The 144,179-nt window shown below is 37.1% G+C and overlaps 1 protein-coding gene across 5 annotated transcripts; it reads right to left on the reverse strand.

The window, feature by feature from the left end:
* Positions 1 to 453: 453 nt before the first annotated feature.
* EFR3A (EFR3 homolog A) lies at positions 454 to 101,723 on the reverse strand. Of its 5 annotated transcripts, none has more exons than XM_050801596.1 (23): positions 101,509 to 101,723; positions 69,468 to 69,544; positions 65,207 to 65,334; positions 63,442 to 63,592; positions 59,961 to 60,082; positions 56,095 to 56,244; positions 54,187 to 54,324; positions 50,438 to 50,516; positions 47,037 to 47,172; positions 44,843 to 45,010; positions 39,628 to 39,742; positions 38,659 to 38,710; positions 36,182 to 36,354; positions 35,783 to 35,858; positions 30,173 to 30,334; positions 29,398 to 29,529; positions 28,209 to 28,276; positions 26,795 to 26,922; positions 17,768 to 17,859; positions 12,758 to 12,806; positions 11,839 to 11,942; positions 11,260 to 11,309; positions 454 to 3,190 (listed from the first exon to the last, which is right to left on the reverse strand). In XM_050801596.1, exons 1-23 carry the CDS (start codon positions 101,516 to 101,518, stop codon positions 3,085 to 3,087), a joined length of 2,466 nt encoding a protein of 821 aa, XP_050657553.1. In that variant the 5' UTR covers positions 101,519 to 101,723; the 3' UTR covers positions 454 to 3,084. The 5 variants fall into 5 exon arrangements, with proteins under 5 accessions (XP_050657553.1, XP_050657555.1, XP_050657556.1 ...); XM_050801598.1 differs by having other exon boundaries at positions 69,399 to 69,544; positions 101,509 to 101,530; XM_050801599.1 differs by lacking the exon at positions 101,509 to 101,723 and adding an exon at positions 101,249 to 101,254.
* Between the last annotated feature and the right edge of the window lie 42,456 nt (positions 101,724 to 144,179).

The following is a 144,179-nucleotide window of genomic DNA, read 5'->3' on the forward strand; positions in this document are numbered from 1 at the left end:
TTTTTTTTTAAGAGCTGCTTTGTGTAATTTATACGACAAAGAGGTAGGGTTGAAAAGACAATCATTAAGACTGACACAGAGATGGCAACTACATTTTCACAAGCACACACTGTGAACTTTACCTTACTATGTCTTGTCATTATTAGCAGTTATCATTCTGATATTCCAATGTACATGGGAATGAATCCACTTGGCAAATTGATTTCTACTAAAGCTCTTCATTTTTTGTTTTTGAGATGGGGTCATGCTTTGTCAACCAGACTGGAGTATAGTGGCATGATCCTAGCTCACTGCAGCCTTGAACTATTGGGCTCAAAAGAAGCTCTTCATTTTTAATTTAAGCAAATATTGAATAAATTTAATTAAATGTAACAATAGCTATTATAAAAAATGAACTTAAATACAAGTAATCTGATTTATGTTTTATTGCTTACATACGAATTGCACAGTGAATTTTTACATTTCAAAAACTAACTTTATTACATTTAATACAGATATAAGCATGAATAAGACAAATTAGTTCCATTTTCAGACAGGAAGAAAAACATTTTGGGTAGGGAGAAGTTAATTGCTGGTAAAGTGTAGTACTATTATTCTAAAAGATAATGAGTTCAGAAATATTAAGGAAGTATGTGGGTGTGTGCGCATAGGTATTCAGGTAAACTCCAATAACAATAAAACTCTGTAAGTGGTCACAGACAACACAAGTACAGGAGGAACATTTAAATGTTAACTGTTTAATGTCACGAAAGAAAGAGTGATATAAGCAACTCAATACAGCAAAAAGAGAATGATTAACAATTTATTGAGTTTTATATATCTACAAAAATATAGCAATACAGTGAACTTCACCAAATCCTAAATGTTCACTACCTGAACTGGCTACCACCATGTGCACACCTCGTTCCTGCAGAATCTCCTGCAGATATGGGAGAGGCAGCCAGTGAACAGATCCATTTCTTGGGAGTCCTTGTCAACAAGACCAGTTCAGAAATCCAGGATATAAAGAAGCCTACTGTAATTTAAAAACAGTAACAAAAACCCCGACAAAACCCAAATCAACAAAGACCAAGATAAAGGTGTGATAAACATTAATTGTAATGGTTTTCCTTTACATGCAATACATGCATTTTAAAATCACTAAGAAACATGAAATTTTGTAGAGCAAAGTTTGTGTTTCACAGAAGTGCAAATGAATATTTTACTTTTTATACTATTAAATTATATATATATTTCCATACAAAAGCACACAGTGTTAATCTATAAAATGACATCCAAGTGGATGATGATTGTTTTTGCATGTCCCCCTGCTTAGATTTTTTTAAAATATATAGTCAAAAATTAACATCCTTCTTTAAAAATACAGAAGGAAAAAAGGGCAATAAAAAAAATACAACTTGGCTTTACTGACTGGTGTAGCATTTTACCTGATCAAGAGGCAAAGTTCCAGTGACAACTGCCACAGGGCCCTTCAGTCCTCCAGTGGTAACGACTCCACTGTCACTCTGAAACAAATCTTGTTGATCCACATTTAAGAAGCAGCCCAGGATCTTTCAGTGTCATTTCATACGTTTCAATGACTAGACTGGTTTTCAAGATGTTGCGCTTTTCTTTAAATATTCAGAAATTTTCAAGTATGCTTGTCCTATTATCATTTCCTTACTTTTTTCCGTTTCTACTACAGGTGCCCAAATAGCCATAAACACAAACATCCCATTCTTCACTGCAATTTTTTAAACAAAAACAAAAGCCAAAAATTAAACTCTCTTCTAGGCTACAGTTTTTGATATGTATGCTGTTTTATGTAAAAAGAAATGGAATCTGAAAAGATAGAACTATAAACAGGTGACTTTATAAAAATGTCCTAAGAGAATTTTCTGAGTTACAAAGAAAGCTGTTCATTTTACTACGTGATAGAATTCACTAAGATGTAAGTACTGTTATGGGTCTGTCAGTGTATGTGTAGAGTGCACCTGTGATCTTGGTAGCTGAAATCAAAAGCAGCTTAAATTGACGAACTTTAGCACACTTGATTGTTAAAACACAGGCAGCTTTTCAAATATAATATAACTGATTCTAAACAGATACGTACAAGTCACAGTTCAAATCTTACAAATTAAAAGTCCATCTGGGGAATTTTTTGACTATGAGGATCTAAAACAATGCACAATATACAAATGTAAATAAATGTACTCTTAATGGAAATCAAAATGTACAGACTCTTCACAGGTGAACTAATAGCTGTTTTAAATGTCTTTTTTCTGCACTAAATATATATCTCATTTAATTAATGGAGCCACAGCAAAATACTACTATAATTTCAAAGCACAGCCTGTAAACTAATACATCTTATGATGTAAAAATATTGCACAGTTTGGTACTCCAAGAGTGAGCTCTACACTTCTCAAGCAGAATGGTCAAACTCTTGGCAGGAAACCCAGTATTACAAGAACCGGACAATTTAAAGTATGGCGTTTTTAGGGTCATTTTCGAGGAATGCTATTCAACAGATATCCTATTATTGTGAAGATGAGGAATGCCTATCACATATTATTACAGTAACTGAATAGCAGGGTGCCTATCCCAGCTTATCTAAAGCATGGGGACAAAAAGCCACTGAACAGTTTTACAGTCCCAGGACTAGGAATATATTTAAATGTATCTGCCTTTGCAGAAAACAATAACAAAAATTCTACATCTAAGCGGCCGTGTAGATGTTTAAGAGAGAAACAATTTAAACAGTTTCAATCCTCTGAAGGCTTACTTTTGAAAAAACATTACATTTGTGAAAAGTTTAAAATATACTACTTAACAGTGGAATAAAGTGAAACCAAAACATGTTCAACTTAAAAGGCAACAGGAACCTCAAAGCAAATTAACATGGCATAAATCTATCTTTGAAAGTACTTGAAATTATATATAGCTCCAAAACTTCTAATATGGTATGCCAAGCATTTGGTTAAAGATATGTTCCATCATTATTTTCAAGAAGTATGTTAATACACATTATGTAAACCCTGAAAGCTCAGCTTGGCTGTAATTTTTAGGCTTTACAAATCATATGCTGAGGTCTTCATGAGCCAATCAGTACACACACAGATCTGGAAACTTCATCTCATAGACTGGGACAGATTGGTATTGGGCATGCCCAGAAGTAATGGTCAGTGTTCCTGATGGACTGGGAGGAGGACTGTAAAAGAACAAAGGAACATGGTCAGCAGGTGTACTCACAAGCTGTTCGTGTCACCGAGTATTCTGTCTACTATCTGCAAATATCAAAGTCAGACTCCTCAACTGCAGAGATCAATGACATTGTAGTTACTGGCCAACTACAAGGCTGCATGGGAAACAGACCACAGTAGTGTCAAACTGTTTTTAAGTCTAAAGCAGACATTTTCCTTGGAAAATATGTATATACAATTTTAAATGCGATTATACTCTACCCATTCTTGTAAGCTGCCTTGTTTCATTAGTAAAAAATTATTTCATGTATACAGATATTATGTTTTTGATGACAGCATGGTATTCCATTATACAGATATATCGTACTTGATTTAATCCAGAGAACAAATGCAGGTTCATTTTCATTTTCTCATCATAATAATGTTAACAAGTCTGTTCTTACACATACATAATTTTATTCTGACTGGTTGTCTCCTTGGTTTATAGTCTTACGAGCAGAATTTCTGCATCGAAGTGTATTCAAAATTTTGACTTTGGTACATACATATTGCCGGAATACCAGCAATTTACACTTTCAGCTTTTCAGTGTACCTTTTACACTGTTACAAATATTAGATATAGTCAGTCTTTTTAAAACAGCTTTGCCAATCTGAGAGGCAGGAGGTAATTCTTATTTTCATTTTTAATTTTTATGTTACTATTAATGGCAAGTATCTTTGTAGTATCCATTTTAGGTTTCTTTGAAAATGCAAACTGCCTCTAATCCTACTCAGATATTTTTCTCTTATCAATTTGGGAAACTAACCTTTTGTCATATGATACAAATGCTTTCCTCTAATTCATTATTTCTCAACTTTTTCTGTTGCCAAATGCTTAAAAACCTTACCAGAAAATCAATTATTTCCTTGTAATTTTTAGTTTTTGAGTTATGCTAAGAACAGCGTTCCCTCTATGTCAAGACTACAAGAAATACTGCTGTATTAATTCTACTGTTTTTATGTATTTTTCTAAACAATGAGTGAAGTTGTCTATTTTGGTAAAAGCAGTGAAGTAGAAATCTTCCCCCAACCCTCCCTCACTGGTCAGTAGTGTTTAGCAGTTGTCCAAACGAGATTAACTCAACAGTTGCTCCTTTCCTTGAAAATCTGAAATCTTATCTTTACCACAGATACCTTCCTATACTTGAATTTTCCTCTCTTCCACTTACCCATATGCAGGTCCAACCTGATGTAAGTACCAAAGATCTGTCATATGTTTTTCTACCAAGCAAGACAAATGCTCCCTTGTTTCTTTCTACAGCATTTTCCTGACTGCTCTTGCATGTGGATTCTTTCACATTGCCCTTAGCATCATTTGTTCAAATACTTAATAAAAATTATCTTACTAAAATGATAGCTCAATCTACAGAAAACTGATGTCTATATCAACTTCCTATTCAAGAATAAGATGTTTTCATTTGTATAAATATTCTTAAGCATATTTCAGAGATATATAGTTTCTTCATTTAAGTCTTATATAGTTCTTTGAATTTATTAGTTCATGGTTAAGAATGTTTTCATTTTAACAAATGCACAGATATTAATTTCATATAATTATTTTTAACTGTAAATTATCCTCAATTGTTAAGTTATTCAGTTGGTTTTCTTCTATTTTCCTGATATATCTATTTTTGGTAACTAATAATTTTGGAATTGCTCCAGATTTATAATACACTTAAATTTTTTATTAAGGGATAATTTTCACAGAGTGAAATACACTGATCTTAAGTGTACTGTTTGACAAAAATTGACAAATGTATACACTCATGTACATCACACCCATGTAAATCATAGTCCAATAGAGATAATGAACACTTTCTTTTTTTTTGAGATGGAGTTTTACTCTTGCCACCCAGGCTGGATTGCAATGGTGTGATCTTGGCTCACTACAACCTCCTCCTCCCGGGTTCAAGAGATACTGAACACTTTCAATCACCCCGAAAATGTTTCATGTCCCTAACTAGTCAATTTCTCCCCACTCTGACATACCCATACACATACATCCTCATGCAACAACTATGTTCTGATCTCCATCACTGAAGATTAGTGGTGCTTGTTCTTAACCTTCATGTAAATGGTCTATACAGGCTCTATGAACAGTCCAACAAACTGTCTTTTTATGTCTGATTTTTGTTACTTAATATGTTTTTTAGATTTATCCCAAAAATTGTGTTCCTTTCTATTGCTGAATAGTATTTCATTATATTATCATCATTTGTCTGTTCTCGTGATAATGGACATTTGGCAACTATGAATAAAGCTGTCATAAACATTCACATGTCTTTTTGTGAATATACTCAGTTCTCTCATTTTAATGGGCACAAACTCGTATCTTGCTATTTAAATTTGCATTTCCTTGTTAACTAATGATTTTAAACACTTTTACACATGCTTATTGGCGATTCAAACATTCCTTTTGTAAAATGTCTACTGTCTTGGCCATTTTGAAAATTGTCTTTATTTCTCAGTTGTAGGGGTTCTTTATCAGATATCGGTACTGTGTATACTGTATTTTCTCAGTTTGTGGTCTGCCTTTTCATATTCTTAACTGGAGTCTTTTAAGGGTAAGTTTTTAATTTACATGAAGACCAATTTACCAATTTTGTTTAGTACTCTGTGTGTCCTAAGAAATCTTTTTGCTCATTTAAGACTGAAAGGACTCTTTCCTATGTTTTGTTTTAGAAGTTTTGGTTTTAGATTTTACATAGACACTGATTACCCAACTTAATGTTTGTGTTCAGTGGAAGGTAGGGATTGAGATTAGTATTTTTCTCTGAGGTTATCTAGTGGTTCCAGGACATTTGTTTAAAATATTTTCTTTTCCTCATTAAATTGTTTTGATTCCTTTATCAAAAATCACTTAAGTTTTTGATAGGACTCTCTATTCTGTTATCTTGATCTCTTTGTGTACTCTTATATCAATAATGTCTTGACTTCTTTGGCTTTATAAATCAAGTATTGAAATTAGGCAATGTAAATTCTTCAACTTTATTTTTCCTTTTCAAAACAGTTAGCTACTCCAGGTCCTTTGTACTTTCATCTGAATCTTAAAATCAATTTACACGTTTTTACAAAAAAAAAAAAAAAAGTCTGTTGGGGTTTTGATTGACATTTTATTGAAGCTACAGATCAACTTGAAAGAAACAGCATATAAACAATATTTAATCCTTCAGTCCATGAACACGGTATATCTCTCCTTCATTTAGGTATTCTTTAATTTCTCTCATTCATGTTTTACATTCATAACAGAAATCTTACATACTGTTAAATTATGGCTAAATATTTTTTTAATGCTATGTTTAAAAATTTACTCTTGCAATTGTTTGTTGTTAACATATAGATATACAACTGAATTTTGAATACTGACCTTGAATACCTTGAATCCTGTGACCTTACTAAAATTCATTTAATTCATGTAATAACTCTAGTAGGGTTCTTTTTTTTTTTTTTGTCTTGATTACTTAAGATTTTCCACATATACAACCATGTCATCTGTGAAAAGATAGTTTCATTTCTTCCTTTCTCATCTTTATATTTTTCCTTTTTTTCACTTTACTTACCTAAGACTTCCAATACAATGTTGACATGGTGAGAGCAGACATCCTTGACCCAGTTTTAGGTGAAAGGCATCAGACTTTCACCATTATATATAACACCAGCAATAGATTTTTTGTAATTACTCTTTATCAGATTAAGTTCCCTTCTATTCCAAATTTTCTGATAATTTTTGTCTTAAATGAACATTGAGCTTTTTGAAATGCTTTTTTTTCTGCTACTGGTGTGATCATGCAACTTTACTCTCTTAATTAATGTGGTGAATTTTGCTGACTGATCAACTTTCTAATGTAAAACTGATCTTGCTTTCCTCATAGTAACCCCATTTATTTAGGCCATATCATCAGTTTTATACATTTGCTAACATTTTGATAAAGATTTCTATGACTATATTCAAGAGGGGTACTTGTCTATAATTTTCTTTTTTTTTTAATTATTATACTTTATGTTCTAGGGTACATGTGCACAACGTGCAGGTTTGTTACATATGTATACATGTGCCATGTTGGTGTGCTGCACCCATTAACTCGTCATTTACATTAGGTATATCTCCTGATGCTATCCCTCCCCTCTCCCCCTTCCCCACAATAGGCCCCAGTGTGTGATGTTCCCCTTCCTGTGTCCAAGTGATCTCATTGTCCAATTCCCACCTATGAGTGAAAACATGTGGTGTTTGGTTTTCTGTTCTTGCGATAGTTTGCTGAGGATGATGGTTTCCCGCTGCATCCATGTCCCTACAAAGGACACGAACTCATCCTTTTTTATGGCTGCATAGTAGTCCATGGTGTATATGTGCCACATTTTCTTAATCCAGTCTGTCACTGATGGACATTTGGGTTGATTCCAAGTCTTTGCTATTGTGAACAGTGCTGCAATAAACACACGTGTGCATGTGTCTTTATAGCAGCATGATTTATAATCCTTTGGGTATATACTCAGTAATGGGATGGCTGCGTCAAATGGTATTTCTAGTTCTAGATCCTTGAGGAATCACACTGTTTTCCACAATGGTTGAACTAGTTTACAGTCCCACCAACAGTGTAAAAGTGTTCCTATTTCTCCACATCCTCTCCAGCACCTGTTGTTTCCTGACTTTTTAATGATTACCATTTTAACTTGTGTGAGATGGTATCTCATTGTGGTTTTTATCTTTGTCTCATTTTATGTTGAAGTTATGCTGGCCTCATGAGTTAGAAAATGTTTCTACCTCCTTTGTTTCCTGAATATATATGAAACTGGTATTATTTCTTACCTAAATGTATGATAAAAGTAAGCAGTGAAGTTAAATGCATTTTCTTGTAGGATGCTTTTAAATTTCAAATCTACTTCAACAGTTAGAGGGTTATTTGGATGTTTTACTACTTTTTGTGTCAATTTTAGTTAGTTTTGACTTTCAATGATTTTTGCCCATTTCATCTAAATTGTTGAATTTATTGTCATAAAATTGTTTTATCACATTCCTTTATTATAATTCTTTTTTATTTGTAATATTGGTAATCTGTGTTTTCTCTCTTTTTCTTCCTTAACACTGACTAGAGGTTTACCAATTTTATCAACTGTTTCAAAGAACAAACTTTTACGTTTGTTAATATTTCTTGTTGTCTTATTGCCTATTTTCTGTTTCACTGACTTCTGATATACTAGTTTAGCTTACATTGTTCTTCTTTCTCTAATGTCTTACCAAAAGTAATTAATTCACTACTTTCAGATCTCTCTTCTTTGCAAGCAAAAGCATCTAAAGATATAAAATTGCTCCTGAGCAAGATTTTAGCTTCATCTTACAAAACTTTGATAGGTATTTTCAGTTTAAAATGTTTTCTAATTCCTCCTTTCATTTCTTCTTTAAGATATGGGTGTGTTTTAATTTCCAGACATTTGAAATTTTTCTAGATATGTGTTAATGAATTACATATTTTTTTTGTGGCAAGAGAACATACTCAACATGATGTCTTAACATGTCAGTTTCCTGAAATTTACTTACATTTGTTATAGTCCCACATTTTTCTATTTTGTGAATGTTGTATGTGCACTTCAAAAGAAACTATATTCTGTATTTGCCTAGCATAGTGTTTTCTAAAGGCCACTTAAATTGACTGAAATGGTTCAAATCTTATATCCTTTCTGCATTTTTGTCTTCTTGTTGGTTATGTTTTAGTACTCTTATGAGAGGAACATTAAAATTTGCAATTATAATGCAAAGAAACAGGAAAGCATCATGAGAATAAGCAGTGTCACACACATTTCTTTCCATACTATATGTATCTTGTCCTTTAAATTCTTTGACATGTGTTTGTGGGGTCTGGTGGGAGGTGTGGGTGTGTGGTGTTCTAAGGGCCTTTTCTACTAATTCTAATAACTGGATTATCTGTGAGGCTGCTTATTCTCACTGTATTTTACAGCTTCTTTGCCTTTCTTGTTTTTTTTAACCATACTCAGGTATGGTTAAAATGTAAATGAAAGAACAGTGGGAGCAAAGTATAATATTGTGTGTTCTGCTTCTTTTATGGAGAATACAAACTCTTTCCACTGTCTGATGGTTAGGGTGAGGCAAATTAACAAGAGGAAATGTATCAGACAGGACCTGAAAACTCTGAAGACACATTTCTATAAAGTCTGTTTAGTTTCTCCATAAAGCTGTTCCAGAGCTACTGCTTCCTAAATAGGTGACCCTGTATAAGTTACCTAACTTCCATGTATCTGTTTATAAACATGTAAAATGAGAATAATCACTATCTGTTTGTTAGGGTCTGTTGCAGATATTAAATAAAATAATACATTTAGCACAGTGCTTAGAACAACACAGGTGCTTAAAAATGTTAATTATTAGTAGTAACTTTTCAATGAATGTAAGTATTAGTAGTAGGTGTGGTACCAATGAAACAGAATTAGTTATAATACTTACTCTAAAATATTAAATTCATATAATTATGTTAGTTTGACTACATGTAATATGGTGATCTCTAGCAACATGCCTTTTAAGAACATCAGTTATGGATTTGAATTTTGACTTTGTCACTCGCTAGCCGTATGACCTTCAGCAAGTTATTTTACTTTTCTCTAAGCCTTGGTGTCTTCACCTGAAAAATGAACAAAATAGTGTCTACCTACCTTTCAGGGCTATGGTGAGGATTAGCAGAAATAACAGATATAAACCATGTAGCATAAGATCAAGTACACAGCAGACATTTACTACTAAATGTTTGAAATTTAGTCATCAAAGAAGTAAATGCCCATACCCAGCAATTTTAATTGAATCCTAAGTCTAGCACAATAGTCCCCGACCTTTTTGGCACCAGGGACCAGTTTTGTGGAAGACAATTTCTCCACGGATGGGGACTGGGGGGATGATTTCAGGATGAAACTGTTCCACCTCAGATCATCAGGAATCTAATGGGATCCCCTGCATGAGCAGTAGTTCACAATAGGGTTCCCGCTCCTATGAGAATCTAATGCCGCATTGATCTGACAGGAAGCGGAGCTCAGACAGTAATGTTCGCTTGCTCGCCGCTCACCTCCTGCTGTGGAGCTTGGTTCCTAACAGGCCATGGGCCAGTACAGGTCTCTGGACTAAGGGTTGGGGACCCCTTTTCTAGCACATGTTGAATATTTTATTGTGATTTTCTGTTCTTAAATTTTGTAAATGAGTGATTCTCAACTTAGAGAGTGTAGCAGGTATGGGAGGGAAATGTCTAGAGTAAGATATATAATGACAAAAATGTGCCTTGCTTATCAAAGCAGAAAAAAGGCTGAAATAAAAAAGCAAGTTGCCTAGAGCATTTACCTATCTAATATTAATATAATACAGGGTTGAAGCAAAACAGACTTACTTAATCAAGCTAAAAATATAAAAGATATGGCAGATACAGAAAAAATTTCCAGAAGCATAGACATATCTACTGGCCGCCTCTCACGAAAGCAGGTTTCCACACTGCCTCTCCTTCCTTCAGGTGCTACATTTCTTACTAATGTACAGACATAGGATAATCAAAGAGCACAATAATTCACAACAGAACTGAAATGAATATGATGTAAAAAAGCTAAAGGAAAGTTCAATAATTCAAATGAGCTATCTGCATAGGTAGACTTATTACCGCCCTGAAAAGAACCATGAGGCTGACATATTAAAATGCAGTTTCTGCAGGACAAAACGATTCAATATGAGCAATTTCCTAATTAAGCATAATATTAGAATATGGGTCTTTCAAATTACCCAGATGTCCTTATGAGATCATCAGGAAGGAATGAATAATCTAAAAAAGCAGCTAAAAAGCTAGAGGACAACTAGTCAAGAAAGGGTATCAGACTCTGCCTAAAAAACAGAATCCCTATTAAGCAAAGGATCACCTATATGATCTTACGTTAATCCTAAATGCAAAGCATTACTTTAACATAACTTAAACATAATGAACCACAAATTCATAGGGGTCCGACAGTTTCTATTTGCGTATGTGTGTTATTGCTACTGTGGTAACAAAACCCTTACCGTATGGTGAGTTCCAATATTTGAGCAAGTCTATCATGAAGCAAATTTGCCTGCAAAAAAGAAAAAAATGTTAAGAACGGATTATTTTCTAAGAATCTATATATAATAATAGCAATGTAATTTAAGAGACAAAGTGTAATTGTGACTATTAAGCTGATTAATTATTAAGTACACAATGCTTTAACAGTTTGGTTTGATCTGTCTTACCTATTAGAATTTAATGTAAGGGTTGTCTTTTTCTCCCTTTCCTAGTCTCGATGTTAAAAACAAATCAACAAACACATAAAACAAAATACCTGCAGCAAAATCATGAAAACCACTGAAAAAAACTATCAAAAGAATAACAATCACTAATATTTAATTTGGGAAACCAGTTCCACCATTTCCATCAGCTTACATCACACAAAGAAATTATTTAGGCCTCATAGATATGCCTTCAGAGTTTTCAGTCCTTATCAGATATATTTTCCTGTGTTCTACTGATCTGACTAAAGCTTGGAACTTATCAACCAATCACTAAGTAAGAGTTTCCACAAAACAACAGCCCACCCACAATCCCTTCACCATTTGTTCACTTACTTTGGATTCACACTGTGCTGCTATTTCTTCAAAAGGTGCTTTCTGAAATTTCTCTATCACAAGACGCCTCTTTTCCTTTTCCTGTTCTTCCATTCCACTGGTATCTACATAAATATTTATAAAGACTCATTAAAGGGAATACATAATTTCACAGAACCCAGTCAATGACCATTAAGAGCTAATGATATATCATCCAAAATTAAGGGCAATTTACAGGGCTACTTTTGCAAGAAAAAAATAAAAAGGCCTAACATCCATGAAATATCTTAAGGCTAGAAAACACATGCACAAAAACAAAACAAAACAAAACAAAACGAAACAAAAAACTAAGGGTTAGTACTACACAGCACAAGATTCCCTTTCATAGAATGCCTTTGTCTCTCTTACCAAAAAACAGCAAGGGAATGGGAGCTTCCTACAAGTCGAACTACTTCGCGGTCCCTCCCGAAGGATGACTCTTTTATATAAACATGTTCTTGCATATATGAGGTACTATATAAAATATTTGCTAAATTGAATCTTGGTACTGAGTGGAATAACTGAAATACGAACGGGGTCATTTGGAACCATGTTGTTGTAGCCTTTTCCATTTATTTACCATAATTTGGGAAGGAATTTTCTTGGTCTTATGATGATGTATGGTCTGGCCAAAGTTTGTGGGAAAGTAAATTAATAAATGTCTTCTTTTATATCACTGCCATAATTGTGTCTACTTGTTCAGGAATATGACCCTGATGGGACAAGACAATTTTGAAGCCTAAAACATGTAGCTAAATAAATGATACATTTCTATAGAAGCCCCCAAGTGTTTTTGGTTTTGTTTTTGTAATGTCCCCTCTACTTATTCTGTCATTGAAAAAAAGCAGCAGATAAAGATAAGTTAAATATCGGTAGTACTAACAAGTGCAAAATATCTCACCAATTGCTTTCTTCAATGCTTCAAAAGTGATTTCTTCAGTGTTACTAACCTAGAGAAAAGTGATTATAAGTGAAATCGAGAGTTAAAAAGGGTCAATATAAGTAATACCTTTACCTAGTTACAAGTCATCTAAGAAGTTTTTCAGATTTGTTTTCTTCTTTGTGTTGGTCTGAGCTGTGATTATACTCTGCAGTACCAAATAATCTCCACTTTTTCACTGGTTCTAACAATGGCCTACTGCAGTGGTTCCCCAAAACAAGTCTATAGATTAGCATTAGACTGCAATAATTAACATACTCTAGGCAACAAAACCACCTTGAATTACAGAACTCAGTCTCCACTTCGGTGAGGCACAGGAAGATTTGAGTCTCATTGACTGAACACTGTGCTGTAAGTAAACGATGCTCTGAGACAGTGAAGGCTGAGATTATATATAAATACATTTTTAGACATGTGATAAAAAACAACTAAGTACTCTACAGCCTCTATAATTTTGGTATCACACACAGTTTACAAATCAAAAGTGAAACTAAGATTTTAAACGATTGAAAAGTAAAAACCACTACTTCGGGAAGTATTTCTCTAAAGTCAATCACCAATTTATAATCTCTGAAACTATCCTTTTAACTTATGTCTTTCAAGTCTCTCTTGCTTTGAGATATGTAAAAAGGTATGAAAACAACTGCTTTAAAAAAAGGCAAAAATACATTTTATGGCATCAGCACATTTTCAGGAAAAATAATATATCTAGTTCCTATAGTATCTCTGAATAAAAATTAAGAAACGATACATGGGTACTTGCCTGGGAATCTGGTCATCCCTAATTTTAGCTCATGAGCTTCTTTTGCTAAGTCTAAGGCAGCAAGACTAACGAAAGCAAAAGATTTCATTCTCTGCACCTTAGCTTCTCTGTAATACAAAGGCTTTAGCTGGAAATCAAGCAGCAAGAGTTCCACTCCCTCAGTTTTGCTACTGAGGGTTCATATTTCTAGTTGAAGTCAGATTAAACTTGGGAATCTTCAGTTGTTTTGTTCTAGATATCTGGAGCAGACATATAAGATTAGGCTCTGGCTGGTCAATTATTTGTACTTATAAGCATTCTAGTACTTCAGTGAAAAAAAGAAATTGCTTTTGTTCTTAGAACTGGCTAAGAGCTTCTGACTTTTGAGATACAACTCCAGTATAGGAAAAAGAACATGGGAGAAGTCAGAAGGCCAGCATTCTTGATATATATAATTTTTACTTATTACCTGTCAATCTCAGATAAGAGCTAAAATACCTTACCCTATTAACTCTTCTCTTTTTGTCCCTGTTTGCCTTAATTCAGATAATTATGATGCAGCTTCCTAGCATCAAGAGCCCCCAACTCACGCCATCAGTGTCCACCTTTTTTCTTTCTTTCTTTTTTTTTTTTTTTAACATCTCCTTTCTTTAAATCCCTTCAAGTCATTTGTTGGTCCTATTCATTCTACTTTAAAGTAGAGTATTCCTGCCCTCCTGTCCCTCTTTGTTACCTCCAGCCTGGCTACTCTAGATCCTCATTCCATCAACTGTGGACTATTACAAGGATCTCCTAACTGCCTCTACCTCCAGTCTCTTCTTTCTAATTTAGCCTTGTCACACTTGAGAGATTCTTTTCATGAAAACACATTTCTAATAATGACACTGACTAAATTTCGGTGTTTACCTACTTCCTATGAAGTTACATACAAAGCCCTCAGCCCGGTATACAACTTTCTATAATGTTCCTTCAGTCTTATCTCCCACTTGTCCCTTTCGTGAATCTTTTTTTTTTTTTTTTTTTTTAAGACTAACTGCTTTATACTAGCATTTAATGATCCATGTTTTTATATACCATAGCTGGTAAATACAAGCTACATACTTTATTTGGTGATCTACCAAACTACAATCTATTCCAACTCTAGAGGAAAAACTGGTTATGTTGGAGTTATAGAGAAGTGGTGCAAAGGCACCATCCTAAAGGAATTTCAACATTCCCTTTATAATCTAGGACTTTTGCTTTATCTATGATCTACAACACTAACCTAGACTATATAATGCCCTTGGACCTACATAAAATCTACCATTCATCTTTTTCTAATTATAGTAGTTGTTATGTCACTTCCACAAATATCATAGTAATTTGATAGCATCTAGCACCACAGTGTGACTAACATTGACTAGATGTTAGCATACACACAGTATCTCCAGTTGTATTTGGGGAAAAAAGACAGGAGTACATGGATATAAAACAAAGATCTGTTATTTGTACCAGAATAAACAACAATCTTTTGCAGTCAACCAGTGACTTAATTTTGTACCAAAAAATTTAACATATACTCAAAATTTAATATATATAACATCCTACCCATGGCCTTAAATAATCAAGCACTTACTATAAGCTTTTAGAGAGAAGAGCAGTGTGATGATTTCAGGTTTTACTCATATCAATTATGCATATATAAGGAAGCAAAAAATCATGCCTATAGTGCTTTATTCTATTAGTCAAGCTGATAATTTTATCTCGGGAGACAGAGATGCCTCTGTTCTATTTTAGTCATATATCTTCTTGAATATGTTAATTTAAATTAGGTATCGTTATAAAAATGTGTGTATGAATATATATGTATATATATGCATATATATGCGTATATATACACATGTGTATATATGTGTATGCATATATGCGTATATATATACAGATATATATATGCATTGGGAAGCATTCCTCTAAAGTCAATTACCAATTTATATTCTCTAAAAATAACTTTTACCTTGAGTCTCTCAAATCTCCCTCTTGCTTTGAGATATGTAAAAGGTATAAAATCAACTGCTTTATGATAAAAGTATCAGTAATACATTTTATGCCATGAGCACATTTTTAGAAGAAATAATAATATACATCTTTTTATCTATGGCAATTTTTAAAAAAGTTCACCAAATGATTCTCAGTAGGCCAAGGTCGGAATTGCAAATGTCAGAACTGGCACATCTCAAGTGGACCAGGTATTTCACCAGACTAGAGTTTAGGGAAACAAAAGTTTTGTGATGGTCTCCATCTAAACAACCTTCTGCCTCTCTCTCTTTTTTTAAATTGTAAGTTTAAAAAGCAAAAGCAAATACATCTGAGGTTAAACTAGGATTATACATACAAACTATAAATAATTTTGATCAAATAAAAAAGTTATTTTTTATGAGCAATTTTCTTATCTGATTCATTGTAAGAAAATAGTTTGATATTTTGCTGCACCATTAACTGGTAAATATCTATTAGATGTGAATTTCTTCTGTCTGTTGTATGAAAGTAATTAATTAGTTTTAGCCTAGAAGACAGTATTATTCTGTCTTCTGGTATTTGAACAAACATCTCTAATATCCAAAAGCAGATTCCACAATGGTAAATGAGTCCGAAACTCAAATGTGCTCAAGTAAATGTGATACTAAACTGTACTTAACTTTTCAGATGCTTGGTGTGAGGCATATTTGACTTAGGACTTATAGTAAATGAAAAACAACAGGATCTTGTAAGAGTTAATAAAAATATTAACGGACTTTTAATGTAAGATTTGTGACAAGAATCTTTCCCCTACACTGGGTCTTTATGCAAATGTTTTTTCAGTTGATTTTATCAAAATAGACTGACTCTTTCCAACAGTTTCAAGTGTTCTCCATATATTTTTGAAAAAAATAAGAATAGTTAACAAAAGGAGAAAGGTGAAAATAGCAGTCAATAACATATAGTGTACTCTTAACAAAATTAAGTTTATAAACTAAGACTTTGGATGAACTTCTTCCCTAGAAAGGTAATAGTGGCAAATTCATAATCATTAAAAGGACAGAACTAGCAAGATACTGTTCTTACTAGTAAGGGGTGTATAAATTAAATAGCTCTGAAGAAAGAGGTGAATTTAGGCAAGGTGGTTATTAAGCCTTAAATTGGTAAGAAACTTTAGCTTTAAGGCGTCGAGTTTCAAAATGAACACTAAATGCTGCTTCAACTACTCTTGATGCCGTGCTGATAATTTCTTAATAAAACTGATAAGTTCTATGTAATGGGGAGTTGAATGGCATAGAAAACATAAGTCAGTTGGCTGTAGTACTCTGGCCACTAAATAGGTTTAGTACCTGAAGACAAATAAATCAATAGGAATTGGAAGGGGGTAGGAGGGAGGCTTCAGAAAGCATAAATTCAGATAACTTCCTTTCCCTTTCCCTATAGGGATATTCTTTTAATTATGCATATTGTACCAATGAGAAATAAATACTTAAGAAGGCAGACAATGGATAAACCACAAGGTGGAGGTTGACTTGACATGCTGGCATTTTGGCATTTTTACTTGACTATGAAAAAATTCTCTGGTGGTTTGTGTCGAATAAGTCCTAGAGAATACTGGCTGCTTTTTCCCCTATAACTCAGGAGGGTACGCTCTTGTGCTCTTCTGAAAAGGGAGGAGAGCATGAAATCTATGTTTTAAATAAGCCACAGTCCTTACAGAGTACATAGCTCACTAACGCAGCTTAAACTACATCCTTACTATCCAAAATAATTAAAACATTTTACCTTAGAGATGAACTTTTAAAACTTTTTAAAGGTAGTGAGCATTTGGCTTCACATGAGGATGTATAGTTATATTTATTTCTGTAATTTGCATTTCCTAAATTTTGAAAAATAAGTAGGATCTAGACAGCCCACTAATTTAATGACAGGCTTTGTATAAAGTTTCTTACAAAAAAAAAAAAATCTTTTACACTAAATTATAATGTGAAATCTGACAACATCGTAACATATAATGTTAGGTTTATATATCTTTACAGACAGCTGAAATGAGTTCAGTAAAATAAACTATAAATAAATTCAAAGCTAAATCAGATTAATTTCTACTAATAGTTTAGTTGATTTGAGGATAATTTAGAGTTGTATTTTCTCTTGTTTGAAAGTGTGGAAGGCAAAAATTCTTTTAAATGATGTCTACCAAGACAGTACTCTACCATAAACTTTCAGTAACTTACCACATCATCAGAAGGAACATTGTTGGATAAAATATCCACCTGAATGGATACGGTGTCCACAATGCTTTTTCTTCTAGAAAGTCGATCTTCATCTGAAATAAAATTGTTTTCCTCCCATTATTTGTTAGAAATGTTATGTTGGTTTTCATTTATAAACTCTACTTATCTCAGATTTCAAAAACTGTCAAAAATTAAGACAGTTTGTCTTTTTTGTTCCTTCTAAATACATAAAGCAGTGTATTCTCGGACTTTTACATTTCGTGAAGCAGATTAAAAAGTAAGATTGATGGGGTGAACTGAAATAAGGTTATCAGATTTTTATTTTTCAAAAAGGGGCATTTAGGACAGCAACAACCACCACCACTACCGAATAGTTTAAGAAAGCAAGTCAGTGTAACAGCAAACAAAGGAAGTACATAATCTAAACTTAGTACATTTATCCTAACTCAAAACTGACAATATTAATATTGCCCTTATCTCTCTAATATTTTCACCAAACAGTGAAAGCTGTCAACTAACTCTGGTTCTAGGATGACAGTTTGGGAAGCAATGTTTAAAGGTGTTTACAGTGCATTACAATTTGTGGACTGAAAGCAATTGCTGTTTCAATTAGTATCTCCTCCAGCATTGTCCGTTCTGTCATCTCCATCAGCTGTTGTTATTTTGTTATTTTGCTTTATAACTGATCACTTCTCCAGAAAGATGTTGCCTTTACCTCAGTGCTCTAGCTAATCTACTTTTCTGCCCCCAATTCATTTGTACAGTCTGAACAAATTGCTCTGATTTTTCACTACTGACTATGCCGAACTCCTGTAATTATAATCCCAACCCCAACCACTCTTCTGACAGCGCTCTTAAATAAAATTCCACGGTCTCCCAAATCACTAAATTCAAAAGCTAGTCCTAGCCCATTTTCTGCTTAACCACTTTATGAACATTTGAATTTGTTGATCATAATGTCCTTACATACATTCTTTTCTACTTCTGTTTTTCTACTTTAGCATTCAATACTCATCAAATCTAGGAAATGATTAGAGACCCTGTTAGGTGTTACGGACAGTCTGCTGAATAGATATTACACACCTCGTGCAGCTTCCAGTTTAACAGGAAAAATATACAATAAAATCACACAAATTATTAAAGTATGATGGAGAGTACAGGATGCTAGGAAAATACCAAATAATCATGATTACAACCGAAAAAAGGAAGTCACTTTGTGTATTCCAATATATAGAATTAGAGGCTTATTCAACCCTTGGAAAGCTGAGTGAGTAAAAGTTAGGCTAGCCATCGGATATTCTCAGTCTGCAGCATGGAGACGGTAATTCTCAAGAAGCTTCTGGAAGCTGCTAGTCTGATATCCACCCATTTGAATGCTACACTGTCTTTTAAAGATAACAGTTTCTCCTCTTCTACTTGCAGATTGTTCTGAGCGCTTTTCATTGTCAGTCTCTGATTCTGAAAAAACAGTTCCCAATTTTTCCTTTACGACGCAGAAGAGAATTCAGGAAGGATGACAATGATGTCAAGTTGGCTACTGTTCTACTCCCAGTCCTAAAAGGAATGTACTCACCCAGGTCACATCCCAGGACCTCTAACTCTCTCAGAGAGTTCCCAGGTACTATTAGGGTTGCAGCTGGCACCCACTAGGTGATCTATAAATACTTGTGTGACTGAGCAGGATTCTGGCGCCTCCTTTTCTGAGTTCAACATTTCCAATTTCTTATTAATCAATTCTATTTGACATGTTCTAAATCCAATTCCACATCTCTAAATAAACCATCTTTATCTCCACATTGTCCTATTTATTTTCAGGAGTGCCATCTTTCAAAATCTTCATTTTTTCTTACCTAAACTCTTAGGATAGCTTTCCAGTGGGTCTTCCTAGTATGTTTCTCCCTTCTGTACTACCAATAGAGTTGTTTCAAAAACAGATCATTTTCAGTCCTAATTAGAATTGTTAAACAAATGCAGCCCACTGCTTAATGCCGAGTTCCCAAGGTTTTCTACCTCACTGCACATATTAAATTATAATGCATGCATGGTACACAGAGATAAGTGGAAGGGCCTGCTCATATTGCAGGCTCAGACTGCCCTAGGCCCTCTCCAGCTACCTGAAGAGCAAAGGAGAACAATACCCAGACACACCTATAAAGTTCCCCCAAAACAGTAGGGAAGTTCAGGTCTAGAATCAGCCTAACAGCACAGAGTTACTGTATCATCTGGCAACACTTCATTGTTCTTTTTCTTCCTGAGACAGTGTCTCTTCTCTTTCACCTGGGCTGGAGTACAGTGGTGTGATCAAAGCTCGTTACAGCCTCAAACTCCTGGGCTCGGGTGATTCTCCCACTTTAGCCTCCCGAGTAGTCGGGACTACAGGCACGTGCCACCATGCCCGGTTAATTTTTTTAAACTTTAAAGTTCAGGGGTACACGCGCAGATTTGTTATACACATAAATTTGTGTCATGGGGGTTTGTTGTACAGATTATTTCATCACCCACATATTAAGTCTAGTATCCATTAGTTGTTTTCTGGAAGCTCTCCCTTCTCCCATCCTCCACCCTTCAACAGGTCCCAGTGTGTACTGTTCCCCTCTATGTGTCTGTGTGTTCTCATCATTTAGCTCCCACTTACAAGTGAGAACATGTGGTATTTAATTTTCTGTTCCTGTGTTAGTTTGCACACGTGTATGTTCATTGCAGCACTACTCACAACAGCAAAGACATGGAATCAACCGGCTAAATTTTTTGTTTTAACTTTTTGTAGAGACGGGGTATTTTTTTTTTTTTTCTCAAGCTGGTCTCGAACTCTTGGCTTCAAGCAATCCTCCTACCTTGGTCTCCCAAAGTGCCAGGATTACAGGTGTGAGCCACTGTGCCCAGCCTATGCTCCATCTTTCTAATTCCATTCTGTATATACTGTGATTTTACATTACTAAAGAAGCAAAGATTGACGAATTAAAAGCAATCAGCAAGAAACTGGTTTCTCTCTTACTGACTACTCCTCTACTCCCAGGTAGCCTTCCATGGTTGTAACTAATGGTGTTAGTCAATATTACAGTTTGCCCTTTCTGGGGATGTGACAGGATTGCAATTCCTGTCCTCTCTGTGGTTAGGAGGGGTTCTGTAATAAGTCCTGGCCAATACAGTACGAGTAACGTACCAGACAGTGGTAGCTCCATCAGCTTGAATTCCAGAATGTGGATGATGCATAGTTATGTACAGCAAGTCTGAGCAATAAATAAATCTTTACTGTTTCAAACCATTAAGAACTTGGGGTTGTTTGCTACTATAGCATAACCTAGCTAGGGTTTCTTAACCTTGACACTATGGACATTTTGGGCCAGATAATTCTTGTTGTGGGAAGCTGTCCCTTGTATTATAAGATGTTCAGCAGCATCCCTAGCTTCTACGCACTAGATGCCAACAGGCCTATCCCATCTCTCTCCGTCCCAGTTGTGACAACTAAAAATTTCCCCAAGATTGCAAAATTCACCCTTAGCTGAGAACCAGTAACGCAGTGCATCCTAATGGCAGACTTTTCTACAATTTTACCTGTATGTCACCACCATGTTAACTAAGCTTCTTAAAACACTAACCACATAACTCCCCAAGCTATGCTCCCCAACTGCTTGTAATTAAAAGGACATTCTAGGCTCTCTCATCAGATCTTACCAACAGTAACTTCAGCCTTCCCTAATTAATCTAGTGTTCAACTCAAAGATGCCTGTTTTCTAACCTCTCTGCATGCTGTAGGATATCTGCTTTCTAGAAACATGTCATTATCCTGTCTTTCTTTGCTATCCTCCTCACTATAGAGATTCTTATCTTTCAAGGCCTATTTGAACATCACATCGCTTCCTTAAGTGTTAAATATTACTCCAATTATTTCTACTTGTCCCTCTTTCTTCTGAGCTACAAAAACTTACTATCAGTTATTAATGAACTTCCCTTCCATCATCCTTCAGCCTTGTACTACCGTCATGTACACTGATGTCTGACCTATATATCCATGCATGAAATTCAGTGAGACTCTGGGTTTTGTATCTACCATACAAAAGTCACTCAGGTTCTACTGCATGAAGGCTGAAGGCACAGAATCAGTACATACTCAACTGCAACAAAACAGGACACATTGTTGTGCAAGAATTTTCAGGATGAGAATATTTTATATCCTGCATGTGGCTACTGCTAAGTTAACTTAGATCCTGTATTTTTTGTTTTTCCTTCATAATGATATGCTTTGATATAAGTAACTGGACATAAACACATCAGTGGAATTGCCCAAGGCAGTATGCGGTCATCCCTGCTGATCTGCTTATAGCATCCAGGCACACTAACTTTCAAGGTCTCTCCGGAAGTAAAAATAAGGACTTCTCTCAAAGGAGGCTATAAAAGAATTTCTGGGTTAATTTATGAAAGCTGAGGGGTTGCAGAAAGAGAGTCATGTTGAAGCCAATAATAAAAAAAGAAAAGAGAAGTATGGGGGCCGGAAAGGGGTCCCTGAGCGGCAAAATCATTGAGAACAAAAAGGAAATATAGTGTTGTCTCAAAGGTGATCAATAATCACCTTCCAGGAAAATCCAAAGAAAGGTCTTAATCAATTTTCTACTTCTCTGAAGCTTCAGCAATTTGTGCCAAGTTACCTTTCCCTTTTTGGAAGCTCCTCTACAGCTGCCTTCTCACCCCCCAACCTCCTAGCACCCACATTCTAACATTACCTTACTTTCCTTTCACATTCTTGAGACTTTCAGCTTTGGGGCTTTACGTTCCTTCCCAATACGGCCTCTCCTCAGGAAAAGAGAACTGTCTAAAGCCATTCCATCCTCTTTATCTCCATGCCTTCACTGTGAGAAGTCATCCTCCCTGAAGGCTTTAGCAAAATCCCCTATGTTGCTTTTTTCAAAATTTGCATGTATAACCTCCTAACCCTCCCACAAAACCCAGTCCTAACTCCTAACTGCCTCAAGCTACTTGCATGCTCCACTCTCAAAGATACTCAACACGAGGATTATCTCCAAAACCTGCCACTTTTTCCTATTTATTTCTGTTAACAAAAACTCTATCCTTCTACCACCCCAGATTCAAAACTACTTATAGAGTTTCAGCTGAAATATGTACTTCTTTCCTTCTTCACTTCAGCCCAGCTGATATGGTTTGGCTGTGTCCCCACCCAAGTCTCAACTTGAATTGCATCTCAAGAATTCCCACCTGTTGTGGGAGGGACCCAGTGGGCGGTAACTGAATCACGAGGGTTGCTCTTTCCCACATTATTCTCGTGATAGTAAGTCTCACGAGATCTGATCGGTTTATCAGGGGTTTCTGCTTTTGCTTCTTCCTCATTCTCTCTTGCCACTGCCATGTAAGAAGTGTCTTTCACCCTCTGCCATGATTGTGAGACCTTCCCCAGCCATGTGGAACTGTAAGTCTAATTAAACCTCTTTCTTTTGTAAATTGCCCAGTCTCTGGTATGTCTCTATCAGCAGCGTGAAAACGGACTAATACACCAGTTTTATCTCTCATCCCTCCGAGAAAAACAAAACGTACACAAAAAAACAAGCAAATGAAATGGTAAGTAAATCCTATGTGTCCCCTCAGTTTTACACCATCCACTCAAGCGCCCAAGCCAGAAACCTGGACAAAATCCCTGGCTTTCTCCTTGTCTCTCCATACCAATCAATATTCTCACTGATGCCTCTTTATTATGGGCCACTGTCATTTCTCCTAAGGATGACTAACATGCCATCAAAATAAATAGTCACCCCATCCCCAGTTTGCAAAATTACAACCAAAGTACTATTTCTAAAATGCAACTCTGATCATGTTATCCTCTGATTAAAATCACTCATGCTTCCCCACTGCCTTCAGAACAGAGTTTAGTTCACCTTGCTTTACAATTCCTACCTCCGCTCCCTGAAGTCTGTCATCACTCTGTGTTAATTCACAGAACAAATCCTGTTCTTGCCTACCTCATTCCTTCACACATGTTGTTACTACCATATGAAGCATAGTTCACTTGCCTAACACCTGTTTCAAGCTCAGCTTAGAGGCTTTTTCCTCTGGAAGACATCCCTGGCCCGCCAAACCTGGATTAAATATTTTTACCTGCTATTGGAGGACCCAAAATGTCCCTAATCATAGCGGTATAGTCATATTACAATTGCCTGGTTATCTTCTTAGAGAAAAATTATATAATGAAATTAACTTATTTCCTATGCACCTAGAATAATACCAATCATCTGCTGTGTTTTGTGGTTCAAGTAAACAATACATTTAAAAGAGACTGTGAGCTCTGTCAAAGTAGAGACCTACCTGTCTTGTTCATTCTGGCTTTTGCTTGCACAGCAGCTGGCACACTGGAGGTGCTCACTTAATATTTAAATAACTGTATGAGCTGACTGAAGCCACTGATACCTCTGAATGATTCAGATGGGGGACACTACTGTTTTCATAAAGCAGTACTTGGCACAGGCCTAAACATACACTATTCATTTGAATTCTAGGTTGATTAAAGTAAAATACAATAATCTGCTAACATTTATCAACCACATTATTAGGATGCCAGGCATCAATAGTTCAATAAACTTGAGGTAGATCATCATTCTTTCTCTAGATCCAGTTATCATTGTGTTTCAATCATTCATCTGCTTTTCCCACTAGATTGTATTCCTTGAGGATAAGAATTGCATCTTAACATCTTGCTACCCTATGAAAGTCATAACAGTGCCTGATATATATTAAATTGTAGGTACCCAGGAGAAGTTAGAGAAATAAATGATAAAAATCAATCTGGATCTTTCTGGATGTGTGAACAATACTTGAGCCCCTGAAAAATAGTGAAATCAAATAATTTATTAAGCAACTAACTGGAGAGGCTGGTAGTGGTGTCACCTAATCATTTAATTCAATTTTAGCCTCACTATCCTCATTTGTAAACAAAGATAATGCTACCTTCCTCACCAAACCATTATGAGAATTACATAAGAAAATGAATACAAAGCACTTATCACAGTGCCTAGCACACAGTGCATAATACATGGTAGCTACTATTGTGATGATGATGGGTATTGCATGATACACAACAAACTAAATATGTTCTGCCTTTTATTTTAATACATTGTTCTTAAATCTCTTCAAGTTTTTAAATGAATTATCTGATGGTTACATAGCAAAAGGTAATTTAATTACAGATTCAGTATCCCGGCCGGCGCGGTGGCTCACGCCTGTAATCCCAGCACTTTGGGAGGCCGAGGCGGGCGGATCACAAGGTCAGGAGATCGAGACCACGGTGAAACCCCGTCTCTACTAAAAATACAAAAAATTAGCCGGGCGCGGTGGCGGGCGCCTGTAGTCCCAGCTACTCAGGAGGCTGAGGCAGGAGAATGGCGTAAACCCAGGAGGTGGAGCTTGCAGTGAGCCGAGATCGCGCCACTGCACTCCAGCCTGGGCGACAGAGCGAGACTCCGTCTCAAAAAACAAACAAACAAACAAAAAAAACAGAAAAACAGATTCAGTATCCCATAAAATATCACTGTTTATTCTGTTTCTGCATTAAGGTAGGATACTCACGCCACAGACAGGTTCTAAACTATCAGTCTTTACAAATCAGAAAAATCTAGGATTTCTATGCAGTTATACAATTAAGTAGACACTGAAACATTCAGAATTCTTTCAGTCATTGGCAGAGATGCATTATGAGAGAATACATCTTTTTTAGGGGTGGGAGGAATCAGGGAAGTGCAGACCATTTGTTAAAAATTTTAAAAGTACCAGAGCTTTCATTAAAAATTGTTAAGAGTTAAAGGAACAGGGTAAAGAGAAATAACAGGGGTAAAAATAAACTATGGCTATAAGGAAGATAAAGGAAAATAATAATTAAACTAATTACAGAAAATATGCAGGCCACTGGCCCCATTTTCTAAAAGGCACATTTTATTAAGCTATTTTCCTAGAGGACAGGTGAGGGAAAGGGCAGGCCAAACTGACAACTGGATTTACCTTTGTGCTTGTGCCTGGGTTTAAGAGGTTTTTTGCTTGAAGGAAAGAGAGCTAAATTCAAATTATAAGAGTTAAAAGATTTTAAATTTTTTTTTAGTCTTTTAAATTATAAAGCTCTAATAATGTTTTATTCTTAGCACTTTTATTTCCTCAAGGAGTTCCTGAGGAACACAATCTTTTATAGCATAAAATTAAAAAGAAAACGCAAAAGCACTCATTAACATCTCAGACTGTTATGAACAATTATTACTGTACTAAATGTATGTATTTTGGATCCATGTTGTTTAAAAAAAGCCATTTACAAAGACTGCCCTACTTGTAGTGACTAATCCAGAAATCTTTCTAAGTGAAATCAAATGGTTCTCTTGTAGAACAGAGGTATCCCCAAAGAAAGAACTAACTCACAAAATCTACTTATATAGTCACCAAATGAAAATGAAAGCATAAGACATAAATTCTTTGATTTTAATTTTTACAGTAAAGGTTGAATACAAGACACTATGCAATTTTACCTTCAAACAGAATTATTTCAGGCAATGGGAAGAATAGAAGGGACTATATAGGTCACAGAGAAAAAAAAATCCCTAACTCAAAAAGTTTGTAGTTTTATTTATATAACAACAGTCTGTACTCTTTCAAATAACAAAAGTTGTCTAATTCATTAACCTCAATAATCACTTATCATTAAACAATTTTCATCAATTTCCATAACTTAAATAGAGTATCATTTAATGAGAAAAGATCTCACTTTAAAATATACTATTAAATAAAATATTAAGTATTGTAACAATAAATATTCAAGGACTTGATTTGCTCGTGGTAAAATCATATCTATGTTGTTAGAGATTTACTGAAGGTTTTCAATAGCAAAATTAAAAAACAGAAGTAAATACTCTTAAGCATTTGAAAATGGCTGGGCTATAGTAAGGACATACACCAGAATTAATTTTCATTGCTAACTGGGTAATGAAAAAATTACTATAACATAAGCAATCACCAGAGTGAGAGTTCTAATTATCCTCCTCTTACCTGTTACTTGCGGTACATACGGAACTGACAATCTCTCAACACTATATCCACTTCCACCTAGGGACTCTGCAATCTTGTTGGTCAGAAAGTACAAATCTTTCTCATGCTTCTCTAAAGATTTTGGAAGCCTGCCAAGTTCATCAAAGCAACAATCATTCAGTATTAAATTACTGAGCAAAAATTAGTTACTATGCAAAACATTCCAGAGCAAAAGCCTCAATATTCTAAATATAAACACAATGTAAACTGTAGTAACAGAAAAATCAGTATATTTTAGGCAACTAATTTGAGCTCTTTAAAAACACATAGTATGCGGTCCCATATATTAACCATTCTGCAGTGATTCTTCTCCCAGTAACATTCCAGTAGTGAATTTAGCCTTATATTACTCTGCTGATCTTCACTTGTTAAGTAATAAAGAACACTAAATGTAGCTTTTATTGTCATGTTAACAAAAAAGTGTACTGAGGCACAAAATAAAAATGCAGCCCACTGACTGTTAATGAAAACCGTATTAGCCAGCTAAGTGTTAGGAAGTACTTGCCCACCCACATAAGGTTTCACCTTCCTTTCAAACTGCTTGATATTATCTTACTGATGCTTTCAATATAAACTGCTTTTATAGCCCAAAAGTTCACACAAAAAATTATTCATATATATACTTTTCTTTAGAGAACAAGAAATAATGCAGGAAATAACACTGATTTTCCTTAATACATTCTTTCTTCCACAATATTTTGAGTATTGTTACCTATTACTGAACGTCTTCAACAGGATACCGTATTCTCTTAAAGGTTTGATCATTTACATATGAGAACATAAAATATGCTATATTTAAGAGAGACAGCCAACATTTTTTAAAAAGTGGGGTAGGTTTTTTTTTTTTTTTTTTGAGATGGAGTCTCCCTCTGTTGCCCAGGCTGGAGTGCAGTGGTGTGATCTTGGTTCACTGCAACCTCCGCCTCCTGGGATCAAGTAATTCTCCAGCCCCAGCCTCCTGAGTAGCTGATACTACAGGCACATGACACCACGCCCAGCTAATTTTTGTATTTTTTAGTAGAGACAGGGTTTCACCATGTTGGCCAGGCTGGCCTAAAACTCCTGACCTCAGGTGATCCATCCACCTCGGCCTCCCAAAGTGCTGGGATTACAGGCGTGAGCCACTGCGCCCGGCCAAATCTTATTCTTAAAAAACTTTTTCAAGATTGACTCCATGTTGTGCATGAGTCAACATCCATAATGTGCAGGCCCTTTTATAACAAGGGAAATAATTAAATGAATTAAATGACAGACACAAAATGATGATTAGTATAAAGCACCAGGAATTACTGTAACAATATTTACTCCTTTATAATTATTACTGATTGGTTTATCAAGTCAGTACCCCATTCTTAAAACGTAAAGATTAACATACATGCACTTATCTCTGAAGATATGCTCTGGTAGAAAATAAGGGGCTTCCATAGTTCGAATTTCAATAACCTAAAAAATATTCAAAAACAGAACAAAAATCAAAAATCCCACCCCTCAGGACCTTGCTATAAAAATTTGGAAAACAGTTTAAAAACAAAACAACTTTAAACATTTATAAGAAATACCATCACTGTTTTTGAATTTAAGCTAAGTTTACAGCCCAAGTGTAGTCTGTTTTCACATTTATTATTTTTAAAATTTAACAGATAAAACTGTGACAATAAAGTAATATATAAAGCAAAAAATGATGACACATTACATTTGATTAAGCCTAGTATGATAAAGCAAGAATATCTATTTTCTCAAATGCACTATTTTGTAAATCGCTTTACAAATCACCATCCTCCACCTGCTGCATTACCTTTTGCAGCCTGTGTACAAGGTCTCCAGGCACTTGTGTGGTCTAGCTCCTCCAATGAACTGTGAGCAAAGAGGTACTCTGCTTTTGTAATACTTAATTCTCTAGTGGTGGGCATCAATTATTCACTCAAATATCTGATTAATGAATGGATGAGTTTTGTTTCTTAGATTACACTAAAAGCCTACATTTTAGTAAGGACTAAACGATGTGCTTCCAATTTAAGAAAAATAAAGTTCTCTCTTACAGACGTCTTTAAAAGTGGACTTTTTCTGCTAGGTAAGTTGGGGGCACTGTAATGTTTATTAAGTTATGCAAATAACGATGTAAGAGTTACTGCTAAAGAAAACTAAATATATTTGAAAGACATAGGACAATTCTCTGGGATGCACATTAATTATTGAACTTTTGAGATCTGCCTCAAGTAGTTTAGAATAAACAACAAAAGAGTGTAATTTAAGAAAATTTAGATACCAAGATTCATAAGGGTTCAAAGGAAAAAAGTCACAGAATAAATTACATAAGGTATTCTAGAAGAAAACCATATATTGCATTCAACCACTACATTAAACTATTATAACAACATTCATCTAAGAAAATATAAAAACAGTAGTTACAGTTTTAGCTGTAGTTTCAGTTTACTGGCTGTATATTTTTATAGAATTATCTTAATTTGATACATAATCACCAAAGTTAAAAATAATCATCATTTGAATAAAATTAGCAATTTTGTACAAAATTCAAGTTTAAGGACTTTTCTAAATACATTTACCTTGCTAACATGCTGGCAAAATGCAGGGACAGCTATCATCTGACTTACAAAGTTGAGGTATGCTGCAACCAGTGCCATGATTCCACAACGATGGAACATTGGCAAATTATCCTCATTGATAATTGCACTGTCCTTTAATGAGAAACAAACACATCAGAGAGATCAAGTTCTTATGCTCCACCAGCATTTTCTCTGATTACACTGGAAAACTGCAGGTAGTTTGGAAAGCTAACAAAAATGCCACTTTATCAGAAGTTATTTTCTAAAACAATTCTGAGAGGAAAATAAATGTTCATTTACAATAGAGTTAAATTTTTCAACTTAAACTCTCTTCCCTAGGAAAGCCTTTCCTGTTCACACACACACACACACACACACACGCGCGTGCACACGTGCACATATAGCCATTGCATACTGTCCTTCTATTACATAACACTTATGCAACTCTAATTAAACAACTGCATGTATGTCATTCTTATTTAATGACTATCCCCCCAGGGTAGGAAGTGTGGGTACAGGGGTACAGGGACTGTGTCTGTCTTCTTCATCACAGTATATCCCTATGGCCTTGAAGGATATTTAGCACACAAGTTGATGCTTATGCAACATATGTAAAAGGAATAAATGAAGAATGTGATCATAGTCTTGAGTATTTTAGATTTACAACTAGATAACTCCCTTTTAAAATTCATGTCCTTGGATAAAGGCAATACTTCAAAGATGGTGTCTGCTTTATAAAAAATGTATTCTGCAGTGAATGGTTATGAAAGCATACCTGTAAAGCAATGGCCAATCGAATGAGATCAATAACTACTTCTTCATTAGCCAGTTCAATAGTTATAAGAGCAAGAGAAGTATAAAGAAGTTCATAGTTTTTCTGAACGTTGTCTTCCTCTTTACAACCCAAATATATGTGCCGATATAGCTGTTGCCCATTCTGAGGATAAAAGACAGAGGAAAAAGGTAATTTTGCTTAAAATGTAAAAAAGGCAGATTTCACATGCATACACTTTGACAGTGTAGCTATGTTATTATATAGCTTAACATGGAAATGAAATTTAAATTGATGATCAGATGGTCAAATTCCAATTATTAACATCAGTCAACATGCTAATATATAACTACAAGCTAATGTTAAAATTGAAGACAAACCTTAAATAAAAACAATCAGTAAAAAATAGTTCCTGTGCTAACGATGAAAATGTTTTTTAATAGTAATTTGAAAAAACAAAAGCAAATTATGGATTGACTTGAGAAAAAAAGTGAAATGGATGGCAGAATCCTGAGAGATACTTTGGCAATACAGCCTCAGCAATGATAAAGAATATTGTGCTGAGAGGAAATGTACTCAGGCTCTCTTGACTGGGGAACAAGCCCTGTAGGTTAGCCGTACAGAGAAGAGCATCTGCAGGTTCTGTTACATTTTGGCATGGAGTCTCTGAAGGCAAGTCTATTAACAGGGAAGAGGTTACAGAAACTCCCCAGGTATTGCATAGAGGCTTCCCCTAAACTGGACTGATCTAAGTAAAGATCATTACAATAAGGCCGGGCGCGGTGGCTCAAGCCTGTAATCCCAGCACTTTGGGAGGCCGAGACGGGCGGATCACGAGGTCAGGAGATCAAGACCACCCTGGCTAACATGGTGAAACCCCGTCTCTACTAAAAAAATACAAAAAACTAGCCGGGCGCAGTGGCGGGCGCCTGTAGTCCCAGCTACTTGGGAGGCTGAGGCAGGAGAATGGCGTGAACCCGGGAGGCGGAGCTTGCAGTGAGCTGAGATCCGGCCACTGCACTCCAGCCTGGGCGGCAGAGTGAGACTCCGTCTCAAAAAAAAAAAAAAAAAAAAAAAAAGATCGTTACAATAAAGATTTATTATTTATTATTATAATAAGAGATTATTAAAGCCTTTCCTTTCTAAAGCATTCCTGGATATAGGTGCAATGCCATTTCCAGTCACAGTGGCGACATTAACTCAATTAGCTCTCAACCCTAACTGTCCACTGGAATCACTGGACGACTGGAATGACCACCATGCTCTTGCCCTCCCCACTTCTCACTACTGTCCACCCTCCTTTAATATCATGTAACTGGTCAGTGGCAGAGTATCAGTATTTTTCAAGTATAAAGCTACCCATGTGGTTATAATGTGCAGGCAGGGTTAAGAACACTCATTTTTCCCATGTGGAGAGACTTCAGGCTTAATATTCCAAGCCTGTTTCTCAGAAGGTTCTTCGGATCATTTTAGGAAAAGAAACTGGGCAAGAGCAGCACAGACTCTTCTGAAGCCAGCCTGCCTGTAACAAGTATGCATTCTGCTCTGTTCTCTATTTAATATGCACTAAGGTCCCATCTCAGTAAGGTGGCCTGTAGTTCTCCAGCTGTGACAATGACTGACTGGTTAAGTCTGCATAAATCTGTGGTACAGTGTTAGCCTTTTTTGGCTACAGATATAAAGCTACCCTCCAGATTCCTTTATTTCTGAAGTTGTTATTTTGGTTTCCACCTTTCTGAATTCAGAGTTTGTCTCTCTCATTCTTTCTCTCTCTCAAACACATATAGTTTCTATACTTGGGTGGGGAAAAGAAAACTTTATGTATTGGGTCCTCTTAAAACCTAAGAATATTCTTAAATTCTATGGTTCTAAACATCACTAACAAATATTAAAGTGGTGCATATATATGTGAGAATTTAGACTTCAGGTTCCTTAAGTAATAAGTTTGTTTTTAAAAATTACCTACTACATACCATATTAGATGAAATAAGAAATTTGTAATATGTAATGTAAAAATACAAATAGGTATAATGACTTTACAAACTGGTATGGCATTATCCAGTGAATCTGAAAAATACATAACCTATTACTCAGCAATTCCTCTCCTACAGGCCTTGGAGAAATGGGAGTTATAATACACAGCATAACACATGTACGAGCATGTTCACAGGAGCACAGTTCATAACACTCACTAACTGGAAACAATTCAAATGTGTGCCAACAAAAGAAAACTTGTGGTATATTCATATCATGGAATACTATTAAAGCCACACACGGATGAATTTTACCAAAATAGAGCTGAATAAAAAAAACTAAACTTAAAAGAATACACAATGTATGGTTCCCTTCACCCAAATAACAAAAACTGGCAAAACTAAACAATATAGTTCAAGGACGTAATGTATATTAGGTTATCAAACTGTAAAAAAAACTCGAAGGAGTCAATTTCCATCAAAGTCAGAGCAATGATAGTGATTACTTGTAGGAGAGAGGATGGAGTTATGAAGAAGACAGAACATGTGGGATGCTTTTGTTTATACTGTTGTTCACCTTAAAACAATTAAAGTAATAATTTCCATATATTTTATACTTCATAATAAAAAGTACTCTTTTCTACATAATTCCTAGATTTGGTGAAACATTAACAAGAGCCCTTTCACATGGTGAGAAACTATATACTATATACTGAGTTGCAGACTCAGTGGTGGCCGCTGTTTTCTCTGGAAGAATACACTTCATTAGGAAATTACAGGTGAAGTGATACCTCCCAATGTATAAGGGATTCCAGCCCTGGAACCATTTTTCAAACAGACTCCGTATATAAGACGTCCCTAAAACATTCAGATGGAGTCGTTTTAGGTTGGGTAGTAATCTCAGACACAGTTGCCTGAACAAACAATGTTAACACAGAAAATATACTGTCTATGCTAAACTAAGATTCTCTTAACTAAAGGCCAGTCCATTATCCTGTGGCTACAGAACCCATTTTTTTTTCTTTAGTTCTTTGCAGAAACTTCTCTCAGTTGCTAGTTTTCATATGGAAATCAAACAACATTTTTACTAATAAAACAAATTGGAAGGTAAATGAAAAATGGTGTCAAATTATAAAAATAAAATTTTGACAAAGGAAAAAAAGTGTGAACACATTGCTTCTAAAGAGAAAGACCCAAAAAGGAATGGTTTACATTAATGATAACAAATGCTTAGCAAGGAAAGTTATTCTGAATTATAAAACAGAGGAATAACTAATTCAGAGAATAGTTTAAAGATTCAAAATCTAACATGAATAATAGTCTAATCTTGCTGTTAAATTACAGCCTTCTAAATTGGTTGACTAGCAAAATAAACAGCAGAAGTATTATTTCTATAACTCATAACGGATAAAATGAAATCCAGTCTCAATGTCCGTGACTGTTTAATGTCATTGTATAAAGTCAATAACTCAAAAATCAGTTATCAATTGAGTTTTCAAAATTCATTATATCAGTAATGATTAAAAATTCCTCAGTATGGAATCAGCCTAAGTGTCCATCAACAGATGAATGGATAAAGAAAATGTAGTGTGTGTGTGTATATATATATATATAGTATATATATATATATATAGTATATATATATATATAGTGTATATATATATATAGTGTATATATATATATATACACACACACACTATATATATATATACACACTATTCAGCCTTACACTAGAAGAAAATTCTTTCATTTGTGACAATATGGATGAACCTGGAGGACGTTATGCTAAGTCAAACAAGTCAGTCCCAAGAAATACTGCATAATCTCACTTGTATGTGGAATCTAAAAAAGTTGAACCCACAGAAGTAGAGAATGGTGGTTAGCAAGAGCGGGGGCCTGAGAGCAAGGAGGAGGGTAATGGAGAGATTATTGATCAAAGGTTACAAGGTTTCAGACACATAGAAGGAGTTAAGTTTTGAGACCTATTGCACAGCAGGGTGACTATAGTCATTAACAGTGTATTGTATATTTGAAAATAACTAAGAGAGCAAATTTCAAATATGTCACCATAAAAAAAGATAGGTAAGCAAGAAAATGGATATGTTAATTAGCTGGATTTAAACTTTCCACATTGTATACATATAATCAAAACACCACATTGTATCCCATAAATGTATATTTATAATTTGTCAATAAAAAATATTTTAAAAAATTGTTTGAAGTTCCTCAGTTATGTAGAATAACTTCTTTCATTAGTTAGGTGATATAAAGAAATAAAAAATAAAAATTGAGAAGTATTAATGTATCTGTCCTACTTATTAACCAGTTTTTTGATATACAGTATAGCCTCACTTAAATTTTTTTTTTTTTTTTTTTGAGACAGAGTCTCGCTCTGTCACCCAGGCTGGAGTACAGTGGCGCAATCTCAGCTCACTGCAAGTTCCACCTCCAGGATTCACGCCATTCTCCTGCCTCAGCCTCCAGAGCAGCTGAGACTACAGGTGCCCGCCACCACGCCCGGCTAATTTTTATTTATTTTTTTCTGTATTTTTAGTAGAGACGAGGTTTCACTGTGTTAGCCAGGATGGTCCCAATCTCCTGACCTCGTGATCCACCCACCTCGGCCTCCCAAAGTGCTGGGATTACAGGTGTGAGCCACCATGCCCGGCCAACCTCACTTAAATATTTTATTCAGTGAATCACATTAATGTAGGAACGGTGATATTTTGTAAATTATTTTTTAAATGAAGTTTTAAAAAGGAGTTAACTTGAAACACAGCAATCAATAGTATAGGTACAGATAGTAACACGAAAGACGGTGTCAGGGAGAAAGCATGGGCTAGTAAAGAGGCAAAAAAGAACATGGATTACAGGTCTCTGCACCTAGCTTCCTATGGGGCTGTCTCCTGTTCCCCGTACCTCTAAAAACAGGCTCCCTTAGCTGGCAATACTGTGTTCGTTATAAGGGCAGCTGGCAGTGTCATGGTTATCATATCTCTCAATGTTGACTAAGTGTCTGGCAAATATTAGGTGCCCAAGCTTTGGACAAATAATAACTGCAAAGAAAGTTTACTCAATATGCAAATAACCATAAATATCATAATTTTCTAAATTCAGCCATTTGCCAGTAGACCTACAGAATTTAAATTATCATCATGAAAATCCAGCAAAAACCACTATTAGGGGCAGAGATCCTGCCCAACTCATCTTTATATCCCAAATAGTGTAGTAAACAATGCCTAATAGACAATAAAAACTCACCACAGTTAATTTATTCGATGGTAACAGGTATTTTCAGAAACTTGAAACTGTCTACAAAAGAGCTGCTAAAAGAGGAATCAGTATCTATGTTTTTCAGTGGGAGAGGATTGCCAGGGCAAGAATTATAGGAAGACGTTTTACTCAGAGAAGAAATTAAGAACTACTACAGCAGCCCAACAATACAATGTTCAAATACAGGCTGGAGGAGACACCACCAGGAATGTTATACTTGAGGGAGGTTGAAGATGGCATCTTGAGGTCTTTCAATTTCAAAATTCTATGGCTTCATTTCAAGGTCACAGATCAATACAAAACCACCTAACAATTCAAATGGCTGTAATTTACACTACGCATTTTTTTTTTTTAGAAGATGTCTTACCTTTTTCATGAAACTTGTATCTTGTCTACAAATTTTTTCTCTTTTTATCTTTAGGTCAGCTACATCCGGTATTATTCTAGAGACAATTAATATATCATTTTTAATGAACAGCACATTTATTTACAATATCACATCTTATATGGAAAATTGTATTTACACTTAAGAGTTTGATAAGCCTGTATGTAATACTACTGAATTGCTTCTGAGGAGTACATATGTGCTTTCCAAAAAATTGCTATCTTAAAATATATTGATTAAATTATCTCAATACCAATTAAATAAAATTCTGGATTAATAAAACCTGAACATGCTAGATTTTTAAAAATCACAATACTTAAATACACTAATTTAGCAATTTAAAAACATTATCATTTGATCCATTTCAAAATGGCATATTACCTGATCCCTCGAAGCTTTGCCCTATTGTCATGGCGATCCATGAGATTATGCATTACTTCCAAGACCAACTGTCTCAGTTCATAGTCTTCCATGAGAGATGCTGATAACAAAGGATCCAGGAAAGACCCTGGCAGTGCAGTAACAATCGTCTTTGCTTTATATCCAGAGGTCACCTGATTATCGGGAAGAAAGCAAACAATTTTGTCACGAGTCCTTTTTTTTGTAAAATTCTCATATTGTTTTATAAGAACCATAAACTTAGGAAAGAAAATATGGACAGAAGCCTGCAGAGAAGACATAAAGGAAATGTGCAAAGTAATGAAGGATTCTGGCTGGGTGCGGTGGCTCACGCTTGTAAACCCAGCACTTTGGGAGGCCGAGGAGGGTGGATCACGAGATCAGGAGATCGAGACCATCCTGGCTAACACGGTGAAACTCTGTCTCTACTAAAAAATACAAAAAAAAAGATTAGCCAGGCATGGTGGCGGCGCCTGTAGTCCCAGCTACTTGGGAGGCTGAGGCAGGAGAACGGCGTGAACCCGGGAGGCGGAGCTTGCAGTGAGCCGAGATCGCGCCAATGTACTCCAGCCTGGGCGACAGAGCGAGACTCTGTCTCAAAAAAAAAAAAAAAAAAAAAAGTAATGTAGGATTTTGCTGAATTCACAAAAACATCATTCATAATGAGAATAAAGTTAATAACAGCATACATTTACCACGTGTTAGGCATGATTCTAAGCACTGCATACGTATTAACTGTCCTCACCATATCCCTGTAAGGTATACTCTAGCGAATCTCATTCATAAGGAGAAACTGAGGCCCAGAGAAGTTAAGGTTAGTACGAAAGAGATATAAGGAGCTTAGGTGACAAACAGTAAAAGTAAGACCTGCAAATTTTAAATTTAAGTTTGCAAATTATTCTCTCATTTTAAATTAGGCAGTTGGTTAATGGGAATACATTTTCATTTTGGGAAGTTGTACTTAGTTACTTGATTGACTTTTTTTTTTTTGAGACGGAGTCTCGCTCTGTCACCCAGGCTAGAGTGCAGTGGCGTGTGGTCTCTGCTCACTGCAAGCTCTGCCTTCCGGGTTCACGCCATTCTCCCGTCTTGGCCTCCCGAGTAGCTGGGACTACAGGCGCTGCCACCACGCCAGGCTAATTTTTTTATTTTTAGTAGAGACGGGGTTTCACCGTGTTAGCCAGGATGGTCTCGATCTCCTGACCTTGTGATCCACCCGCCTCGGCCTCCCAAAGTGCTGGGATTACAGGCATGAGCCACTATGCCCGGCTGCTATTAAACATTTTAAGCATACCACATAGATATTCATTCAGTCGACTATATGGTATAATCAGGATGGCAAGGCAAAATAATTTACTTAGCAAATTTGTCTAATATAAATAAAGGCTTAGGATCAAATTAAATTGCAGGTGGGAGATCTCAACATATTTACAGGATTATAAACATATATGGAATACTTAACATTTACATTTGGGCATTTATAGGATGGAGGTAGTTTTATAAGTCAGCTGGGAAACCGGTGGGACACCTGTCTACCCATCTGGGAAAATCATACCACATATAAACATAAACTTCAGATTAAAGTTCTAAATATAGAGAGCTAAAATTTTAAAACTGCTATAAGAAAATACAAACAAAAGCGTTTATATCATCAGAGGAGGAATGGAGTTCTTAGATACAAATGAAAAAGTACAAAACATATAGAATAAACTGATAAATCTGGCTATATTAGAATTCAAAACTTCTATATGATAAGGGCCATAAACAGAATTAAAAAGAATTAAAAATAAAACCATACGAGGTATTTCTGCACTTAGGTATGAGACAGTCCGTTTAAAAAATGAGATCATGTATAGTAAACATTTCCAGGATAAATCTAAAAGATACTGATTTCGAAAGGATACATATGTGCTAGCAATGGTTGAATCAAATGTGAGTACAATTGCTAGAAAATAATCAGAGGACCTTTCGTTCTGGATATACTTTTCCTTTTCAGCTATTGATAGCCACTTCAAATTTTAAATGGCAAATATTCATTTTAATGAATTATTTTCCCAATCAGAAGCAATTATTTGGTCAGTATGAGAAAGAATTAGCATAATATGTTGAAAGAACTTTGGATTTCAAATCTGAGTTCTGTTTTTCAGCCCAGCGACTTTGGTGGACCTCATCAACTCCTTCTACTCACAGTCTCTGAGCCCAGGTATCTCATCTATAAGACGGCAATAGTTTCTGCCCTGTGTATGTTTCATCATTATGAAGATCAAACACAATGACAGAAGAAGTGAGAAATAAATATATTTTTTATAGGATAATCTTTAAAATGAAGAACATAATAAAATACTAACCATAAACAGTAACTTACTTAAGAAAAGAAAGGTTGTAACATGAAGCTATTCAATTAATGCTTACAGTAATTTAAGGTTAAGTGTGTCCTTTATTTAGCTTAAATGCCTTACCATAAGCAAAGATCTCAGCAACATTATCTGAATCCTCCTGGTTCCTAAATCCCTAAAATATACAAAAAGCTGGAATTATTATACTAATTAGCATTTATATTACTTCATTTACTCCAATTACTGATTTTAAAATTCTATTCTTATTGGCTAAATAGATTTTATTTTCATAACAGTTTTAAGTCACGGCTCACTTTACATGCCAAAGTAAAATTCATGTGAATTAAAACTATTATCTTCAAAAATATCAAACTAAAAAATCTGTTATTGGCTCTCAAAACAGTCCTATGCGTGTGATGATAAGAAAATTTAATCATATAAACAGACAACTAAACAACCCAAATTAAAAGACATTTTACATTGGAGAAAATAATTACTGCAAACATAGCTGATGAGTATAATCTCTCTTTAACAAATATGAATAAACAGGTAAGAACAATTTTAAAAAATAACAAATTAATGGTCAAAGAAATGTAAGTCGAATAAGATACTATTACTTCCTTATTAAATTAAAAAAACAAAAACATTCACAAACAAAAACTTTAGCATGTTATAAAACCAAATAAAATGTATAAAATAAGGGGGTCAGAGCACATAATCTTTAAAATCACTTTCAGTTCTAAAATTCTAGGAATAAGCCACTATTTCTGATATACTGACATTAATTTTTAAAATTTATACAGGAAACTTGAAGCTTAACCCTGAATGTGTGTGCACACACACACAATGTCCAGGCCAAACAATTTCTAAAGATGGAAAAATCTGAGAATTTATAAGCTGAAAATGAATCTAAAGGCCTAAAAATGTTAATTCAATTGCTTAGCAATCTACTGTCATAATAATACTAACTGTTTTCCATAGGAATTTTATTACTAATGATTTTTAAAAAAACAAAACTTAAACATTTTCTAGATTTCATTAGGATAAAATGTAATTCAAGATTAAGTTCAAATTTACAGTCTGAGAACATACCCTAGTTGACTGATATCCAAAGTATGGGTAGATGTTCCAAAAACAGGTACTTTCCCCATAATGAACATCATGATTTCTGACCTCTGATAATCTGGTAAGTTACTTCCAAAAAATCCTATGAAAATATTAAGATAAATTTTAGAAATTGAAAAAGTCTACTTTTCCATATAGTATAAAATTATTTTTAGCCAAAGTTTTCAACATGTGGTAAAATAATCACTGACAAGTCTGTATGCTACATGTAACATTAAAGAATATTACAATTTCATTTGCACAAAATCATTTAGTTAGGTACAATATAAACTGTGTATAATGGACTGATAGAAAAAATGATAAATTTATCAAAGTCTTTTTTATATAATTATAACAGTGACAAACCAGCACTGACTTGAGTTGACTGGAATTTTAGAAAAAGGAAAAATATTGCCCGGGTGTGATGGCTCACACTTGTAATCCCAATACTTTGGGAGGCTGAGGCGGGTGGATCACCTGAGGTTGGGACTTCGAGACCAGCCTGACCAACACGGTGAAACCCCATCTCTACTAAAAACACAAAATTAGGCAGACGTGGTGGCACATGCCTGTAATCCCAGCTATTCAGGAGGTTGAGGCAGGAGAACTGCTTGAAACTGGGATGTGGAGGTGTGGTGAGCCAAGATCGCACCACTGCACTCCAGCCTGGGCAACAAGAGCGAAACTCTGCCTCAAAAAAAAAAAAGAAAAGAAAAGGAAAAATATTTTGGTAGTATTTCTGATGAAACTCTAGTTCACACATTGTGAGCCTAAATTTTTGTTCCAGTAATCAGGCCACACATTGGTAAAGAAGTCAATAATTAGTCACTACTCTGGTTTTCCAGGATTGCTCAAATATCTGAATGTCATTATAATAAGCCAAATTTATAGTTTACAAACCCTGTGAATTAATTCAACATACATAATTCAACTGATGTAAAAAATAAGTAAATAACTTACCTGTCATTTTTCTGATGCAGTCTAGTTTCTGAGAATATTTTAAATTTATCTGCTGTAGCTTTTGATACTTACTTCCTGGTCACAAAAGATTTATAACCTTTAATTATTTACTCACACTTTAAAAGTTTCTTATTTCTTTGAAAGACTGGAACAGACTATCAAATCATGGCTGTTATGTTCCTTTCTTAAAATTCAATGTCATCATTACAGAAACTTTCTGCATTTTTAGTATTTTTTAAGAATAAGCTGACTTTTCAATATAACTGTTCAGCTTCTATTACTGGAGTTAATGATCTGTTTATACAAATTCAAACTGTTCTATTCATCATTTTGATTGGACCTAGGGGTAAAAGTCATTTCCCACAACCACGTACATTAGCAGTCAAAAATCTCATAACCTTAACATGACTCCATCTCCATAAAGTATATTACTGTAGTTAACACTTACAGAATACATATTTATGAAATAAGAAATTATTTTGTACTTGGATCCTCAAAATAACCTTATGAGTCTAGGTTCTCTTATTTGTCTCAGTTTCCTCTTGTGGAAATGAGGATTAGAGAAGTTAAGAACTCACCAAAAAATTACACAGCTAACATTAGGGCCTGAGATAAGGGTTATTTATTTCCAAAGCCTACGCTATTATTATTATTCTATAATTCTTCCATACAACTAGATACATTCCCAGTCTTGCAGAAAACTGGACACTGACCTTCTGTTTCAAACAAGTTAGTTATTACCACAAGGACATGAAGTACCCTGCAGTTCTCTTTACCACAGAACCTAACTACAGTAAAAGTTTGGAGTTAACAAGCACTATCATACTTCCCTGTATTCAACAACATTTGTATCTCTGATTCAAGGTCATTCTTCATGCTTTTCAAATGTGTGGAATAGTATTCTCTAATTCAGTGGTTCCCAAGCTTTGCTGCACATTAGAATTACCTCGGGGAGCTTTTAACATGCTGATGCATAGGCTACATACCAAAATAATGAAGTCAGAATATCTGGGGGTTTCGGAAGTCCAAGCATCAGTGCTTTTCTAAGATCCTGAGGTAATTTCAATGTGCAACAAAGTTAAGAACCATTGTCCTAAGGAAAAACTCTTATTGTCTCCCAAGCATACGGTCAACTGAGTCCACTATATCTGATGTTAATTAGACACAAGACTATTAAAGACCTAAAAATAGTAACAGTAGGAAAGAAATGCAACTAATGTATGCTTTAGAATTGCTTTATTTTTTTAACTTAAAATTGGGTAGGAGTCTTCAATATGACTAGCTCTAAGGACAGACAGTCACCAAAAGCATCTCATTCTCTACACTTACTGTTTGTATTTGAACTACTGAACAGAAATGAGTCCAGAGAAAAGAACAAAGCAGGTAGCTATGTTCTTCACTATTTTAAAAGAAAGAGGCATTGGCCAACAGGCTGATAACTTGGAAGTGCAAAAGCTACAGCAGCCCTGTTCCATGGCCCACCGACAGGAATAACCACATGATCTGACAACTGCCAGAATACTGAGAAATTAAAAAGGAAACTACTAAGGAAACCAGATTTTTGTTAAAGTTTGATTTTAAAAGAGAAATCTTACTGTGCCACACTGCATTTCTTTCCTCTCTTTTTTAAATTCTTACATGTTATTCTAAATGTGTTGTATCACAGAAATATGGCTTGAGTCTTCTGTATATACGCTTTATAATAAAATACTTAAGAAACAATACATTAAATATTCTAGAGTGAAACAGTAACACTGAATTAATTAGAAGTCATTAAAGCATTTAAATCGATTCTGTGAAATCAAGATTAGCTGATTTAACATCCTCAAATATCACAAAAAATCTATAAATAATCCAAATAAATGTAAAAGTCACCACAGAAGCGAGGTTCACTATACATTAATACTAACTGTTTTAAGCAATAACTAGAATGTCTATGCTTTATTATGACTCCATGGTAACGATGGAGTTTATTATATTTTGTCTTTTCAGTCAGTCTCAAAATCTTAAGTGCCTACTCTGTGTTAGTGTGTTGAATGAGACACTCCTGGGTATTTTCCTTAATGAGCACAATTTCTAGACATGTGATGAGACGGCAACTAGATGAAATAGAGGTACCACTCCAAGCAGATCAACAAATGCCTCCACAACATGAGAGCCCCATGTATCATGAAGCCCTAGTACAAGAAATGGTGTACGCATATGTCCAATAAATAAATAGGTGGTGTCAATGGAGATGCACAATCCATGTATGCATATCCATAAAACTTTAAAAACAAGATGACCAAGAGAAGTCTGTATTAAGTATCCCAAAGGATTATCATAAAGAAGTAGCCCACAAGTGAAAAACTTACCCAGATAAAAGGCATAAGCCTAGTTTCAGAAGAAATTTATATACAACTCTACTATTAATTGAAACTATTATTAGGTTAGAAATTATGTACTAAACCCCAGGAATACAATTGTGAAATTCTGAAATTATCATAGCAAGCAGGTGGTTATATTAAAATATGATCTGGCTATCCTGAAGAAAATACTGAAAGAAAAAGGTTAAAGTAGAAAAATAGCTTGCTTGCTTGAATTTGTATTTATACACAGTCAGATTATTTCATTTCCAGAAATGTGAATTCTCATGGCTGTTTTCTTAAGGAAGCTCTTCACTCTTTGTACTTTGACCATCGTCAGGACAAAAACAAAAAAGAAAATTTAAAAAAGAAAGAAAAGTATACGATATTAAAGTCCAAGATATTAGCATCCAGATATTAGTCTCTAATACTATTACCCACTAAAAGTAACCACAGCTCCTTTGGAGAAATGACTAATTCCAGGGCTGGGGCAGAAAGTATAGAATTCGTCTGGAACAGCTTACCCAAGTAAGGCAGTGCTTTAAAAAAAAAAAAAAAAAAAAAAGGTTCAGGGGGGTTGGGGGATGTCTTGAAGGAGCTCCCATGAGCCAAATCTGGGACAATCTGAGCATCAAAATGATTAACTATAGTAATGAATTATAAACCATGAAAATACAAATCCATTGAGTTCATACCAATAAACAAATACATGCATTCTGACATACATAGAAAGGTAGAAAAGGGGGCTCCTGCTTACAATAGAACATTGAGAACATTGAGAGGCAACTGATAGTTTTGGAAGAAGTGCTAGAGTTTAAAAACCATCATTTTGCAGCCATCATGGTAAAGACTAATTCAGACAAGAATTATGAACGAATGCTAAATCTAACCTTAAGTCTGGATGAAAAGCAGAATATCCCCATGGTCTGAAAGTGCCTTTTCAGAGGTTGCTTATTATTTACAATGGAAAAAACTAAAACCATACAGTGGAGGAATATAATAATGCCTTAAATGATCAAAATTAATTTAATGAAAAAGGAGCAAGTTACAGTGTGTACCTCTGGATGTACTAATCTGAGAAGAACATATAACGTATGTAGTATTCCAGCTAGGAATATTTAACTTGAATTTAATCACAAGGAAACACCATTACAAAACCAAATGAAGAATTTTCTATTTTTAAAAAAGTGGGAGGGGGACTTTACTCTTAAGAAATGTCCATGTCATAATGGAAATGTTCCTGACTAATGGACTTAAAGAAATATTACAACTAAATGCAATATATGATCCTAGACTGAATCTTGGACTTAAGGAAAAAAGTCAATATAGTACATTATTGGGTCAACTGATAAAACTGAAATAGGAAGGGTTGATTCAAGTACTGGATCAATGTTAAATTTAGTGATGTTGACAATTTAACTCTGGTTATATTAAAAAATACATTTATTTTTTGGAAAAATACATCAAAGTATGTAGTAGTAATAGGCCATGATGTATGCAACTTCCTGTATCTCGTGGTTTAGAAAAAAATACGCATGTGTATGTGTGTATTCCCACATATACATACATACACAAAGAGACACACATAGGGAGAGAAAGAAACAGAGAGGGAGAGAGAGAAGGGAGGAAGAGATGCAGGCAAGACAGAGTAAAAGCAAATGAAAAAGTAAATGCCATAAAATGTTAACAGTAGATGAATTCGTGTCCTGCAGATTTAATGGAACAACATAGTGTTCTTTGTTCCATTGTCATGCTTGCTTATTTTCGAAAATAAAGTTTTCAGAAGTTTAAGCTATCATTCATCTTTGACAAATGTACTATAATAGTCCAGGACTTTATGTGAGAGCTTTGTCTATCACTGTTTTATATGACAGTTTTGAAAAGTGAAATGTACTCACCTATTGTTTGGATGATAGCATTCTGCACAATCTTCTCATCATTGTCTTTGGAACTTGTGTTTAAGTTGACACTGCCTACAGATCCCCCCTGTAAATCATTTGCTTCGAATTCAACACTGAGACGCAGATGTTTCAAAAGGGTGTTGAAGACTTCCAGCACTGTTGGACCTATAAAGGATCACTTATGTGAGAAGATACATGTTTCTAGTATTGCATATTTGAAGTCAATTATCTTATTTCTTCACAGATTGTTTTTGTAATTTTCTAGTCAAAAATCCATAGTAATTTATTAACTATTTCATTTTTTTAAAAAAGAGTAAATGAGAAATAATTAAGAAAGCCCCCTCATTATACCAATAAACACTGGGCATTTATGAGCAACTCACTGTTTGAATCTCTGGTTCCACCCTTAAAAAATGTGTATGTGCATACAAGAATTACCAAAAACTTTCTACCTATTTAATCTTATCTGTTCACAATAATGTGTACTAGGACAATATTTAACTTAACTGCTAGGTAAGAATCCATGAAATTATATAATATAGCTCACAGAAGCATCAAATATTTATTTTGTATCTTTTGAGACTGAGGAAGGGAGAATATGCCTCAATTATGAGACAGAAACTACCTAATTTATTAGATTCAGGTTAACTGCATTTGTTCTCTTGCTTTTTGTTCTATAAATTCTCTGCATGTGTTTCTATCACTGCTTCTGTCCACTTTATTTTAATGAGTGGATTTCATTTCTGCCTTTTACTCTTGATTCAAGCTTCATCAGGACAGGTAGCCATGTTTAAATGCCTCTTCAAATGTATAGAGCCTAGCACATGGTACCTAACACACAGTAGACATTAATCAATGTGATGATTCAATGTATCATCTATGTTTTATTTCATATTTCCAATTAAATAACTTTCCAATTAAATAACCTGTTTTATCTCCCTAAGTTACAAGATAAAATAGAAAATTCATATCCAAGATGCCCACCTTTATTTGACAATAAAAGAACAAAAGAATACAGTTGGTCCTCCATATCTGCACTTCTGGATTCACAGATTCAACCAACTATGGGCTGAAAATATTCGGGAAAAAAAAAAACCCACGATAAAAAAATAAATAAATAAAAAAGCAATACAGTGTAACAACTATTCACATAGCATTTACACTGCAGTAGGTATTGTAAGTAATCTAAAGATGATGTGAAGTATATGGGAGGGTGTGCATAGGTTATATGCAAACACTACACCATTTTATACACAGAACTTGAGTACCCGCAGAGTTAGGCATTCTCAGGGGTCCTTAAACCAATCCCCTGCAGATACCGAGGGATGACTATATCATTACATAAAATAGTTCCACTTTGTGTTTCAAGCAAAGAAACCACAACCAGATTCTCCTTCAAACTTCTGTATTTCTAATATGCACTATTCCATTTTTGTAGTTACATGTAGGTATAATATCATAAGTTTTGAACTACCCCTACTTCTCATTAACCCATTATCAAATCCTATCAACTTGACATTGTTATTCCTGCTGCTTCCATGCAAGGGCAAGTTCTTTCCCTCATGGATACAATGACACTAACTCGTTATTTCTAATGTGCCCTACATTTTGCTGCCAGAAAAATTATCCTATAGCACATTTCTCATGAAGATTAAATCTTTAAGGACTATTAATCAGCTAAAGGAATATGTCCACAATTTGGCTACGACTTAATTTTAAAGCCACTTCTCTGATTTCTAAACTAATACCATACATTCTACCCAAAAAGGACCACATAAAATTTTGCTCATGCTAATCCATTTTCCCTCCCTTCTATAAACCCTGGCTTTTTTTGTGATATGTGATCAAAGCTTGCCACATATTACAGTATTAGGTGGAGCTGTCAAATCACAAGTACACTATCAGTTTCTTGTCTCTGCATTCTCCCAATGTTCAGTATATAGTGAATACTCAAAAACCTTGAGTATCCTTGAAGAAGGAAAGGGAGGAGGAATTGATGTGGAGGAAAATACTTAACTGTGCACTAAAGAAGCCTGAAAATAATTGCACAAACCCAAATTTCAAAAAGAAAAAATTATTGTACATCTAAAAACGTATAGAAATATTCTTAAAGAGTTCTTCATACACTGCTATAATTACTGAAAGAACACTTTGAACCAGATTAATGCACATTTTATTTACTGGCACTCACCTATGGAACCTTTAGCAGCAATGGCAACAGCCTCTAACAGAACCTGAATGATACCTGCCCGAACCCGAGGAGCATCTTTTTTACGAGCATCAAGGTGTCCTAGAATCTCCTGGATCACATGGTGAGAATACTGAGCCTGAAGGAGACAAAACAGTACAAAGATGTATAAACAAGTACATGTACCTTGGCAGAATTCCTAAGACTGAAAAAAACTACCTGACACATAAATGTCCAATTAGTGACTGGTGGTAATGTTATGAGACAATAAATAGCCACAATACAAAGTCATTCTTTTGAAGAATAAACACAGATGCTGGAAAATATTTATGACATTCTGGGTGAAAAAAAGCATACCGCACAATACTATGTTTAATAAAATTCAATCTAGTTTTTAAAAAGTAAATTAGAATTATATATAAAAAGATTAACACTGGCAACCTCTGAGAAAGCAATTTATGAGAAATTTTTATTATCTTTATATTCTCTGTAATTTCACAAAGTACATTTATACACTTTTATGATTTGATAATAGTACAAAATTTTGTAAAAAACATAAATTATGACATTCACAGTATTTTTCCCATACCCAAACTAGATAAATACTATTTAACATGGACACCTAACAATCTGAACAGTCAAAACACTCACCTAATCAAGAGCTAGTGTCAAAATGAAAATATTATCGATGTGTACCTGACAAAATTTAAATCAAGGAGATATCAAAAGATGTACAATTAACAAAGGCAATTTTATCACATATAAATAAATCTGATCAACTGTAGTAAATGATGTTGGGGCCTAAAACAGAAAAAGGATAGCCAAAAAAATGTTTATTTTTAATTCCAGTGAATAGATTTTTTTGTTTTTGAAGAGTAGCAAAGTTTTGTTTTTTTAAAACCTACACTTACACTCATGAGTAAGGATCAGTCTACTATCAAGCACAAGCTGTAAAAAGTGCCTGTGGCTCTCAATCTCCCTGTCTGTATTTGCCTTCAGAAAGGTCCCCCCACTCTGTTTTCAGGCTGGTTACTTTCTTTCCTTTGGAATGTGTGGTTTGATAAGAAGCAGAAGTGCCCTATGCATAATGGCTACTCTGCTCAAATGCAAAAAGTTTCCCTCCTTCTCTATCAAGTAACAGATTTCATCTCTAGGTATTTCTCAAATTTTTGTCATAATACACATCTACTTTTACTTTTAAAGCCACCCAAGGTAAAAACTAAGTTTGTGTTTTCATCTTTACTTTTTTTCATTTAAAGCTATGTTAAAATAGATGAATGTTAGGCAGGAAGACACACACAAAACCTGAAACTGAACTTCTTGTCCAGGAAGCTGCACGCTTCTGATGTGTGAACCTTGTGCAGTTATTAGTCTGCCTTTATAGGTAAGAGTAGCCATTTGATTTATTGTCCAAATGAGGACACTGAAGAGAGTGAAGGAGGTATTGTCGATAATTATAAAGTATGACTACACTAAGCAAACCAGGGCATGTGTTCATTCTACTTATAAAGAACAACTCAAGAACGATATCATGTATTAAACAAAAGAATATGGAGTGAAAGGAAGGAAAGTGCGAAGATGTTATACAGTATGTTGAAGTCACGTGTACTGAGGTTTCATTTATCTATCGTAAAATTTGCCCTTACACTGAAGTTTAAAGCAATGCTAACAGATGAATTGCTTTAAGACACAACGTAATACAGTGGTGGTTAAGTACTTAAGCCCTGGAGTCAAACTCGCCCAAGTTCAAATTCTGACTCTATCATTTAATAGCTAAATAACTCTCAGATTAAGAGAGCATTATTTAATCTCCCTGTAACTCAGTTTCTCTCATCTATAATATTTAAACAATAACAATTATTCATAGGATTCTTGGGGCAATTAAATAAGTTAATTTGTATAAAGCACCCAAATTGTGTCTACTGTATGACAAAATGCTTAATATGTATTAGTTATTATTACTACTTTTCAATTGGTGACTCCTGAGCTAATATATGACTATAACATTGAACATAACAACAATGACGACAAAAGAGTATTTTATTCAGAAGTGACCAGAAGCAGGCACTCTTCTAAGTACTTTATATGTATTATACACGCAAACAGTTCTAGGAGGTAGATTCACCTCAATTACTCCATGCCCTTCACAGTATAAATAAGGCACGTTTTAGTAATTTGTCTAAGGTCATGCAGAAACTATTAAGAAAGAGCCTAAAAGTGAATTCTGTCTGATTTCAGAGTACAACTCTTAATCACATCTTGTTACCCTCAAGAAATAAATTTAGCATAAAAGATAGGCTTTAAGTAAAATATTTTCCCTTTACCACAAATGCCTTACTATGTTTGAAACTATGTCTATGTAAACCCTTAAGGATATAAATCCTAGTCAAGACTAGCTAGTTTGTTTTATGGAGAGAGGGTGAAATATTACCTAAGAGTGATACCTACACCAAGTTTATGGTAAATGGCAATTAAAACAATCAAAGCTATCCAAAGTTTTAATTGTACAATGGTAATAAACAGAAATTTCTATTCTAGTATATACTACCATTTCCAGAAATATTACACGTTTTCCCAAATTGCCAAACCCTGTCATAACACAATAGTAAAATACTAGACTATAGCTATCCCTTGATATACTTGGGGATAGGTTCCAGCCCCACCCCACACCAAAATCTGCACATACTCAAATCCTGCAGTTGGCCCTGTGAGGAAAAAAATCAGCTCCCATATACGTGGGGTTTTGAATCCAACAAATAATAGATTTTCGATCTGCATTTTGTTGGGAAAAAAAATCTATACTGTAAGTGAACCTGCACAGTTGACACTGATGTCATTCAAGGGTCAGCTACATATAAGACTTTCTGATATCCAGATAAAGCGACAAGAAAGGAAAGTCCCTTAGTCTAAACTCCACAAGAAGGTAAGCATCTGGAAAGGTGAGTGCACACTGAGGCCAGCAGCAGTCCCAGGCACATCTACAGCTCTCCAGTGCCCAAAGCTACTCATTTAAATGGTTGTATACATAGGAGACTAGATACAAAGCTTAGGGGCCATCCAAGAAAGGTAGGCTATGAGATCAGATATCCCTGTGACAATTCAGAACCCCTGAAAGACAGCACCCTCAATGAATCAGGGGATAGCAGGAGACTGTCAAGAAGCTTGTCTGTGTTGGCCTTGCCTCTGAGAGGAACCATGACAGAATGACTTAGTTATCCTTATTAGATCTATCTTTTCATCTTAGCAAATAAGAAAATAAGTAGCAAATGAAAATGTATGAGAAAAAAGAGCTAAATTAAGAGGAATGATTTATATCCTACAGCTTTCCACATCTGTTTGATAATGTGCTTATCTATACAGAACCAAAATTACTTATATATAGTAAATAGTTAATCAAACCTTACCTGAATGGAATACATTATAATTTTAAAGCAGTGAACTGCAAATTCATTGGGATCCCACAGTTTGTGATGATCTAAATGCCTGCAAATAACAAAAATTACTTTAAAATTCTCTATTTTATTATACTTTCTTCCTCTAGAAACCTCAACAATAGGAAAAGCTTAATAGTGAGAATACTACTGAAAAGAAAAGCAAGATTTCAATTTAATTCTTAATTAATGAACTTCATGAAATATATGTTGCAATTAAAGCTATTTCTAAAGCAATGCTGTGGACCAGAAATAGTTTCATGAACATTTAATCAACAAATATTTATTGATTCACTGGTTTTTTTAATGTTGTGATTTATTAATTTACTTCTCTCAAAGGGTAATTTTAACTAACAAGTAAATCTGAATGAAAGAGGGTGAATGAAGGAAAAATATAAGGCTGGAAAACACCAGGGGAACAGCCTTAGATTATATTCACAGATTGCCAGATCTACTTCTTACCTACTATATCAAAATTAAATTTTAAAAATTGTCCTCCGCATCAAAACCAGCTTTATTATAGCTATCATTTGTTGAAAATATACTTTATGCTAGGCATATATTATTAATCTTAATGGTTAATCTAGACCATGGGTTCAGGAATAAAATGATCAGAATTTGAATTCTGACTTCATTTTCTACCTATATGTCCTTGTCCATGAGCGAGTTACTTGACTTCTCTAAGGATCAGTTCTCTGACCTGGAAAATGGGGATAACAACAACATCCATTTCATAGAGTAAAAAGATTAAGTAAGATAAAGTACATGAGGTTAGCATAGTCACAGGGTGCGGCAGCACTTGATAAGTGGTAGCTTCTATTTTAATATATAAATAAACCACTTAATGCATGCATTCAAATCTTTTCAAAGGTGAAAAAATTGGAGCTCAGAGAGGTTGAATGAGTTTTTCAAGTTCATACAACTAATAAACAGCACATCCTGATATGACCTATATTAACAGCTGTGCTGCTTCTTCTAACTTTCATTTCCTTGAAAGTAATAATTACTTTTTGGGTCATTAAAAATGGAAATGGCACAAAACAAAAGACATGAAATCCCTCTTGAATCATCATGGTTATTAAGGTCTACTATGTGTTATACTATGCTCTAGGCTCTAGACATTCGAAGAAGCATTTGAACATGGCTACCTGTTCTGAAGAAGCCTGAATGAAGAGTAGAAGGCAGAAATGAAACCCACTAATTAAAATAAAGTGGACAGAAGCAGTGATACAAACACATTCAGAAAATTTATAGAACAAAATGCAGAAAACAAATGCACAGTTAACCTGAATCTGATAAACTGGGTAGTTTCCGTCTTATAATTGAGTCAAATTCTTCCATCTTCACTCTCAGAAGATATAAAATAAATCTTTAACGCTAATATGACCTGTATTATCATGATCTTACGGACTCTTACCCAATAGTCAAGTTAAATATTGTCCAATACAATATTTATCTGCTAAGAGGCAGAAAAACAAACTTTATTTACCACTTCAAGCACGTTACCAATTACTTAGAATTCGCAAATTTACTTGTCAAGAATTTTATTACAGTAACCTGCTAACACACTGGTCCTGGCTCAAATTTGTCCTATATAGCCCTATCTGATTAACTTTCTCAAAGGGACATTTCAGCCACTTTATACTTTGAGCTAAGGTCTCCACTGATTATCTATAAACTTAAATATAAAATTTTAAGATCTCTACAGTACAGCCTAAACATTTTCCCTCTTATGTCACTGTAAACCCCTAAACTACATCCAACACTCCAGCCAACATTATCACTGTCTTGTACTTACTATTGATTAAAAATATGATATTCAAAATTTCTTTTAAATCCTTTATTTTCTTTACTCAATCAAATAATAATTGAAATTAAAAATCTACTTCAATGTCAAACAAAAGCATTCTTTACAAATAAAATACAATTTCCAGAGCAGTTTTTGATAACTACCTTCATTTACATTAAAAGATACTGGCCCTGGCAGGGTGCTGTGGCTCATGCCTGTAATCCCAGCACATGGGAGGCAAAGGCAGGCGGATCACCTGAGGTTGGGAGTTTGAGACCAGCCTCAACAACATGGTGAAACCCCATCTCTACTAAAAATACAAAATTAGCCAGGCATGCTGTTGTGCGCCTATAATCCCAGCTACTCGGGAGGCTGAGGCAGGAGAATCGCTGGAACCCAGGAGGCGGAGGTTGTGGTGAGCCGAGATCATGCCATTGCACTCTAGCCTGGGAAACAAGAGTGAACTCTGTCTCAAAAAAAAAAAAAAAAAAGACACTGGCCCTAAATTCTCAAATTAGACATGACTTATTTGTTTTGAACTACTAGAGCACTTTTTGTCCTTTCCTCGTAATTCATATATTATTTTATAAATATTATACACGTCAATCACCCATCAAATTTGTTATTCATGCATATATTCCCAAAATATCTGGCACCTCGCTTGCAGAGGGCATTTAATATTTAATTAACTAAACGGCTAATGTGTAATGACATGTTTACTTAAGATTAATTTAATCAACTAATACATGATCAGAAATTTTAAGTTCTATGTAGAAAAGAACATAACTCAGTTCATGTTATTCAACTCAAGTACAGCTTATTTGGTAAATTCTTTCTTCCAAGCTGGCTCTGTAGATTTTTAAGGTCTTATAGATTAGTTCTAAGAGTATTAAGATAAAAAAATGGAATTCTGATGTTAAGTCAGCATGTCTAGCTGGATATTAAAAAAATAAATTTGCCCTTGGTATATTTGGCATAATTCTGATTAATTTTTAGCAGCATTTCTGTAAGTTTACAGAACATTTAAACAGTGGATCTCAATATTTTGGAGGTGGGAGGAAACATAGATCCCTTTGAAAATCTAATGATTCTCTAATTTTTAATATAATTTTATGATTTACAGATTCTTGTAACTAAGGTTCAACTTTGAACACTAGGCTACGAACATCCATCTGTCCTAAAGAACTCTGGATGTTACATTAGGAATACCGTATATATTCTATAAAGCCACTATTACAGTCAGAAGGAGAAAAGGACAAGGTGAATTTTAACAAAAGAAAGACTAGCAAAAACATCTAGAAATTACATAGAATATTTTATAGTAGATCTATCATCTGGTGACTGAGTTAGAAACACAACGGCTTGACAAGGCTTGAGAGATCATGTCTATGTGGAGAAACTCAAAGCTCATTAACGTATTTTGCCGGGAGGAGAGCATGAAAGTACCAACGAGATATTTAATATTCTTGCTCTGATTAATCACTATGTAAAAGATGAATTTACTCAGGGATGTGAATGTGATCTAAGGTAGCCCAGCCATGGCAAAAAGACAGCCAATAAATAGAAGCCAGTGACCAGGAAAAACCGACCATGAAAGTTAGTAGAAGAAGATACATCATACTTAGACACTGTTTGTTTAAATATTTCACTGCACATATGCATTTCAAGGTCTGTAAGTAGATACTCAAGTTAAACAATGCCCATGATATTAAACATATTATTACACTTCATACTTAAAGGGAAAAAGCTAATTAAGTAATTGAACCACTGTTCAAACATATCATGCATGACTCAGTCCTGTACTACTTCTACAATGTTACACTGGTTCCATTAATAACTCACTCATGCAAGTAAAAAAGTAGTTGTCCTCTATAAATAAGTTAACACAGAATTAACACAGCAAAGTCACAAATAACCAGGAAAAACTACTTACGCAAAAACTGGTCTAACAGCATTATTCATATTCCCAAAAGTTGCTCGACCCAGCAGTTCTCTGAAACAGTTTTCAGCCAGCACAGCAGGATTCTCTTCTTTGTCAGTTGCAGAAGGAGAAGAAGGAGGGCCTATGCGACTAAAAAAAAAAGGGAAATAAAGAAAAACACAAGAATTTTAATATTAGTTCTAATAAACAATACACTTTACTTTTTAGAAATGTTAAAATGGCATTTTCTTTTTATCCTCCAGCAAATATAAAGCTTAATTCTAATTTCATGAATTTAACACCACCAAAATGAATCATATACTCTTTCAAATTGAAGAAATAAACTTGGCTGTGCAAATTATTTCTAACAGAATGTCTCTTATACTCAGCAGCTTGCTATTCACTTTCATTCAACTTTTCTATATTTATAGCAAAATCTTAGTAAGAACACAGGGCCCAGAGACCGTCTTTAGGTATCCTTCATTTAACTGTAAATGGGCAAAAATAAAGTGAAAACCTATGACATAGCCTGTAAATAAAAAATAAAATTTAAAAGCTAATTAGAATATCTGTATACATAGCTGTCTTCAGCAGACAATATTCTATTCACATCCTGAAACATTATTTTAGGCTAATGAATTTATGAATAATAATTCTAAAAATGTATATGTGGCACTGGGATTATATCACGAAAAAACATAATTTCTTAAGAATTGACAACCAATGAGCTGTTTCTTGTATTTTACTTATGCTAATTCTGGACCTCAAGAGCCATAATTATGGAAAATGGGTTCCCAACTAGCTAGTGAACCTTTAAATAGTAAATATTTGAGATAAGGAAACTTTCACCTCAGCTACAGTGCCAAGAATAGGAAAATACAGATAGTGCTAAAGTACATCAACTTTCACACTTTAGGAAAGGTTCCCAAAGCTGGAGGCAGTCACATCTAAGGAATTAAGCATGAATCCTTTCTGTAATTACTGTAAATTAACATCAATGTTTAAGTGTTACCATACAGTTATCAACTACCTATCATTTCTAGACTACTTTTATGTTGCTACTACACATATAATCACTAAAATCATAAATAAAATGTAAATTTAGAACTACAGATCTGATCACTTTTAAATTTGATTCAAATTTTTCTCCTCAAACTGCAAGAACCAGGAAAGTCAGGATAATAAGCCACTGGAGAATACTGCTTCTGAAATATTTATAATATATTATTTACATTAAATGTTAAAAATATTTATAATATTTTACTATTCATTTATTAACTCATTATCTCTGTGTATGGTAACAAAAATGTGGGGGATAAGCATGCTTCTAGTATTTGAAAAAGTGGAATAAAGTACAGAATTCTAACTGCAAGTGAATGTTGTAGAGGAAAAAGAAAAAAAGAGCATAAATCCCAAAACAATATTCAATTTCAAAATATCTTAGGACAAATCAAATATGAACAGTGTCTAACTATTTTGTTGAAAAAATAAAATACAGTGTAGGTAGCTATTATTATCATTATCATTATTATTTTCGTTAGTTCTAACTCCCTGTGCAAAAGTATGCTGGATCTTTTAGATTAACAAAAGTAAAGTTATAATTTCTGTTTCTCACATTTGTAACTTTAAGTAGTATTCATTAAAACGGCAATTTGAATATTCAATAACTAGTGGCAAATAAACTGTAAACTTATTCTAAAAGAAAGGCTTAAGTGTATGAGTAATATTCTGTAGTCTACTATAAGCCTAATGTGATCACCACAGACTAAAAATTTTTTCAGAAAGGTACATATTTTTAAACTCATTTAACTTTATGAGACTACTTACACAGTACTAAAGACAAAACATTCTTATCCTAGCAAACACACATACATATACATAAAAGTAACACAGTCTCAACATTAGTATCTTTTTAAATACCTGTCAACTTCTTCTATCTTTTGCATGTTAAACAGAAGGGATGGAACAATCTTATCCATATGCTGAGGTTCCCAAATGGTGGCCCGAAGTTCATCGTTAACTGTTTTGCGAACCACACCTTGAATACCTCTAATTCCAGCAATTCGTATCCTATTAAAAAAAAAAAAAAAAAAAAGGAAGAAAATGAGCCATAAAAAAATTATTTGAATAAGTCTGTTTGCCTAAGAGAATGGATATCAAGTAAATACTGTTATCTTATCAATAAAATATCTTAAAATAACACACAAGTCTAAGAAAGTAAATCTCAAGACACAGAGATATGCCCCAAAAAGGCTTACTTTAAATATCATGTTCTTAAAATCAGCATTTAAAAAGTTAAAAGGACTCTAAAATACAGAAATATCTATTTTTCTATTTAAAAAAATCAACAACATAGATTTTCTTAAAATGATAATGATACTCCATTTCTTACCTAGAAGTCTTAAGAGCTGAGTGAAAACAGGATTTCCCTGTTCTGAACACCCTTCATGCTTCTTCAGACTTCTCACTGTTCCTCCCTAACAGCCCTTCAACTCCCTTAGTCCACCTAGACAGAAGACTAAGCTGGTTCTTTTAAAAGGTATTACAAATAAGAACTATCGAAATGGAGCACAGATAACCTCAGCCATATATATACAAATGTGTCTATAAACACATATACATTATCATATAATAATCGGATGTGACTTAAAATGTATCAATAGAGTAGTGAGAGAATGCTGCCTTATCCTCCCATCCCAGATCACATCACCAAACCTCGTCAAGCTCTTCCTTATACTTCTTCAAAAAAGCAAAAGAAAATAAAAATCTACAGGTTCAAGAATGAGAAGAAAAGTGACTTGTAAACAGTTTCTAAAAACTGCAACAGAACAAAGTCTCAAGCAGAGCTAACTTGGTGGCCCAATTAGTCTCAAAACATTTTCCTTCTGGTCAAATATGATGGCTATTTACTTCCTTTCTTTCTGCTGTCTAAAATACTCACCAATTAGATGTTTATTCAGTTTACCTAGCATTGTCTTCCAAAAACAGTAAATAGGTTTAAAGAATAGAAGATATGGGGAGGGAGGTGACATTGCTTTACATCCCCATGGCAAAATAATGCAAGCATTCAAGAGTAGCAGATGGAGAATGGGAGGTGGCAGTAATATGATACTGAACAGGTGAGAAAAATGAATTAGAAGACACAAAGGCACATTTTGCCTATTTCAAAGCTGTGTCTATACACGCTACTTTTTAAAACATAAAGAAGATCTATGAGAGAGATTCTCGTGCAGCTATTACAGTGGGCAAGGCTAACACTGCTACAAAAGGTGCCTGCTTTACGTACCTGCTGCTACACCTTGGGTGATGAGAAGGCCAAGCACAAGGTGGCATGGAGCACATGAACAAACAAGATGAAACTTGTATCATGCCTTGTGAGACAGCAGCCTAAATGGTGCAGCAGCAGATAGTGGTGCCCTTGTTCAAGGTTAAAGGGTGGTGTCGGTGGTAACTACCAATAGCTACTATAGCTACACAGCTTCATCCTATCCAGATCTAACATCTAGACTAATCAGCACATTCTAGCCATGATCCCCCAAAAGGAATTCTACAGTTTCCCCATCAGTAAAATAGAACAACTGTCACATCTACAGCATAGAAATGTTGAGTAATTTAAATGAGTTAATTCATATAAAGTGGTTAAACAATAATTGGCACACAGTAAGCACTCAGTGTTAGCTGTTCCTGTTTGCTGCTAACCATGATGAGGATGATGACAATGATGGTGGTGGTGGTGGTAATTTCTACCACAGCTGAAGTTTCTTTAGAAAATCAGAGTTAGAGATTAAGATTGTGATGCTACAAGTGGGAACCAGTTCTTCAAGGAAAATAAGAAAATCCTAATATTTACCAGCTCCATCTCCTACTGTCCATGTCCCCTGGAGTTCTACTTGATAAGAGCTTGGTAAAAAAAATAAAGGGACTAATGATTTATCTAAGTTAGAATTCAGAATATAAATATACTTAAAGAAAATCAAAAGGGCTTTTATTTAAGGTAAAGCAAAAATTATCAAACTAAGTATTTTATATTAAATAGCATTTTAGTTTACTCATTTGTTTTACAGGAATTCAAATAAAATGTGGGTATTATGGAACTTCAAATATGATATAATATTGGAAAGACACAGAATTAGCAAAATGTACTGTAAGTCCTTTCATTGGTTTATAGAAAATTTCAAAGTTTTTCTTGGAAGCAGTAATGAAAAACAGGTAAAAATATATTCAAAAGACAAGATATTTCACTAAGGAATGATAAATATTTAGAAAAAACATACCACATTCCAGATATTTTCTATATTTTGAAAGAAAGCAAAAATGTTAAAATCTTGAAAAAATTGCCATTTTCTTTAGCTAATCTTTGTATCTTTTTGCTCCATTAAAAACTTATTATCAGCCTCTCAAGAGAGAGAACAGTCTCATAAACATTTAAAAAATATCCTTGAGAGAGAGAAAAAAGAATTTTCCTGGTGATGGAGACAAACAGAAAACTAATTCTTATGAGGTAATTATAGTATTTTTCACCTCTGAGAAGGCTGTACACTTCGTAATAAAGGAATAATAGCAGGACTCTAAATGGCCTATACTCTACTGAGCAAAAATTATACCAGCAGCATCACAGACAAAAATAAATTTTATACCTGAAAATAACTATTTAATCACCTTTAAACTTTCTTTCTCCAAGTTAAAATAACATTTATACTTATTTTTGTTTCACGTAAACCAGCACTGTAGCTTGTATGCTTTAACTAAAAGCTAGTTATATTTCTGTACATTCCTTTATTTATTTTAAAATAAAAGTAAAAATTATAAAGCATTCTATATCTTGATTATCAACTGCCCACAGTAACTTTAAATCCTGGCAGATTTCTTGGTTTTTAGATGTAAGATAGTAATGCTCAAATTACTTTCTATGTTTCCCAAAGTCATTTTGACTTTAATTCTTAACTTTAAAGTTTCTCATTTCTGTATTTCTCATTCTATCCACCTACAGATTGAGTTTATAAAATATTTGACTCCAGATTTTTAGTAGGATACATCTAGAAGAAATGTTTAAAAATGTCCAAGATAGTTGTCATGACAACCTCAGATGGATAGTGATTCAGTAATATACATTCATTCCATTGATCTACTTATTCACTCAAAAAGTACTAACTGAGAGCCTACTATGTACCAGGCCCTATTCAAAGTACTGGCAATACTGCAGTCCTCAAACCAAAGTCCTCACCCTCCTGGAATTTATATTCCATAGAGGAGCAAGAAACAAAGAGATACATGATAAAAAGATAAAGATAACTAGGGATGGAATAAGAAGGGTGACATTAATAAAGGGTGGCTGGAGAGGGTTCTTGTGATAAGGTGTCATTTGAGCAGAAATCTGAACAAAGTGAGGTAACAAGCCATGTGGGCACTAGAGAATTGTTTTTTGCACCAAGACCAATGTGTCCAAAGGGCTTGAGGAGAAGTGTGACTTAAGTGTTCAAGAAATGGCAAGGAGATCCACGTGGCAGGATTAGAGCGCAAGCAGGAAGAAACGATAGAAGGACAGGATCTGACAGAGTAAGCAGAGCATGAGGAGACATTCTAGGCAACAGTAAAGACTGCATTTTAGTGAGCTGGAAAGCCATTCTCATTTTGCTACTTCAGTCAGTAATTATAGCTTCTAACAGCAATGGAAAGCCATATTTCAGCCATATTCTTGTTTCCTCTGGTAATCATTATGTAACATATAAACATAATATTCATCTCTAAATTACTTACTATAGATCATAAAGTAAAATAATACATACTCTGTTCGTATTTCTGGATCACTATGACAGGAATGACACATGGCACTGAATCGAGACACAAAAAAGTCATAACGTCTGTGATAGGAAGGTGTGTCTTCTTCAATATTTGCAAATTTGACAAACTAAAAAACACAAATAATATAAACAATATATATTACCTTCTTGAAAGTGTGGACCAAATACATTTAATTTCATACACCGTCATATTAACAAGCAATATAAAAATAAGAAACAAACAAAATATCAAATATGACATTAATACAGAAGAAACTTTCTTTTCTTGAGATAGGGTCTTGCTCTGTTGCCCAGGCTGCAGTGCAGTGGTGAGCCTCGAATTCCTAGGCTCAAGTAATCCTCCCACCTCAGCCTCCCACGGCGTCAGGACTACAGGCATGCACCACCAAACCTGTCTAATTTTTTGATTTAATTTTATTTTTGTAACAATGGGGGTTTCGCTGTGTTGCCCAGGCTGCTCTTGAACTCCTGGCCTCAAATGATCCTCCTGCCTTGGCTTCTCAAAGCACCCAGATTAAAGGCATGAACCACTGCACCCAATCCAAAAGAAACTTTTTAATAATAAACTTTTAGAAAACAAGAGGAAGAAAAAAGAAGAAACGTAATCTATGCTTTCCCTAAATCTTAATCCATAATAATGACAATGTATTTATCATTGCACAAAGAACACAAGCTTTGAAGTAAGAAAGGCCTAAGATTGAATCCCCCTATTATATACAGCATTACTTCACTGTGTCTTTGGACAAGTTACTTAGCTGTAATCCCTCATCTATAAAATGAAAATAGTATTTCTAAGTTTGAAGGGTTTTCGAGAATCATGATATAATTAATATAGGTAAAATATCTAGCATATACTATATTATTTCTTTAAAAACATGAACCAATGTTGCATGCCATTAACATGTATTACCAATATTATTATTTATAACAAAATTATATGTTATTCATTGATATTATTTAACATTTTTCTTTCTTGAATCAGTAGGTATACAGCTATACTATATTATGCTCCACACTTTTCTATATTTGAAACAGTTTACAATAAAAAAAGAGGTAAAAACAAAAAGTATCTAGCACAGTTTTTGAAACAAAGGAGAACCGAAATACATTGCATCTATTACTGTCATATTGAGTTGGCATTAGCATGAAGAGGAAAATGTCAACAAATTAAACTGTAGGAAGACCATTAATAAATTTTAAATTAGTACTGGTCGTGCTCGACAACATAAGGCACTCAGCACCACTAAGAAAATCAGACCAGCAGTAAATACTAGGTAATTAATGTTGGTCAAGATAATATGGCATTTCATTTAATAAAATTCACTCAAATTAAGGTAAGTAACTGGGGAATTTGGTTTTTTGCCCAAACGACTCATTAAAACAATCTAATGGCATTGCTGGGTGAAAGTAAAGACACTTCTGGAAATGTATACTAAAATTCTCCCCCTAGCTAGTAAGCCACTTCCCCAAAACGTTCCTCACCTAATGTAAACAAAACAGGAGAAGCCTAAGTAGCTCCCTTGCCTGAAACTAAGCTTGTCACATCATCTAAATGCATTTGGAAATACCCAATATATTCCTGCTGAAGTAAGTGAAAAAAATCATATTAAGAGTTTTGAATTAGGGCTCATTTAATGCTCTTGCTACCAGTAATAACTAACAGTGCTATGCACTCTTCCAAGAGCTTCATATATATCAACTCATGTCACACAACAATCCTGTGAGATTGGTATTCTCATTATCCTCATTTCACAGATGAAAAACTGAGGTAAAGAGAGAGTAAATAACTTGCTCAAGGTATACAGTTAGAAAGCGGTACAGGCGTAGTTCAAACTGGGGTGGTCAGACTCTGGAATCCGTACTGTCAGCACCTCGTATACTTCCTCTTCCTGTCCTATACCAGAAAATAATTATCCATAAACAATAGCAGGTAATATATGATTCTGTTATTTTTTTAATTAAAACTCTGAATGGAAACATACAGTATTCATGTAGGTTGAACGCCTTAAAGCTTCTCAGAGAAGAAGTTGGAACTGAAAGACTGAAGGTGATACAATGAAACTAAAGACAAGAGAATAAATATTACCACTGTATTTTCTTTTTAAAGTAGGTATGCTTTCCCCAAACTTATTTTAAGGAACAATAGTTCAAGATGGAAGAAAATGAATGTGGCGAGCAGAAATAGTTCAGAAGCAGTCTAAAAAAGAATAAACATACAAACCTTAACTTCTATGGTAAATTTATTTTTAAGACCATTCAAAGACCATTCAAGACCATTCAAAGGAAAAGAATAGCCTTTTCAACGGACAGTAATGGCATAGTTAAATATCCACATGCAAAATGTGGATAAAGCTGAATGCTGAATTCATAGCACATACAAAAGCTAACTCAAAATGGATTATTAAATACAAACCTAAACTGTAAAACTCTTTAGAAGAAACTATAGGAGTAAACCTTTGTGATTTTGGATTAGGCAATAGTTTCTTAGATATGAAACTGAAAGCATACCTGTCCACCACCCCCCCAACACACATACACACCCATGCACACCAACAACAAAAGGAAAAAAAAAAGCAATTGGACTTCATCAAAATCAAAACTTTAGTGACTCAAAGCATACCATGAAGAAAGTGAAAAGAGAAAACCATAGAATTGGAGAAGGTATCTGCAAATTATGTATCTGATAAATAACTCTTACCAAGAATATATAAAGAACTTTTACAACTCAACAATAAAAAGACGATTGAAAAAAGGAGGGAAAGGATTTGAATAGACATTTCTCCAAAGAAAATATACCCAAGAGTCAATGAGCACATGCAAAGTTTTACCATTAGTCATTAGGGAAATGAAAATCAAAACCACAATGAGATACCACTTCAGACCCTCTAGGATGGTTAAAATAAAAAAAGATAGACAATAACAAGTACTGATGAGGATGTGGAGAAACAACGCTCACGTTGGTGGTGGGAATATAAAATAATGCAACCACTTTGGAAAACAGTTAAATACAGTTACTACATGACCCAGCAATTACACTACTAAGTATATATCCAAGAGAATGAAAAACACACATCCACACAAAAAACGGTACACAAATCTTCATAGCAGCATTATTCATACTAGCCATAAAAATGTAAACAACCTTAATTAATGAAAAGGCATGAAACTCAAAAGGAATGTAGGACACAAAGTTAGTGTTGCAATAAAAGACCAAGAGAAAATAAAAATGACAGGTATGCATTCATTTACAGGCAGATATTCTATTATGATTAGTTAATACCACAGATTTCACAAGAAACAGCAGAAAGAGTGAGAGGCAAAGTATTCTAATTATCTTAATTTGTGTTGACTGTTCAAATGCCCTATTCAGGGAATTCGTCTTTACCAGGTAAAGTCATTCTAAGAAGCAATTAATTCTAGATATGCTAATTAAGCATAAATTTAGCAACAGAATAGTTTTACTCACAGAATTCGTTCCAAGAACTTGAAGCTTTGGTTCCCCCGATTCCAGCAGCTTTGCCACCATATGAAGAAAGCTTTCTACAAATGGCTTAATGCTTTGAGAATGGCAAGCCATGAGAAGTTGGTCCAGTGCCTCCATAGCTATCAAAACATACCTACATGTAGGAGAAAAAGAACGTCAAAGCATTTCTACCTCTTAATTCTCCTAAGTGCTTTCCATTGGAAGAACTGAAATAATTCTATTGAAATACACTGAAGAAAGAAATGCAAATTTAGTAACTCCTAAGTAAAATCTTAATTCTCACACAGCACTAATATCTTGGTTATAAAATAATCCTTCTATCAAAGTATACAGAAAATATACACTGTATTCCTCCATTTTCTCCTTAATTATCTGAGCTTCTTTAACATTAACTTTGTGTATATTTTTCTTTGTAAATATGGACATTTTCTATTTTCCAGACTTTTAACCATATTTACTTGTATCTGACCCAAAATAATAATATTACGGTAATGTGACAATTTCCAATATAATCTACTTAGATGTCTAAATGTGAGTAGATAAAACACTACCAGCAACAGAACATTATTTTTAAAATCTCATAAATATTACTTTACAATTCATCAGATTTTACATCTTGTACTTAAAATTCAGACAGACACCAGAGGCTAGGAAGGGCATGTAAGTGGGGCTGGGGGGGCCGGGGTGTGGAGGGATGAAGAGAGTTTGATTAATGAATACAAACTTACAAAATCAGATAAAAGTAGTAGTTCTAATAATCGGTAGCACAGTAGGGTGACTAAAGTTAGCAACAGTGTACTGTATATCTCAGAGTAGCTAGAAAAGGACTTGAAATGTTCCCAACACACAGAAATGATAAATTGAGGTGATGGATAGCCCAAATACCCTGACTTGATCTTTACACATTCTGTACATGTGACAAATACTCACATGTACTCCATAAATATGTAAAATATCATGTATCAATTTTTAAAGGGTAAATCTAAACAATAATTAAAATTCAGTCTTTAGACACTTTTCCTTCAACAATCAACCATAAAGCTATGTGTGCCATGACTTACTAAAATATTCTAAGTGGTAACAATGCAAAGGTACAGAAAGCTAATATATCACTTGGAGAACAGAATACTCCTGAAAACTTGGATCATAAAATGACAGAATGAGAAAGTATTTATAATCCAAATTGCAAAGTTATTCTTGTGCGAGCACAGAGAGTATAGTAGGACGGTAGACTTCTATTTATCAGTAGGAGTGTAGCTAGCACAGTGCCAAATCAGCATGCTTGAATTTCCTGGGTCTTGATATCTAAGCCTAACACGGTTCTTTCTTATTACTCCTCTGAGAGGTAAAACTGAAGCTGTGCGGAAAAAAAAAATCATCTGGTTAACAGGATCTTTCTGTTTGTTTTCAATTTAGAGATTGATTTTAAAATTACAGTATTGCACTGATAGACTAAGTGAGTCAATTTCTACTATTTCCCATTAGAAAAGTCTCAAAAATCAATAGTCACAAGCTAAAGGTAACTCAGTAAACTAACATAGTCTACTCACAAAACCTGACCACCAGGAAAGTAATAAAAGCCACAGCATCTATCAGAGTATTATACATTTCTTTGTATAATACTACATGTTTTATCCTCTATATATTATCTTTGTTGCACTAAATGGCAAAATAATCTATAGAATGATTTAAAAGTCTAGAAAGAATTTTCCAAAGATACTATTTTAGCAGCCATTAGTTTCCTTACCCAGAACGATGTCTGACAACATCCCTGCTCAACCTTTCTGCCAGGTAAGAACCAATTCGATCCAGTTTCTCTGGAGCAGATACTGCATAAAATGTCAATTTCTCCATATCAGCTTTCACAAGGCCATCCTAAAAATAATAACAAGATAGATTATATTTTCATGCTTATCATATTTTTAAGTGTTGCCTGCTTTACATTTTCCCTTTTTGGATTGGGGATTAAATGATATTTATGAATAACCCTTCTGTACATAACCTCCTTAGCGCTAATATTCACCATGATGGATACATAGAACTTTCAAAACATTTTTTAAAATGCCCCATTTACACAAAGCACAAACAGTAAATCAGACTCTTAACATCTTCCTTTATAGAGACATAGCTCAATTATCTGTAGTATATAGGGAATGGGATATAGATGTAAAAAGATTTCAAACAAAATTTGTTTCAGTTTAAAAATGTGAAATGTTTATTAAGCTTGTTTTACTCATTTACTTACATGATAGTCAACATATGGCTTTTTTAATGATTCAGAAGTCAGTGATATCATTATAAGTTTTTGTTGTAATTAATAAACGAGAAGGTATTCAGAGCTGTATAATCTATACTTGTTCAACATATTTAAAAAGCAACAACAGGTCCCTGATATGGGATTCTAAAATGGTCATTTGTTGCTGCCTTTTAAAAGATGATGTGCAACAGGTGCATACATTCTCTCCAATTACCACCTAAGTTTCTTGGCCATATATAACCCAAGTAAGTGTTGCTTAGGAATATTGGAATAGGTGAGAAGAGAAAAAGGGAAAACTATGTTAGAATCTACAACAAAAATCATGTAGATGTGTGTTTTCACCTTCAACTGGTCCCTCTATGTTCTTTGGCTATTTTGCTGTTTTCCTAGTTGAGTCACCACCTCATATTCTGCACCTACTCCGTTTTCCTCAAACTTGCTACTTTGTGCCTCTCTCCTCTCTCAGACAGCAAATGAGCTCTTCTCTTTCTCGGAGAAGGTGGAAGCCATCAGATTAGTATTTACTGGCAAAACATCCCTGCTTTCTCAATGCCTGCTAGGCCAGTAGATCTTAACCAGGGGTAACTGAGCCCCTCCAGGGCAATGTCTAAAGGCATTATGGGTTGTCATAGATAGGTGAAGGTGGGTACTGGGATCTAGTAGGTAGAGGCCAGGGATGTTTCCAAATATCTCACAATGCACAAAATAGCCCCCAAAAGTAATTATCTAGACCAAAATGTCAACTGAAGCCTAAGTTGAGAAACCCTGCCCTAGGCAAAGTGAAGGAATCTAGTTTTCCTGTCTATGAGGAATTGGTTTGCCTCTGCTCTAGCTGTCTTCCACACACAGTTCCATGATCTGGCTCTATCAGTTAGCCTCTCTTATTCCTAGTTCTTCGACCTCTCCCTCTGTATCAGTTCCTCCACATCATCATTTAAATACAATTGTGTCTCTCCTATATTTTTAATCCCTTACTAATTTCATTGAGTGATAATCCATATATAAATAACTGCATTGACTTACAGTATATAATCAGAAATGTGACAGTTGTATATATCTGTGAAGACACTGCTAAAAATAAGATACGGGGATACCTCACCCAAAATGCTTGGGATCAGAGGTGCTTTCAACTTTGGCTATTTTTTCAGATTTTGAAATATTTGCAGATACTTAACCACTTAGATAACCCTAATTCAAAAATTCAAAATCCAAAATGCTCCAGTGAGCATTTCCTTTGAGTATCATGTCAGTGCTCAAAAAGTTTTGGATTTCGGAGCATTTCAGATTTCAGATTTTTGGATTAGGGATGTTCAATATGTACAGAACATTTTCATCATTTACAAAAGATTCCCCATGTCCTCTGCAGGCCACTTCTCCCTCTTCCGGCAACCATTGCTCTGCTTTTTATCACTATGAATCAGCATGCATCGGACATAAATAGAATCACACAGTTTACAAATCATATCTTTTGTGCAAGATTTCTTTCACTCAACTCATCTCTTTGCCCAGGAACCCTTCTCCAGTTCACATGGATAATTCCTACTCATCCTTTAGGTCTTAGCTTCCTCCAAAAATGTGCTGCGCCCTCCCAACAACCCCCGCTTCAAGTTTGGGTGAGATGTTCCAACTATATGTTCTTTTAGCTCACAGTACTTATCTCCACTATTATATTTTATCAGATCTTTTCATTCATTAAACAAATGAATGCCAACAATGTGCCAGGCACTATGATAGACATTAGGAAAGCAACAGTGAGCAAAGAGTTGCATTAACTCATTTAGTCTTCATGAGAACATTATGAGACTGCTACTATTTATTACTTCCATTACATGATGAGAAATCAAGGGACTTGCCCAGGATCATCTGGCTACTAATTTTAAGAAATTGTTTATCTGTCCCCCTTACTAGATTTCTCTTTCAAGGCAGGGACTATGACATGTTTGCTTCTGCGTTTGGGTACCTACTGTCTGACCCATTATGGACATATCACGAGATGTTTGTTTTAATAAATTAAAAATAAGAAATATGGCAAATTGAGTAATGTTTGCCATATGTATTCAAGGTTCATGCAGATCTTTTCCTTTTAAAAAATCTAACTTTAAAGACTGCTATTTAAATAAATCTTATACAAATCCTTGCCAAAAACAAGGATTCTTTCTCTAATTTACCTGTGGTCATTTCAATGATCAAGTGTACAAAGCTCCCTCACTGCCTACGAGTTAAAGTGACTAAAGAGAGGCCTTGCTTGTCATTCACAATCCTCTAAAATCTGGCCTCCACCTTACCTTCAGTAACCATATGTCCTAGACTTCTCAGGAAAATAATTATTTGGATATTCAGCGTACTAACTGATAACATTTGAAATTTCAAATGAGAAATCATGGTCAACACGATTACCACCCTTACACTCTAAAATTAGGTTATATAAACCTTTGCTTGAAGTCTGATGGATAACTTGCTCTAGGCTTCAAATATATGTCTTGCTTTCCCATGTCTTTTCTCTTTCCCCTCACTTGCAATAAAGAGACTAATCTTGTCTACCTCTCCAGATGGTATACATCCTTCAAAGCTCAGTAAATCTCATTTCCTCTGTGAATGCTTCCTGGAGGTTCCCAACTCACAGTGATACCGACTTGCTTTAGAGGCAAAAACTTTCCACCTGATTTACTCAGCATTTTACTGACGATTTATGCATTGTAATTTCATATTTAGTATGTTTCTGCTTTATGTCAGTTACTGCATGGAAAGGTCCTTAAAGGCAGGTACTGTATCTTAGGATTTTTAATATGTCACAAATTATCCAGGATATCTGGCAGCCAATAATATTTAATTGATTAACCTCCTCTACATAACTGAAGGTTTAAACAGATTTGGTTAAAAATAAGATACATCAACATTAAGTTAATGTTAAGATAACCAAAAGTTTTATACAGGTTGTTACATTTTAAAATAAAGCAAATTTTGGAAGTCAAAAGCCATGTAACTTTTTTTGTTCATATTCATTTAACATGAGACTACAGAAGTCTTAGAAAGGTTGAGGCAATGTGAAACAAAATCACCCCAACCAGTTGCTTTGAAACCAGTAATCTTCACAAATAAAATAATTGTTATTAAAAAATTAAATAGTATTTAAGCAAAAAGAAAAACTCTGCCTGAAACCATCTTTCTTTACCTCTCAGTTCTCTTCTAAAAACTGTGAGGTCAATCTGTATTTATTCTTTGGATCTTAGCTTAGATTTTATCTCCTCCAGGCTTTCTTCTCAACCCAAATTGGGTATCACTCCTATTTACTCCAGTAGCAGCCCATACTTCATTAGCCTAGTACAACATTTTTTCACAACAAATTGTAATTACCAATTTACTTATATATGTGCATAATGAGAGTAGAAAACCTTCTCTCTGTTCACAGTGGTATCATGAGCACTTAGTTTAATCTGGTACTGGTTCATAAATTAATGAACATAAATTAATGAGACAGTGTTACTTAAATTAGACACTACATAAACTATAAAAGAACATCAACTGTCCCTTTTTCCAGATTTCTGCCTAATCTACTAAAAGGATCTGAAAACTAGACAAGCAAGCATGAGTCATTTAAGAGTTAAAAAAAGGAAAAGTACAAAAAAAGTAGTACAAATGATGAGATGTAGGGGTAAAAGTAGAGAAATGAAATTAGGGAAACCTTAGGGAGGTCAGCGGGGGGCAGAATGGGTCAGCAAAGAGAAGGATCAGTAGATGTAGATCAAATTACTTTTGGATCTTCAGGGAATATGTTGTCCACCAGGCGTTTGTAGCGAGGACGCAAAGCGGAACAGCAACAGCATACTCCTGTATAAAAAAAAAAAAAAATCAAGAAATACAGAGATTATTAATATTGTAAACTGACCTGGAAATTCAAGTTTATGAATATTAATGGGCTATATAAAATACAAAATTCAAACTGCCACAAATAAAGATATACAAATGTAATCAGGGATTAAGAAAAGAGTAAGTTAAATTTCTTATCCTTACTCCAAAGACATGCAGCTTCTAAGAATTTTTGTTTAACATGCATACACGTCCTGCCAAATTCATCTGACAAAGTGAAAACAATGTCCATGCCCCCTTTACCTCCTTTCTGATGTCATCTTCCCACAACTCCGTCATACTCCCACCCACCTGTCGCAATCCACTCTACGCCAGCCACAGTGGTCTCCCTGCTAATTCTACCTAGCTAGGCCCCCTCCTTTGGATCTTAGCTCTCACTGTTCCCTCTGCCTGGGGCATGCCCAAGTATCTACTAACAGCTGTAATAATTCTGTCACCTTCTTCAATTCTTCATCTAAGCCTCTCTGACCACCCTACCTTCTTTTTCCCATAGCACTTATCACCTAACACATTAAATAAACTTTCTATTGTGGTTACTGGTCCTCATCTGTGCACCCTCACCAGGACATAAACTCAGATGAAGGCAGGGATCATTGTTTTGCTCACTGATGAATTCCAAACAACTGAAATAATCTAAAAATACTTCAGATCAACATTAATACTGACACTGAAATAAATTAAAACCAAATATGTATTAAGCACACAAGCACTGAGCCAGGTCCTTTATTGCAATGATGAAAGAAGCTTATAACCTGAAAAGAAGATTAAGTGAGTACTTAGTGAACACTAATGCAAAGCCAAATATAGTAAATTCAAATTGTTAGCATGGCAGAAACTGGCCATACGTCTAAAAAACAAGTCCTAATGCTTCAAGTTTTCTATCAGAATGGGAAATGTTGTTATTTTCAATAAGAAAGATTCTTAATAAGCTATTAAATTTCACATTTCTGATGTTATACACTATACACTGCTTTTAGTTTAAAAAAGCTTGAAATATAAATGTAACCTTGGAATGCAAACAATGTCCAGTTCCCACTTTTGGGAAGCTTAGGTTTATCAGGAGAGACAGATAAGCAAATGGTGAAGTGTCCAGTGGACAGCCACGGGTTAAAGAACATGGGTTTGGAACAGATAGATCTGAAGCGAATCAGTCTTCCTCTGTCCAGCTGGGCTGGGTGGGTTGTCTTACTACACTCAAGTTTCCCCATCAGTAAAAACAGATGTAATAATGCCTTCTTCATAATAATGAGAATTAAATAAAATTGTATATAAAGCTCTTATTAAGCAAACACTCAATAAAATGGTAACTATTATTAGTAATGCAGTAAGAAGAGTATTATAATCAGGGTAAGCAGATGATGATCAAGGGCCCTTAAGATAGGATTCCCAATAGCATAAAAACCTTTGTTGTAAACCCATAATTGAAAAATCACAAATTTTACATATGGTTCACAACCGTAACTACATCAGTAGCAGGAGGGACAATTACCACTTTCTGAAGATGACATGTGCAGCACTGTACTAAGGATGTTACACCATTATTCACTCACTCCTTTAGCAACTCTCTGAGGGTCATGATCATCTCCATTGGATAAATGAGCAGACCAGCTTAGAAAGGCCAATTTTGTCCAGTAACACCCAGCTGGGGAGGATCTGAGGAACTGCAATTCCAACCCAGACCTGATGACTTCAAAGAGTAACTGCCACACTAAACTCAAGTACCAGCAAATTTCTAAATTATTTTAAATATTTTAGCTTTCTATAAATCATGACCAATGAAAATAATTGCAGAAATGTATGTGCCTAACAGATGAGGGATGCATTGTCACATAGGGAAATAAATGATCACCGTGAGTTTCTCGGGAAGGTCAACACAAAACAAAAACATCTTTTTGACCACTTACCAAAAATAAAAAACTACCCACTATAAAGAAGGCATATAGATTGAAATTTTTAATTTACAATTTCAGGTTTTTATAAAATTATATCAAAGACAATATAAGGTTTAAATAATTGGCAATAATAAGCACAAAAGAAATTACTGTATAGACTTTTAAATAAATAAGAATACTCTACTTATAAATATCACAAGTAAAATAAAATCACTGGACCTACTCAAGTATAGAAATGTAGTTGACTCCCTTGTTGAAGTAAATTCATAAGGCTTTTCGAGTTCAGCTGCAGGTACCTGAACATAGTCCTTCATGTTGTATCAGACTACTTTCTGGTCGATCTTTCTGACTCGAGATCCTCTTACCTGCTGTTGAGGAAGTGCCTAGTTCACTTTACTTCTAATTAATTAGCAGAGGGCACAAAAGTACTGGAACTTATCTAACTTGTCACTGACATCAAATATAAAGCTATCAAGAACTTGATAATATCCATATCAAGTTCTGCTAGCAAAGCCAACTAGCTTAAATAAGATACTATTAAAGTACTTATATTGCTGGCTTCATAAAAGTAGGTTTTTCATACAGGTTAAATAAGAAAGCAAGCCTACATATACCCCCTTTCCTTAAGGCATTCTTTCAGTTCCTCCTCATCCTAGCTTCTGATCCCTTCCAACAAACTCACTTAGGTCCTAAAACTAACATATTTGTGACCTCATCCCAAATTCCTCTTTCCCAAAAGCAAAAAAAAAGAGGGGGATGAGCATATCACAGAAAGTCTCCAACAACTGGCACGTCTAAGCAATATAAATTATTCCTTTAAATTTAATTCTATATTGCAGTTCTTTTCTCCAATTGTATGTCTAGTGCCTTTGCAGTATTTGTCATCTAGGAAATATTCAATAAATACTATTATCAGTAAAAATAAATTAATTCCAGCATATAAAGGAGAAAGTTATCCACTATTCTCCTCCTACAGCATGTAGCATTCAGAACTCTGATTATGATACATTAGAAAAATATGAAATAGGAAGGCTCAAGTGGGGTAACTTTGGGAAAATAGAATTCAGACACAGTGGATAAATTATAACCAAAAAAGTGCCAGGCTGAATATTATAGTAGTGTACACATAGGCTCAGGAGTAATCTATTCAATACAGCTCTCTAAGCCTTAGTCAGTGAACAGGAAAATCCTACTACCTACTTCTCACAGTTAAGGGTATTAAATTAATAATACATAAAAAGTGCCTAGAGTGTAGAAGCCACCTAAACACACTTAATATGCTCTTTTTTTATGAGCAAATTTTACATACTCCTGAAGTAACATTTCTTTAAAGACATCTGTGATATTGTGAAATATATATTTAGTCTTCCCATTTCCTAACAAATAGCTTCTGATAGCCTTAGGTTCTCCAAAGTGCTAAGTGTCATTGTGCATACTAATGAGTTGACTGATGGCTGGGGGCTCAAGGATAGCTTCCAGTGTGGGTTAGTCACGGTAAAGAGCAAGGCATAACCAGAGGGTAGGGACTTTCAGCCATAACCCCTAACCTCTAAGGATGTGGGACGGGCTGACAGTTAAGCTGGTTATGGGTGGCCAATGATTTAAATCAATCGCGCCTTTATAGTGAAGCCTCTATAAAAAACCCAAAAGGACTGGGTGTGGATGGGCTTCCAGGTGGCTGGACACATGGAAGTTCCTGGAGGGTGACTTATCTGGAGAGAATATATTTGGAAGCTCCTCACCCCTTCTCCGATACTTGGACCTTTGTATCTTTTCCATCTGGCTGTTCATCTGTCTCCTTCCTAATCCCCTTTATAATAAACTGGTAAATGTAAGTAAAGTATTTCTCTAAGTTCTGTGAGCCACTCTAGGAAATTAGCTGAGCCCAAGAAGGGAGTGTGGGAATCCTGATTTATGGCTGGCAGAAGCACAGGAAAAACAACCTGGGGCTTCCAATTGGCATCTTGAGAGAGAGAGAGAGACAGAGAGAGTGTGTGTGTGTACGTGAGAGAGACTCTGTGTGTGTGTGTGTGTGTGTGTGTGTGCGCGCGCGCACTGGGGGGGAGGGGGGCAGCGGGGAGGCAGTCCTGTGAGACAGAGCCCTCAACCTGTGGGCTGTGACACTACCTCCAGGTAAATACTGCTAAGAACTGAATTACATTAGAGGACACCCAGCTGGAGAACTGCTGGCTCGGTGCTTGGGGAAAATCTCCCACACATCTGATCACAGAAGTGTTCTGTGTTGTGACAGTATAGGAGAAGAAGCTAGCAGTTTGTTTTTTCTACTCGATACCCCAAGAAAATTCTTCTCCTTTGCTCCCCTAACATCATTCTCATATAGATTCAGCAATGCCTCTTAGTCCTTAAACAGCAGTGATGCCAATTGACCTCTAGAAGAGGAAACATCCTCCTCCTTCAATAATGAGGTATTACAGCTAATTTCCAATCCATCCTGCTTCAAAGAGGCATTCATAGAAGGACTTGAGCAGCTGCATAGAGAACCTCAAGGTGAAACTGATAGTGGGGATTAGGCAGGCAGGCACTCAAAGGTACTAGGAGAATTCTGAATACTGGGAACCAATATAGTAAGTGGTTGGTTGACCAGTGAGTACTTCTGGTTTGTGACAACATTTGCTTTCCTATGCAATTCTATAAATTTGGGGACTTGGAGCATTAAAAAAAAAAAAAAAAAAAAAAAAGACCCCTTTAAAAATAAGCAACTTCCACTTTCAAGGGACTATATTATTCAATGATAATTTAACTGGAAATATTGATGTCTCAACCACTAACTGCCACCATGCCACTGGCTATACTTGGGATAAAGCTATCCTCCAAAACAAAAATGCTAAGTTAGTAACACTGTCACTGGAGATGAAGAATGCTTAGATTGTATTAATATTATGGAAACCGACTGGATGGCTTTGAATTAAGTGTTTCATAATCTATAAAAGCATACAATAATAGTATCTATACCTTCTATGTAGCAATTCCCTCATTTAATTCTAACATGTAACATAATATAAATTCACTGACATATGTATGGCTCACTAGATTTCATACTTTTAAATGACAGTGCTTATGATTACAGGATTTTGGTCCTTTATGCCCTCACTATATATTTCTATCATAGCACCTGTAACAATCTACGGCTCTTATTTACATATATGTGTCTGTCTTCACCACCAGAATATGAATCCCTCAAATGCAAAGCCCATATATCTTACTCATTGTTATGCATGTCAGGCATAAAGCAGACATTTATAAAAATGCTTTTTCCTAAATAAATAAGGACAACAAAATATAAAGTGAGTTTAACATCTGCTCCTATATGCTATAAAAATCAATAAAGTACACTGCCCACCATAAAACACTAAGTGCCAGAATGATATGATTTTTTCCGACAAACAGATGACAATGTCAAAGGAATCACTTTGAACAATTCAGGTTTTATTTTTAGGTCTAGCAGAGGCCACCAGTAATCAAGGTGAAAAGAGACAGACTTTCTATTAGAAGATTTCTAAAATTAACCACTTCAAGAACTCTAGCTCTGTGGTGTCCAAAACCCTTTAAAAGAGTCTGCCTCACATATATTCCCCGCAAGGTTAAAATTAAAAGTCAAGTTACTCATTCAGTTGATGTGAGAACAAGACATTTACTTCACACAATCAAAAATACTTAGCAATATTACAGTTCCACTCACACATATCCTTTCCAGGTACCAAAACAATTTACATATAATGTGTGCGTGTGTGTATATACACATATATGTCACACGCAGTAAAGCTAAATATGTATGTGTACTGCATATTATCTTACCGGAAAAAAATTAAATATTACTCAGCAGAGCTACCCAAAGACAAGAGCAATACACACACACACACACACATATTATATATAATTCTGTATTTATACATATATACACACACACATATTATATATAAAGCCTGTAATATAGGTGTTATTTTAGCACACTATGCTACAAATGACAACTACAAGGACTTAAAAAGGTGACTACATACTTTAAAAGAAAAAGGTTTAAAACTTAAGTTTTGAAACAAAATTTGGACATTTTAGGACAAAGGCTCTCCCATGTCAAATAGACTGCACGGCCATAAGCACCACAGAGGTTCAGAGGAGAGAAAACAACTTCTGGCTAAAGTGAAAAGAAGTTTTACCCAGGACATGGAACTTGAACTGGATACTGAGGACTCCCCTGAAGAACGAGTAAGACTGAACTAAAAGGAATAAACTAGAGACAGTGAAGGACAACTGTAATCAAATGGAACAACACAAGCAACACTAGGCAGGATGGCACATGGGAAAAACACAATGCATATTCTAGTATCCCAGAGCTTTGAAAGAAAAGTGGGAAAACATGAAAAGAGTTTGGTGACTAATTAGATATGGAGTCAAAAGAAAAGGAACAAAATAATCTTATCTTCAGAAAAGTGTTCCTTTTAAAAGGATTTTAATCCATTAGAGGAGTATTTTATTACACGATTCTTTCCACATATAATCGTAAACCTTCTCTCCTTTCATTCTCAATTTCACTACTTGATTTTAATTCCTAGGCACATAAACCTTATGGAAAAAGAGGACAACAACGCAATAAATGGAATTAAAGCTCCAATTCTGTTTTAAAAGATGGTCTTCTCCTTACATTGCAATAACTTTGCTCTATAATAGGCATAACACAGACAAAACTCTTGTACACTTCTCCAAACAATTCTGGGAAACTGTAGAAAAAAATAAAACAGCACCTTTTTTTCCTGAGGCAACTAACTGGTTTATATACTGTATCTGATTTTTTCCCACTATTATAATTTTTAAGGTAAAAAGTTTTAATTTTAGACATTATCCTACTTATTAGTAGTCAAGTTACAGACTTACATTTAGATTTAACTTTACTATATTTTATCATATTTATTGGAAAAAAATTAAATATTACTCAGCAGAGTTACGCAAAGACTAGAGCAATAAAATACAGAGTAATCCCGGCTTTTGGAAAATATTACTCTGAGAGATTTCATTGGAAAAGCTTCTAGAACCATCATTTGAAAAAAAAAAACAACACAAATATTAAAGTCAGATAATATAATTCCCTTTTCATTTCATCTGATCCTGGCTTAGTTTGCAAAATAGGAAACAACCCAATGGATGAAAGAGAAACCAGAGCTGCAACCAGGAGAGAAAAGTACTCATACCTCTACCCCACCACTGTACAACACTGCATGGTTCATCCCTATTTTCAAGACCATATCCCTGGACCCTGCATGTCACAGACCATCTTCAATGCGCTCAGCTGGCAGAGTCTTGGCAAGGAGACTATACCGCCTCAGTGTCCCAATCTACAGAGGTAAGTAATCAGATGATGCAAAAATAAAAACTGAAACAGTATGTGATTCCCTTTTGTAATACATAAAAGATTAACTAATGTCTTCTACAATGTCAGTAGTACTCTTAGAATTAAAAACAGAACATTTTCATTGTTGTAATTTTTTTAAAAAAAGATGTAAGCAGTGACTTTCTTCTTTAATGCAAACCATGGTACTATTACATTGAAATTTACTTTGCATAATTAATATGTTTTTGAGGACGGTAGTAATTACGTAGCGGTCTAAGATAAACGTTAGGGATCATGATTAAGAGGGAGAAAAACAGAGGAAAGGCATAAGGCAAATCAGACTATCCACAATTTATAATAGAACTGAGAGTGAATTTACAATAGTACTAAGCACTAACATGTTCTAAGAGTCCTACTAAAATGCAGTCTAACAAAAGCACTTGTTGGCAAAAATAAAGTGTTTCCCTATATTTGTAAGGAAAACATTTGGCAAAGTCATTATGGAGACAGTTTCCATTTCTAGAGTGCATTTCAACCAATCAATCAATATCTTTGGAGCTTTCTATAGGAAATTACTTCCATGTCTCAGAGAAAATCTTGGTAAATACACAAAGTAACAAAGCTAGCCATGTATAGTAGTATTTTACCTTAAAAACGGAGATCTGTGTTTCTGGTAACAGCTTCCTTTAATACTAAGAGCACAAAAGAAACTGAACTTACAGCTTCCCTTTTATTAGCCTATTTATAAGCTAAATATTTCCTGTAAAGGACTTTTAACAACCTGAACAAATATTCATGAAACACCAAGGAGCACTGTTAAATTGTCTTTTTGAAAACTGCTTTTGTTATATCAATGCTTGAACATAAGCTAATGACCCCGGAACTGTCACTCATTTCTAAACCACTTTAAAAGAACAAATTATTTTGAGACAACTAAAACTTTCTGTAATTCAAAAATACTATTAAGGTAAATTAAAAATTCCCCTCCCATCATGGCCCTCATGCACACGCACGTTCATTCGGCAGCCACTGCTCTAGAGAACCACTTCCCTTGTAAAACGATGTAGAGAATTTAGCATATGACTTTTTTTTCTTGTGTACCTCAGGTGTTTGGGAAACTGTCTTTATCTAAGTCATGCAATAGGTAAGTTATAATATAGACTGCACCTCATAATATCATCTTATATATTATAATAACTGAATCATAAACAGCACTATAAAGAACCAGGAGACCAAATGAGTGAGAAAAAAGACTTCACAGGAGATGCTGATGTGATAAAGACCTATCACTGGCAACAGGGAGCTGGTATTTGTGACTAAGACCACTAGAATTTCCCTATTATTTTCAAATGCTGCCACCAGACCTCATTGGGGAGGAGATTTTTTAAGTAATTTGTATAAATGAATACTTGGCAGACTCACTTCAGAAATAAATCAGGACTAAATGGTCTTTAAAATCCTAAGCCAAGTATTTCAAGTTCAGTAAAGGAAAAGTGAAATTATCATGATCAAATTTTCCACGTTTTTCTAAAACATGACCAGACCTTTGAAATTTTCTCTTTTCTTGAGATTGTGCTAATATGTTTCTCTGTATTTCATTCCATTGTGTTCTTAAAATTATCAGTCCTTGGGATTTATTTTACATGCAATGACTAGAGAACAGGTTACACCTTTGGATAAACTATTCTATTCACCTGTTCCTGTCTTCCCTAGAGAAAACTTCTGCTGTAAGAGAGGAAAAGTGACTTATTTTACTCATGAGTCTGGAAAAAGGAACCTAGTAGGCTCTAAAACGTAAGCATCAAATCTATATCTGCACCATCTGCACAATATACAGATAAGATACATGGACTTTAAAGAATGCTCCAGTAATGAGGAAACATCAGAAAAAGAAATTAGGAACATTTTAAAATGCAAGTAAAAAGGAAAACATGATTTTATAATAAAGTTACCATGTACATCTTTCCCCTCTGTGAAAGAAAATTGCAACCTTGGAAATGTGAAGTCCTCTCTAATATATTAGACTAAAATATTAATCATTTTATAAGTTGCAATTAATTATAGTCAAAATGCTATAATAAAAAGTGAAAACACCATTTGACTCCCACACTTAAAATACATAGAAAGTTTAAACTGATTATCATAAAAACTAGCTGGACATGGTGGCACACACTCATAGGCTCAGTTACTCGGGAGGCTAAGGAAGGATGCACCTGAGCCCAGGGGATTGAGGATGCAGTGAGCTATGATCATGCCACTGCACTCCAACCTGAGCAACAGAGCAAGATCCTGTCTCAAAAAAAAACCCTCCAAAATTTTTTTTTAAAAAAACAACTTACAGGTGTGTTTCTTGAGCTATAAGTAAATTTTGGCAGTCAGTAGACATATATCTTAAAATGTAATTTTTAGTATCTGGCACCACACATTTTACATCACTGTGCCACAATAAAGCTTTGACTACACAAAATAATAAGATACAAATTTTTTTTTATTTCTTCAATTTCATCATTTTTGATGTGGTTCTTGTGTTTAAAATGTGCTACTTTTACACCCCCCCAAAAAAATACTTAGTCTGTTAATTTTAACTATACAGTACATCATAGACATTTACAAAGAAATTTGAAATCACAGATAATACAAACGGTTTTTTTAAAGTCACCATAATACATTCTGAAACTGTGACTAATATACTGCATTTCTTGATCAATGAATTAGCCTTTGAGACAGCAATTCACATTAATATTTGAAGTATATTGTTTATAATTTTTATAACATGAAGCTAATAGTATACATTTTTTTCTAGTCTTACAACACAAGAAAGCTAATAATCAACTATAACCCTATAATAGATTTTAACTATTTTATTCATTGACTACTCTGGTTTTAGTCTTGACAGTGTGATTACTGACCTTGCTGCATTTATTTTAAAACTCTCTCTCTCTCTATATATATATATATATAATAAAATAAAATTAAAATAAAATAATCTAGCCACAATGAATACCAACATCAGCCTGGCATATTCATTACTGTATATACTACTGTTCTGTTTTAGGCCTTAGCAAAATTTGGGACGAGGATAATTATTTTAACAACTGTGAAGGAAAACACAGGATCAAGGACAAAGTACAGGAAGGCGATCTTTCTACTAAAACCCAATTTAAGGCAACTTTACCTAAAAGCACTCACTATACTTAATATAGCATAAAGACTTATCTTTTAAAAATTATAATCAGGTCTTCAGGGAGAGAAGACCTTATTAAAAAAAAAATTACTTCCCTCTGCCACAGGAAACATATTACTTATTAAGAGCTTCCTCATTCAGATTTTTGCAGAAGCCAATATATTTGTATCATTTTTATACTTCTGTGTTTTCATATTTAATGTCCTCAAATCAAATCAAGATATTTCTTCATAATAATTTTTATATAGTTCTCTGGATGCTCTTCATCACATATTATTGATTGGAAATGGAGTGCAATGCATTACCTGCCTGCAAGAGCTAAATTTACTGATAATTGAAGGACGCTTGCCCCACTTCATAGATTCTGCAAAAATGAACTGTTGTTGAATTTGACTAACTGCACAGATTGTGGTGTATTTGAAGGCTACTAAGTACAATTTATAATGCATAACAAAAATCTTCATTATTTTAGTTACAAAATGCTTAGCACAGGACATATCACATAATAAATGTTAAAGTATCAGGTATTACTCAGATATTTAAAGGACATCATGTGAAAAAGGGACTAGTCTGTGATATCCTCAAAGGACAGAACCTGGATGTAAGTATATTCCTGAGACTCAAACCAGAGGTCAGACTAAGGAATCTCTCTAAGGTTTATTCTCTCAAGCACATGACATTCCAACTCAAATGCAAACAAACATTAACTAATTTTTGTTGAAAGTAGTATATAAGGTACTGTGGAAGATAAAGAAAAAAACTGTAACGCAAAATATTATTTAACAAGAACGTACATGCTTGAAAGAGTAGAAGGATCCACCTATAAACAATATAAATAAGATATAAGACAAATAAGAAAAATCGAAGTCTAGAAAAGCTTCTTAGAGGATGTAAAAGATGAGCTCAGCCAAGCATGAACACGAAATGAGTAGAACAGATTATTTCTTAGAGACCAGAAGATGAAAAGACTTTTCTGAGTTGGACTGATTAGGACAAGTTTCTCCTTTCAAGAAACCTGAGCTTTGAGTTAGCCTTTGAAGAAAGGAAGAAAACAAACAGAGGGAACAGGGTATTCTAGAAAGGCTGAGGGAAACAGGATGTTCTGCTATAATAAAATGACTAGCCCAGCTGAACTGCAGATTTAGCTCTGGAGCCTAGAGAAGAAGAAACAGAAAGATAAATTAGCAGTAGCTGTACAAGCATATATGATAACATATACTTCTCTCACCTCAAAACTTTAGACAACCTTGTACATATATGGATGTTAAGCTTGGACTTTGTAGGCACTGTAAACAACTCAAAATGTTAGAGTAGGGCAGTAGCATGATGAAAACACTGTAATTATGTGATTAGTCTTTTCACGTGTCAAAGGATAAAAAATTACTTTGTGAAAAAATTAAAGATAATTATATCAATAACTATGAAGAAAAATGCAGAGTCAAGGACAAAGTACAGTAAGGAGATCTTTCTATTAAAAATCTCTTTTAAGACAACTTTACCTAAAAGGATTTACTATACTTAATACAGCATAAAGAGTAAACTTTATAAAATATAACCAGCTTTTCAGATTTCTATTGAAATTGCCTTCATCTGTTTAATTAGATATTTATTAATGTCATTTCTGAGTATATAAAAATACTGAAGGGGGTATGCAGAAATAATTCCTTTGGCATAAAATGCTAATAATCATACTTTGGTAATAAATGATTTCTACACTGGTCCTTAGTGTTCATGAGAAACAATCTAATAAGCATTCATTTTATGACCTAAGAAGTATCTGTACAGCAGGTCTTAGCAAGATACAGCAATTACATTAAGTCCCTGATACTTAGTTTAGCACAAGCTAAATGTCAAAAATGCCAATCACAGTGCTGCGGGTTTTTAAATTTTAATTGCTTAAAAAAAGAGGAAACTAAATCTACTAATGCCAATTTCAAATTGCTTCATTCATCTTCACTTAGTTCTGTTACCACTTCTTTGTAAGCCAAAGGACACTGCTTCCTACTGAAAGCTGAAGAGAGATGTTTTGGCAAGAAGCGGTTCTTCTCAGTGCGCACCGGCAAATGAGGTTAAGCAGGAGATTGTGACTCAGCTAATGCTGGTTCCCAACTTTTCTCATTTTAATATTTTGATATGTTCCTTCCGAATTAACTTGCCATTCAGGTGACAAGAAAGCCTCCTGAAGTTCTTGGTAAATAAAACACTTTATACTAAAACGAGATGAATGTTTAAAGTTCAAACCTAGACTCAGAATAACAACGTTTTATTCTTCCTAAGAAGCATCTGAATGTGGCATTTCCAATTTGTCAAAAAAAAAAAAAAAAAAAAAAAAAAAAAAAAGAAACAACCCTGACATTTTCCCAGATGCCTTTTAAAAGGCCATGAAGTTTATAGAGCAAAATGAACACATTAGAAAAAAATGAGAACAAAACATTTTATTATATGTCACACAAATATTGAGAATGGAAAAGGTAATTAATATCCACAATTAGACAATTTAAAAGATAGTTCCTTCAGTGCATACCCACGAAAACTCAAATCACTTATTTTAAAAAGTATACATGATCAATAGCTTATTTTTGCTTTATACACACACGCCAACATATTTTAAACAGTAAAGTCACGTAATACTTTGTCAAAATAACGATCTCCCCAATTTATTTATGTTTCATTGACAGGCCGGTCTTGGAGGTGAACCTATGCAAAATCTCTACCTTTTCAGCCTTACTTCCCAATAAAGCATAACATTTTTCACAGCAAAAGCTGTGAATACGCTTTCAAATCAAGTCTCAAACATTTTTATTCCAATGCATTTGCTCATACCATTCATTCTGTGGAGAATATTGTTGTCTCAACAGAAAGTGGTATTAGTAATAAGTATTCAGTAGTAAGTCAATATGCATTCCAATTACAAAAAAGTTCCTGGAGATAAAATCTGTTATAAGTCATAAAATAGGAAGTTCAATAATTTTAAATACAACTTATGATACTGAGTTGGTAAAGAAAACAAGAAACCAAAAACAACCTAAGAATTTCCAACAAACTGTTGGAACAGAAGGACAAAGAGTGAAAACATGAAGCATGATTATGTACCTGGAAAACCAAGGCAACAGGCTAACATACAGGAAAGTGGGAGAGTTCTCAGTTGTCACACTCAAGTACATTGATGTGTGGGAACAAGGCTGTCCATTTACTAGTCAGAACAACTGGAGAATTTAAGAGAGAAATTAAGAGTAAATGTGATTTTAAGAAGCAATGGACAAGTGTTGTGAGTTGAATTATGTTCCCCCAAAAATATGTTTAAGTCCTAACCCCAGTAAAGGCTGAATTTACCTTATTAAAAATGCTTGAGACAGGAAGTGTTTCAGAATTTTTATTTATTTTTTTATTTAAGGGTACTTGCAAAATACATACTAGTTGAGCAACCCTAATCAAAAAATCTGACATTCAAATTGCTCCAAAGTGCATTTCTTTTGAGAGCTCAAAAAGGAGCTGAAAAGTTTCAAATTTGGGGGCATTTTAGATTTTCAGGTTAGGAATACTCAACCTATACCTGCCATTGTGACTTTATTTGGATATGGGGTCTTTGCAGATATAATCAAGATGAGGTCATACTAGATTAGGGTTAGGCCCTGAATCCAGTGACTGGTATCCTTATATAAGAAAAAGAAAGATATGGATACACACCAGAAGGCTGCATGAAGACAGCGGAAGAGATTGGAATTATTTTGCACAAGCCAATGAATTCCAAGGACTACAGTAAATACCAGAAACTGGAAAAGGCAAAAAAGTACTCTTCCCCAGAGCCTTCACAAGCGTGATCCTGCCCGAATCTTGATTTTGGATTTCTGGACTCCAGAACTGTGAGAGAAAAATATTCTGTTATCTTAAGCCACCCAGTTTGTGCTACCTTGTTATGGTAGCCCTAGAAAACTAATACACGTAAGATTTCACACAACATGTACACCAGTAAATTCTATATTTAGCATTTATGTACCATTCCTGAAACCAGTTTAAATGCCAAAATGACTTTAAGTCAGCCTCCAGAGAATTCAACTCCTTCCTTGATACTTCAGTCACTCAAACTCAAACATTCCTCCCTTCTCAATAGTAACATACAAAGTAACTAAGACAAGGAAATAAGGAATTTTTGTTCAATTACACCAATTTTTTTCAAGTGCTACATATACTTCACTTAAGTTTAGGTAAATGAATGTCTGGTCTCAGTAAAAGAAAAAAGATTATACCATTAATTTACATCAAAGTTTAATAAATAAGCACAATTTAAAAAATGAAAATGTTGGAAGTAAAAGTCTGTTTCATTTTCACATCTGATATATATCTATTATGGATTACATTGTGTCCCTTCAAAATTCATATCTGAAAGTCATAATTTCCAGTGCCTCAGAAAGTGACCATATCTAGAGAGGGGGGGGTCTTTGTAGTAGCAATCAAGTTAGGATAAGGCCATTGGGGTAGGTCCTAATCCAGTACGACAAGTATTCTTATAAAAAGGAGAAATTTAGAGACAGACACACCTAGAGTCAGAACTCCAGGTAGATGGCTATCTAAAAGTCAGGAAGATGCCTGGAACAGATCCTTCCTTCACAGCCCTCACAAAGAATCCACCCTGCCAACACCTTGATTTCAGAGGTCTGCCCTCCAGAACAGTGAGACAATAAATATCTGTTGTATAAATTATCCAGTTAGTTGCACTTTGTTACAGCATTTCAGCAAACTTATACACCAAATTCTAATCCAAGTGTTTTTCAAAGGCACAAAATCTGGCTTCATGGATATTGTGCAAATACAGTGGGAAACCAGAAGACTTAACCAAATGGCAACAAGATCCAATCTACTCCAGGAATTCCCTGCTCCTATCTATCCCTCATCTACCAGTCTGATTCTTTCAAAATGTATTTAGCAAATATTTGAGCCTCCACTAAATTCTAGGTTTGGTCTTATTTAATCCTCAGAATGACCCTATGAGGTAGGTATTGATATTTAGACTTTACGAATAGAGAATCAGAAAGACAATAATATCCCCAAGACCATACAATGAGAAGCATGGAGCACAGACCTCTTTAAGGGCCTCTAAGCCTGTACTCTCAACACTTTATACACTATACTGCCTTTCTGAGAAAGTTCTTTTCAAAAAAAATCTGAACTGTCTACTTTGGAGACTAAAGCAACGTAGTCAAAACATTGTGCAGCTGCCAAAAAATTATACAATTACTGCCACTGCTCTCCAGAGGTACAAAACTTAAATCAGATGGTAGAGAATGAGGAAGTGACACCCTGCTTGAGAATCTGTCATATTACAAAACTTCCCACTTCTAGAAGTTATCTTCTTTTCCTATCATAGGTTACTCTGAGCTAAAAAATGTCCCTAAGAATACAAGAACATGTGAGAAAGAAAAAAGAAGCTTTTATGCCGTTAGAGGGTCCACATAAGAAGTTCCTGGTAAACTCCCCGCATACCAAGACCACAAGCAAGAGCTACAGGGAGGACTCTGCTGTCCTTGCTACAGGCACACCTTAGGAAAAAGGGGAGAGAACGTTTTTAGTTTACAAACTCAACAGTCAAATGGCCATGGCTGTTTAGGGTCTAGAATGTCTTAAAGCTTTTCCACCCACAGTGCACTGTGCACTGAAGTTTCAGCTTACAATAACAAAGCACTCCGGTACAAGTATCACAAAACTGACAAGGAAAATAATGGAAATATTTTTACATAACCTTTTACAAAATTCTAGCAGTAAATCCATCCCCAAGCAAAATCCGGTTTTAAAGCTAAGGCCAATTTTTATTTTGTAAAACTACAGTGAGAATCCTCTGTTGTACTGTAACTTCAGCATGCAGAAAAGTCCATTTACACTTTCCTGCACAGATTAAAATGCTTCTCACTACAGTAATCTGATACTGGAAGCTTTCAGGTTTTTAAACTTAAATATCATATATATATATAATCCAGAAATAATTCCTTACAATTAAAAGGTTAAAAAGGACGGGGATTTCAGAGACTCTCGTTTTCACAAGTCTCCTAATACTTAGAAAAGTGTGAGTCCTAATGAACCAAAATCTAGGGAGAAGAAAAGGTGGAGCATCTGAAAATTCGCATTTGTTAAAAGTAACCGTCTAGGTGATTTCCCAGGGATTTTGTTTAACGTAAAAATCAAGTATCTCCATATCCTTAAAACAGGTAATTTTGTTTTTCTTTTTTTTTTTTTGAGACGGAGTCTTGCTCTGTTGCCCAGGCTGGAGGGCGATCTCCGCTCACTGCAAGCTCTGCCTCCCGGGTTCAGGCCATTCTCCTGCCTCAGCCTCCCAAGTAGCTGGGACTATAGGCGCCTGCCACCACGCCCAGCTAATTTTTTGTATTTTTAGTAGAGACGGGGTTTCACTGTTTAGCCAGGATGGTCTCTATTTCCTGACCTCATGATCTGCCTGCCTTGACCTCCCAAAGTGCTGGGATTACAGGCGTGAGCCACCGCGCCCAGCTAAACAGGTAAATTTTATGATATGCAAATTATATATCAATAAAGCTTTTTAAAATCACTCATTTCCTTCTGTATACTTGCTGTGACCTTAATATGCATTAGTAATACTAAGGTCACAGTTTAAAATTCTACTAGCCTGTTGTCCAAAATGAAAAGCTGAATATGGAGGGAAAAAAAGATAGATTTGGGGCTCTCCGCAGATTTTTAGCTAAGCTTTTAGAAAAAAGAATCACTGACAAAGGACAGTGTCTGCTTAAACAAAGTAAGACACCACTGTTTAGAAAAACCCCTAAATCAAAAAATATTAGTTTGCTACCATTATGAGCATAAAGAATCTATCACAGGCCATGACTAGGATCTTTCTTAGCTAACCAAGTTGGTTTGAGTTACTTTAATTAAAAGTCCTCTAAATAATTCACAAATAGGATATGAGTTATCTCAGGCAAAATTTAAAACAGCTCTAAAACCCTAACTACATACATTTTTTTAAAAAAATTATTTCCTCATTAGTCACAGAGCAACAAAAGTGTTAAATCTGTAGGAGTGTTTGTAACTTCCAAAATTATTTTTAGAGGAAATACATTTAATATACCAACAGCATTGATTCTTCTTATAGATTCCATAACACCCACAGCATCTATGCCATATGTTAGAGATTTTCATTTGAACTGAGATGATTACATTTTCTGATTAAACAGTAACTGAAAAGATAAGTAGCAGTCTAATTACGTATCTAAATAAAATATATATTTTAAGTGATTTCTCTATCCAACATTTGAAGATAGCAACACATAACACAGGATTTGCTGAGCAGGACTAGTTAAGTAAAATATTCAATTAAAAAATTATTCTACTAATGTAAACATTCAAAGTTCAATGCCTGATATATTCTCTCCAATCTTCCAACTAAAACCAAGAAACCCTAAACATTTTATACTCACTCTATACATTAAATTATAATAACACAAAGTCAAAAGCCTAAGACTTCTTTAAATTTTAACCTATTCTTTTTTTTTTTTTGAGACAGAGTCTCACTCTGTCACCCAGGCTGTAGTGCAATGGTGTGATTTCGGCTCACTGCAACCTCCACCTTCCGGGTTCATGTGATTCTCCTGCTTCAGCCTCCTGAGTAGCTGGAATTACAGGCACGTGCCACCACACCCAGTTAATTTTTGCATTTTTAGTAGAGACTGGGTTTCACCATGTTGGTCAGGCTTGTCTCAACTTCTTGACCTTGTGATCTGCCCACCTTTGCCTTCCAAAGTGCTGGGATTACAGGAGTGAGCCACTGCACCAGGCTCCTATTCTTTTAATTTATCACAAACACACAGTGTGGTCACAACACAAACAAGGTATTTTTATGTTAATCACATGCCTCTAAGAAGAAAATCAAATCTTTTCTAATCAATATTCTTAAATGGCTCATAAAGCAAAATCTGATGCTACCCTAAGAATTCAATGTATTATCAACCGACAAAATTACCTCAAGTTCAAACATAAGGGTTACTACTACTGATGCATTGGAAAAAAAACCAAACCAACCAGTTTTTCTGTAGCATTATACACAAAGAACCTGGAAATCTGTATATATTTGTAGAATTCATTTTATTACTGAAACTATAAAAATAAACTTAATTTACTCTTACAAATTAAAAGAATCAATAGAAAATTATCTCACCTCTATGCAAATACTTAAAAGTGTTTAGCAGGGTTGAATTACTGTGCAATTTTAGATGAAAAAATTAAGAATGGTTGAAACAACTGCCAATTTTGGCAAAAGCAAAGCATCCAAACCACACTATTATACTCAATCCTCTCTAATCTTCTCTGAACCACTGTACAAAATACTTTTAAAATTGTTCATCCCTTAATCAGCAGGTTGCTGTACTCTATCAGGACAAGCTGAACAATATTTCTATGTTGCTGAAAAAAGAGAATAGAGCCTGTTTACTGTGTCAGACCAAGTAGATACCCAGAAATCAATGGATGGGGAGGAAAGGAGAACAGTATTCGCTGTATAAGGGGAAAGAAATCTTACTGAAAACTCCAAGAGCTGAGTGATACTCTCAGGTGACAGCTCAAGTCTCTAATGTCCCTCAGTTCCTTGTGTGAATAAATCAGTTTCCAAGCAACTCTGCATAAGCATTATATCTGCTGCCTGCAAATCATTCAGTTGTTTCACAAATATACATTATTATGATTCTCAAGATGGCAAGGGGTTGATAAATTACTAACAGTTTAGTTCTATATTATTTATTTTAGCTTACATATGTGGAGCCACCCTAATTTCTACTTGCAAACTGCACAATTTACAGTTTACATCCTCTCACCCAATTATAATTTGACAATCACCTCCCCCAGCTAGGAAGCTGTGAAAAGATAGTTAAGGCCAGACGTATAGGACAGAACTGCCATGGATGAGACACAACAATTGTTCTTAAGTCCTAAAGCTTAAAAAAAATTGTTTCATAAATTACCTTTATTGTCATCGTAGCAGATCAAACTGTAAGAGACTGTCCAGTGTTTCTGTTTCTTGCTACATTGGAATATTCAAATGCTACTAAAAATAAGTGTGAGTCATTTGAGTCTTGCATAACTCTCATCCTGCAAACATTTGATGCAATGGTATTTGTTTAAAAAATGACCCACCTGCTCCCTCTTGGGTTCCTGTGCCTCACTCCATCTTGAAATAAGCATGCTCCTTAAGAGTTTGCCCTCAGCTTCTTTGGCCTCTATACAACTTATCCTTTTGTAATTTTATGCAGTATTATTCCTACTAACACAACCTGAATGTCTTTAAGGCACTATACTCATCATATCCTAAAATGGACTCATCTTCCATCTCAATTTCCCCAAACTGCTCCGCCTCCAAAAAGTCCCTGTAGCAAACCAGAACCATTCACCCATATGATAAAGCCAGAAACCTGAGTAAATCCTTACTCCCCTTTCTCCCTCAATCCTTTGATCCAAGTAATCCTATCAACTGTATTTCCTCAAAAGTGTAAATATTTGTTCACTGCAGTCCTTCCTACAACCACCATCCAAGTCCAAACCCTACCAATTAGACTACTGTATTTTAATAACCTCTAACTGCTCTCCCTCCAGCCTCACTTACATGTTTACATAGCAACCTGTGTTTCTTTTTTTAGTAACATCTATTACATTTCTTTGATTCACTCTATAAACATACATTGAATGTGTGCCATGGTCCAGACACTATACCAAAACTACAAACACAGCAGTAAAGGAAAGAAACCACAGGCCCTCTAAAGCTCTCTGTCTCATCAGTGTAACTACGTGCTGCGCACCTTTCTTCCCCATCAGACCAAGCTCCATGAGGGCAGGGATGACGTCCTTGTTAGTGTCCATATGTCCTGTATGAGGATACCACTGTATCCTCAGTGTCCAGCATAATAAATGACAAACAGTATTCAATAAACATGTGAATAAAAGACAAAATTACCACGTGCATGTGTGCACACATACACAGCCTTAAATTCTTCACCTTCCCTAGCACTACTGTCTCATTACACTGCTTAACGGTTATTTCCACCTGCATAACTCATCTCAAACATTTTCCCCAAACCAGCATTTCTCCTTTGACCACTGTATCTGTAGCATACTTTAAGGTACTCGGGTTTAGAAAGCTGTCCTCCACTCATCTTCCCCTTGCTCTCTTCTTCCAATCAGAGGTGCAGTCTCTCCCCTGGGCCCCCAATGGCACCATTCTAATCGTGCTTCCCATTCTCTGTGTTACAGCAATTTATACCCTTCTATAAATAAGGTAAACTTGTTGAAGCTAGGGACGGCTTCATTCACTTCTATATTCTCCAGCCAGCATTGCCTTACAAATGTAGGCCCAAAAATATTTGCTAAGAGAAATCCAATAGGAAAACAAGAAAAACTGAAGGAACATTTGTGAATCTAGGAACATATTGACAGTACCTATGACTGAAATGACTGCAAGGAGAGACTATAAAATCTCCAATCTTGGAGAGCATGAGAGCAAAACAGGTGAGGCACTATCAGCTAAATAGCTTTTATTTTTGCCTCTAGGTTCCTGAGCTACTGATTATAAAACAGCTTAAATTCTTGTCAGAGGGCATATTCTAATGTCTAATACTATAAACCTCAAACTTTTTAAAAGTAGCCAACATTATTTCCCTACTGAAACCAAATGCAGAATGTCACAAATAAAAGAGATAAAAATAAAGCTGCTTAACTATTCACAACAGCAAAGACATGGAATCAACCTAAATACCTATCAATGACAGACTGGGTAAAGAAAATATGGTGTATATATACCATGGAATACTATGCAGCCACAATAAAGAAGAAGATCATATCTTTTGTGGAAGCAGATGGAGCTGGAGGCTATTATCATTAGCAAACTAACACAGGAACAGAAAACACCACGTTCTTATTTATAAGTGGGAGCCAAATGATGAGAACTCATGGACCCAAAGAAGGGAACAATGGACACTGGGGCCTACTTGAGGGTAGCGAGTGGGAAAAGGGAGAGGAGCAGAAAAAATAACTACTGGGTGCTAGGCTTAGTACCTGGGTGCAATAATATTACCACAATATAATAATATTACAACAATCCCCTGTGACATGAGTTCACCTATTAACTAACCTGTAAATGTGCCCATGAACCTAAAATAAAAGTTAAAAAAAAAAAAATAGAGCTGCTCCAGCTGAAGCTGGTCAGATAGAGAGGGCCACCTGCACAGTCTTGTCGGGATCCTTCCCATACAACAGCCCTTATTATGATTTGTGGAAGAAATCTTGAAAATCTGGCTCTAAAGGCAGTTCAAGCTTCCCTTGGGCCACCCTCACTGACTGTATGCATCAATGTGGGTCAAGAGCAACATGGAATCCTCAGGAACCAACAATGAGGATGCTGTGCCAGGGGAAGGAGCTTCTGTATAGGTATTAGAGATAGAACTGTCCTGAGGCAGATACCCCCATTATTGGAAGACCAAACAAAGAAGCAAGATGGAACTAAAGGAAAAGGGGTCATGACAAGTCACTTAAGTCTGCTTCCAATTTGAGTTGTGAAATGAAAAGTAATCGGACCTCTGAAATCCACATACTCCAGCCCAGCTAAGAAAACAGGAGAAGCCATAGGGACTTAGAGCCAGAATCTTAGGTGTTATATACATTTGCCCAGAGTGTCCTCCCCGCTATAGATGCCCTTCCAGAGCCAGCTGCAGCAGATGGTGGGATGATAATGCAAGAACTGATAACCTGCTGATTCCAACAACATGTTCATAAAGCATTCCCACCTCTAAAGCATAGTTACGCAAATTCTATTGTATCTAAATATCCGTAGGAGATATAATCTTCTCCATTTAGTGGGTTAAAAAGCTAATAAAATTATTTTTAATTAAGTTAATAAAACAATCTAAGTCAGATGTCATAAATGGGCCATTCCTTTAGCCTGGCACAGTACCTTCTGCAAAGTTTACGAGATTCCAGGAATTGACAATGCCAATCTTGGACACCTTACATTTCACTCGGCTCATCAGGAGTGAAATTCATTTAAAGTTAACTGTAACCACAGCAAGGGAACTTGGTAGTTAATTGCCAAGACAGCTGTTCAAAAACACCAGTTAAATAGCGGGGATGTGAAGAGCACTTAGCATTATCCAGAAAACTACTGCAGCAGAAATACCCTGGAGTTCCGGTAATAACAATAAAAAGGTACAGCTGAATAACTCACCAACTAAGAATAAAAACAAAAGTAGCATTTAGGAGGACAGAATTCCTCTTAAAGACCACAAAGCAACGGCTTAATGCCTAATTTAAGAATACAGAAAACTCTTGATTCAGAAGTAAAATTAAAAAAACAAACAAACAAACAAAAACCTGACTAGTGTTTCCTTCCTCCATAAAAATTAGAATCACACTATCTAATAACACCTAAAGTCAAAGAGCAAGAAATACATATGCAAAAGGGAGAAGACGATACTCTACATGGAAAGAAGAAAAATACTAGTTCCTGTTTGCTTTAGAATATACTTGAGAGCTGCCTCATTTCAAGAGCTGAATAAACCTGGCAAATACACATGATGAGAGAATTTTGACAAGTCTGATATATTAATGATAGGAGGAATTGCCAACATTCATTTCGTGATCATACTCCCCTAGAACTGTATTCAATTCAACTCTACAACACAAGATCATTAAAAAAAAAAAAAAACAAAAATAAAAACCTGTCAGTTCCCAATAAACTGAACCCATCATGACTCATCTCAACCTTCCAGGTTTTCATGATTTAAACCACCACTTAATAAGGCAGAAATTATTTCCTCTTCCTTTAAAAAAAAAAAAAATATAAGTGATAAGAAAAAAGCCCCATTCCTATTCCTGAACAATATAATCCGCCAGTGACTGCTCAAAGTCGTTCACAGATTTTTACATGATAGCAATCAGACAGCTAATGCACTGTTTTCCTAACCCACTATGGTCAAAACCACTAGACCGGTATTCAAAGTTCTTTTCTACAGGCTAAAGAAAAACCAGTTCAATGCAGCATTTTAACATGTCATTTCAAGGTTTTGGAAAAAAACTATAAAAAGTTTTATAAAATGTTGAATTATAAAAATGTTGAAAAAATTATGTTAAGCTGTAAAAACATCTTAAGAATCTTCTTCTTTGCTTGTAGAATGCTAACTGTAGAAGGAAAACACAAATTATAGGAAGAAAAAGGATAGATCCCCTAAGTGAAATTACTGTGTCAATGGTTTAAGAATTATTTGAGTATTTGATAATATATTGCTATATTGCTTTCCAAAAATGCTGTACCAATTTAAACTTCTGCCTTTTCTACTGTACTTCACTGCCTCTGCATGTTATTGTTAAGTCTTTTGGTAATCTAAGAGACCAAAAATACATTCTAACCACTTCGTAGTATTCGTAGTATTTTGCTTTCAGATTTGTACAAATGCTGTAAATAATAATTTCTTTCCTATTTGATATTAATTTTGAATCCTTCTTCATACTGTCAGCCATGGTTTCTATCATGCTTATCTCCCACCCCTTCCATGTGCCATGCAGGTTGTAGGAAGTACGTGGCTGTGAGCACACCCACCCAGGATTCAGATGAGCTGGGTGCTAGTACCACACCATTACCTAGCTGAATGACACAGTTAACCTATTGCTGGGCCTCAGAAAACATACTCCAAACTGAAGGCCTCAAAACCAAGTTTTTCTCTGATCTTCTCCTGCCTTCCTGTCTCTCAGTCCTATTTTCTCCCAAGGCTAGCTACAGAAACCAGAATCACTCTTTCCCAAGGTGGGTTACAAAAACCAGAATCCTTTTTCCCCAAACCCAGTCATAAAACTGAAAAATATTACTCTAACTTTCCCTCGGTCTTTCTGTGTAAAAACTGATCATAAAGAAATTACCTGACCTATCTTGTTTGACTGTGGGTCACAAGACCCCAAGCCAGACAGGGTCCTGCTCCATACTCAGAAGAAAAGAATGCATGCTCAGAGAATGCAAGAAAAATCTAGATGGGCCTTGCTGAGTTTCCCCACTCAGTCTGTTAACATTAGATCGTTCGTATTTTGGCCAATATGTCCATACTTTGTTGAACCTAAGCATAAAAATGGGCATTTTCCCCTGTATCTTTGGGTCTTCACTCTGAAGGCTCCCGTGCATACATACATTACATAAATTTGTATGCCTTTTCTCCAATTAATCTGCCTTCTAAGTCAGTTGATTTTTCAGTGAACCTTCAGAGGGCAAAAGGGAACTTTTCCCTTGGCCTCAAAATTACTTTGGTTTCACTTTCCCCTTAATGATTGGATAAAACGGCCTTTTAAGTTCAAATTCTATTCAATTTCATTTTTCCGTCTCTTAAAGTTCCTTCTCTGGTGATCCTGCAATTCTTAAACTAACTCTCTTCATAGATATCAATTTTAGAAAAGCCTTACTGAATATCCATCTATATATTATATAATACTTTAAAGATTTCAGTAGGCTAACAGAGAAGGTAAGAAAAAACAAGATAATGTTAAAAGGTTGGGGGAAAACAGACAAAAAAGTAGAAAAAAGACATACTTATATTGGCATCATATATTTGGCAAATGATATTCTTCCACAACCTCAGTTAGGGTCCTTTTCTCAGAGAACTGCCACTGTGGTGATTCACTTCATTTTTCCATCTTAGTATGCCTTTGAATTTCTTCAAATTATATGCAAAACTTTGGGCAAGAATCTGCATTTTTCTGGGGAAGAATAATCATGGCTTTCATCAGATTCTCAAAAGGGTTCATTTAGCAAAAAAACTGAAGACTCCTTAACCTAGACAAACGACTCATGTCCTATCTTCCGGTCCACTCTTTCTTCTCTGAAGCAGTTGGGGACCATATTGGGGTTTTCTGTGCCCTCCTCTTTATTTCTGAGACTGTCTGGGACTCCTTTCCTTCAATGGTACCAATAAAAACCTCTCTACTCTCACTATAGGATGAAGATTCATTCACTGCAATCCATCCCACCACAACAGACACACTGCAAATGATAACTGGATCATTCCACACCAGAGTCGAGCCACGTAATGAGTAAAATGTGGTTTCATCCTAAAAATCAGTATCTTATTTGACCCATGAAAAAAAGGCCTCTGCCCTGCAAAACACAGAGGACTGTCTCTCCTTTTACAGGGGTGTGTGGGGGTGGGACAGTGCATGCGGTAGTGATAACTGAAAATCACTGCCCTAGAAAACCAGAGAATGTCTGGGCGCGGTGGCTCACGCCTGTAATCCCAGCACTTCGGGAGGCCGAGGCGTGCAGACTGCCTGAGCTCAGGAGTTCAAGACCATGCTGGGCAACGTGGCGAAACCCCATCTCTACTCATATACAAAACAATTAGCCAGGCGTGGTGGCACACACCTGTAGTCCCAGCTATTCAGGAGGCTGAGGCAGGAGAATAGCTTGAGCCCAGAAGGCGGAGGTTGCAGTGAGCCGAGATCGCACCACTGCACTCCAGCTTGGTCTAGAGTGAGACTCCATCTCAAAACACCAGAGAAAGATGGCTGCAGCTGTTTTTGCTTCAAGTTTCCCATTCCATGACACCTAAAGTTGGAGTCTAAGCAGACTGAGTTCCCCAGAAAGCTGGGCTTCCTTCCACCTTCCATCTGTCCAGCTACTCAGCTAGTATAGTTCTGGGAGGTGCTTAGAACTAACTATCTAGAAATCCTGAGATGGAAAACTACAGTACCAAAGGAGGGAACCTGCTCACCCTGGCTTCCTGAAGGAAACTGACAGTCAATCCCAGGTCAGGGTCCGGCAAGACTCTGCTGTACCCCAACAGACTGCTACTGACTGGATCAAGCCTACAAGCTACTTGGACCTCTGCACTGAGAAGGCAATGTCTGTGGAGCAGTCTGGGGACCCTGCATGGGAAAGCAGGTCAGGCTGCGGGCATAGTATGGTCTATAACATTTAAATATTTAAACTAGTGGTTCTCAACCAGGAACAATTTTGTCCCCCAGAGGACATTTGGCAATGTCTAGAGACACTGTTGGTTGTCACAAGCTTGGGGCAGGAAGGTTACTCCTGGCTTCCAGTTGGTAGAGGCCAAGGATGCTGTTAAATGTCCTACAGTGCATAGGACAGTCCCTTAAACCCCTAAACCTGTCCCAGACATCAATAGTGTAAAGACTGAAAACCCCTGATTTAAACTATGATTTGCAGACCTCCATTTGTATTCTTGTCGCAGACCTCAAATATGGTACAGACAGGCCTGCAAAGAACATAATCACAAACTATATATATATATATTTTTTCCTTTTTAGAGACAGGTCTTACTCTGTTGCCCAGGCTGGAGTACAGTGGTGAGATCATAGCTCATTGCAGCCTCAGCCTCCTCGGCTCAAACAATCCTCCTGCCTCAGCCTCCAAGTAGCTAGGACTACAGGTATGTAACACCATACCTGACTGACTTTTCATTTTTCTGTAGAGGCAGGGTCTGTGTTGCCCAGGTTGGTCTAGAACTCTTGGCCAAAAGCAATCCTCTTTTCTTGGCCTCCCAAAGTACTGGGGTCACAGGCGTGAGCCACTGCACCTCGCCAAATTATAAAACTTTTATAACACTATCTTTATGAAAAAAAAAAAAAAGTTCCAGTTATGGTATCCAGAGAATAACTTATCTGACTCCAGTTACAATTCAATCCATTCTACACATAGGCCAGAAGGGTGTGGGGGAGTAAGGCGGATGAAGAGAGGTTGGTTAATAGGTAAATCATACAGTTAGATGGAGTAAGTTCTAACATCTGATAACAGAGGAGGATGACTATAGTTAACAACAATGTACTGTATATTTCAAAGTAGCTAGAAGAGAGGACTTGAAATGTTCCCAACACACAGAAACGATAAACACTCAAAGTGATGGATACCCTAAATACCCTGACCTGATTATTACACACTGTATGAATATAACAAAATATCACATGTACCCTACCCCATAAATGTGAAAATATTATGTATCAATTTAAAAAATTTTTAAAGATTCAATTATTAATTTATTCAACATTTACCAAGCACCTATTATATAACCAGGCACAGTGTTAAGCAAAAGTAACAGTGTTAAACTGATGGGATCCCATTCAACTCCTGCCTGGCTCAGAGCGCTATAGTATGAAAAAAGAGCTGGGACTTAGAGGTCAGACCCATCTAGTTGCAATCCCAGCTCTACCACTTACTGTCATTAGGAATGTTACTTACCTTTTCTGAACTTCAGTCTCTCTATCTTCTAAAACAGGTCAAATAGGGCCTCCCTCAAAGTGCAAGAGTTAAATAAGATAGGTAAAGCACAAAGCATACTGCCTACCACACAATCAGTATTCAATAATTACTTCCTATTACTAATAGCAAACTGTAAGTCTTCATAAAGCAATCAAGAAGTTGGAAACTGCTACTAAGCCTATAAAAAGCCACTATAACTGCGATTGTGAGAGCATAGAAACCCCTCAAATGGCCGGGAGCGGTGGCTCACGCCTGTAATCCCAGCACTTTGGGAGGCCAAGGCAGGGAGATCACGAGGTCAGGAGATTGAGACCATCCTGGCTAACATGGTGAAACCCCATCTCTACTAAAAACACAAAAAATTAGCCAGGCGTGGTGGCACATGCCTGCAGTCCCAGCTACTTGGGAGGCTGAGGCAGGAGAATGGCTTGAACCTGGGATTTGGAGGTTGCAGTGAGCAGAAATCGTGCCACTGCACTCCAGCCTGGGCGACAGAGCAAGACTCCGTCTTAAAAGAAACAAAAACCTCAAATTCTGGCTTTCTCTTTCTCCAGCATTATCTCCTACTACCTACATAATCTTTAATGTAGCTCCATGTCCCCATGAGTGGGGACAGACTGAAAGATGAGATCTGGGCAGCAAACAGGGCAGTGGCAAGCCAAAGGTCACTGCAAAAAAGAAAATTCATCAGCTACAGCTCTGGCAGGACACACAGGTGGTGGACAGAAGAAGGGAGGAAGGAAGGAGATGGGAGGGGAAGGGAGAAGGAAGCAAGGGGACGATGAGGAAAGGGGGGAAGAGGGGAAAAAAGGAGAGAAAGAATGAGAATATGAATGAACACAAAAGGCTAATAATCCAGTAATATGAAAGCGTAGGCCAAGTTTGCATGTAATGTGTCTCTAAAAGGAAAACACTTCAGTCAGCACTTTTACAATTCATTCTGCATTTCTTTCATAAAAATGAATTTAAAAATAAGTTAAATATAATCAGCGTCATCAAAAGAAAAACAAATATGGAGTAACCATATTATTACTACAGCCTGAGAAATTTGCCTAGATATCAACGTCAGTACCTAAACAAGAAAAGAAAGCATTCAACACACATAATCACTCAAAGTATAGTTTAACAGCAAACAACATTTGAGAGTTTTGGTTTTCCCTAGAAAATATAGAATAAATTCTCATATAATATAAAAGAGCACATTTTACTGGACCTGTTTTGAAGCAAGTTATCTGTGAACTCAGGAGCTACTTTCACATAAGGAGTTTACTAAAAGTTTAAGTTTGTGTCTATGTAAACAAGAATCTACTTAGCACACCAGTGGGATCCACAGCTTTTCCCAAGATTTCTGTCACAGGATGGAAGCAAAGACATTCTTGTAAGTTCACGGAATGATTTAAATTTTGACCAAGCTTACATTTGTCTTAATGTAACGCAAGGGGAAAAAAAGGCTAAACTATCATCAATTTAGTGCTAGAGAAAAATTAATGTTACTATGCTCACTGTGGTTACTGATTATAGGGTCCAGTTCTGTGTTCAAGTCATGGTTTTACTCCATGGAAACTCACAGAAGGCTCAGCTTACCGATACACAAAATAAAATGATTAAGAAGCTTTAACAGTCCTTCCAACTCACATTCCGATTCAGAGTTTGAAAATCTTTAAAAGAGAATGCTTCTTAATGGTCCTTTGAATGGAGAATGAAATAAAGGCCTCTAGAAAAATGACGTGTCAAATTATAGGTTTACAGGTTTGAAATAGCATTCAGTGACATAGTCTTGAAATCTGTGCCTAAGGATTGTTTCAGACTACAGGCTTGTAACACGACCACAAAACTGTTTCTGTGTCCTGGCAGTTTCCTGTCAGGCATCCTTCCAGGTGGTTGCTTTCTCAGAGAGTCTATGGATCTCCAAAATAATTCCAGTGAAGTGGCTGTTAATATTCATGAGATATATCATTGCTTAGCCAGTGGGGTTACTGCATGCTCCACTGGATTCTAGTTATTAACAACAGTTTCGACGAGTACCAATATTCCAAATAAGCAACAAAATAGCTAAAGTAGAATAATTCTATGACTTACAGCAAGGGTTGCTCTCAGAATTGGAGAGTCTGAGAGACCACAGTGACCACCTCCAACCCTTTGATTTTAATTAAAACTCTTATGGATTAACTGGCCTGGGCTTATCACTGAGCCTCTCAACCATTTAACATTAAAACAACCAATCAAACAAAAACACTTAGCTTATCTAAGCATAGTTTTCCTCCTAAGAGCTGTGAACTTCCTCCTAAATTCCCTCAGAGAATAACAACTGTGCCATCTCTGTGTTGGATATATATTCTACAGACAGAATTTCAAAGAGATATTATTGTCCACTGCACTATCCCAGCAATTCTGGCAGCTGTGACAGCCAAAGAAGAGAAAAGGCAAATATGAACACTATGCACCTCACACGGGTACCCCCAGTCAATCAATCCACAGCACACTTCTATTCAGTCATAAAAAATGTACCATGACAAATATTAACAATGACAGATAAAGCAAACATTAAACTTGTCTTCCAGTCAGGGTGTGAAATCTGCATTTTTAACTATGCAAACTCCACCATGGCCCATCCTAAAATCATTTTGCAGAGTAAACTAAACATTTCAAAAGAAACAAGTTTACTATATTCACTCTATGAAGCTAGATAACCCTAGAACATAACTAAAAATTTTATTTCACAGGATAATTTTGGCATGTTACCAATAAATTCTACTCGAAGCCTCAACTTTCAATAGATGCTTACCTCCTCCCCTTTGGTTTCTCAGAAAATAAAAGATTAGCATAGCACTAGTCTCAAATATTCACTGAATGACGTGAACATGAATTTAGAAGTAATAAACCGGCAATAACAATGAAGATGATTGTAAATGATATTCTTCCAGCCAAAAGGAATAAAACAAATATAAACTGAACATATTTACTGGATACGAAGTCCAAGAACGTGAGTTAAGGGCACACAGTGGTGTGTCAAGAAAACAAAATCCACAGTACCCACGTATGTATGAGGAGTTAAAAGTAATCTGCATTAGGACTAAAGATCTGCCACAGGAATATCTTTAAATCTCAAGAAAATATTTAAATATCTTTGGTATCAATTTAAATTTAACATCCTTAAATATCAAGAAAACATCAATCTTTCTAATATCAAGAAATAACTCATCTTTTCCCACCGCTAGACGAAAAGGGCATTTGAGACTGACCTGGAAATTCAGTGTCCCATATGGCTACAAAAATAAGGACAACTAGAAGTAGTTATGAATTCTAGGAAATATATTCACAAGTGTGTAAAGATTCTATGGTATTGAACACTTAGTCAAAAGAGTCCTACTTGAATTCTCAAATCAATGACCAAGTTGCTTCCTCTCTACCCAAGATCAGGAGCTTCCTAGTTTGCACATGTCCATATTGACCAGTGGATATAAAGTCACACTACGATTATCTGGGTCATTTAAAAATAGGTCATTAGTAGTATGGTAGTATCGCGTCTGTCTAAAAATCCTCCAAGACCGAGTGACTTTTAAACTTTGGGGTGCCTTGGTAACCCCAGGGACGCTTATGAGATGTGCAGACTCCGGGGCCCAAACTCCAGACTCTAATTCCATGGGACTAGGGAGGGGCTCGAAACCAGTATTTTTAATCATCTGCCCGGGTGAACCCGAAGTGTGGTCCAAAAAGCCACACTCCAGGCGCCTCCGCCTAACAAGCTCCACAGAGGGCGCCGACTTCAGCCGCCCCGGCCGCGATACGGACGCCGTTAGGCTGTCGGGGGTCTGTCTGGGGGCCGCGGGAAGGGGCTCGTGGCCGGCGCGTCCGCTAGCGACGTCCGGCCCCTGAAGTGAGAAGGGACTGACAACGGCACCGCAGTTATTTTCAGTATTTCCATAAAGTCTCACGAAGCCGTGTGGCCGTGGGAAAAGGGCTTTAACTTTGAAATCCCACGGGTCTAGGTTACCACCAGCTCTGCCGTCTCCTAACAGCGCGTCCCAGCAGTTGCCTTAACGTTTGGGCCTCAGTTTCCCGATCCGTGCAACGGGCTCACGCCATCCCCGGAAGGCTGAGCGGAAACGAAACTAACTCCGCCGCCCGCAGGCACTTCCTGGCTCTCCTCAGCGCGGCCCAGCCTCCCCAGCCGCCCCGGGAGGACGACCCAGCCGAAGCGCGTCGCGCAGGCGGCCGCCTCCTAACGCCCCCGGCCCTCGGCCGGCCACTCACGGGTAGGCATGGCGACCTCGACCGCGCTCGCCGCGGCACCGAGGCTCAGCGTGGTCGCGCAGGGAGCGCCGACGGCACCATGACGGCCGTTGCACGGCCGCGGAGGCCGAGACGAGGCGAAGGGCGAAGGGCGGAGGGAGCGGACGCGGACCCCGCGGTCACGCAACCGAGCGGGCGAGAGCTACCGCCGCCAGCCCGGTCCCCGCCGGGCGACGCGACGGACGACCCACGCCCGTTACGTCAGCGCGCCGCTGCCGTCCCGGCTCCGCCCCCGCGGACGGCCGGGCTCGGCCAGCGGGTGTACTGAGTGACTGGGGACAGCCACGTAGAACAACTTCGGGTGCTTTCTGTTGCCAAAGCCTGGTGACCTGAGTTGCATTCGTTTTCCTTGATCTCTATTTGGAGTACATCACTTTACGTTTGTGAGGATGATGGCTTTGAGCGCACGGAGTATCTGTGGGCTTTTTCTTTTGCAATCGGTTTAACTTGCAATGCGTATTGCATACTCTGAAAGCATGGTTTATTTGAGATGCACTAAGGTCATTTGGGGTGATGGCTGCTCATTTTTTGAGAAGACAGAAAATGTAATTTCCTTTTGCTCTTGTGACTTTCAGAGCGACCTTACGCCTCAGGAGTTAGTCTCCTCTGGAGAGGGCAGGTACTGTGCACCTGGCTGAGCTACTCTTCTTGACTCTGGGTGTCATTAATAATTGAGATATCTAATAGTCACCAAGTTGAGCAGACACCCGGAGCCAGAGAGCTGAGCAACGCACGTACACTATGCTAGGCGCCGTGGGCTGAGGACAGCCCATATGGAGATATAAAAGTCAACCGCAGAGGTCTAACACTGCCTTCCTCAAAGTGGTCCAGGATCGTTTTGTGCTTGGATCCCCTGGGGACCTGTTGTAAAGCAGATTCCTAGGTGCTGAACCAAACCTACGAACACATATACAGATGATTTAAATACAATTTTAATTTTGAGAAATTTTGTCCTAAAAAGTAGCGCTAACATTCGGATTAAGAAATGATATTGTGCAGTAGTGGGAGGAGAAGATGAAGAAGATGAAGATCAGAGCCAGGAAGCGCTGAGGAGAAATTAGTCTTGGCTTGAGGTGGACTTGGAAGAAAGCAGAATTTGAATTAGCAAAGCCTAAGGGAGACCTGAAAGAGGCTGGAGAGAGGGCGGAGGGTAATTTAGAGTGAGTCACAGCAGCTGGGGAGAGGAGAGTGCGTACTGTACCTATAAAAGAGACTGCCCAGCGGGGCACGGTGGCTCACGCCTGTAATCCTAACACTTTGGGAGACCCAGGCCGGCGGTAGGTGGATCACCTGGGGTCGGGAGTTCGAGATCAGCCTGGCCAACATGGCGAAACCCTGTGTCTACTAAAATTACAAAAATTAGCCGGGCGTGGTGGCACATGCCTGCATTCTCACTCAGCTACTTGGGAGGCTGAGGCAGGAGAATCGCTTGAACCCGGGAGACAGAGGTTGCAGTGAGCCGAGATCGGGCCTCTGCACTCCAGCCTGGGCAACAGAATATGACTCCTCTCAAAAATAAATAAATAAATAAATAAATAAATAAATAAATAAAGAGACTGTCCCTTGCTAACAGTAAAGACCAAACTACCAAGTGCTTGGCCAGCACTTATTCATGTTTCAATGTCCTGTTGCATATTTTATCATCTATAAAATCTTTCCTGCTCCCAGTTTTCTCCCTAAGACTTTGGCATTATCTTTGATTCCCACTGCATCCTAAATAAACTGTCATGAGTGCTTGTGTTTTGCCATGGGCCTATATGCGTTTCAGAAAATGGGAAAAGCCATATTCTGTTCATATTTATGTATCCTTGGCTGGCACACAGTCGGGGGCCAGAGTATATTAATTCAATAACTGTATAAATAAAGGATTTGATTCAAGAGCGTGAATACAAAAACAGGTAAATAAAACTAGTTAATAATCAACTTTACATTCAACCTTGAAATTTGTCTTTTAAGAAACTGTTCTGTGATTTTTACAAAAAGCATAACAGTAGCATTAAATGATCAGAAACAGGGCCTTGCAGGGGGAATGGTGTGTGGTAGAGAAACTGTGGAGGTAGGCAGTCAAATCGGAAGGCCTCAATACAGGAGAGAGTGTTAGGTATTTAGTCTTGGTGGTGGCTCTGGAAAAAGAAAGAACTGAATCTTACTGTAGGAAAAGAATCCCTGGGATTTGTTGGCTGCTGACTTGGGAGTAATAGAGAGGCATCTGTTAGTTATGTAACTCCAAGGTTGGAACAAGGAAAGTGGTGGTGCTGGAGAGCAGTAGACGAGTCAGGAAGAAATGCTGTTTTAGGGAAGGGGTGTTAAGAAAGGATGTGAGTTTCTCCTTGACATATTGAGCTTGACGTGACATCAGAGGGAGACATCCGAGTGAATGAATCTGAAGGCAGCTGGGAAAGCCAGGATGAAGGTGGGCTGAGGGATCTCAGGGTGGGAGGTTTGGAAATCTTTGGTCCTGGGACAGGAACTGAAGCTGGGTGTCAAAGAGAGCCCTTTTAGGGAGGATGTGGAGCCAGTGAAGGCACAGAGAGAGACGAGATCTACAGGGCACAGTGCCCCAGGAGCCAAGGAAGGCACAACTCCAAAAGGCAGACATCTCTGCTTACATTACCTAGAAAAAGATGCAGATCCCAAAGGCCCTGAAATTGTCCTGCACATACTGGTTTTTTTTTTTTTTTTTCCCTGTTTTTAATCCTCTTGGTCTTTTGGTTTTGTATTGTTGCCAGAAATAAAAATCAGCAGCCAAAGATTCTGAGGAAGGATAGCTGAATGTCAGGAATAATAGTGTCATAATGTTTTGATTATATATACAGTACCTACATGGTTTTTTTTCCCCTAGTTTGTGCACATCGGTAGCAATGTGACCATACCCTTTCCCTAACCTATTCTCTGGATCAGAGTTCTGCCGGTGTATCCCCTGCAGCCAGCCCCCACTTCTTTTTTGATTTGGGTTTTTTTTTTTTTTTTTTTTTTTTTTTTTTTTGAGACAGAGTCTCACTCTGTCGGCCAGGCTGGAGTGCAGTGGTGCGATCTCAGCTCACTGCAGCCTCCGCCTCCTGGGTTCAAATAATTCTCCCACCTCAGCCTCCCAAGTAACTGGAACTATAGGTGCATGCAACCACGCCTGGCTAATTTTTGTATTTTTAGTAGAGATGGGGTTTTGCCATGTTGGCCAGGCTGATCTCAAACTCCCAGCCCCAAGTGATCTGCCTGCCTTGGCCTCTCAAAGGGCTAGGATGACAGGTGTGAGCCACCACGCCTGGCCCTCCACCCCCTACTTCTGAGAGCAGTGAGTCTGCCATCATCTTTGATACTTGGTCTTAGCCCCTCTTGGGGCACCTTCTTCTGTCCCCTTTTGCAAACACCCTTCCCCTGTCTATCCCCTATGTGTCAGTGCTCCTCTCTTGGAGCCCAGTCTGGGCTGGCAGGAACTAGGATTTAGCCATCTCCCTTGGTGCCCACACTGCCCAGCTCTTGTCCTGGACTTGTGTGTGGTAGACATGGAGATGAGCCACCCTTTAAGAGAAGATGCACTGCCTTGGTATTTGAGCCACTTTAGTGTTTGAGCTCAGTATTTGAGGTGATGTTTTTGTCAGGGTGCAGGGCAGGCAGAGTGCCCTTTCTAACATGCAAACCTAATGATACCTCTGATATGGTTGGATATTTGTTCCCTCCAAATCTCATATTGAAATTTGATCCCCCAAATTGGAGGTGGGGCCTAGGTGGAAGGTGTTTCGGTGATGGGGATGGATCCCTCATGAACAATTTGGTACCTTCCTTAAAGTAATGAATAAGTTATCTGTCGGTTCCTGCAATATCTGATTGCTAAAAATTGTCTGGCACCTCCTTTCCCTCTCTCATGCCATGGGATACCTGCCTCCCCCTTCCACCATGAGTAGAAACTCCCTGAAACCCTCACCAGAAGCAGACACTGGCACCATGCTTCTTATACAGTCTGCAGAACTGTGGGCCAAATAAAGCTCTTTTCTTTATAAGTTACCCAGCCTCAGGTATTCCTTTGTAGGAATGGAAATGGACTATGACCTCTCACCTGCTAACACTTGTCTATGGCTCAGTAGAGTGTTCAATCTACAATTCAAACCCCTTAGCTTAGCACAGGAAGCCTTTCAAGGCCTGACATTGAGAGCTCTTCAGTTCCCCCACATCACAAGTTACACTCATTAGTGCACAATTCTCAGAAACCACTCTGCTGTAGCACTCTTCCATTCTTTTGTCCATGTTCTTTGCCCTGCTGGAGTGGGCTTTTCTCTCCTCTGCTCTAGCTAACTTCCAAAGTCCTTGTGAGTGTGTAGTGTAATTAAGTATGCCCTATGACCTGGAGATCATCCTCCTGGGAGTATATCCTGGAAAATTTCTCACCAGGGTCCACAAGGAACATGGATAAAAGGTTCATTGAAGTGTCGTTCATGCTAATGGGGAGTTGGAGGCCACCTAGGCGTTTGTCACTTGCAGAACATGGTGGATTCATACGTATTGTGGATACACATCAGCAACATGGCTTGATCTTAAAAATGCAGAATTGGCCAGGCTCAGTGGCTCACGCCTGTAATCCCAGCACTTTGGGAAGCCAAGGTGGGTGGATCACTTGAGCTCAAGAGTTCGAAACCAGCCTGGTTAACATTGTGAAACCCCGTCTTTACTAAAATTACAAAAAATAGCTGGGAATCGTGGTGGGCGCCTGTCATCCCAGCTACTTGGGAGGCTGAGGCAGGAGAATCACTTGAACCCAGGAGGCAGAAGTTGCAGCAAGCCAAGACTACACCACTGCACTCCAGCCTGGGCAACAAGAGCGAAACTCCATCTCAAAAAAAAAAAAAAAAAAGGCAGAATTAAGAGGCATCAATATTTATAGCATGGTACTATTTGTGTCAATTTTTTAAAAAGCATGCACATAGAAAACATGGATCTTAACAATGCTATATAAGGAGGTGAAGGGAAAGGGAGTGAGAATAGGGAAATAAAATTAACAAAAAAAGGGCTTTGAACAGAAAGATGACAATGTACAATGAAAAAGGAGTGTGATTGCTGTAGTCTTTGCAACTGATTTTTTTAAAAAAGGAATAAATTATTTTCAAATATCACTAAGTACAAAAAAACCTTCCAAGACCTCTAAGTTGGCTTTGAGGTGCTTCTTTCAAGATCCAGAGCTAATTTGCATGCCTCCATCTTGTCTCCAAAGGGCCCTAGTGCTTCTTATGGTACATAGCAGGTAGTGGGGACTCCCAGTAACTGGGGTGGATCCTAAGGAGGGCTGCCGAGGCCTGCATGTGCAGGTGGGATAAAGAACCAAGGTAATGTGGGCGTTAACTTGTCCTTATTTATACCTACAGGCTGGTCAGGACTGGAACATTTGTTACCTCATGACCTATATATTAATCATTACTAATAGTACCTGTTTATTTTGTTTAAACTCTTCAAAAGCCAATGTTGCGTTCAAATCAAGAAAGACATTCACTAGCACTTAAATAGGAGAGTCCTTTCTTTTTTTATGTTTTCTGGCACATTTTCAGAATACATGCCATTAAAAATAGAAGTTCTTTGTCCCTTCTTTTATTCCTTCTCAGAAAATAAGAGGTCAAAATAATATTAGAAATGTCATTGTTGACATCCTATTAGAGCATTAGCTTTTAGCTCAAATTGTCCAAAATAGCTCTGTTTCCAGTTTAGTGTAGTATTTGTTCCAATTTCTAAATCCTGCACTGAGATAATTCACTTTTAATTAGCATGCATTTTAGTGCTTCAAAGGTAATTGCCAGCAAATTTACAGTTTGTAGGAAATAACTAATAAGGCTATACATTCACTCCTCCTAAAAGCTTATTCCAAAAAAGTCATAATGATGCAATTTGATGCTCTCATTGCTTAGTTTTTTTCTCACAGTATATATCAATAATATGCCCTTTTCGTTTCATTTCATTCCATTTCATTTTGCCATTGATTAATCGTAACTTAAGGCTTTCCAGTTGTTATGAGGCATAAAAAACACCCTTTAGACATAGAAAACCTGAGTTTGAATTCTGCTTTCCCCCCAAAGGAATTGGAAACACTTATGAAAACATATGAAAAAGATAAGTCTTGCTAAAGTAAATTAAGATGCAGACCAGGTCTAAAGAACCCCTGAGCAGATAAAACCAGTTAGGTCTCGTAAGTGAACTAAGCCTTGCTTGATTTGCAAACATAAGTAAAAATTAACTTGAGCTATTTCTTGTAAATGCTGAAATTCAAGTAAAACAGAACTTAAGCTCAACCAATCAGAAGTTACCAACAAATTTATGTAACTAGGGACTTTCTAACAGAATAAACCAAGTATGGAGACTGTATAATTAAAATAAATCAAATATTTTATTTGCTTTACTTCTATGTCCATCCTATAGAAACCTTCCCCTGGTGTTCCTTCAGAAGTGGTTCCGGAGCTGTCCTATTCATGCATCGCTATTTGTGCAAATAAACTCTTTAAAATTTTATTATGCCTCAGTTAACTTTTTTTTTTTTTTTTTTTTTAGACGGAGTTTTGCTCTTGTTGCCCAGGCTGGAGTACAATGGCATGATCTCGGCTCACTGCAACCTCCGTCTCCCAGGTTCAGGCAATGATCCTTCCTCAGTCTCCCAATTAGCTGGGATTACAGGCATGTGCCACCGTGCCCAGCTAATTTTGTATTTTTAGTAGTGACAGGGTTTCATCATGTTGGTCAGGCTGGTTTCGAACTCCTGACCTCAGGTGATCCACCCGCCTTGGCCTCCCAAAGTACTAGGATTACAGGCATGAGCCACCACGCCCAGCCAGCTTACTTTTTAACAGCCTCAAATCCAGAAGGTCATTACCCAACCTTTTCGGTGCCAACTAGGACGCTGTGCAAGGCAGACACTCCTGATCATGCCACGAGCCAAATGTCTCAGTCATCTCTGCTTTATAAAGAGAATTGCAAATGGGTGGAGCAAAATCTTGAGATAATCAGGTTAAGAGTTCTTGATTAAATCAGACAAAACAGCTGGAAACCCTTCCTTAGAAACACTATCATTTTAAACAGTTAGAGGAAAGCGTTAGCTCTCATTGTTATTTATGAAAATGTTAGCTAGCTTTAGCATTTAACACAGTGTAGGGGAGCAGCTAAAAGGAGAGAAAAAAAATTTTCTAAATATGGACTCGTTCTAGGCAGTGAGATTTTTTACATGACTTTTATGACAATTGGAATCAAATCTTATTTATTGCTGTATCTCCTGTACATGAAATATTTTATTTAATAAATATTTGAGGAAGAGTGGGAATTTGAGGAAGAGAGGAAGGGAGAAAGGGGAAAAACATAAAGGGTATCAAGACAAGCAGTACAGAGAGGTCAACTGAAGTGTTGAAAGGAGATCTTTGTGGTAGATTAGAAAAATGGCTTTAATGTGTTGACCTCTGGCTATATCTACACTCTTGCAGTTGATTTGGGGATACCTCCCTTGAAGAGATAATTTTTTCCTCATCCCTGAGTCTGCATTGTCCTTGTAACTTGCTTTGACAAAGAGACAGTGACAAACATGATGTGAGCAGAGACTTCAAAAGGGTGAAAAAGCCTGATCTTTCTATTTGAAGGCAGAGGCCCCAATCCTACTGACCATCCCAGATGAGGCCACCATATATCAGCCAGCCCCTGCTGGTCACCCGGCTCAACAAGGATTCAAAAGTCAGCCTAGCCAAAAGCCAGATAAGCACCACCCAGCTGAGACCAGCCCAAATGGTCAATACACAGGAGCATGAGCTGAAGAAATAGCTGTTACTTTAAGCCACTAAGTTTTGGAGTGGTTAGTTATGTATCCCCTAATCACTATTACTAGTTTTCACTATAACTATCGCTAATAATCATTAGCATATAAAAGTAATCGTGGGTGGTGTAATTTATCAAGCTGTTAGTATGTGCCAAGTATCATGCTAAGTACCTTTATTTTCTGACATAATCCTCACAAAACTGAATGGATAAGCTTCAGTATACCCGTTGTTTTAATATGAGGAAACTGAAGCATGGAGAGATTAGTTTCCCCAAAGTCACACAAGTCAGTCATGACCCAGGAATTTGAACTCAGGCCTGTCTGCCCCCCACCCACCCCCCCGGCAAACCCAAGATCTTCACCACAGACAGTATGCAAAGTCATCTGAAGAGCAAATTAGAAGGCCCAGTAGGAGATGCATACTTACAATGGTTGGATTTAGAGGCAATTATTGTCTTTTTTTCCAATCTGTTTTGCAGAAAGAATGTCAAACCCTCCAGAGGAAGAATCATGCTTTCCATCTGTTTCTAATTCCTTAAAAAATGCCAGTAGGTTTTGTATTGAGTCTCCTTTTAAAGGCTTGAAGCTGAATTACAATCATCATGTAATCGTTTGTTTTTCTCTCATTTGGGAAAAAGATAGAAATTAGAAATTGTGACTGTTGACTATTGGTTTCAGACTATAACTATTGTTTCAAGCAAGTTCTAATTGTATCAACCTTCATCTTTCTCAGGAAATAAACTTTAAAATATTGCAATACTTGTACATTCAATACTTGTGCATTCCTATGAGAAATCTTTGTCCATACATTGTTCCATCTTGGTCTTTAATGTAGCTAGTAAATGATAAGTGGGAGGAGGAGAGTTATTAAATTTGCCTCAAATAAGGTAATAGAGTTATGATTAGCTTTATCACTACTAATTATATTTACCTTGAATCTTGAACTGGCAGGGGTAGTTGGGTGATGGGGGTAGGAAGTAGTTAGAAGTAAAGCCAGAACACTTTATACCTTTAAAACAGAAACCCAGTTCAACCAAATCCTATTTATACCTAATGAAATAAAGGAGAGAGGTGGTAGACCTGCTTGGAAATATGAAATATGAAAAAATACATCTCACAGGCAGATTGCTGACACTAGTGTGGAATTCTGGTTGTTGTATCATATTGTTTCTATTAGAGAATCAGGGGCATTGTTATGTTATAGACCACTTTCAGTGGTCTATAAGTCTCTTTGTGTCCTAGATTTTCAACAAAGTATTTGTTTTAAAAGAGCAAGAATTAGGCCTAACACAGCAAAATAAATTCCCAATGTTTTTGACAAGTGCATGAATCGAACTGCCTTGCTAGATCCAGAAACATGCACTGAGGTAACAGGGAAGTGATGGAATCATCCGAGAGCCAGTATCCTACTGTGGAGATGTCTGATGTGAGCACAAGAGATGCTCAGAGCTCAAAGAGTTAAGTTGTAAAATTGAAACACCAGATTTGCCCAATTCTAAGATGTATTTTTTTTCTCATTTAAATGTTTCTGGAATAAGAATACACCTGACATTTGATGTCAGCTGAAACTTGCCAGCTATGGAGGGAAAGGTATAAATTTCTGTGCCCTAGCACTGTAGCTGTCTCTGTCTGACTCAACCATGCCTAGATCCAGGCAATTGTCCCAACAGTTATTTTCGCTAGTGTCGTCACACGTGATTGAATTTTAATGTAAATTTGAATTCAATCAAATCTAATTGTTCCTTAAATTGGTTCAAAAATACCACACTATAATGCAGCATTTAAACAAAAAGTTATTGTGTGTGCAGGCAATGAGCCTAAAGTCAGTAAAAAATGACTTTCCCTAAATCACAGATCTGTTTAGATTACAGGTAATAGAGCATAATAATAGATAATTTTCAAAGCTAGGAGAGATGGTGTGACTGAATCATGCAGCAAGCAACCATTCATCACCCAGAGTTCTATGGCTAAATACTTCCAACTGATATTGAGAGGCCAGATGTGGTGACTCATGCCTGTAATTCCTCCACTTTGGGAAGCCGAGGCAGGCAGATCACTTGAGGTCCAGGAGTTCCAGAACAGCCTAGCCAATATGGCGAAGCCCCGTCTCTAATAATAATATAAAAATTAGACGGGCTTGGTGGTGTGTGCTTCACACTACCTACTCAGGAGGCTGAGTTCCAGCTACTCAGGAGGCTGATGCATGAGAATCGCTTGAACCTGGGAGGCGGAGGTTTCAATAAGCGGAGGCTGCACCACTGCACTCCAGCCTAGGCAACAGAATGAGACTCCATCTCAAAAAAAAAAAAAAGAAAAAAAAAAGAGAGAGAAAAAATATAACTGGTAACCACAGAGTGAGTTTTTTTAACGGAGTAACTCACAATAAATAAATGAAACAGAAACAAGATAGGAAGGAAAGAAGGCTATAGAAATAGAAGTTTAGCAGCAAAGTGGAAAGGAATCTAATTTCCCAACAAAGGGGTTAGTTGACTCAAGGAAACCCTATGAGCTCATAATATATGGCCAGTGGAATTTCCCACTTTGCTCTCAAACTTAGTTTTGAACTAATTGTCCAAAACCACAGTGAAGTTTGTACACTTTTAAATGGCACCACTACAGGCAAGCTTGGTAGGATGCAGAAGTCTGAACATAAGGGATCATTACACAACTCAAATAAACAAGCACAGCATGAAGAATGAGCTGTGGGGAGAGAGAAGACAGAAAAATGTCATTGATTTCTGTTGATATCACTGTTCTCCCACCATGGAGGTAAAATAATACAATTTTACATAACTAAGCAGGTGACAGAGCTTAGACATTTAATAAGTCAGTTCTAAAATCATCTAATTTAATTGCAAATCTTTTAAGGGTAATTTTTCTCCATGGTCATTTATTCCAATATTCAATAAAATTGTTCTTAATATAGTCTGACCTGCTTTACTTGTTTTATAACAGTGCTAACAAGAAAATAAAGCATATCTTCTAAATCATATTAAGACATATTATGTTAACAAATTTAGTATAATCTCACATAGACCAACTACAGTTTCCAATTGCTGTTATAATGATGCAGGCTAGTGAAAGCAGTTTTTGATAGCATTAACTAAAACTCTTTGCAGGTTTCAGTGATTCCAGCTGGAGAGCAAAGTCCAATCTGTCTAATGGAAATGATGTTTTAAGAAGACATGCATGCCAATTATACAGAAACTGCAAAATGCAGAAAAGTATTCTTAAAAATACTAGTTATGTCTAATTCACCTCTTCCCTAGTCACAAATAACATTTTGCCCCTTTCCTTCTGATCTAAATACTCTTGCTTTAATGCCGAGAGAAAGTAATGTCATGAACTTCAAGGAACTGTAAAGGTGGAAAAAACAACAGAATTAATATCAAATGTATTTTCATAATTATTATATTAATATCTCCGTCTCTAGCCTATAAGTTCCATGTAGGCAGCAACCACATCTTCGTTTGTTCACTATCGTAACTGTGGCATCTGATAGTCCCTAGTGCCTGGCACATGATAAAAGTTCAATTAATCTTCATTAAATACATGATATGTATTAGTCAGAGTTCTAAATTCCAATCGATAGAAAGCAAGTCTGACTGATTCAAGCAAAAAAGGAATTCAGGACATGATAACTGGGTAACTCTTGGAGTAGTCAGGAAAGCCTGAGACTTCAGCTCAGTGACTATAGACAAGTTACATGAGACTGAGCTGTGAAGCATCACCAGGCTGCTGCTTATGGATACACGATTGTCACTAGCACTGTTCACTGACACTGGACATTGCTCCTAGAGCCTCTGGCTACTCAGGGTGCCTGCTGCTACTGCTGCTGCCTCCCACCACAAGCAGAAATTCAGAGAGGCCCTGCCCTTTTTTTCTTTCGCACCACTACCTTCTAATTCAAAGTTTGGTGTGGTTAAACCTGGTAGGTAATGTTGAAGTCAAGTACCTAGCTGTAAGAATGGTGGGAAAGCACACAGATGGTATATTAAGATTCTAACAGGAGAGGGGGTCTGCCTTACCAGGGCAGATTTTCTATACAAAGGAGGCTTTACATGCTGGACAGCAGAAAATTATGACAAATGCACACCCATTTGACTGCTCAACATACCACATCCACTTTGTTTTCTCTACATTTTCACTGTCAACAAGAGAAAACAACAAAATAAACCAGTCAACAAACATATCACCTAATATAATGCAAACATGCCTCATAAACTTGACAATATTCTCATCTCCTCCCATGCAAAAGCCAACACAATGCCATTTAAGTTGCTGAATTCAACTTCAAGTCTAGGGTGTCTGAAGGTTCTTTATTCTTATTCCAGTCCAGTCACAATCCCATCTCAATATTCTGCCTTCCATGGAGGTAAATGCTGAAGTTAACTATCACTCATCCACCTCATAAAACTAGCAGGACAGAGAAGAAAGAAGAAAATTAGTCAATATATTTCTGTACATGCAAGAAAACGAGCAAAAAGTGTCAGTAGATGCTGAGAACTATTTACTGTAACTCTTTATAAGGTTGTGCTTGGTGTTTATGCATTTATGACTTCTCTGCTACACATTTCCTATTGCCTTTGATTGCCCATTTCCCATTGTGGGGTAATTAGTGCCGCCTAGCTTAGCTTGACAGAATTAACCACCCTAACCAACACCTTAACTCTCATTTCCCCTTGCTTCTCCAGTGAAGGAACCTGCATAGGGAGGTGGCAGCTCAGCTTCCCATAAAATAGTGTTATGTGTCCTAGGGGGAACATTCTTCCCTTGGACACTAAATTTCCTAAACCATTGATGTCCAGAGTTGTGGTAAGGGAATGCAATGTACTCTGACTGTAGAAGAAACAGCTGATATATTACTATCTGGCTCATAGTCATATACTACATTTTATACGCATAACTGCAACTCAGTCTTTTAAGGTAGTCCAAGAAGGTCAGGAGAGCTCAGGAAATAGGGTATATGACAAGATTAGTGAATCCCATGGACTTAAATGTCTCTGGTTTTTTCACTGTAAAATACGGTTCTTGTTCAGAAGCAATGTGGAGTGTAATGGTTTGATGATGAGTAGGTGTTTGGAAATTCTTTGGACCTGCTGGCAGAACATTTCTGGGCAGAGAAGACTTTTGTTTCAGATTCTGGAGTGGGGAGGGCCATCTTGCTCCAGGGAAGGAAGGAAAAGCAAATTTTTGGCATTTCAGATTCCAGAGTGGAAGGTGGCTGCTTCTTCATCTGTGAAGAGCTTAAATGTTGGATGGGTAAAGACCACAGATTGTCCTCTTCAGAATGAAGAGTCTAATCACTCCAAGCAGAAATAAGGTTAGAATTGAAAGGTAATATCCAGAAACCTCATGATCTCTCCCTCGCCCCCTGCAACTCTGCCCCGAGTTCTCTGCCCCAAGAAGGTGTGTGGACCATTTAACAGGGCTGCATACAGGGCAAGGAGTAGTTGTAGCCATTTTAGTGAATAATCTACCACGCAGCCTTGCCCTCCTAGACACAGTGAGGGCTGGGAACCTGCAGGGTTTTTTGTTTTTTTTTTTTTTTTTTAATTTTCCTGAGGTAAGTTCCTTTATGTGACAGAGACAAAACAAAACATATGCTTTCTGTAGGCAAATTAGCCCATAGCAGAAAAGGGGAGACAAAGGGGCTGGGCTGTGAATTTGCAAGTCTTCCTTCTTAACTCACCCAAATGCAATCTTCCCTGAAAGAGTTAAGTGAAAGTTGGGAGACCCCAGGTGTGTTACTGTGATGGTGCTCCTTCCACCTGGAGGGAAACAACACATAAAGAGCAGAAATGTTCCCGTTTTTAACAATAATAGTAAGCACCACCACCCCCTTTGTTTTCTTTTGAATTAATAGGCTAAAACTATCCAGAGGATGATGCGTCATTTGTTCTACGGCTTTGTCCAGCCAAATCCTTCCACACTTGAAAATGTGATTTGAGTCCCCTTCAGCAAGAGTTAATTTATTCTTCCTCCATCAGGCAAAGAGAACAGCAAGAGAAAGCGTAAAAGCTCTCAGAGATCATGAGGGAAATGCATTAGTATTGCTAAAATGAAGAGGGAGAAGGCAAGAAAAAGAGTAGTCAATTCAAAAGCCTGCAGGGTGTCCACGCATGGTGGCTCACACCTATAATCCCAGCACTTTGGGAGGTCAAGATGAGCAGATCACTTGAGGCCAGGAGTTTGAGACCAGCCTGGCAACATGGTGAAACCCTCTCTCTACTAAAGATACAAAAATTAATTGTGCGTGGTGATGCACACCTGTAATCCCAGCTACTTGGGAGGCTGAGGCAGGAGAATCACTTAAACTTGGGAGGCAGTTGCAGTGAGCTGAGATCGCACCAGCGTACTCTGGCATGGGCAACAGTGACAGCCTGTCTCAAAGCAAACACACAAACAAACACACACACACACACACACACACACACACACACACACAAAAAGCCTGCAGGGCCAGAGGGAAATAAGAGCCCATGGCAAACTGAAGGTCCAAAACTGTGCCCAGAAGGTCAGCCGTTACTCATTTGTAGCCGACTGTTATGCGAAGACTGTGAGAGCATTTGCTGGATTTTCCCATTTTCCATGATAAGCTGGAAATACAAATTTCTTGTGAAATTTCTCAATTTTTAAACATTATCACCTCATTTCCTTTTGAGTCACTGATTGCACACGTCAGTGCATGTCAGTTAAAACTCCCAACAGACCACCAGGTTAAGCTCCTTGCTGGACTATGGGAAATCGTTAAGCACTTTGACTTACAATATTCAGTGTTAATTTGTCCGAGGAATAGGTCTGCGACACCTTGGACAAGTACCTGACTTATTTCTCCCACAGTGAAATGTGGTTAGGGGACCCTTCTCCAAGCTATTACAGGTATGAAGTACTGTGGAACAGTTCCTGCACCGAGTGGGCTGTAGTCATCTCGTGAAGTGGCTGGCTGGGATTTACTGTGCCCATAGCAGAGGTTGCTGCTGTCATTGGCAGTCCTTGTAGCTCCCTATGTGGCTTCATAGAATCACCCTCATCAGCCACCCTTATTCCTGTGGGGAATAGGCCACAGAAGCTACAGAAGTCAGATCAGATTCCACACTTGCTGTATCAGCTTTCTCCAGAGAACAGAACCAACAGTACTCATTCATTCATTCATTCATTCACTCATAATAACTGGCTCACGCGTGGCTGAGAAGCTCCACAATCTGCAAAGAGTCAGCAAGCTAGAAACCCGGGAGAATCGATGATGTGCAAGGGCAGGAGAAGACCAATATCCCAGCTCAAGCAGTCAGACAGGACATGTTCTTTCCTACTCAGCCTTTTTGCTCTATTCAGGTCTTCAGTCGATTGGTGAGGCCCACACACACTGGGAAGGGCAATCTGCTTTACTTCTCTACTGATTCAAATGTGAATCTCATCCAAAAATATCTTCACAGGCATACTCAGAATAGTCTTTGTCCAGATGTCTGGGCACCTATGACCCAGTCAAGTTGACACATAAAATTAACCATCACACTCAATTTACCAGGGTGTATCAGAGACCCATATGATAGGAAGCTAACACGGGGTCCTGGGATGCTAGAAATCTAATTATTAAACTATGTCAAATGACTGCTCCCAACACATGGCTGTTCCTGGACCCATTTCCAGACAGGAAATGTCCTGCAAGGGGGTCTGTCAAGGTATCACTATCTAATTCTTAGCGCTCAGTATTCCTCCTTCCTATATGTTGCCAGCTGGGGAGATGTGGATATTTACCCGATATCTTTGGGAAGTGTGAGAATTGGTTATTTTCCACCTTTTTGCTTCTCTTTCCCTTTCTACTCTAAGATGTGTGCTCACGTTTATGACTATGCAACTAGTTCAACATGAAGTGTTCAACAAATGTTGGCTGTTACTAGGACTTAGTCAGGATTTTTATTTATTTATTTATTTTTTTGAGATGGAGTTTAATTCTTGTCGCTGAGGCTGGAGTGCAATGGTGTGATCTCGGCTCACTGCAACCTCCGCCTCCTGGGTTCAAGCAATTCTCCTACCTCAACCGCCCAAGTAGCTGGGATTACAGGCGTGTGCCACCATGCCCAGCTAATTTTTGTATTTTTACTACAGATGGGGTTTCACCATGTTGGCCAGGCTGGTCTCAAACTCCAGACCTCAAGTGATTCACCCACCTCGGCCTCCCAAAGTGCTGGGATTACAGGAGTGAGCCACCAGGTGCCCAGCTGGACTTATTCATTATAGTAGTTATATTATATATATTATTATTATATATATAGTATATATATATACTAGTTATATATATATGTATGTATATTTGCAATTATACTATTCTAACATGATGTTTGCACCTGACTGTAAGATCCTCTGGGCAGGGCTGGTGTCGTGCCTCATGCTTCTGTGAATTTTCTGCTCCTTGGTCTCAGCCTGATCAAGAATAGAAGTTCAAAAAGTATTGTTGGAGAGATGGGTGGTTTTCTAGTTAAATAGAGTAGTCAGGCTTCTCTCAGGGAAGGTGACATTTAAGCTGAGAACCAAATGAAGTGAAGACTGAATTCAGTGGCGATTTGAGGCAAGAGTGTTGGATACACAGGGAAACATAACTTCGAAGTCTCTGTAGTGGGAACTTGCTTGTGCGTTTGAGTAGCAGCCAAGGCCCAGGGCGATCAGAGAAGACAGGTAAAGTAGAAAGTGGGAGGTAGAACTGAGACATTGGCAGGGGCAGTGTTTGGAGACCTGCTCTTCTGCTGGCTCTGGTTGTAAGGCCTTCTCCCCATATTAATGATATTAAAATGAGAAAACTCCTCAATAATAAAGGAAGTAATAATTTAGAATGGAGCAACCGTAGTCTAACAACTTCTACCTTGGAAGAAAGGCAGGCAGGACTTTGGGATAGATGTTGGCAGTGGACAAAGGATAAATCCATGAGGGGAGAGACTTAGGGTGTAGATAAAAGGGATTATTCTGAGCCTAAGAAAGCTAGAAGTTCTTGGGTATGGTACCCCTCTAGCACCAGCCTCCTGGTGTAATTATCAATGTGAATAGAGTGAAATTCAGGATCCATGGCTTTTGGGAAAGATTTTGGTAAGCAGCTGTTACGGGCTGAATTGCGTTCTCACAAAATTCACATGTTAAAGCTCTAACCCTCAGTACCTCAAAATGCAACTGTATTTGGGAAAGGGAAGAAGTCATTAAATTAAAATGAGGTCATTGGGGTGGCCCTAATCCAATAGGACTGGTGTTCTTACCAAAAGAGGATGTTATGACACAGGGATATGCAGAGGGAGGACGATGTGAAGACACAATAAGAAGGTGGTGGTCTTTTAGCCCAGGAGAGAGGTCAAAAAATACACCAACCCTGTTGACACCCTGATCTTGGACTTCTGGCCTCCAGAACTGTGAGATGATATATGTTTGTTAAGTCATCCTATCTATGGTACTTTGTTATGGCAGCCCTTGCAAACAAATACACCAGGAATTGTGGCAGTATAGTGTCCTTAAGGCATTTTCTGCCCTTTCTTGATTGTGTTGGGGTCATTTTAACAAAGGGGTTAGAATTAGTAGAAGGGGAGACTCTACAGTGGCCCATCAGCTGAAGTGGTCTTGTGCTCGGTCCTTGATTCCTGGTTTCCAGTTTTCATTCATATTAGAAATGGCACCCTGGCATTGTTTTCTTCAGAAAGTTCATAAATCTAAATCTCCTGCCTTGGTGGCCTGATGCTGTCCCATTCCCATAATGTCGTTTGCAGGGCTATGATGTGCTAGATACTAGGTAAGTAATCTCGTTAAATCCCCACAATAGTCTTATAATAGAGGCATTTAATTTATTAACCCCCATTTTATATGTCCAAAAACTGAGGCTTAGAAATGTTAGGTAACCTGCACCAGGCCCTTTAGCTATTAAATATGGACTTGGGATTTCAACTCAGGTCTGTCTGACTGTAGTGTTAGACCTCTGAATTACTGTTTTGGTATGAATTCACACTTGACTCATGCTAGAGTTAACTGTGCCACATTTGCATTGGTGACTGGGGCCAGTTCTTTTTTTGTTCTAGTTGGTTTCCCTATCTTATGCCTGGACACGCAATGCTGCGTGGATACTCCAGAATTATCAGATGGGGCGGCTTAGAGTCCTGAATGTTCTCCAAGGCTGTCTGCATTTGTTCAGGAACAGAAACACCTTCAGCTGTTTCTTAAAGATCTTTGTAGTTCAAATCAATCAGGCATCTTTAAAATTTTACTAAACACCTACTATGGGTGTCATAGAGTAAATATTTCTGCCCTCTTTTCCCAAATGTATTTGTTGAAACCCTAACCCCCAAGGTTATGGTTTTGGGAAGTGAGACTTTTGGGTAGTGATTAGGTCATAAAGGAGCCCCCAGGAACAGAGTTTGTGTCCTTGTAAAGGAGACCCCAGAGAGATTCCTCATCCCTTCTGCCAGGCGAAGACACAGTGGGAAGAGGACCATCCATGAACCAGGAAGTGGGCCCTCACCAGAGTTTGAATATTCCAGTATCTTGATCCTGGACCTCCCAGCATACAGAACTGTGAGACAGAAATTTTGGTTGTTTACGAGCCACCTAATTTGTGGTATTTTGTGAGGCAGCCCAGATGTACTAAGGCAATAGACTAGTCGTAGTTGAACCAAGTGGAATGAATATGGCAGCGGTGAGCACAGGGGCTCCTGGACACAGTGGAGTGAGACTTCCCCCTCAACTCTGGCTTGTGAAGAGGGCCTGCCTGTCAGGAAGAGAGTTCTGGAGAAGTTTTAAAAGGTACAAAGTAGTTGTCCAGTGACAGCTATGGAAAAGACATTCCAGATAGAGAGGAGCATGTGGGAGGAAGCTGAGCTGGGCCAGAGCTCATGGAACAGGTGAGAGAATGGCAAAGATGAGGCTGCCGGCCGGGCCTTGCTCAGGCCATGGCATATTGTGCAGGTTGTCCCAGGAGCCTGGATTTTACTCTGAAAACCATGAGGAGCCAAGAAAGCATTTTTACCCGGCAGCCATGTTCAGATGTGCATTTGGGAAGTGTGGCTGATGGGAGACCGGTCAGAAGGCAGTTGGGGGAAATGTGGTGTCATGATCAGGGCTTCAGGGAACAAAGGGGGAATGGAGGCAGAGGGGATGGAGAAGATTGGTTGGAGGGAGAGGCTTCTGGGGGACATGGACTTGCCCGGCTGATCGACCAGGCGTGGAAAGGGTGTATGTGGTGGATGGCGGGCCACATTCACTGGGGTGAGGACAGAGGTTGGAAGATGATAAAGGCAGAGGGTGGAATTGCCTGTTTCTCCCTGAATGGACCATCATGCCGTGAGGCACGTGTGTCTGGAGCTGAAGGAAAGATTTCTGAAGCTGCAGGAGGCTGAGAACATGCAGTAGGTAATAGGAGGAAAGAGGAAAATGTGGGCGGCTTTGAAGGATGCTGACATTTGAAAGGCAGGCAGTGATTCTAAACAAATTGTTCATAACCCTGCATGCGTGTTGAACTCACCTGGATTGCCTTTCATTTTCGGAAAGTGGGGGTAGCTTTTAAATCATACCATGGTCCAATATTTGAATTCGATTGCTCTGGTCTGAGGATTGAGTATTTGCATTTTAAAAAGCTCCCCAGGAAAACCTAAAGCACAGCCTGTATAATAAATATAGTGTGAATTATATTTTATTTTGGGGCAAGTCTACTTACATTATTGAGCATAAATCTGACTCTCTGCCTTATAATAATGAGATGTAATCGTGTATTCCCATAATAATCGCATATCTCTCAGAATGACAATGTTCACTTCTTTGTTTCCTCTGCTATACTGTCAACTTTCCAGGTCTGTAGGAGCTGGACAAATGCTTGCTGAACAAATGGATGAAGAAATGAATGTTCCTATTATCCATGTTCTGGGGAACAGGCGACCATTTAGGAAAGGAGGGCTCTAGAGGAACCTGGAGTACTCTGTTTCTTCTCCCTCCTAAATGAAAATAACAGAGTTACAATATGGGACTCTGTCCTGTGACAGGCACTGGTCAAAACACTTTACACAGGTTGCTGTATTGATTCTTCACAACACCCATATAAGGCAGCAGGAATTGTTATTCCCATTTGACAGATGCACATCTGAGACTTAAAATGGTTAAGTAATTTCCAAGGTATCCTAGTCCTAGTGAGTGCCAAGTGGAAGCGTTTTTGGAAAACCCACACCTTCCCCTTCCCCCAAAACATTACTTAAATGCTGTGCTCCAGGACAGCCACCTGTACTTCTACTGTCCCAGTATTGTAATACATGGTATAGCAGTAACCTTTCAAATTACCTGTCTCCTCTGCTGTACTCTCACTTTCATGAAGGCGGGGACCATGTTTGTATCCCCACTGCTTCATAGCACACTGGGCACAAAGTAAGCATTACATTTGTAATTGCTGAATGAACAAAGTCTGTTCCCTTAACCATAAGGCATTTCAAGTCTCATGATCTCTGTGTTTTATATGCTCCAGGCATGGTATCTAGTTTCCTGCAGACATTCTCATTGGGCTTTATGAAAAAGTCCTTCATCCTTCTGGTTATCTTCCTTTCCCTTCTTTTCCTTTCCATTTTCTGTCTTCCCCTTATCCTTCCTCTGCACCTTTTTTTCCTCCTTTCTCTCCTCCCCTTTTCCTCCCTCTCTTGTAGTACTACACTTTGCAGTGTCCCCCTTAAAGCATAGTGCCCAACTTCCATTCCAAGATGGCCAAATAGGAACGGCTCCAGTCTGTAGCTGCCAGCGTGATTGATACAGAAGATGGGTGATTTCTGTATTTCCAACTGAGGTACCTGGTTCATCTCATTGGGACTGGTTGGACAGTGGGTGCAGCCCACGGAGGGCAAGCCGAAACAGGTTGGGGTGTTTCCTCACCCAGGAAGTGCATGGGGTTGGGGGATTTCCCTTTCCTAGCCAAGGGAAGGCATGAAAGACTGTACCTGGAAAATTGGGACACTCCCACCCAAATACTGTGCCTTTTGAATGGTCTTAGCAAGCGGCACACCAGAAGATTATATCCCGCGCCTGGCTTGGCAGGTCCCACGCCCACGGAGCCTTGCTCACTGCTAGCACAGCAGTCTGAGATCGAAATGCAAGGCAGCAGCCTGGCTGGGGGAGGGCTGTCTGCCATTGGTGAGGCTTGAGTAGGTAAACAAAGTGGCCAGGGAAGCTCGAATGGGCGGAGCCCACCACAGCTCAGCAAGGCCTATTGCCTCTGTGCATTCCACCTCTGGGGGCAGGACATAGCTGAACAAAAGGCAGCAGAAACTTCTGCAGACTTAATCGTCCCTGTCTGACAGCTCTGAAGAGAGCAGTGGTTCTCCCACTTCTACAGAGAAGACCTTAAATTACCTGATGGAGTTGAAAACCATGGTGCACAAGCTTTAATAGCCAATTCAATCAAGTGGAAGAAAGGGTATCTGTGATTGAAGATCGAATTAATGAAATGAAGCAAGAAGAGAAGTTTAGAGAAAAAAGAGTAAAAAGAAATGAACAAAGCTTCCAAGAAATATGGGACTATGTGAAAAGACCAAATCTACATTTGATTGGTGTACCTGAAAGTGATGAGGAGAATGGAACCAAGTTGGAAAATGCTCTTCAGGATATTATCCACGAGAACTTCCCCAACATTCAAATTCAGGAAATACAGAAAACACCACAAAGATACTCCTCGAGAAGAGCAACTCTAAGACACATAATTGTTAGATTCACCAAGGTTGAAGTGAAGGAAAAAATGTTAAGAACAGCCAGAGAGAAAGGTCAGGTTACCCACAAAGGGAAGCCCATCAGACTAACAATGGATCTCTTGGCAGATACTCTAAAAGCCAGAAAGAGAGTGGGGGCCAATATTCAACATTTTTAAAGAAAAGAATTTTCAACCCAGAGTTTCATATTCAGCCAAACTAAGCTTCATAAGTGAAGGAGAAATAAAATCCTTTACAGAGAAGCAAATGCTGAGAGATTTTGTCACCACCAGGCCCGCCCTACAAGAGCTCCTGAAGGAAGCACTAAACATGGAGAGGAACAACCAGTACCAGCCACTGCAAAAGCATGCCAAATTGTAAAGACTATTGATGCTAGGAACAAAACTGCATCAACTAAGGAGCAAAACAACCAGCTAATATCATAATGACAGGATCAATCTCACACATAACAATATTAACCTTAAATGTAAATGGGCTAAATGCCCCAATTAAAAGACACAGACTGGAAAATTGGATAAAGAGTCAAGACCCATCAGTGTGCTGTATTCAGGAGACCCATCTTACATGCAGAGACACACATAGGCTCAAAATAAAGGGACTGAGGAAGATCTACCAAGCAAATGGAAAGCAAAAAAAAAAAAAAAAAAAAAAAAAAAAAAAAAAAAAGCAGGGGTTGCAATCCTGATCTCTGATAAAACATACTTTAAACCAACAAAGATCAAAAGACACAAGGGTATTACATAATGGTAAAGGGATAAATTCAACAAGAGGAGCTAAGTATGCTAAATATATGTGCATCCAATACAGGAGCACCCAGATTCATAAAGCAAGTCCTTAGAGACCTACAAAGAGACTTAGACTCCCACACAATATTAATGGGAGACTTTAACACCCCACTGTCAGTATTAGACAGATCAACGAGAAGAAGGTTAACAAGGATATCCAGGACTTGAACTCAGCCCTGCACCAAGCAGACCTAATAGACGTCTACAGAACTCTCCACCCCAAATCAACAGAATATGCATTCTTCTCAGCACCACATCGCACTTATTCCAAATTCGACCACATAGTTGGAAGTAAAGCACTCCTCAGCAAATATAAAAGAACAGAAATCACAACAAACTGTCTCTCTGACCACAGTGCAATCAAATTAGAACTCAGGATTAAGAAACTCACTCAAAACTGCACAACTACATGGAAACTGAACAACCTGCTCCTGAATGACTACTGGGTAAGTAACGAAATGAAGACAGAAATAAAGATGTTCTTTGAAACCAATGAGAACAAAGATACAATGTACCAGAATCTCTGGGACACATTTAAAACAGTGCATAGAGGGAAATTTATAGCATTAAATGCCCACAAGAGAAAGCAGGAAAGATCTAAAATCGATACCTTAACATCACAATTAAAAGAACTAGAGAAGCAAGAGCTAACAGATTCAAAAGGTAATAGAAAGCAAGAAATAACTAAGATCAAAGCAGAACTGAATGAGAAAAAAACTCTTCAAAAAATCAGTGAATCCAGGAGCTGGTTTTTGGAAAAGATCAACACAATTGATAGACTGCTAGTAAGACTAATAAAGAAGAAAAGAGAGAAGAATCAAATAGATGCAATAAAAAATGATAAAGGGAATATCACCACCGACCCCACAGAAATACAAACTACCATCAGAGAATACTATAAACACCTCTACACAAATAAACTAGATAATCTAGAAGAAATGGATAAATTCCTGGACACATGCACCCTCCCAAGACTAAAGCAGGAAGAAATTGAATCTCCAAATAGACCATTAACAGGCTCTGAAATTGAGGCAGTAATTAATAGCTCACCAACCAAAAAAAGTCTAGGTCCAGATGGATTCACAGCCGAATTCTACCAGAGGTATGAAGAGGAGTTGGTACCATTCCTTCTGAAATTATTCCAGTCAATAGAACAAGAGGGAATCCTCCCTAACTCATTTTATGAGGCCAACATCATACTGATACCAAAGCCTGGCAGAGACACAACAAAAAAAGAGAATTTTAGTCCCTAATGAGCATCGATGTGAATATCCTCAATAAAATACTGGCAAACCAAGTCCAGCAGCATACTAAAAAGCTTATCCACCACGATCAAGTTGGCTTCATTCCCGGAATGCAAGGCTGGTTCAACATACGCAAATCAATAAACGTAATCCATCACAGAACTGTTGACAAAAACCACATAATTATCTCAATAGATGCAGAAAAGGCCTTCAACAAAATTCAGCAGCCCTTCATGCTAAAAACTCTCAATAAAGTAGGTATTGATGGAGCATATCTTAAAATAATAAGAGCTACTTATGACAAACCCACAGCCAATATCATACTGAATGGGCAAAAACTGGAAGCATTCCCTTTGAAAACTGGCACAAGACAGGGTTGCCCTCTTTCATCACTCCTATTCAACATAGTGTTGGAAGTTCTGAAGTTCTGGCCAGGGCAATCAGGCAGGAGAAAGAAATAAAGGGTATTCAATTAGGAAAAGAGGAAGTCAAATTGTCCCTGTTTGCTGATGACATGATTGCGTATTTAGAAAACCCCATCATCTCAGCCCAAAATCTCCTTAAGCTGATAAGCAACTTCAGTAAAGTCTCAGGATGCCAAATCAACGTGCAAAAATCACAAGCATTCCTATACACCAATAACAGACAAACAGCCAAATGATGAGTGAACTCCCATTCACAGTTGCTTCAAATAGAATAAAATACCTAGGAATCCAACTTATGAGGGATGTGAAGGACCTCTTCAAGGAGAACTACAAACCACTGCTGAATGAAATAAAAGAGGACAAAAACAAATGGAAGAACATTCCATGCTCATGGATAGGAAGAATCAATATCATGAAAATGGCCATACTGCCTAAAGTGATTTATAGATTCAATGCCATCCCCATTAAGCTACCAATGACTCTTAACAGAATTGGAAAAAACTAAAGTTCATGTGGAACAAAAAAAGAGCCTGCATTGCCAAGTAAATCCTGAGTAAAAAGAACAAAGCTGGAGGTATCATGCTACCTGACCTCAAACTATACTACGAGGCTACAGTAACCAAAACAGCATGGTACTGATACCAAAACAGAGATATAGACCGATGGAACAGAACAGAGGCCTCAGAAATAACACCATACATCTACAACCATCTAATCTTTGACAAACCTGATGAAAACAAGAAATGGGGAAAGGATTCCCTATTTAATAAATGGTGCTGGGAAAACTAGCTAGTCATATGTAGAAAGCTGAAACTGGATCCCTTCCTTATACCTTACACAAAAATTAATTCAAGATGGATTAAAGACTTAAATGTAAGACCTAAAACCATAAAAACCCTAGAAGAAAACCTAGGCAATACCATTCAGGATGTAAGCATGGGCAAGGGCTTCATGACTAAAACACCAAAAGTAATGGCAACAAAAGCCAAAATTGACAAATGGGATCTAATTAAACTAAAGAGCTTCCATACAGCAAAAGAAACTATCATCAGAGTGAGCAGGCAACCTACAGAATGGGAGAAAATTTTTGCAATCTACTTATCTGACAAAGGGCTAATATCCAATATCTACAAAGAATGTAAACAAATTTACAAGAAAAAAACAAACAACCCCATCAAAAAGTAGGCAAAGGATGTGAACAGACATTGCTCAAAAGAAGACATTTATGTAGCCAACAGGCACATGAAAAAATGCTCATCATCACTGGTCATCAGAGAAATGCCAACCAAAACAACAATGAGATACCATCTCACACCAGTTAGAATGGCGATCATTAAAAAGTCAGGAAACAACAGATGCTGGAGAGGATGTGGAGAAATAGGAACACTTTTACACTGTTGGTGGGACTGTAAACTAGTTTAACCATTGTGGAAGACAGTGTGGTGATTCCTCAAGGATGTAGAGCTAGAAATACAATTTGACCCAGCGATCCCATTACTGGGTATATACCCAAAGGATTATAAATCATGGTGCTATGAAAACACATGCACACATATGTTTATTGTGGCACTATTCAGAATAGCAAAGATTTGGAAACAACCCAAATGTCCATCAATGATAGACTAGATTAAGAAAATGTAGCACATATACACCATGGAATACTATGCAGCCATAAAAAAGGATGAGTTCATGTCCTTTGCAGGGACATGGATGCAGCTGGAAACCATCATTCTCAGCAAACTATCACAAGGACAGAAAACCAAACACTGCATGTTCTCACTCATAGGTGGGAATTGAACAATAAGAACACTTGGTCACAGGGTGGGGAACATCACACACCGGGGCCTGTCATGGGGTGAGGGGCGGGGGGAGGGATAGCATTGGGAGAAATACCTAATGTAAATGACGGGTTGGTGGATGCAGCGGGCCAGCATGGCACATGTATACTTATGTAAGGAGCCTGCAGGTTGTGCACATGTACCCTGGAACTCAAAGTATAATTAAAAAAAAAAAAAAAAAAAAAGCACAGTGCCGAAAACAGAATGCATTGCTCCCATTTGTTACCCTGGACATGGCAATACTTAAAGGCAACATTGATTCAGTACTTTAAAAGGAGCCAGACACAATGCTGGGGCTATTACCTACTTGCTTATCATTTTTAGACTTTCTGCCAACTCTGGGAGATACATGCTAACGTGTTGTCTTGTTTCAGATGAGGTTGCTGAGACTGTGAATGAATTCTACCTGACCTCACTTGCCCACCTTTCTCTTCTAAATTGCTCAAGTACTTTTTACTCCCTGTCATGAGGTCATTTTCTGAGGCTCCATGGATAACAGAAATAAGTCAGAGATTTCAGCAAGCCAGGCACGAGGTAGTTGCCTGGAATAGACTTTGCAGTCTGGTTTTCATTCAGTACATCTCCTTTACAACAGTCTTTTCTATGTAAATGACTGGTCTGCTGATTCCTGTCATGTGCAGCTTTTAAAAACTGGTTGTGAGGAAGGATGGGAAATCGATGCTTCGAGCCCATGCTTCCAGAGCATCTCAGTTGAGGACTAATCACATTAGGAAAGATCCAGATCCGCAAAGGAAAGCAGCTTTAAGTTTCCAAAGTTCAATTTAAATCTCAACTAAAAGGCATCTGCCAATCCTGAAAACAGCATGAAGACTATGTCTGAATTGCTTTCATCTTCAAACCTTCAGAGTCAGTAATCTGTCAGGGGAATGGGAAAGTCAAATGGCAGGAGACAGTATGCATCTGCAGAAACATCATCCAATAATTGTTACATGCACAGGCTGACGCTCTAGAGAAAGGGAACAATGAATCCCTCCAGAGAGCATTTTTTTTTTTTTTTTTTTTTTTGCGCCTAATCATTTCGTTTCAGTCTTTACAGTGTTCGGTGGATGCTTATGAAAAAGGTCCCTGTGGTGAACAAATAGGGAGCTTTTAATTATACCATTAAAATGGAAGAAAGGTGGGCACACAAACCCAAAATGGTGTCACCTGAAATGAGCACAAGCGTGAAATGCCCAGTGAACCAAGGGCAGAGCTTGAAAATGGTTTTGAAAACGCGTTGGCACTTTCTAAACATAATTTCCTCTGTATTGGCTTTCAACTGTAGGAAAATTATTTGCAGAGTGTATAAACAAACAGAAGCAAATGCTTTGCAGAGACAGTTGTTAGATAAAAATATTCCATTCGACTGACAAGCATTGCATCCAACTTGTGGTTTTTATTTGTTTAAATCCCAATCTGTCCAAAAAGAGATTTAAGCAAAAAAAAAAAAAAAAAAAAAAAAGAAAGAAAATTATTAGCAACTACTCTGTGAAGAAAATAACACCAGTTTCAATGGGGGAATTCAGAGGTGGAAAGCACTCTCATTTCTCAGGACTCTTCACCAAGGAGAGGCAAGGTTATATGTATCAGCCAGAGTTCTTAATTACAAGAACAAGTCATTTGTTTGGTTATCTCTTGCTGTGTAATAAATGACCTCATAACATAGTGACCTAAAACCATAATTGGTTGTTATCTTTCATGGTTCTATGATTGAATGGGTTCAGCTGGGCATTTCTGGCTTGCAGGGTCTCACATAGCTGTGGTCAGATGTGGGCTGGGGCTGCAGTCATCTGAGGGCTCACCAGGCTGGGTGTCAGGACTGCTCACTCCTTGGCTGACGGTTGATGCTGGCTGTCATCTGGGACCTCCACTGGGGCTGACACAGGGCATCTACTGTTGGGGAAACATAATTTAAAACAAATCTATTTTCTCAACCCAGAAAATCTGTCCACAAAGGTAGTAGATAAATAAAAGTTTTATTATTGAATAAACATTAAACCAGAATACGATGTACATCACAGACAATCCACTAAGACATTGCAAAGAGTGAAAAAAAAAATCACACTTTTATATAGCAAGCAAATATCACCCATTGCATACTTGTTTTCAAGATAAACAATAACTAGCCATCAAGTAAGACAACCTGACAGTACCATATGTCATATTTAGTTCATCCTGACTTTACCTGGTAATTGGGTGACTGTTTGTGGTAGCTAACTTCTTATATCTCTGTAATAGGAGGTGTTTTGCAACTTGGATCAAGATACCCACCAAAGTTAGATTACTATTCTCTCACAGAAATTGGGAGGTAAGGGTGCTGTCTCCCTTGATGTTCCATTTCAAATAGATGGCTCCCAGTCCCTAGAGAAAGGCATTACTGGATCATACTGCTGAGAAAAGGCCTACCTAGTCTTTAAAACGATTTATCTAGAAGAAAGGACTTCTCCCCCCAAAGAAGGAGAAAGCGTTTAAAATGACAGGTTTTTCCAAAGTAAGTGCTATGAAAAGAAGGGGAAGGAAATTTATTCCCTATTTTCCATCGGGAGACTCAAGCCTCTTACTTTTAATTTGCATTTATCCTGACACTATACATAGTTTCTCTGTATGGCTTGTTTCTCTTTTTCATTAGTTTTATTTTATTTTAATTGACAAATAATAATTCTATGTATTTATAGAGTACAATGTGATGTTTTGATACATGTATCTATTGTGGAATGATTACATCAAGTAAATTAGCATACCCATCATCTCAAATATTTATCATTTCTTTGTGGTGAGAACATTTAAATCCTCTCTTTTAGCTATTTTGAATTATACAATACATTATTACTATGGTCACCATGCTGTGTAGTAAAACACTAGAATTTATTCCTCCTTTTGATCTGAAACTTTGTACTAGTTGAGTAACTTCTCCCTTCTCCCTGTTCACCTCCCTTTCCCAGCTTTTGATATCAAAAAGAGGAACGATAACAAGTGTTGGTGAGGATGTACAGAAAAGGAAATCCTTGTACGATGCTGATATTATAAATTAGAACAGCCATTTTGGAAAACAGCATGTAGCTTCCTCAAAAAACTAAAACTAGAATTACCACGTGATCCAGCAATCTCATTTCTGGGTCTCTACCCAAAGGGATTGAAATGCATGTGTTGAAAATAGTTTTGCATCCATGTTCATTGCAGCATTATTCACAGTAGTCAAGATATGGAAACAACATAAGTGTTCATCAATGGATGAGTGAAATTTAAAATATAATATATATGCACAATAGAATACTATTCAGCCTTTAAAACAGGAAATTATGTCCTTTTTGACAACATAGATGAACCTAGAGGACATTACACTAGTGAAATAGGCCAGGCACAGAGAGACAAATATCCTTTCTGATCACACTTACATATGGAATCTAAAAAATTCCAACTCCTAGCTGGAGGGAGTAGGATGGTGGCTTGAGTTTCTGACAGTATGGCAGCTGGGTTCCAAATGAGAACTTCCCAAGAGCCATCATTTCAAGGAGCACAGGCGGAAGTTCAAGAATTCCTATGACTCGATTGTGAAAGTCATAGTGTCACTGCACTACATTCAGCTGTGAGTGTGTCACAGGGCCAACGCAGATTCAAGAGGAGGGTTCAGCACAAGTTTGTGGATACTGAGAGGTAAGGCTCACAGGGGGGCCATCTTTGGGGATCAGTTATTATACCCTTCTAGTAAGCTTGAGCAGAAAAGAAATGTATTACAGTAACAAGTAACTTAGGGACTCTAAGGAAATCAAAAGAATCAGGTTTGAAAGCTTCATTTTCAAAAATTGTTCCCTAAACCACAATGCAAGGCTGATACAGTAGACCTCACTGATACCATGCCCGGACACTGACACAGGATGCTAACCTCTATGCACTTGAACCTCTGCTACTTCACTCCCAAACCTCTGGGGAAAGGAATTCTATGTCCTGGTGGCCGCCTCCCCTTGTTCACTTTTGAATAGACATCTTGAACCAGTGCATCCATTGGTAGAAACTATTGGTGGACTCACATAGCCAAGTATTCACTAAGAATAGTTTGTGAAAATGAGATTCTGCTTTGTTTCTTTGGCTGATGGTGTTTACATAAGGTGTTTGCCCAGTTACCCAAGTCAGATTCTTGGGAATCTTCAATCTCTATCTTCTATCCCCACATCCAATCTTATGATCAAATCGTATCAGTTCTATTGAAAATAAAAGCTTCGATGTAGTCATAAAAATAAAACATAAAATTGAATAAATAAAATAAAATAAGTCTCTGGAAATCATCCAGAGATGATGCTTCTTGCTCATCTCAACTTCAAAAATCTTTATGCCTACATAGATGAAATGAAACTACTAAGACAGTAGAATTTGATTTTTAATTTTTTTTCATAATTTGCTAATTTGTTTTATCGTTTCAACAACTAAAAGTTGAAAAGAGCTATTTTTCTTCTTATGGGTCTATTTCATTTATTGGACTTCAGAAAATCCTTCTTTGCTTCAACCCCATTGGTTGAAAAAAGGATGTAAATCACATGTCCTCCGAAATTCTTTCCCACTGTATCAATGAGAGGATTTATTTATTTTTTTAATATCAAAGAAGATGGGAAAAAAGTGTCTGCATTCCTATAGACTGGAGTGATCATGAGCTCTTGCACACAGCTTTAGTGTGTTGGCCAAGCACCTAATCCCTTTTCACAGAGATTGAAATTGCATGCCCTTCCACTCCACCATCTGAGACCAGGCCTTTCTTGTGCCTTGCAGTAAATCAGTATTGTTGGAATTTCTGATTATCATAACCTCCCAAAATAGAAGCTAATTATTCTCTTCCCATTTGAGGCTTAACAAAATTGGGTCTAATTAAAACCTTACAGGACTCTTCCTATTAGAGATTTTTCTTATATAAGTAGATTTTAGCTGCTCTTGTCACACAAGAAGAACTATGTGAGATGATAGATATGTTAATCGGCTTCATTATTGTCATCATTTTGCTATCTTTGTGTATCACATAACACCATTTTGGAAACCTCAAATATATACAGTAAAATTTAAAACAAATTTAAAACAAATCCTTATAAAAAAGTAAATTTAAAACAAATCCTTATAGGAAATAAAGGAAGGCTTTAGCAATTTTTATTTGTTCTTGCTTGTTACTGTTTTTCCTCTTTCAATTTTTAGTACATATTAGAGCTTTTTTTTTGTATTCTTCAAAATGCAGTTTGCATATTTTGTAAGATCTGGTTAGACTATTAAAAAGATTTTGAAAATCTTTTACTGCCCTAGTGCACTGCAAAAAGGTAGACAACAAAATGTCTTTCAATGATTCGCTGAAAGTCATTGAACTCAATGGGAGCATCTTTGTAGAGTGCAAAGGCCTAAGGGCATCTTTGTCATCAATATGTTCTCACCTGTGTGGGAATAATAAGAAAGAAAACAACAGTAAGGGTATAACTCCATAGCATTTTTACTCTTAAGAATACCTCAAAGGATACTCTTGAAGATGCCTCTCCGAGCCATGCACAAATATATTTTTAGGCTGTCTATATATTTGTAGATCTCATTATAATATTATTACACTATAAACAACACAAATGAAATTTCACCATGGTTTAACAATAAAAACCTCCAAGAATTTAGTAAAAAGAATAAAGAGGATCTGCTGAGTATATAGTTGGGATTTCAGAGATGGTTTTAAAAATGTTTCTTTCTGTTCTCCTAAGGAAGACTGGGTAGTAGGGGTAAAGTTGGTGGGAAGAAGGTGTACACATCATCCAGAAGTGGTATCAGTTGCTTATGGTACAAGTTAGGGTTTTAAATATTCATAATAGTGGAGTAATTTTCCAGAAAATATTTTCAGGATTTTAGTATATCACATAATGTAACCAAGTAATCAAGTAATTTTTCAGAAAAGCGTATTGCTGGGGATTCGTGTATGGTTACTTCTGGTTCAGGCTGGTGAATTCTTTTCAGGAAAATGTATTTTACATTTTCTCTTTGACAAACATGTATTCAACACCAATTATAGCTTGGTGCAAAAGCAATTGAGGTTTTCACCATTAAAAGTAAACTTTAATTAACCAACCTCATATGTTCTAGACACTGATCTAGGCACTGGCGACGCAGGAGTGAAGAAAAACAGACATGGTCTTTCCCCTCAAGGAGCTCATAGTTTAGGAGAGAAAGATAATAAATACTTAAATAAGTGAATAAGGTAATTTCAAATACTAAGTGACATAGTAAAAAAGAAAAATCACATGGTGTACTCATCTGTAAATGGGTGTTTCACTACCTTCTTAAATGAGGTAATATATATGAAACATTGAGACATAGTATATGAATAATTACACACAGTGAATGTGCCATCAATGCACACACACACATACTTCGTAATAATCAAATTACCTTAGCATGAGGCTGAAGCAAAAAGTGGACGAAGTATAATATTTGTGCAATTCATTTTTTCTGACAAAATACAAATACTTTAATTTGTTAAGAATCTGCTACAAAAGGATAAATGGAAGCATCAGACATGGCCATTGATCCCCTGCATGAGAATGCTGTCTTCATTACATTCTTCACTCATGAGGGGACTGCAAAAAGTTAGACAACAACATATCTTTCAATGATTCACTAAAAGTCTTTGAACTCAATGGGAGCATCTTTGTAGAGAACAAAGGCCTAAGGGCATCTTTGTCATCACTATGCTCTCACCTGTGTGTTTAGCCCCTTGACCATGGGCCCAAGAAATTCACTGTTACTCTTGTCTGTTGCCATCTGACGAAGACAGGGATCTTTTATTGCACATTTAATACTAAGTGCCAAGCACTGCGCTAGGCGTTTTGTGCATGCTTTTAGTTAATCCTAGCAAGAATCTCCTGAGGTTGGAATATTAACCTTCTTTTACAGATGAGAACCTGGGGCCTCAGGAGAGGGAGGAAAATTGCTTCAGGCCACTCAAATAGTGCACGCTGGGTCTGGGGCTGGCGCCCAGATATGTCTAATTGCAAAGCCAATTGCTTTATGAGGGTCAATGGTATAGCACTGCCAAAAAGAACATCTGGAGCAAGAGTACCGGGCTCTGGCAAGATGCATGAATGCCCTACAAATGGAATAGATGTTTATTTATCATCTTGTTGATTTAAGCTTCTTAAACCTGGCATACGGTTATCAATAGGGCTAGTAGGATTTTGAAAGGTACAATAGGCGCTAGAATGATCCTAGTCCCTCCAACCTTTGGAAAATATGTTCCATTAGGGTGGTTGTAAGGCAGTCATAGTGGAAAGAAGATTGGCCTTGAAGCCTGATGAACTGTGGATTTGCAATCTAGTTTACTGTTTCTTGCTGAGTGACATTTTCACACTCTTAATTTGAGGTTCAGTTTGCTTTTCTGTAAATGGAATTTTGAATGCCTGCCTCCAGAAGTGGCTATGAAAATGAACAATATTGTCTATAAATCACCAATTTCTTCATTTTCTGTATATCTATTCAGAGCCCAGTATATGCCAGACATTTTTCGAGGGTCTGGGATACAACAATGGAAACAAATTTCTGTCCTCAGGGAGCCAATGTTCTAGGGGGAAGACAGATAATAAATGAATGAATGAAATGCATACTGAGTTAGGTGGTGGGGAGTGCTATGGAGAAAAAGTAAGAAAGGGACAAGGTCCTGAGGTCGGGGTGGTTTCAATTTTAATTTGAAGGATGAGGGAAAGCCTCATAAGAAGGAGACATTTAAGCAAAGCCTTGGAACTGAGAGTGTGAGCCAAGTGAATATCTGTGGGAAAATTCCAGAGCAGAGGAAATTGCAATAGAAAACCCTCAAGGCAGAGTGTCCATGTATACTCTGGAGTGGCAGAGAGGCTGGGTAGCTGGAGAATAGTGAGCAAAGGGAGGAGTAGGAAGAAATGCAGTTAGAGGGTGACCAACGGCCATGAAGCACAAGGCCTGGTAGGTCATTGTGATAACAGGTTGATTATGAATGAGATTGGAGGCTAGTGTAGACATTAGGGTGGAAGAGTGATGCAATCTGATCTGTTTTATCATAGTATCAGCCATCTAGCAGGTGCTTGATGAATGGTCACTGTTTTATATTAAGCTCTTTTAAAAAAGGTATTGCTTGTATTCAGTCAACCAGGTATTTTGAATCAGAGCCAAATGCTCATGACTGGAGAAGGGGTTAACTGTAGGGAGAATTTGGAGGTCAAAGTAGAGTTCACACATAAGGCAGAATGCAAAGGCAGGAATCAGAGTTAATAGAGGTGAAATCTCTAGCATGGTGTCAGTCAATTCAGGTTGCTATAACAAAGTACCATAGACAGGGTGCCTATAAACAACAGGAATTTATTTCAAACACTTCTGGAGGCTAGACATCCCTGATGAGGGTGCCAGCATTGTCGGGTTCTCTAAGGGCCATCTTCCAGGTTGCAGACTACTGACTTTTTGTGGTATCCTCATATGGTGTAAAGAGAACAAAAGAGCTCTCTAGGGTCCCTTTAATACCATTGATGAGGACTCCACTCTCATGACCTAATTTACCTCCAAAAGAGGTCTCCTCCTAATACCATCGCACTGGGGGGTAGGATTTCAACATATGACTTTTAGAGGCACACAACCATCCAGTTCATTGCGTATGGTCCCAGTTATGAGGGCTGTGGACTTGGAGGGAGGAAGGTGGTGAGCCAGGAGGGGAGGAAAACCTGGGGAGAGACCATCATTGAGAATGCGGTGAGGGCTGTGCCATATTTCCTCTGCTCTGCCTCCCAACCTTCCTTCCTAGTTAAAAACAAATGCTATGTATATTTCTTGTAGAAAATTTGGAAAAAGCATAAGGCATATGGGAAAGCTAGTCTATTTCTTTCCTCCTTGAACGTAGGTATGTTGTTTAATAGAATGCTACCCCCATTTCTGTTTTGCAATTTTAACCTTTTAAAAACTTAAACAAAAAGTAATGAATACATGCTCATATAAAAATAGATAAGCAAAAAGAAAAATTAAATTATCTATTAGTCTACTGCCCCAAAGTAACCATTGTTAAAATTTATGTACATTCTTCCAGCATTTTCTTTATGTATGTGTGCACATGCGTATACTGACATTTTTCTTAGAGAGAATACGTTTTCTCTATTCATACTTTTTAAAAATCTCATGTACTGTGAACAGATTTCTATGATAATAAAATACTTGGATGTCATAATTTATATTCATAGAGATAGAATTATGGGTCAAAAGTAGTCACATTTTTATTTGCTTATTAATTGCCAAATTGCCTTTCAGGAAGCTTGTAGTAATTTATACTTTGATCAACTGTGTATGACAATCCAGTTTCCCTACATACTTACCAACACTGTATTTTTTAGTTTACTTTTTGGTTGTCCAAAACATATTTAGTTATGGTTTTGATTTGCATTTATTGATTACTTTTAAAGATGAACATTAGTTTTTTTCATCTGTTTACAGGGCACTGGCAGAGCCTGTGTGTATTCTTTACTTATAATCTCTTTTTGAAGAGATTGTCTTTTTCCCACAGATTTGTAAAATGACCCATTTCTTAGATTCGTGATATTTCTAGCATGTTTGAGTCTTGAACGTGTGCCTAAGCCAGAGGAAGAGGTGAAACCAGAGGCTCTGGAAAATAGAACAGCATGGTAGGGCACATACAAGCTGATGACAGGCTGGTGTGTGGCATGAAACGGTGTGCACTCAGCAACCACAGAGCTGCTTCCTAAACGGCATAGATCTGGAGGCCACCCTGTGTGCAAGTCCACTGCTTTCTTCACAGCATTTCTCTGGATCTGGTCTCTCTAATCTATTTTGTCTTTGCCCTGCTGAAGATAGATCACCTTAAGCAAAGTGAAGAAGATAGGGTTCATCTCTACCAAAAGTGAGAATAAAAAATTAGCCGGGTGTGGTGGCACGGGCCTGTAGTCTCAGCTACTCTGGAGGTTGAGGTGGGAAGATCATTTGAGCCCAGGAGTTTGAGGTTATACTGAGCTATAATCATGCCACTGTACTTTGTCCTGAGTGATAGAATAAAAGCCTGTCTCTAAAATAGTAATAATAATAATAATAATAATAATAAGGTACAGAGAAAACTATGGCTAAAAGGACAAACTTGAAGTTTTTAATCTGATTTATCTTGGGTGTGAGGAAAGAGACGGTGGGACAAGTCCAGAGAAAAATAAACTAAAAAGAAAATAGCACGTAAAGAAAAAGCTCCAAACAAAAGAAAAAGCCCACAAATCCCACAAAACCCCAAATACCTTCAAAACCTCAGCATGCATATGATTATATTTGTGTAAAATTATATTTATGTACATGCATTATAAAATTAGAAAACAGATATAATTAGATTGGTTTAAATTGGTTTTTAGCAATTTCCATGCTTTTTTGACAAGAGAAAATTGCTTAATAATGAGTATAGTGTGACTCTATTTTGACAAAAACAAGCATAGAACTCTAATTATGTGTAGCTATATTGTAGGTATAGGGAAAAGCAAGGAGGAAGGGGTAGAAAAATACAAATCTGCTTAGTTTTCTAGGGCTGCCATTACAAAGTACCGTGGACTGGGTGGCTTAACACCTGAAATTTATTTCTCATAATTCTGGAGGCTAGAAGTCCCAGATCAGGGTGCTAGCATGCTCAAGTTCTTGGTGGGACTCCACTTCCTGGTTTGCAGACAGCTGTCTTCAGGATGCATACTCACATGGTGGAGAGAGAGAACTCTGGGCTATTATCCCATATGAAGGGCCCTAATCCCATCATGAGGGCCCTACCTTCATGACCGCAACTAAACCTAATTGTCTCCCAAAGGCCCACCTCCAAATACCATAATATCAGAGATTAGGTTTCAACATAGGCATTTTGGGGGACGAAAACCTTCAGCCTGTACCAGTGGTTTAAACAACGGAGTTTTATTTTCTTATAGGTTTGGAGGTTCTAGCCTCCAAATCTAATCCTGGTTCAATCCTAGTGTTGGCAGGGTTGGTTTTTTCTCAGACCTCTCTCCTTGATTTGTAATGGTCATCTTCTCCCTGTGTCTTCACGTGGTCCTTCCTCTGTGTTTGTGCCCTAATCTCCTCTTGCAAGGATACCAGTCACATGGGATTAAAGACCACCCCCACTGAACTTATTTTAACCTAATTGCCTCTTTAAAGTCCCTACCTCCAAATACGATCATATCCTAAGGTATAAGGGGTTAGCACTTCAACATATGAATTTTTGTTATGCGGTCGGGGGAATGAAATTCAGCCAGTAACAACATCCATTCATTAATATGAAATCTTTCAGAGGGTGGGAAGGGAAGCCATGTGGAAAAAAGGTTAGTTTTTGTCTTATAAGTATTTTTATTGTCTGTCATGTTTCAACAAACATGTATGCTTTTACAGCTTGAAAATTATAAAATGAATTTAATCCTTAAAGGTAGTTGATTGCCTCATCAGATGAAAATGTCAGTGACATGGTTTGGTTCTGTGTCCCCACCCAAATTTCATCTGCAATTGTAATCCCCATGTGTCAAGGGAGAGACCTGGTGGCAGGTAATTGGATCGTCAGGGCAGATTTCCCCCTTGCTGTTCTCATCACAGTGAGTGAGTTCTCATGAGATCTGATGCTTTAAAAGTGATTGGCAGTTCCCTGCTTGCCCTTTTTCTCTCCTGCTGCCTTGTGAAGAAGGTACTTGCTTCTCCTTTGCCTTCTGCAATGATGGTAAGTTTCCGGAGGCCTCCCAGCCATGTGGAACTGTGAGTCAATTAAATTTCCTTTCTTTATAAATTACCCAGACTCAGGTAGTATCTTTATAACAGTATGAAAATGGAGTAATAGTCAGACGTTGTGCTTCCACGGTTCATGATTTTCATCAGGGCAGGTCTCTGGACTCTGTCATTCTCTATATGTTGCTTTGACCTCCACATGTCACCTTATACTGTTAACCCTTTAATTTATGGTAACAATATTAGCTGCAACATTTGTAGAACACACAGTTGTCCACAGCAAGAGAGAAGTCTTTTCTTTCACCTTCCATGGAAAACAGACACTTCCTTTCCTTAAACTCCAACAAATGTCTCCTTCTGTCTTCCTGGTTTAACTGAGTCACAGGCTTTTCTGAAAACCAGTGTCAGTGTCCAAAGGGTCACATGCTGATTGCTTATGTCAGCCAAGGCCAGCCCCCCAGAGCTGAAGGTCAGGTCACTCATGTCCAGACTCTTGCTGAAAATGGAAGAAGGGTAATTCTTCAAACATAAATCCGGATCCTGTGTCAGGGGTTGGAGGGAGATGATTTGGAAGCAACCAACCGAAGCCTACAACTCACCAGGCCCCTTGAAGTGATTTCTAATTTTAGCTCCCATGTGAATCTTCAGGTCCAGCAGCACCTTCAGCGCAGGCTCCATCTGTTTCTCACCTTTGAGTTCATTGAATTCATACTCTAGAAAAAAAAATCTCCCACTAGAATGTAGATTCCAAGAGGGCACAAATTTCCCCAGTAGCTGGAATAGTGATTGGCATTTAATACGTGTTTGTGGAATAGATGAATACACATTTACTGAGTATCCACTATATATTAGACTATTCTAAACACTGAAGATACAGTGATAAAAGCGTGAAGGTCCTGTTCTGGTTTGCATTCCAGTGAGAAGGCTAGACCATGAACAAATCAATATATATTAGGCTAGACATATGTACTAGGAAGAAAATAAAGTATGGATAGGCATAGAGTGTGATGGGGAGAGAGCAGCGTGCTATTTTAGATAAGGTGGTCAGGGAAGGGATCAATGATACAGAGATACTTATGCAGAGACCTAAGGGAAGAAACAAAGCAAGCCCTAAGGATATATGGGAATGTAACTACAGACACAGCAAGTTTAGGGGCTGTCTTCCCATTGTATCAGTTAGCATTCAGCTTGAAAATCTCTAAGAAACACGCACTAAAGCTGTTTTAAAACCTTAAGCCACAAGAGAAGAATGTCATAAAAGGATGCAGGAGTATTTCCCTGAATTCAGTGATGGGCATGTGTAGGGTTGGAAAGAGATCAAGATCAGGAGCTAGAAAGGCACTAGGGACCCACTCCATTCATTAATTAGTTAGGTAACCAATTAAAATATCTTTCCTATATTCTAATGAGAGTGGGGGGTCACAATAGGGTCTAAGAGAGACAATAAGTAAAATAAATAATGAAAATATACAGTATGTTGGATAATGATAAATTCTATGGAGAAGGATACAGCAGGAATGGGGTAAGAAATGTTGTAGAGTGTTTTACTTTTTAATTGGGTCATCAAGAAAGACCTCACCAAAAAGTTGACATTTGAGCGCATCCTAAAGGAGGCAGTGAGTTATGTGGCTCTCTGGAAGGAGAGATTCCAGGCCAAGGGAACAGCAAGTGCAAAGGTCCAGAGGCAGCCAGTCCAAGTTCGAACAAAAGTCCTAGGGCAGCAAGTCCAAGTCTGAGCAAAGGTCCTGGGGCAGCAAGTCCAAGTCTGAACAAATGCAAGGAGGCCAGAGAGATGGGAGCCAAGGGCAAGACAAGGAAGATGAGTTAACAGGGGGTTAGATCAGGGAAATAATGATGATCATGAGGGGGAGCATATTGGTTTTTGTGAGCTAATGTAAGTGCTTTGGCTTCTACTCTGAGATCAAAAGCCAACAGATGAGGAGAGAAGTGAGTGGCCTGATCTGACTAAAGTGGGAACTAAATCACCCTGACCGCTATGTGTACTTATAAAACCGACTGAGAGGGTGAAGGGCAGAAGCCAGGGACTTCTATTAGATTGCCCTTACATAATCCAGGAGAGAGATGCTGGTGGTGAAGGCTGGTAAAAAGTAGGTAAACTATATTTTCTCCTGATCTGCATGTCGATTGCACATAGCTCCTTACGTTTCATGTCACTTTCTTCCCACTGAGAGACTGCCTTATCTCAGTTCTAAATTTACCAGCTCCAGTTGGGTAAGAGTGCCCATTCAGCCATAAGCAGGGCTTGGGGAGATGTCATGCAAGCAATGCAACTGGAGAGCCATCCCATCAGTGAAGTAGGCAGCTCTTGGGTGACCCCAAGATTTGGCTGACACCCTTGTCTATATCTTCTAAGCCCCACAACCTGAGCAATCCTTCTCTTTCCTCTTTTTGCCTTTATCTGGCTAGCGTTTTAAAGATTCAACATGGACTCCTCTGGCTCGATTCTAGACTTTCATAGGTGCGTCTTCCCCTTGGTATCCTTACGACCTTCTTTATAACTTGGTCACATACTTAATCACTCTGTATTTTAATCGTCTATTTTGAAATTAGCTCTTTGAAGGTAAAAATTGTGCCCTCTTTAGCACTACAATAGCATCAGGACCTTGCAATGCTAGGCCTATAGTAGGCATTCAATTATTATTTTCATATTGAATTACATCTAATTTTCACATAGTCACAAGTTTATTCCTCTGCTCTGATGTCTCTTCCTGCCCTTCTAAATGGAAGAAAAAATGCCTGTTAGGTTGAGTGTGTCACTTTCACTTCTGTTGCTTTGTGCAACGCTGATTTTCATTTTATTGTGATTGCCAAATGCAAGGTAAAAGAGCATCAGTTTTGTAAGAGTCCTAAAAGAAAGATCTTTCCTGCATAGGAAAGGATTTGATCCAGAACGTTAGGTGGTGCTGTAAGCAAAGCATCAGGATGCACAGAAGCGTTTGCTTCCACTTAACTGTGTGTGGGGAATGAAGCCTTTTCATTTTTATAATAGATATCTATTTCCTCTCACCTGAAGTGTTGCTGTGATTGTTGATTGGGACTTGGAGGAATCTGTAAATTTCAGTGTTAGGGCTGAGAAATATTTAAACATGTGTTGCTCACTAGCCAGGAAAACATAGGCATTTCTGGGAATTGATATTTTCAGAATAGAATGAGCCTAATCTTCTCCAGGGACAAAGCCTTCTGAATTCATTAGAAGCTGAAAAGGAGCAGATCACCCTCATAAAGTTACAAGAATAACCTTTCTTGCCGTCTTTAACGAATACCTCCCTGACCTGCAATTTTCAGCCACAGCTTAGGAGCCTTCAGGGAAAGAGCCTCAGCTCTGCAGAAAAGGGTGTTCGGGAACAGGGAGTTTGTCCCATTTTCAGTCTTTCTCTATGTTGATAACTTGCACATTCTTTGGGACATCTGGGTGATCTGTCTGTGATAGCCATCACCCACTGACCTCTTGGAATGAGTCACTTGATCTGGCTGGCTGGAGGGCTAGACTGCCTCAGTCCTTTCTGCTCTATATACATCTGTCAAAAAACTTAGTCCCGGGGGTTTGAACTATTCCCCCAATTAAAGAGGATAAGAATTCTTCAGTCAAGAAAGTGGAAGTGGTAGTTCTTTGGGGTCTAGCTCCGAAGTTACTTTTCCAGTGAAACCTTTCCTGAAGTCTTTTCTTCAACGGTAAAGGTATTGTGTTAGGCTCTTTCAAATGCATTAAGTTATATAATCCTTCTTGCAGTGTGGTGTGGTCATTATCACCATCCCCATTTTCACAGAGGAAACCGAGATTCAGAGAGATTTAAGGTAGCTTTTCTTAAGACCTGCGGTGAGGAAATGATAGCTGGGATTAGGACCCCAGTGGTCCAGCATTTCAGTCTTCCTCTTGTACACGGAAAATTAGTTGCACCCTTCTCTGTTCCCACAGATGGGACATTCACTTCTATTGTAGGTTTATGGCATAGCTTCCCCCTGTGCTGTCTGCTTTGGCATAATCAGTTGAGTGTGTACCTTCTGTTTGTCCTTTCCCCGTCAACTGGCAGCCCTCTACGAAGCAGACGTCTTTGAGACCAGCTCTCTGTGTTGATTGCCTTCTCTTGCAGTTTCAGCAGGGCTGTATCCTCATGCATAATTGGGACCTCCCAACAACCTCTTTTTTTTTTCTTTCCTAATTTATCCTTCCTCTCTCAAAGCATGAAATGAGTGACAGCAACATTTGTACTTGGCAATGAATCAACTGGCTGTACTTTAGCTCAAAGCATGTTTTAACAGAAAGAAATTCTAAAATTCTTTCAGTCATGAAAAACGTTACATGTAGACAGGAGCAATCTTCAGAACACTGGGTGGCACTGTTCCTCTTCAGCTATGACATCAATGACCATGTATCTGGCCCCTCTTATTCAGCACTGTGTTAAGTCCTGAGATCCACCTCCAACATCGCATCTAGTTTGTTCACTTTCCAAGTGTAAGCATATCTGCTGGGACAAAGGTGACTCACTGATAAATGGGCATCTCCTCCTTGCCTCGATGCAATGAACGACGTCGGTATGGCCCTTTCCAGGGGGATCTGATGTCTGTGGAACTGTCAGTTGCCCTCAGCATATAACCTCCTTGCTCTAAAAATACCTGCTAACTCCATGCTGATAATTTCCTGATTTTGTGGAAGTCAGGGCACATTTATCATTGTTTCCTTCTTACTGCCTTTTCTATTTTCCTTTATTCTTGCAAAATTTCTTATTTTTGTCAGAATCCTTACAATACCCCTGGTTTATTTCCAGTTTTTACCTCTAGCCCTTGTTAGTTTTCCAGGCGGGGTCTCTACTCAATCAGTCTTTAAACTCTGTTCTTCTCTATAGCACATTATTGGACCTCAGTGATCAATTGCAGTAAATATATGTATAAAGTGTAGAGGAAATGAATCTAGAAGAGTGGATGCCAGATGCTATCTGGAGAAATGGGCAAATCTTTCATAGGGATGATGGTGTGGACCTGATCCTTGAGACATGGGTAGAGTGGATTCTTCCTTCTGTGACTTCCTTCTAAAATCCTTGTTGTGCCTTTTTACAGATGAGAATACTGAGACCCATTTGGGTTTAACACCTCACTTAAGGTTGTGAAGTTAAGAAATAACAAAACTTTTACTGATTA

This window comes from Macaca thibetana, chromosome 8 (assembly GCF_024542745.1).
Source record: "Macaca thibetana thibetana isolate TM-01 chromosome 8, ASM2454274v1, whole genome shotgun sequence".
In the NCBI taxonomy this organism is placed as follows: domain Eukaryota; kingdom Metazoa; phylum Chordata; class Mammalia; order Primates; family Cercopithecidae; genus Macaca; species Macaca thibetana.

Coding starts and splice junctions, on each gene's coding strand:
- EFR3A (XM_050801595.1), bottom strand. Junction 60,083..63,441: donor AAGTTCTTGGAACGAATTCT/GTGAGTAAAACT, acceptor TGTGTTTTTTAG/TTTGTCAAATTTGCAAATAT. Junction 30,335..35,782: donor ATACAAGTTTCATGAAAAAG/GTAAGACATCTT, acceptor TTTTATCCTCAG/AATGGGCAACAGCTATATCG.